Below are 144,179 nucleotides of genomic sequence, written 5' to 3'. Positions count from 1 at the left end.
CTGCTTAATATCTGTGTAACTTATAAGATAAATGTAAGCACTACGAAATTTGGAAGAGAGATGAACAGAACACCTCCGTTTTTAATAGCACTATCATAACATGAGACTCGTCTCCATTAGTAAAGTTCATATATAAATTGAATAGAACATACGTTAAACAATAATATGTATAGACAACAATAATATGTTAGATGGCTTAAATATCTGATCATTTGATGGAATCATGGACATGAAGTTATATTTAAGCCATTTAAACGGGAATAAAATGCAACCAACGAATCAGTTGATCGCCGAAAGCAACTGATAATAAAGATGAATGTGTGTGTGCATGCATTAGCTCTTTATACTCCTACCTTTGATCTAGAGTTGCCAAACTTTGAACGTACATATTTTGGTAGATAGAAATGTGAACCTTTAAACATTACAATTTTTTTTAATTAGAATTCTAATTAAAAATAGTGAACACTGGGATGATTTCTCACCATAACTTCCAAAAATATTATTGAAAAAAAATTACAAAAAAAAATTGTCTTTTCATATGATCTTTTTCTTTTATTTTTGAAATTATCCCAAAAATGTTCTGTTAATTTTTTTTGCTGCATAATTTTTCTATTTTTAATTAATATTTATAAAATATTTTGAACATATTTTAAATATATTTCATTGTTAAAGTGAAGCTCAAATCGTTTGCATTTATGTTAATAATATTTCGTATTACGTACTTCTTTCATTGTTGTAATCAAGATATGACAATTCGGCTTATTATTACATGTTGAATAAGTTTGAATATGAGGCATGGTTTTAATAAATTTTTTGAAATTCTGTTGTCATTAAAGCCTAATTTGAGAAACAAGCGATGGCAAAAAAAAATTTTGAAATGCACCCATTTTTAAACACTATTTTTTCTTGTGATACAATTGGATATATAAAAATATAGTGAGAAAATTGAGGAAATTTTAAGCACTGAGAACAGAATGCTGAAAGACTTCTAAAATAGTGTGAGTGACCTGTCTGTCAAAATTTTTTGCTTTGCATGCATTCAAAATTTTTGGTGCATATCAAAATTTTTGAAATTTGAAAATAACAGTTATTTGGTGACAAGTTTATTCGGCCAGATTATTGATTTTTGAAGTTCTTACGATATGGAATGCATTTTTTAAAAAATAATTTCTCCCGGTTATTTGATGCGACTGATACACACAAATTCAATTGAATCAACTTACTGCTTGAATAAGAAATGAATGAAAGAATTTGGAGAATTTTCATAAAATACAAAAAAAAAAAAAAAAAAAAAAAAAGTCTTGTCGAGGATGGGATTCAAACCTGAAATTGCAAAACGAATGATAAGAATCATCGCTTTTAACAACTACACCAATAGCTCCACTCATGTTTGTTGAAGTTATTCCATGTCTTTATAATTATCTAAAAAAAAAAGTATTCATATGAAAAAAGTTGGACGAATATTTCTGTTTGAATTCTGTCGAAATAGATGAAATAATTATGAATTTATTTCAGTATTTTTTTTTCAGAGAATTGAACGCATTGTCCTATTTTAAATAAGTTCCTGTGAAAAAATTTGTTTCGCATTATTAGTGAGATTCGGAAACAAATTATGCTTGTTAATCGGGGTTTCACTGTATATCAATTAATAGGAACAATGAAAAATTCCCCGAGTTTGATAGTTGTTATTTATTATTATTTTATTATTCTGTCACGACCTGCTTTTCCTCGTGCTTATTTTTCTTTCTTAGAAAATGTATTCATCTGTCAACAGTAAATTCGTCAGAACCACATTTAATTTGATGCAAGTTTCATGCACTTTATTGTAAGGAAAGGAATTAAGGAATTGAAAAATATTTTAGGAATCTACTGATTCCGGAATGATTCTATTTTAGCAATGTCCATGACTGTACTAATATTGATGTATTTTACCTTATACTGTCTTTCTTAGAATTTAAGACCTTAATTGTTGGTCTTTTCCTCACACTTTTTCATTTCTTTTTTCATCTGGACCATTTCTTAATTATCAATGGTTTTTTTCTGTTAGTTTCGATATCTCATAGATGGTTCTACCATTTTTTTTTCTAGCGATAGCTCGCACAAAATATATTCCACGTATTTCAATAACAACCCTACAAAAGGAAAATTGAATGCTTCTTAAACGAAACATCCCCCCCCCCCCGTGATTCAAGATGGTGTCCGTTTGACGAATGTAAGTTAATTTATTAATGATCACATTTAACGAAGGGATAATCAGATTTGACTCTAGTTTAATTAATTTAATTTGATTAAATTCTCATTTCGAAATTAAATGGAACTATTTCGGGATCGGATTCATAATTTTTAACTGCGATTGAATTATGAGAAAAGCATCGGATACAACACTCTAATCTTCACGCCAAATATATATGAAGACTTTGGTATTTAATGTGAACTAGATCCACATACCGCATCTTAAATGGAACTGATTCTAGACCCCAGCTACCCCTCCTGAAGCTGAGACATTATTACTAGGCCACAATGGCACTCAAATTCTACGGCAGATTTAATGTGAACTAAAGCATCTTGAATGGAACTGATTCTAGACCACAGTTTCCTATTCTGAAGATGAGTCATTATTACTAAGCCACAAAGCGTCTCAAATTTTATGGTACATTTAATGTGAACAAGACCCACATATCCTATTTAAAATGAAACTGGTTCTAGACCCAGCTCCCTATTCCAAAGCTGAAACATTATTAAGCAGTGGAACTCAAATATTTTGCCGCTTCTTAAGAAAAATTTAAAGATATCACTGCTTATGATTAAGAAATAATACACCAACTTCCCTCTTCTATATGAAAATCGACCAAATTGTTTTTTAGTTCGTCGATGAATGTCATTAAATATTTTTAATCCAATATTTTTAAAAAGTATTAGCACATGTTTAGTCCAGGTTCAAATACGGATATCTATTATTCTTTTTTCTAATACGTAATACTTTTGAGCGCATTATTTTTGCGCATGCTAAGAAGAAGAGGACGATGGATGGTTTTGTCTATAACTTTACATCTTGATACCCTTTGATTGCCACTAATCAGTTTTCGTTTCAAAGCTGAATGACGCAGTATCATTTATTCCCTTGGAGCATTAATGATTTAAGCAGTTGAATAGAGCTTATTTTAAAAAGCTTTTTACAAATCTTATACTTTTCTGCCATTTAGGAGGCTCGCTATTTTAGTAAAAAGATAGACTTTGAACTCATTGGATGTTAATTCATTAAGATACAAACAGGTAAGAGAACATGCTTAGTTATTTTTTCATAAAGGTTGTATTTTTATGAATGTTCAATTTTAGACTTTGAAAATTACGCTGACTTTTACTTCCTTGTATACGAAGAAAAAGAATCGTTTCGAAAGAGTATGCGCTAACTACTTGCTAAACGCTACTAGACCTGTATCGATGCTGGTGGTGGCACATTTGTACACTTACTGAAATATTATGCAAATAAAGAGTTTGCTCCATTTCCTCAGCATTTCTTGTTTTTTCCACCGAAAATTTTCATCTCCGATCCCACATTGTTATACAAAAAAAAAAAAAAAAAAAAAAAAAATTCTTCTCTATACATATTATTACGAATCTGTGATACGGCTTCCCAGCATAGTTGGCTCCATCATCATAAAGACAGTTTTACAGTCATCTGTATTGGAAGGAGTCCGGGTGTCGCGTCGGAGGTCCACGGTTTGGCGACAAACTTGGCGACCATTTGAAGATGAATTTAGCGACTTTGGAACCAAAATAGATTATACCCGAAACATCGAGAATTTTCCCGATCCGTCCAGTAGGAACCGAGATACGACTCGAACGTTCCTGATTGGTTGAGAGGCTTCTAGCCCCGCCTCCTGAGACCTATAAAAGGAGGCAGCCGCAGCTGACAGAGGGGAGAAGTAGTCGGAATCGACGGTGAAGAACTGGTCTTCCAGGGATTAGCAGAGCAGCGACGGAGTCAGGCTAGTGTTGAACTAAGCTGTGCGCTACTGTTTGCAGTAGAGTCTTGTTGTGTGCTGCTGTTTGCACTTCTCGCGGCTGAAGATAACTGTCTCCTCTGTGCTGTATATAGTTGTCGTCTTTGTGCTGTCCTGTGTGTCTTCGTGTAAATAAACGTCGTTGTTTCTTTTTCTACTGCCGCCTGCTGATTGAGCGTTCTCCAAACCATATAACTTCCATTATCCAAACGAACCCGGAAATTTCGTAACAATATTTTATTTACCCTTAAAGTTTGGCCCATATATATAAAGACGATATACCATGTACACCCTGTATATGAAGACGATAACTCGAAAATATAATTTAGATAAATGAAATATAATATGGCGTCTTGCCGCCGAAACTGATAGCATGAAATTTTGGACTTAATCGGTGGAAATGAATATGTCTGTAATCTATATTCGTTTTTTTTCTTTTTTTTTTCTTTTTACTTTAAAGTAGAAAATGTACCATATTAGGTTAATATATTAGAAAGCCGAGATATTCCTTTATTGTTAGATTATTCCTTTGCTTATTAATCACTTGACCTTCGAATTTATTTCCCTAATTAGATGACGCATCATATTTGGGGCATTTATTGTTTTAATTATTATGATATAAGAATTGGAGATATTGAAGCGTTTTTAAGTGACTTTTGCATTTTTAATTAATACTTTCACTTAATTAGATTTAAAATAAAAAAAATTCAGTAATTCGATGGTATTTCGCGGATCAGACTCGTCATTGTATGCATGGGGGGGGGGGGGTTAATGAATTTATTTTAATGTTTGAATGTGCAGAGATTTTTTTCATTCATTATACTTTGTCCATGATACAATTATTGCAACAAGTTTTCGCATGACTTATCATTTTGCAGCATTTTATACAGAAATATTTTAAATTGCAGAAATATAGAAACATTCTAAATTGGGTATTTGTGCACATTTATTGGGAGTGAAAGCAAGGCGATGCACAGGGAACTTTTATTTAATAAGATTGTAAGTAAGATTTTCTTTAAATTAATAAAATCTAAACGTATTCCTGAAAAGCAGAACTTAAATTCGAGAAGTAACAAAAAATAATTAGTAGACATTTTATTTTGAAAAAATTCTAAGTTCCAAAAATCATAAAAACACTAAAAAAAAAATCTTTAAAGTCCGAAAAGAAAGATAAGTTTTATCTGTCTTCGAAGGGGTTAGGTAAGGGAGGGGTGAGTTGCAAGGAAGGGGTTTCACTATCATCCATTTCGGTGGCGTGACTACAGCGGAAGTGGCTCGAGCGGACACATAAAGGTGGGTTCAGGCGAGGCTTATTATTGTGCGCAATAGAAGGTCACGCCTACTTCAGGAAAATTACGTGATTGCAACGGGACAATGGCAAATGGTTGTCCCGTCGGGACAACTATTAGCCATTGTCCCATCAACGTTGTCTCAACTGTTCACACGGGGACAATAGAGGGACAACAGTAGAGAGACAACGATTGCGCGCAATAAAAAGCCTCGTGTGAACCCACCTTAAGATCTCGTGGTCAGAGCGGACACTCCGAAACTCATCGTGGTTAGAGCGGACACATTTTCCCCCCATCTTAGAACAGATAAAGGGTCAGAGCGGACACGTGAGAGGAGCTGGGTGGGCAGAGCGGACATTCTTGCACCTATTGTGTTGTTTCCCTAATCGGTCGGGAGTATTTGGCGAGAAAATAATCTTAAAATAATGAAAAAGTCTTAACAAAGAGTGATAAGTTAAAAAACGCAAAAAAGAAAAATACCCTCAGCCCTTGATAATTTTTAGAATAGAAAGGTATTTAGTTTTATACTTTCATTTAATGACAGAGGGCCCTGCAGTCAAATTTATTCAAGTCATAATCAAATATTGATTAAATTAATTTTGCAACTTCATTCTAGTAATATTCCTAATTACCATTTACAAGTTATTCGTTATGCTATTTTATAATTCTAAAAAATTTGGAGCTTTACAGTTTAAAAAAATATATTCCCTCCTTTTACAATATTGCTTAGAGTGTTATAGAAACTTGTCTTTTGTTTTCGATATTTTGCTTAAAATTAATTTTACGTTTTAACTGTGCACTTTTTTTATTTGTACTACATTGAAATGGACTTTTTAGAAAGGGACTTGCGGTTTCAGTTTTCAAAATTTACTATTAAAATTGCTGAATAAAAATTAAATTAAAATCAATAAAAAAAATTTGGATAGAAAATGGGGCTTTGAGATTTGCATTATCTCAGAGCCCCTGGTAGGTTTAAAATGGTCAGGAATTCTTCTGAAATTAGAAATAATTACATTGTTTAAAATATGGAAAAAACGCATAGCTAAATCAGTAAACATTTTAATAAAGGTGTAGATGTATATTGTTGAAGAGTGTATTACCAGAACTTCATTCAACACTATTTTTAATGATTTATTGTACATATAAGAACGATCTTCAATAAATTTAAAGTTTCTGAAGAACATATATTACATATATTAATGTAAAATTCATTTTTTTATTCTATTTTATTTTTTAACAGTGTATTTGGAATTTGGTTTAATAAAAGTGCAACTAGAAGAAAATTAAATTTGAACTAATATCTCCTACAAATTTTCACAGATACAAATGATCAGTTAGCAAAATATTAATATACTTCTGATTTAGTAAGTTGCTTATTTTATGCACCGTATACTTACAATATTTCATACACAAAATGCAAAGTCATGTAATGAACAAATAATTTATCAGAGTACAGATTTTTTAAAAAAATGTAACAACATTTAAATTAAATCTAAGATGATAAATAGAAAAGTTTAAATTTGTAATGGCGTTCTACTCTCGAAACTGATATTTTTTAAAAACTGATATAGTATGGAAACTTAACATCCGAAGTTGGAAGCTTTTCTTGCTACTTACGGCATTTCAGGAATTGCTTTTGCAACTTTTCCCTCCTTACAAATCATTCCAATACCACTAACCTCATTTAATTGTACTTTAAATTTAATAAACAACTTTTTTTAAGTGCCTATATTTAAATAACATATATTTTAATGTTCGAAATTATTGAAATAAATAAACGAAGCAAGAAGAAATAAAGCAAAAACTGAAACGCAAACTCTTTCGTTTAATGCAAAACGTTATATTTATGTAAAGTAATGCCTTTATATCTAAAATCTAGAAGAAATGATTATTATTTCGAAGTGGATACACTATTTATATGAGAAGAAATATCATTCCTCAATGATTTTTATCATACATTTTTGAATAAATACATTGAAAAGCAATCCATCTTTCATAAAAAGCAAAGTGGAAATGATTCATATGGTATTAAAACGCATGAAATTGTATTAATGAACGTATCTTTAAGTATTCGAAATTGTGTCAAACATCATGCTCACTCATGCCAAATATGACACTTTTAGATAACATTTAAAATGTTATAACCTTTTCAACAACTGACCATTATCCGTTATACAACCGCATTGTAAATGAGACTATTGATTGACAGTTTTATTACTGGTACGCAAAGTGTACTGCAAGTGTACTTTTGAGAGAGAAGGCCTTTCTAATTTTCTCAGTAGATGTTTGATCCTTATGAAGTGTGCATGTCGTTTTATATCGTCGAAAAAATCTGTGATGGAACCCATAGCCATTTCAACAAAATTACTCTCTACAAAAAAAGGAAAAGAATGTTTAGTTGTAGACGATTACCCACATCGTTTACACCGAAAAAATAAACTAGGAATGAGTTGGGTATGTGTAAAAGAAAAGACACATCGCTGTAAAGGAAATGTAAAGACAAATTTTCAATACGAAGTACTGAAGAAAACTGAACATTCCTGCTTGCCCAACATTGCTGAGATCGAAGTTAAAAGCAAGTTAGAGACTTGCAGAAAAAGAGTCCGAGAAGAAACATCAGTTCCCGTTCCCCATATATTTCAAGAAGAACTTTCAGAATTATATCAGAAAGGTTATGATTTCGTTACTAAAATACCGACGTACTCCAATGCCATGACTGTTTTATGTAAGGTGAGGAGAAAGGCTTTGGGAGCTATCCCAAATCTCCAAAATGCCAAAGACATTCAGTTTGCAAATGATACATTTATGCTTTTAAATGGAGAAAACTTTCTTCATTTAGATTTTCAAAATAACCAAGATAGCAGGATTTTAGTATTTGGAGGAGAAGAATCTCGGTACCTTTTGGAAAATGGAAAGACCTTTTTCTTAGATGGAACATTTAAAAGTTGTCCGAAACAGTTTGCTCAAATATATACAATACACGTCGATTTAAGGACTACAGCAACTGAGACCAATGTTTATCCAGCGCTTTTTGCATTTCTGCTTGATAAGAGACAAGCAACTTATATTACAATGTTTCAGGAAGTGAAACGTTGGTGCCCTAAGTGGAAGCCGGACATTATAAAATTGGATTTTGAAGCCGCAGCCATCAATAGTTGCATGTTAGAATTTCCCAGTTCGACAATTTCCGGTTGTAATTTTCATTTTAATCAGTGTTTGTGGCGTAAGATACAAGAAATGGGTCTAGTAAAGGAATATAAAGAGAACGAAGATATAAGAAATGTCTGTAGAATGATTTCTGCATTAGCTTACTTGCCAATTGAACACATAGATGATGCTTGGAGCATCGTATGGGAAAAAGCTTTTAGCACTGACAAACTTACCACATTCATTGATTATTTTGTCGAGCAGTGGATGGGCAATCCAAATATACCCATTAAAGTATGGAATGTATATGGACAGCGTCACAGGACAAATAATTCTGTTGAAGGGTGGAATTCCAAATTAAATGCAATCACTGGCAGAAATCAGCCTAATGTCCACTAATTAGTTAAAATACTAAAAGAAGAAACATAAAAAGTGTCTTTTAATTTGAAATCCAGAGAATTAGGTGACCCTGGAATAAAAAGGAAAAAAGCATATGTAAAATTGGATGAAAGAATTGTGGAAACACCCTAAAAGAATTCGAAACATCAAACAATTTAGAAAAATGTCTAAAATCATTAAGTTTTGTAACTAGGTTGGACTAAATCCAATGGTAAATGATATTTATGCCTTTATAATAAAGGTTAGTTAGTATTTATTTATTTGTATTTTTTTTTATTTACTTGTATCTGTTTTATATATTTTACTTCTAGTATTTATTTTTACTTACATTAATGAAACTAATTAATTTTATGGCAATTGCACCTGTTCTAATATTTATTTGACTCTAAATTACAGTTTTCCACAAAATCCCTGAAATTCGTTCATACCCTTCATTATACTGTTACTTACTATTAATTTTTAATGTTTAAAATGCATTCGCACTATAATATAGTATAAATAATCAAATTTGATTGGCAAAAATCTATTTATCCTTTTAATTTGATAATCGAGTGCAAAAACCCGAAAATTTCGGTGAAAAAAACCGTTATCCCACGTGAAAGAGATTTGCCACTTAAAATACTGTTTTAAATTATATTTATGATTTTTAAAAGTATTTATTTACTTATTTATCTGCACCCTTTATCTGTTCTAAGATGGGGGGAAAATGTGTCCGCTCTAACCACGATGAGTTTCGGAGTGTCCGCTCTAGCCACGTCCGGTCTGGCCACGCAACCTCCATTTCAGCCGATGTCAACTGAGGTCATTTTGGTCCAGAACTCCCCTTTTCTCCCTATTCACTGGGATTCTCGGTCAATGCAAGATCATCAAGCTCTTTTGGGATAGTTCTAATTGAATCCTGAAAACGAGAATGAGCGGTTCAGCTACTCAAGTATTATTCCATGGCATTTGACCTTTCACGGAATTTATGCTGAAGAGGTAATCGCATTTCAAAGTAGTACCACGTCACTAAGGGCTAAGATGGCACGTGTAACGAACCAATAATGCTGTGCTTTATTGACCTAATGCAATTATTTATTAAATTTATGAAAATGCTGGGTATTTCAGGTAACCTTCCAGTTCACGAGAATAACGAATACCAGATTTACTGCCCGAGGACAAACCTGTCTCGTAGCTTGTTGCACTGTACTTAAAGTCTTTTTAGTACTCTACAAAGAAAAGATTCTCTTTCCTACATGCTTCCGTATCGCATAAACTGACATGACTTTTTCCCGCAATCGGAGAGCGTAAAAACTACTTTTGGAAATATTGTCGATCGTAAAGGAAATTAACGGTCTCTCGAGTGCTGTAACAAAATCGGGGCGAGTCCGGCGAATTAAAACTGCTTTTGGCTAATCACGTCACGGGGATTGCTAATGGTGGCCGCTTTAAGTATAATAATACGGATCACGCTCCGCTAATAAATATACAATTCCCCTTTGCCCCAAGGTGCTCGTTACAGGAACCGCTAATTTGGCATTATGGACGGGGATGGATTAAAAATTGTCAAGCTCTCAGTCAATCGAAGGTGGAAGGCTCACCTGTCTTCGGGTTTGATTGAGTGAAAACCTGTTGTACATAAGCTGCTCAAATACTGTTGTGGTTTTTAGTTATGCGTCATCAATTAAAAAACGTCAAAAAAAAATATTTTTCTAGTGTCCAGTGAGTTCTGTTAAAGCAGAATTCTTGTATACTGAATGTATGCAAGGCGGTGCTCATTTGGCTGCATTTTAAAGGAATGAAGGCATAAGAAGGTCCATTTAACCGAAGCATTCCCTATATGTAAAGCGGTATTTTATAAACCTGCCTTCTTTGGCGACCAACATGTTCGTCACGATTAATTTTTCAGGCTGGTAAAGGATTAATAAGGAATGATTTTTTAAAAAAAATCATTTTGCTATCTGATTATATTTGCTATAAAACTATAAAAACTTGAGTTTAATTAAATCAGTTTACTGCAAATTAAAGTGTATATATTACGAAAAAAAAAAGGGGGAAAGTGAAATTATTACTTTGGAGTTAAAAGAAAGTGATTGAATATTTTCATGAATGAATTTGAATTGCATCTCAAAATTTAAAAACATTATTATCGATTATATAACAAACTGAATTAAAAAAAAATATTTTTAAAATTACGAGAAAAAAATGTGTGGAAATGAATATGATATCATTAAAAAGGTAATTTTTGAGCACTGAGATAAAACATTTTTTGTAAGATATAACTATAGGCAAATCATAGTGATTGACCATTTGGCAATGGTTAAACTTACTTTTGAATTCGATTGTTCGTAATTCGATCTGTGTGAAGTTTATTTCTTGTCTTCTTTTACAACTTTTTATTCCGACTGAATGGACATTTTAGTAATACTGCGAGCCCTCTCCAGAACATTTCTAATAGTATTTTCCCACCCGATTAATTAGCTAAGCGAAGAGCTCAGTTCAGTGCAGTTGTAAAACCGTTCAATGAACCATTCAGAAATTCATACCATGGTTTGTTTAAATTTGACTGTTGCCAATTTACAAAAAGTAATAAGAGATTTCTAGGTCATGTACGTTATCATTTTATATATAGAGAGATGTATTCTAATTATATTGCTTTCTTTCTTTAATTTTTTTTTTATTTGAATAATGGATTTATATTGAAAAATTTGAATGAAGCTTAATGAGTATAAAGAGCTTTATGCTTATGAGAGTATTAATGATACAGGATTAAAATTAGTTTCTAAGGGTCAAAGAAAATAAGGGATGAAACTATTGGGCCAGTACCAATTCCTTATTTTTTCATGACGAGGAAATGTTTAAATTTTAGGACAAGGGAATATGTTGGGAACCTCAGCAGTCCAGAGTATTTTTTTTCTCCTTATTTATCTGTCATTTCTCCGTGTGTCCTGTTTTTTTTTCTCGGATTCGAAAATCCGCCTTTTTGCGCATGCGCCATGAGGCGTTTATTTTATACAAAAAGGGGTGAGAGGAGCACTGAAAGGAGGAGGTATTTATATTTAACAATAGGATGAATTTGGATTATTCACGGAATCAAGAAATGCAAAATCTGCTCATCTTACTGCGTATCATCGCTTTATGAATTATAATCGTGGAAAAGTCTTAGTCTATTGATCCTGGAAAGAATGGTATATAAATTTCAGATTTAAAATGTTCTGAAATATTCAACAAAAATTCGATCACTGCGTTCAGGAGTTGATATGTCAAGGAAGGAAAATAGACTTTTCCGTTGATATTTCTGTTACAGAATGATTTGACAAACAGCTTATTCTATATTTAGGATATTAATCCTTTTGATGACGATAGTTTTTGTTATTGAAAGGACATCCATTTTTTGAAGAATTCCATATTCGATTTGAGATTTTTGTATATAAGATAATAGTAATGACCATGGGAATTATTTTAAGCTTAAAACTGGTTTAGATTGAACTGCCATGTAATCAAAATTAGTTGAAATTACCATGAAAGAAAAATCTTAACTAAAGAAATATTAGAAAATTAAGAGATGTACTGAGCTCCCTAACAAATCTTCTGGGTTTTCAAAATGAGTTTGCTCGGAAATTAATTTATATAACGTCACACTCGCATGATAAAAGTAATGGCGCATATTATCCAACATATAATTAATTTATATAATTTTTTTCTTTTCAGAAACAACACAGTGGATTTCAAAATTACGTTGTCGTGGTTCATTGGACGTGTACTACTCGAGCATGTTTTGGATAATTGAGAAATTTCGCATTTGAACGGTAGGGTATTAAATCGAATTTTGCGTCGATTTTGTTACTTATTACAAGCCCGCTGATAAAGTCATTGATTTAAACCGAGTTTGTACAATTGCTTCTGAGGGCATAGGTCCCTGAGGACCCGAAGACAGAATTCTGATTTCTAGCTCATATGAAGATGACCCTGACACAATCGCTTGCACAACGCCTTTTTACAGGGGGGCACTTTCACATGCCTCAAAGATAGAACACAGTGTGAAGAACAACCATGCCCGAGCTAGGACCTACCCTTAGGCCAGGACACCAGCTGAAATCAAATGTAGGGGAGAGAGAGAGAGAGAGAGAGAGAGAGATTGAAATTAAATAGAATTATATAAATTTATCATTGATCTTAGAAACAGCTACAGTACAACAACTCCATAATTCATAATATATCGTAACTCTTTGAGTGTTTTTTCGCTGTGAATCAGTTTTACAACTGCTGCCGCTATCAATTTGTTTTCCTTTTTACTTTCTGTATACGAAGTATTGTGAAAGCATTGTAAGCTGCAAAAAAACTTAATTTTGATGAATTTCCTCATTTTAGACCTTCCTGAGTTTCGTAAAACATATTTTTTGCATTATGTCTGATTGTCCGTCCACCTGTCTGTCTGTCAGAGATAATTCAAAAAAAGCTTTGAGTTAGACGGATTAAATTTGCTATTTGGTTTTTATTCCAAATTTGTAGATTTTTGTCAAATCTTGAGCAAAATCTATTCAGAAGGAGTCTGTCCACCCTGCCGTTCGACTATAGGTTAACATAATTACTACAACGCACTAAAACTCGCTACGCAGTTTAAATACCTACACTGTTGACACCTATCCATTTTTGAGCCTAATCCAACTGGGGACTGAACATCTGTCGGTCTGTACTTTCACAAGCATGTAAACGCGATAACTCAAAAATGCAAAGACTTAAATATATCAAATTTGATAGACAATTTTATGACTACAGTTGTAAGTTCTGTGTTAGTATTTGGTTTCAATCGGGTGGAAAAAAAAGCGTTAAAAACAGAAACTCACCTTTATTAGAATATGCGAGAAAGTTTTGGGGAGATCTTTCCTGATGGTTTTTAATGTTACTTTTATTTCAACAAAACTTCGCGTCAAATATTAACTATAAGCCGTTTCTTTAGATACGGCACCTCTTAGATGATGACATCGATTAGGCTTAGCACAGGCTACATAAAACACAAACTCAATTTTATTAGAAAATACATGTGAAAGTTTTGGGTAGGTTACTCTCGTTTGTTTTAATGTTTTCTGATAATAGTCGGAGTTAACAGAAACAACTTCTATTTTTTGTATACTCCGATATTTCTCACAAATACTTTTTTAAGTAGATTCTATGAAAAAGAAGACTGGAAAAAGCGTTTCCAATGGTGGGGAATGATTTACCCTGATATTAGAGCATAATTTGCTGAGAAATCAATATATCTACGAGAGAGATTCAATGATAAAACTCCCATTCTTTTTTGCGCCATCTTTGGGCCTTTCTTTTATGAATGGGTGGGCACCATTGGATGTGAATAATCTTCGGCTTTTCAACTTGCTTCTGATCATTTAACAGAATGTTTTTGATCTGAAACTCTGCGTTTACTATAAAAATAACGTAACCTTAACTACATAAAAACGAGGATACAAACAAACCTTCTAATTCCTCATGAATTGCCTCTTTCATTTTCCAATAACTGGTTGAAAATACTCTCAAGTAAATTAAATTTTGGCATTACACTTATGTTTTAGTGCTTTCTTTGTTAATTTTACCCCTGTTCTTATTTACCCAATATCATACATGTAGAAAAGTTCAACTTGAAACGATGCAGCTTCAGTTTCATTTTTTATGCAAAAACTTCAATTTGACACAAGTGCTTTATATTCTTCGAGGATCTTCAAAGTACAATTTGTTTTCCACTACTTTGTTCGAGATCTTTAAATGAACTAATCAGCTCTGCGAATCAACTTTATATGCAACTTATATGAATATTGTACATCCTTTCACAGTATTCATATTGTAATGATGCATTTTAGGAAATCTTATTAAGTTGATAGCAGCCTCTAGCGAGCAGTTTGTTCCCCCGAATATTGATTAATTTAATTTGTATTAAATTTCTTGCTTGTAATTTTATATGAATGACTTCTCCTATAAAATATTTTTGAAAAGAGGATTATAGACATTTAAGTAGTGTTATTTTAGGAGTCATACACTTGTTCCATTTTATTTGTGCATGATTCTCCTTTGTGGCATCAATTTACCTGATGTTACATAATATGTAAAAAGAAACTGCTCGTTTCTCATAACTGCATGCTGTTTTATGATATCCTGTAACATCATTACATTATTTCTTATACAGGGTGGACAAAAAGTCCGTAAAAACATTAAAAATTTATAAAACCCGGAAAATTAAGCAAAATGAAAAATAGTTTGCATCTTTAGCATCGATAAGTCACGGGATTTTTTTAAAGATAAGGAAAGAAAAAAATAATTAAATAAAGCCGATAGGTGGCGTTTCGTACATAAGTGAAAGAAAATACACGCAAATATCAGCAACAATGTTACCAAATCATTTATTATAGCAATATGTGTTCCATATGCCCACCACCACAGGTGATAACACATTGCAGATGTATCCCGAATCCAGCAACGGCATAGTGCAGCATGCCCTGTTGTATACATGTCTGTTCTCAGCAAATTGTATCTTTTAATTCCGACAGTTTGGATGGACAGAATTAATACATCCGGGGCTTTAAATTTTGCCATAATCAAAAGTCTGCTGGTGTCAGATCTGGAAACAGAGGAGGCCATGGAAACTTGCAATGTCTACTAATGCTTCTCTCTTCCCCGAATGTCTGTATCAGGAATTCCTTGACTAGAATAGCGGACGCTGATGTTTCCATTTCGGCTGCAACACTCTCCGAAGTTGTCTGCCTTAGACTTGGTCATGCGTACCTTACACGATCCTCCAGCTATCCAGTTTCCCCAAATCGCTATATAAATTTTGAGGCTTACTACTGTTAAAGGCTTTTTCCAGTCTTCACATTTTTTGAAGTCAGAAATTGCGCAATGTTGATCCCTGGTTCATTTAAAACAGCTTCAATAACAAAGCTTTATCTTTCTCACTCAGCATCCTTGTTCACTTTCATGACATACAGCAGAGGTTGGAGCAACTGGTTCTGGATATGGATTGGATTGACGGGGCGTGGCTTATTCCTGGTGATGGCAATTTGCAGAGAACCTAACGGTCAATATATTGCCGTGGTCTGCTTCAATGAGCGCTGATACTGACTGCATTTAATGTGAGCCAAATCTTGATAAAAAACTAAACTGGTGAGGATGTGAGGTCGGGAGTGTAGGTGAGGCGGTGTCCAATTAGAGTGGTCCATCGTTAGAGGTGTAGGTGGTAAAGTGCAACTGTTCGTGGGAACTGATTCTGGACACAAGGAAAAAATTTAGGGGTGTCATCCCAGATCGACTTTTACTGTGTAGACAGATCAAAGTAGTTTGAGAAGAGCGTAAGTATTTATAATCGGCTGCCTCATTTGCATGTTTGCAAGTCCTTTATACCAGTGCCATCTTTCGGCCGTTTTTTTTTTATCTTAAAAAAAACATCCCGTGATCATACAATGCTCAGCCTGCAAACCGTTTTTTTATTTTGGTTATTTTTTCGGTTTTTAGAGCAAGAACGTAAGTATTTATAATCGGCTGTCCTTACTTATCGGCACTTACATATTTCCAAATCCTTCATACCAGCACCATCTGTCGGCTTGTTTTTTAATTTTTTTTTCCTTATCTCAAAAAAAAAAAAAAAAAAAAAAATCCGTCACTTGTCAATGCTGAACCTGGAAACCGTTTTTTATTTTGGTTATTTTTTCAGTTTTTATGAATTTTTAAAGTTTTTATGGACTTTTTGCCCACCCTGTAAAATATAAACAACTGTTTTCAATATTAAAATTGTGAACTTAATTTTCTTGCATTAAATGATCATGTTCACTAGATTGAAAATGATTATAAAAAATTAAAGTATAATATAAAATATATTTACTTTGTTATATATATATTATATCATATAAGTATTTTAAAGTATAACTTTATTTATAATAAAAAGTATATATAGTAAAGTATCTTAATATAATATAGTTTATATTAAAATTATTATATAATTATATGAAGTATTAAAATATAAAGTATAATGTTCAGTATATCAAATTTACCATTTAAGTATTTTTTGTAACTGATTTTACAAGTATATGTTATAAAACTTTCATTTTAGAGCAGAGTTCCTTATTTTTTCCGTCTTCTACCCATTTCCACTAGAAAAATCCTTTTTGAAACACTAAAATAGAAAAAAATAAGAAATTGAAGTAAATGAAAAAAAGAGCAATTAAAAATTTACTGAAAATTGAAATAAAATCTAACAATTTAACAATATTTTTTAGATTATTTTTATTTATAAATGTTTTATAAGTGTATAAAAATGTCTTACACTTATAAAATTTATAAGTGTAAGAAAAATGGGAGAGGAGCATTGATAGTTTACATACTCCCAGTCCTTTTCTACTCCTGTCTACTTGGAATCACAACCCAGCATTTAATAAGAATAATTTAAATTCACTGTAATAGCGCTGCACTTTGGAAGTTTATACTGTACGGAGTTTATACGGATACCAAGATCAAAAATTCATTTTTCAGATTGGATAAATATCTTGAACTTAATTGATCTTGAACTAAGTTGATCATGATTTGTATTATTTTGAATGGATCAGAAAAAGGTTAAAATAATTAGAAATTCGAAGAGTAGCTTACTTTAGATTTTCTTGCATATTTCTGTAATTTAGCGCGTTTACTTTAGTTCCACCACATGGTAAAGAGAATTGAGTACATATTTAAGTTTCTTCTCTTTGAATGATCAGACCCGAAATTTGATATGAAGTTATAATTGTGATATGAAGAATATAAATCAAATTTTAGCTTGCTGGTTGCATTATTGAATTATTGCGTTCAGATATTCAAGAACAGAATCCATCAACGAACCGTTGATGGATTTGGCCTAAAATTTAGCATGGATATAATTTTGATGATGCAACTATATTAAAAATATTATTTAGCCCTTTGTATGGACAGCATGACAGACTGGTAAATAAGTTTACGGTTGATCGATGCCATCCTAAAAGGGGCAGAATTTAGAAGTTTTGTTGTAAAGAGTATGTACCAAATTAATTTCCCCAGTGTGTTCTTGTTTTAAATTGGCCAAGTATAACGTAAATAAAAAAAAAAAAAAAAAAAAAACACTGAGAATTCAGGGTGCTTAATATATGCCTATCATAAACCTATCAAAGTTTTTTTTTTTTTTTTTTTTTTTTTAAACATGGGGAAAAATATGTTTCCTAAACTTATTCACAAAGTGATTTCAATTCTTACTTTTTTTACATTATTTTGTTTCTAAAATATTCAAGAAATTAAAATATCGACGAAAATATTCCTTTATTTCTCATTTCGATCGACAGCAAGAGCATTTAAATGCATCAATATCAACTCACATAAATTTATATTTTATGTCTCGCAGTTGCATTATAAATTATTTAATAAATTATAATGCAAGAAATTGAAATTATAAATTAATTTCGTCGAACTTTAAATTAAAAGTTAGTATCTTCAAATAATATTCGTCCATATAAATGCCATTTCAACATTACTATTCTGTTCAACGAGTAAACTTCAAAACTTGAGCATTTTTTGCGACTCTAAACATTCGTATTTGACTGCAATATCTCCCCTTATTAGAGTCTAATATTTCATTTAATTTTGTTCCTCTCCCCCTTCCTCCTGCAAAGCATCCCAAAGACCGTGAAGGGCGTGGTCAAATGACACGGCTCTCAGAATGGCGTTCTAAACGTTCCTTTAAATGACACTAATGAGGTTTATATTAGATGATGATGAGAATGTGCAGCCATCTCGTTAAAAAGGCTTCGCGTGCGTGCCTTTGTCCTCACGCAAATAGAAACCCAGGGACCGTGCCTTTATTGGCCACACGATCCTCCTTGAAGGCACCCACTGACCGAGAAGTTTTGATAATGTGTGGAAGATTATTACATCTTGAAGATTATTTTCGCCGACATCCAATTGATGAAGAGATTTAACTTACGAGCTATGTAATGAACAGAAGATCGATTTTTTCCCATTCAACACGGGTAATGATGAGGATTTGTTAGTGAAATAATTCTAAATTATTGGGTCAGGAAATATAAAGTATGGAATCTAGTATTGAGTCTTTAAATATTACCTCGACCAATGATGATGTTTTAAAACGCAGACGCAGAGATAGGTAAATTGCCGATGGCAGTCAGAAGAAAAAGGTATTAATCATTAAATTTACCAAAGACGATTTGAATTTCGCATATATTAATGGGTAAAATTGATAAAGATCTCAGTGCGAATGAAGACATTTATCTTGCGAGTACGCGTGACTCAGGAAAGAAAACCTTTTCCCAGGATGCTTTGTACGGGCGAAAATGTACTTCCTGGAAATCATAATTAAGATATAAACGTTATAGCTGAAGGGAATTACAATTTGAAAATATTTAATGTAATCAACCATATTTTTACTAAAAATTTAAGTTTTATTCTTTAAAACTTCTTTTTGTAATATTCAACTTTTTGTGCGATTTTTATTTTCGTATATGTAAATTCAAAAATAGTATTTTTCCTTCTCAGTGCGAATGAAGACATTTATCTTGCGAGTACGCGTGACTCAGGAAAGAAAACCTTTTCCCAGGATGCTTTGTACGGGCGAAAATGTACTTCCTGGAAATCATAATTAAGATATAAACGTTATAGCTGAAGGGAATTACAATTTGAAAATATTTAATGTAATCAACCATATTTTTACTAAAAATTTAAGTTTTATTCTTTAAAACTTCTTTTTGTAATATTCAACTTTTTGTGCGATTTTTATTTTCGTATATGTAAATTCAAAAATAGTATTTTTCCTTCTCAGTGCGAATGAAGACATTTATCTTGCGAGTACGCGTGACTCAGGAAAGAAAACCTTTTCCCAGGATGCTTTGTACGGGCGAAAATGTACTTCCTGGAAATCATAATTAAGATATAAACGTTATAGCTGAAGGGAATTACAATTTGAAAATATTTAATGTAATCAACCATATTTTTACTAAAAATTTAAGTTTTATTCTTTAAAACTTCTTTTTGTAATATTCAACTTTTTGTGCGATTTTTATTTTCGTATATGTAAATTCAAAAATAGTATTTTTCCTTCTCAGTGCGAATGAAGACATTTATCTTGCGAGTACGCGTGACTCAGGAAAGAAAACCTTTTCCCAGGATGCTTTGTACGGGCGAAAATGTACTTCCTGGAAATCATAATTAAGATATAAACGTTATAGCTGAAGGGAATTACAATTTGAAAATATTTAATGTAATCAACCATATTTTTACTAAAAATTTAAGTTTTATTCTTTAAAACTTCTTTTTGTAATATTCAACTTTTTGTGCGATTTTTATTTTCGTATATGTAAATTCAAAAATAGTATTTTTCCTTCTCAGTGCGAATGAAGACATTTATCTTGCGAGTACGCGTGACTCAGGAAAGAAAACCTTTTCCCAGGATGCTTTGTACGGGCGAAAATGTACTTCCTGGAAATCATAATTAAGATATAAACGTTATAGCTGAAGGGAATTACAATTTGAAAATATTTAATGTAATCAACCATATTTTTACTAAAAATTTAAGTTTTATTCTTTAAAACTTCTTTTTGTAATATTCAACTTTTTGTGCGATTTTTATTTTCGTATATGTAAATTCAAAAATAGTATTTTTCCTGAGGAAAAATAATAACTCAAATAAGTCGTAAAACTAAAACAATGGAATTTGTCAGTTCGCCCAGGAAAATAATTCTTATTAAGATTCTAGAATATTTTAAATTGTCACTTTTCAACGGACTAAGAATTATGAACAACAGCTATCGATATTGTGTACAATGAAGTTGGAAGATCTGGATGTAAAAAGACGATGGTTCCAGTTACATAATATCGTCAGAGACTAAGAAATAAAAACTTATTGTTTTCATCTTCAAAGGAAAATTAGCACAATGTTTTGTCTTTAATATCGTACAAATTATTGCTTGGAATTATCCTGTTCTTATTCTAAAAGAAAGATACTTTTTTCTTGTTTATTATAGGAAATCATAATAAAAAGCCAGGAGTTTTTTTGCACTGAGGTTTTCAGTTGCACATTTCAGCCTTCAGTTGTATAATATCGTAGAGTATTCTCTATGTTGGTCATAATTTATTCACTTCTTTTAAAAGAATGAAATATCTGAAGCGTTTTAAGTTTCTAAAATATGTATAAATTTAGCGAAAACGATATATAGTCAGTATTGGCATCAACTCTTTTTGACTAAATAATTTGTTGTTGTATCTTATGGCACTTATCAAAGACAAGCCCGCTGACGAAGTCAACAATTTTAAGCCGAGAGAGTGTCTCTTGTTTCAGTGGCGCACTCTTGGGCCAAGAGTACGTCTTAACTACTCATGCGTCACATTCGCTTGCACAATACCTTTTTACAGGGGGACACATTCACATACCTCACAGATAGAACACAGATGAAGAACAACCATGCCCGAACCGGAATCGAACCCGGGGCGCACAGATCATGGGGAAGACGCGCTACCGCTATGCCAGGGCGCCGGCGAGAAATAATTTGTAGTAGTGAAAAGCCATGCGTAACTTTGCATCCTGTTCAAACCCATGTTTTCACTGGACCCAAGTGTTTATCTAAAACTAAACTTTATGTGCTGTTCTATAAATATGGAGAGTGTGCAAATATCAAATGCAAAGTTAAATTTGTGTCACAAAGATAATCTGCAAAATAAAGTTAAGCTTAAATCAAAGCTCCGTTTCAACTATTCTAATAATTCAAGAGCCAAATGTGGCGCCAAACATAAAATATAAAATTATACAAATTGTTTTAAAAAAACCGTTGTTAGAGGAGAATAGAATAGAATTTAAAAAGCAAAATGAAAAGAAAGTCAAAATTGTCGTATCAATTCTGTGTCATATATCATGAAATTTATCCCTTCTACTCAATGGCGTGTTTTAGGGTTTTTAATATTTAAATTTATATTTAAACTAAAATAGCAATTAAAATAAAAATTTTAATTTGACCATGCTTAAATATTTCTTGTGCCTTTTCCATTCATGACTGATAATAAATATTAATAAATGTCCAAAACAAGATGTGGAGTTTAAATAAAATGATAACCAAAGGGATTAACTGTTATATCGAGACAATTATTTGTAATAACATTGCTTAATTTAAGCGGATTGTCTTACGCATTTAAGAAATAAAGCGAGATTTTTATTGATCACTGAATTATTATGACTTTTTAATTTTTGGATACACCCTTCAATTGTGGGTGTTTCTTTTAATGGACAACTAAATCCTTCCTGTCCCACCTCGTTGTATTTGGAAAAAAGTCTTATTTAAACCTACGTCCGCGCTGGCCATCTGACAGTTAAAGCTTGATCAATAGCCGCGACACGGACCTCCTGATTGGGAAAAATCGGCTTGTCCAGAAACGCAAAACTGATTACGACTTCCGTTACAATTTCCCCTCGCACTCATTACGGGACTCTTGTCGGATTTCGAACGAAGAGTTATGGTTCGGTCGCGTGCACGAGCAATTGTTCCGAAAGGTAAAAAAATGAAACTGTCAAAGATGGAATAAAAATAGAATAAAAAAAGTCATATCACAATTACAAATGCAGCTGAGATTAAATTTCTTCCCCTCCGTGTACCGCCACCCTTACAGAATTCACGGCAAAAATATTGGAAAATTGAATTGGCTGGGAAATTGTTTTCAGTAAATGGAATATATGAGAATTTCTTTCTTCTGCATTGAATGTCCTGTATGTGGAATGAAGTGATTCTCCAGACTTATTTCATTTGTAACCTATATTTTTATGAAAAATTTCATTTGAGAGAGATTTGTTAGCGTTCCGTGTGACCTACATTTCATCTCTTTTTTTAAGAACTGCTAAAAAGAAAATATACAATATTTTTCAGAGATTCATGAAATGTTGTAGGGTGACAGATGAGAAGATTGGATTACTTACATCGAATCAAATAAATGAGAATTACGATAAAATTGGTCTGAAATGGTAGTTGTATTTGCTGAGTAGTAAAATTAATAGTGATAGGAGGACTGTAGGTTCGAGTCTCAACTCCATATCATATATATATCAGAGTTTGGTGCATGGCATGTTTGATGTGATCAAAAGTCCAGCGTTATTTTCATAATGCGTGGAAGTTTAAAGAACGAATTTCAAATAAGCTGAATGGAAAATTAATAGTGATAGGAGGACTGCATGTTCGAGTCTCAACTCCATATCATATATATATCAGAGTTTGGTGCATGGCATGTTTGATGTGATCAAAAGTCCAGCGTTATTTTCATAATGCGTGGAAGTTTAAAGAACGAATTTCAAATAAGCTGAATGGAAAATTAATAGTGATAGGAGGACTGCATGTTCGAGTCTCAACTCCATATCATATATATATCAGAGTTTGGTGCATGGCATGTTTGATGTGATCAAAAGTCCAGCGTTATTTTCATAATGCGTGGAAGTTTAAAGAACGAATTTCAAATAAGCTGAATGGAAAATTAATAGTGATAGGAGGACTGCATGTTCGAGTCTCAACTCCATATCATATATATATCAGAGTTTGGTGCATGGCATGTTTGATGTGATCAAAAGTCCAGCGTTATTTTCATAATGCGTGGAAGTTTAAAGAACGAATTTCAAATAAGCTGAATGGAAAATTAATAGTGATAGGAGGACTGCATGTTCGAGTCTCAACTCCATATCATATATATATCAGAGTTTGGTGCATGGCATGTTTGATGTGATCAAAAGTCCAGCGTTATTTTCATAATGCGTGGAAGTTTAAAGAACGAATTTCAAATAAGCTGAATGGAAAATTAATAGTGATAGGAGGACTGCATGTTCGAGTCTCAACTCCATATCATATATATATCAGAGTTTGGTGCATGGCATGTTTGATGTGATCAAAAGTCCAGCGTTATTTTCATAATGCGTGGAAGTTTAAAGAACGAATTTCAAATAAGCTGAATGGAAAATTAATAGTGATAGGAGGACTGCATGTTCGAGTCTCAACTCCATATCATATATATATCAGAGTTTGGTGCATGGCATGTTTGATGTGATCAAAAGTCCAGCGTTATTTTCATAATGCGTGGAAGTTTAAAGAACGAATTTCAAATAAGCTGAATGGAAAATTAATAGTGATAGGAGGACTGCATGTTCGAGTCTCAACTCCATATCATATATATATCAGAGTTTGGTGCATGGCATGTTTGATGTGATCAAAAGTCCAGCGTTATTTTCATAATGCGTGGAAGTTTAAAGAACGAATTTCAAATAAGCTGAATGGAAAATTAATAGTGATAGGAGGACTGCAGGTTCGAGTCTCAACTCCATATCATATATATATCAGAGTTTGGTGCATGGCATGTTTGATGTGATCAAAAGTCCAGCGTTATTTTCATAATGCGTGGAAGTTTAAAGAACGAATTTCAAATAAGCTGAATGGAAAATTAATAGTGATAGGAGGACTGCATGTTCGAGTCTCAACTCCATATCATATATATATCAGAGTTTGGTGCATGGCATGTTTGATGTGATCAAAAGTCCAGCGTTATTTTCATAATGCGTGGAAGTTTAAAGAACGAATTTCAAATAAGCTGAATGGAAAATTAATAGTGATAGGAGGACTGCAGGTTCGAGTCTCAACTCCATATCATATATATATCAGAGTTTGGTGCATGGCATGTTTGATGTGATCAAAAGTCCAGCGTTATTTTCATAATGTGTGGAAGTTTAGAGAATGAATCCTGAATAAGTTATTTTGCGATTCTTCTCTCTTTCTGAAACAAAGATACTAGGTTTCTTAAAAATATTTTTTAAGTACAGAAAATATGAGAAGCACACTTAAGAAAAAGTATGGTAAGTCACATTGAGGAAACCAGAGTTCGTTTAGACCGGCAAATAAATAAAAATAAAAGCCAGACAAATCACTTCCTTCCTTGGAGGTGGAAGCTCAATAAACAAAAGGCAGCCCTTTCCGTGACAAAGGAAGCCAGATATTGGATTCTCCATCATTATTGGAAGATATCAGTTTCTTCATCATATGAAAATTATTGACACCAAAACTCTTACGTATTCATTAAAAATCAAAATGTAGAATTAGTTATATGTTGAGGATAAATATCCAGCTAATAGGTAAATATTTTTTGGGTATTTATCCAAGACTAGGTTTAAATACTCCAAACATTTTGTTTTAAATTTGTGAAATATGAATGAGTGGCCAATTTTTATTTCAAACTGAAAAGCATAAAATGTGTATATAATTATTACACATTGTTTATAACATTTTTAAAGTTAAAATTTTATCAAGTTATATAAATATTTCCGAATAAAAATTCTAGAATTTTAAAGGAATGACGGGTTTGATTATTCTTCCTAGTCTGAAGCAACGACTCTAATAAAATGTAATAATTTGTGCATTGCTTTATATTATGTTGAAAATTGATTTGTATTTTTGAATTAATAATAAAGCTAATTGTGTGGCTTGAAATGAATAATGCGAAAGTTCATCAAACTCATAGATAATTTATAAACATAGAAAATAAAAAAACAACTTGTTACAACTGCTTCTGAGGTTCTCGGCTGATTCTCGATACATTTAAGACGGATTAAAGGATTTGAAAATATTTTTCTGATTACAACAGATGATACACTGCATATATTTGCTTCTAGATTTTCCTGAAAAAGTCATTTGTGCTTATTAAAGTTTTACGCTAGAACTTAAAAAAAAATAGGATAACACAAAATTTAAATGAAATTTGATCATTTTATTTCAGGCGTGGAGATTTCTAGGTTCGAAACCAGATCTACCAAGAAAGCACCAAGGAAGCAGGCTTCATGCATGTTAAATTCTTCGAAGTGGTATGAGAATTTAAAAGCAGGAATGGAGGTCGGAATTCATCCTTTTCATTCGGCCATGATTCAAAATGACGAGATCCGTCTCAAAATAACCCATGTTTTGTTTTACGACGTGACATAAACATAACAAGGAAAAACCTTATTGCTTTGTTGATTTGTTCAACATCTGGCTACTCTGATAATTGTGGATACCATGTAGAATTATTATTTTACATATTTTAATCGATTCTAAAATGAATGCAGATTTATAACTTTATATTTCTGTAAAATTTTTACAAGTTTGTATTAAAGACTGTTGATGTAATAGAAAAAAAAAGTATTTTTTAAATTTCCCTTTTATCAAATCAAAAGTACAATAACAGTTTTTAACGAATCGGAATGAAATGGTGGTTCTCCCATTGCAAACCACAGAGCTAGAGTATTCTAATGATTTCTAAATTTCATGAGCATGACTGACTTTTCTTATTGATATTTCAGTTATTGTATGCATTTAAATATGAATTTCACTTAATACACAACCACTCATTATAACTTTGGCTTAGTTGTAAAGACTATTTGTGTTAATGATATTTCGATTCAAATTGAAAGAATGACCTAATAAGATTTGTCATTTCTCTTCAAGCAGCTGAAATCAATTTGATGAGCTTTTTGGAAAGGAGCTGAACATTGGGAAAATAGCATTTGTATGCCCTACCAGCACTCACAACCTATTTTTGATCATTAGAAAAGTGAAGAAATTGCTTTCCCCTTTTATAATTTTTATATTTAATAAGTTTTCTCTCTTTATTTATTTCTCTCTTTATTTAAATAAAATATTAATAAATACTCAGTTTTTTAGAAGATGAAAATTAAATATAATAATATTTTGGAGTTCTCCAATAGAAAATGTTTTTAAATGATTGATCAGTTTTAATATTGTTTGGAAAAATTTTTAATTAGAAAAAATTCAAAATACACCTTTTGAAAAATTATGTTTCGAAGCCTTGCTCAGTTCCGAGAACGAGTAGCCATTCCTAGAAGGATATATTTCAATGAAAATTAAAAACTAAGAATCAATGCTTAATTTCAATAAAATGAACAGAAGACATAGAATGAGTCGTTTTAAATGTCTACTAAATTTTAATTTAATTACATGTACATCTATTTAATAAAATAATTTCTCTCACTGCATATTTCAAGTTCAGTTTTTGTTACTTTGTCATTTTCTTTTCCTATTCTCGTTATTTCTTGCTTGTTGACAACAATCAATAATCTCTTTATAAAATTGTTTGCGTGCGGCTGTGTTTAAAACTTTGCAGTTCAATTTGTCGATAGAATCTCCACATCTTTTGCTAAATTTTTCAAGGGCTTCTTCATTAACAAAATTCTCGATGGCTTTCATTGCTTCATATTTATCATCTTCATATTTGTCATTATTATAATGGGACACAATCCCCGTCATTATAGAAACTTCGTGCTCATCCTGATGTTTTGTGTGACATTTAGCGAAACATTTGATGCTATTGTCTAAATCATCTTTAGCATGGATTTTTCTTGAGTTTCCGCTCAAACATTTGCGGGAGAACTTTGGAGATGAAGTGTATGTCAATCCTTCAACTGTCTTAATGTGATTTTTAGAATGATATTTTCCCTCATCTTGATGACTTTTATCTATGGGAAGAAATATTTAAAGCATATTTTATTTTCTTTAGAACAATACCAAATTTTACCAAGAATTTTAGCGAACAGAAAGCAAAAACCGTAAATAACTACTCCGAGACGCCCGGAAGCACACCAGTAAGTCTGAATGACCAGACTCCACGACAGCATTGGCTGGAACTAAGATTGAGTCTTAATGGTCATCACCGGTCACGGTTCAACCGCTTCCGAAGGAGGCACGTCCGCTCAAGCATTGGTAGAGGTTAGCTGACTCATACTATTTCTATACCCACAGGACAGTGAGAACCAATCAGCATTACAGAACTCCGGGAGTTGTATAAAATGCAATATCGTTCTAACTTAGTAGAAAAAAGATACACAGTATATTTTTGCTACATATTCTTCTTAATTAATTTGTTGATTTAAATATTTGGCAAATGCGTTGATGCTGGAAACGGTATCGGCCTGCTTAACATTCACTGTGAACTCGCATATTATGTTACATACACCTCTTTTAAGAAGAAGTTTTTAAAATAATATTTCGATACATTTTTTATTTCATTACATTTTTATTTATCCACAATGCTTCAGAAAGACAGAAATTTCTCAAAAATTTATTTCTCGAATTTTTTTGACAGATTTTCCTATTTTCTTAAGTAGATAATTTTAATTTAATAAATAAATAATGTAAATAAATGTGCAAATAGGCCTCAATACTCTTAAAGGGGATAATAAATCTGTTTTATAAACAATATAGACATTTTTTTCTGTATCTCTAGCACACACGACTTTTCTATCCTTTATTCCTATATAAAACTTATTTAGTTTGCCGTGCATGCCCTGACAGTTCTTTTGGCCATTCCATATCATCCAGCATACTTATTGGTTAGTTCCGTTTTATATAAGTTTGAGATTTTGAAAAATGATGCTAAGATTTCGAATTTATCCAATCTTTCAGGACTGGATTTGAGAGGGAAAAAAATGTGAAATAACTCACAAATACAGGACTCTTGGCCTTCATTTATCCAATCTCCATTTGCTTCGTAAAAAATCGTGCACACGCTTGTATTGTTATCACTCGAATTATCTGATAAGAAAGAAAAAGTAGCAAAAGTCATTTTAAAGTAGTTAAATATATAGAAAAATTCACTGTAAATATATATTTTTTTAATGCATGGCAACAACTAGAGAAAATCTATTATTTCCAAAATACTATAATATTTATATTTTGATTATAATTTGAAAAAATATCGAATATTGATAACTTAACACATTGACTGTTGTCATGGGGGTCACCGGTGATTAGGGGGGGGGTCATATAAATAACATTGTAAGAAATTCAGTGAAGCAATAAATGTGTTAATATTATATGATAGCAATCAACTGTAAACGAGACTTTGTAAAATTTATGAAAATACCAACGGGAGTGCTTTTTTTCAGAATCTTCTCCAAACTGGTTAATAAAGGTGTTATCTCTAACTATAACACACGCACGCACGCATACATAACAAACCATAATAAGTATCAATTCATACAACGTGATAAACAGCACTTCATCACATGAAACTTCTCTCATAAGCAAGTTGTGCATCGTGCTGATAAAGTTCTTAATGGTAAAAAAGTTTTATTTTTAATTTATTCATTTAAATTGCTTATCCTTTATTTGCTCTGTATTTCTTTGACATACATATATTTTAGAATTTGAATTAAATATTTTCCTTTTTATTCATTTTCTAAAACTTTATACAATGAATTATATAAGTATATTATAGTTTTCTTTTGATATTTCAGAATTTGCTTAAGTTACCATTATTAGACTTGGACTAAACAAAATCACACTGACGCTTTTCTAATCTATTTAGTTAGTTTCATTCAGATGTATTAGATTACATTTTTATTATTTTCACGTGCATGAAGTGTAGAGAAAGTAGTGTAGAGAAACATAATAGTGAAAAAAAGTTCCAACTCGTGAGTATGACGTATCTCCATTTTTCAAATTTCTCTGAATTCTAAAATCACATTTTTGGCTTTATATCTGTCTGCGTGTCAAATAATAACTGAAAACACTTTGAGCTAGACAGAAAAAATTAGTTTTTATATTTCTAGATTTTTCTTAAAATTTGAACAAAAGAAATTTGGTTTTAAATTTCTAGATTTTTTCTCAAATTTTGAATAAAATCCATTCATAGAAAATCTCTGTCTTCCAGATCGAGTAAAAGTAAACTCAGTAATTACAAGAACGTAAAGAGTTAAGCTAATACAATTTGGTACATATGTTTGACATCTATTAAATAATAGATTTTTTTCTCATTTTGAACCAAAATTATCAATAGTATTAATCTTCTGTCGATTTTTCTTCACCATACATATAAGCTTAATAACTCATAAAAGCAGCAGCATTTAAGAATTTAATGTGATAAGATAGTGATTTAATGTGATAACTAAAATTACAGTTTTCTGTTAAAATTTTGCTTTAAAATGTTTGAAATAAGGTATCCCAAAATGTGACTACATTTGTAGTTCTGCGTCAAATTTTGATTTCAATTGATCGAAAAAAAGGTGTCTAAAACATAAGTCGCATTTTTTGAGATATTTACTGAAAGATAGGTTCAGTAAATATCTCAGATCCATGCCAAATATCTATATATCGTAATTATAGTTAGCCAATGTCGTGTAAGGCATTCACGGTTTTCCCAAGATCCACAGTTTTATGTGGAGAAGGTGGGATAGCACCTTTATCGGAGAATATGCGATAAAGTTTATACCTATGTATTATTTATATATATTATTGCTATACATATTTATCAACTGTTTATAAAAAAATAAGGTGATAAATATGTACACCAAAGTGTGGTTGACATTTTTACATTGGTACATTTTTTTTGTTGAGAATTTTTGCCATATTACAAAACGATAAGATGTAAATAACAGACTCAAATGTTCTTAATAATGCAGATGCTTTTTTAAAAATGTCATATAAGTTGCCATAAAATGCCATATAAGTTGCCATAAAATGCCGTACACAACTTTCATAGAACTAAAATAAAGCATATTGTAACATTCTCCGTTTCCCAGCACTGATAAGATATTTACAGCCAGCTGTGTCGAAGCTGTTAAATACTAAACTCCTCGAGATAGCCAGGTGGTGGATCTTTTCACCTGAGTGGTCTCGCATCTGTTCACAATGAAACATCCGACTACAATGAAAGACCATATGTGGAATTCCTCGTCCAATTGATAGTACCTTCAAAGAGAAAGGGGTGTCCAAACATCTGGATGCTAAATGTTTCTCATTGTGAAAGGACTATGATAACTCCGTGTACCAGAATAGTCAGTTGTGAAAGGTGCGTCACAAAAGGACTTTCCCACGACCAACTGGCGCCACTGAGAGAGCATATTGCTGAACCCCGATTGGCCACCGAAAGAGAGCTCAAATGACCAATGTAAATTAAGAGGCGGAGATTGTCTCCAAAATAAAGTGCGGAGGTTTTTTTTAGGGAGAGGAGAAGAAACGAATTTCAGGCAGACTGTTGGATTACGCCCACGGAGTCCAGGGGAGTCCGAGAACTACCCCTGGAGTGGTCGTGTTGACTAACACCCATCACAGGGGTTCCCTGTGATGTTGTTTCTCCGTATTGATGGAGAACTGAGTTTCAACATAAACCAACGACTTCGACTGTTGTATCTCCTACTACAGGTGTAAATATTTATTAAACCAAGATTAGAACAAGTTGTTCTTTTGTATACATAGGGCTGAAAAATAAAGAATTGTCTGGAAATTCTGCTTCGTTATTCGATCAGTTTAGATCAATACATTATAATATGAAACATAGGAAAGTTCACTCACTGACATTGTCATCAAAATCAGCATTCGCATGAAGAGGTTCGCGCGTTCTGTGCATGTCATATAAGTTGAAATGCTTACATGGCGAATAACTAGGCTCATCTTGTTCACATGCAAAGGGATATCTTGAATTTTTATAATCAGCGCAATGCTTGAATGACTGGTTACTATCAGTTTGTTTGTTGTTTCTATTATTCAACGGCGATTTGAGCCGCATTCCGCGATCAGAAGATGAGCTTAAATTGCGATTTGGCATTGATCGAGGACGACTAGGAAGGATTCGAGTAACTGACACACTGCTTTGCAATTTGCTGCCCTTTAAAACTGGCGTCGCTTTATTCTGGATTGTTTTCTGTGACGAATTGCAACCGAAGTGCATTCGATTAAGTTCTCTATTTTCTACTAAATTACCACTAGTGCTCCGCTGGCTTTTCCGAGGTGACCTGTGAAGCCACGATGCTCGGAAAGTCACTTTTCCACCTTCTGATTCACTTTGGAGGTTTTCTGCTTTGCTTTCAGTGCTACAATCAGAAGAGAAATTTCGGGAGACCTTTTTTTCACAGCGAGGAAGGCAAGCGGCTTGATCTTTTATTTTTCTTGAAATTACTACTTCCTCCGAAATTAATGGACTTTTTGCTTTAAAGGTAAGCTGTTTCTTAAAACGTGCCGTTTCCATAGAAGGCAGAGATTTACAAGAAATTGGATCTTTCCCTGTGGAACAAAAGTAGAGTGAGTTATCGAGATTGAAAAAAGAATTATATCATTTTGATATAAAGTTTTTGTGTTTATTGATATTTCAAGTTATTTAGTGATATTTTCATTCTTCTTTAACCATGCCAGAGGATACGTTCAAAAAATTAAATTAAATTGTTCATCAGTGATATAGATCCAGCTTAGCAGCAACGCTTAGATTAATTTGGAAGGAGCTCATAATTTTGAATCTTAGGATTGATTGATTTGATTCATTTTATGCATAATAATCTAATTAGATATACTAAAAATATTTAGGGTTATGCCCTTAAAAATTAAAACGTATCAATGTTAATATTTTTTAAAAGTGTTTTGTTTTCTTTTAATCGTATCTCACTAAAGCTATGGGCATCTATATTTTTGCTAGTGTTGCCACCCAAGTGAATTAGTTGTTATTTTATGTGGCTTTCTTATTTCAAACAGTAGATGCCTCTATCAATATGAATAAATAAAAAAACATTGTAAGGTTATATTTTCTAGCACTATTCTTATCTATTTTTGTCGGTTTTTTGGCAGTTCAAAGATTTGCCACTGAAGATAAGGGAGCAGCTTATTTATATATCAATAGATATAATGTTGAAATATAAATTGGATCTAATATAGCTCCTAAATTTTTTAATGCAAATTTAAACTGAACACCTAGAAGTTCCCAAAGCAGCAATTAATATTTTGATGGACAATTTATAAAGAACAATATATTTATATTAGAAATATTTTTTCGAACATGCGGCAATGAAATAAAATACCCGAAAACGTAATGTAAAATGATTTTGATAATAACTTTTGCAGAGCTAGATTTTAATTTATTACATAGAAAAATGAAAGTACATCTCAATCACTAGATGCAGTTCTGAAATAGCTTATGGTACCCTAGAATTATTAAATGGATAAAAATAAGATCATGAAAATTTTAAATTCAGTTACATACTTTTTTTTATTTTCATTACAATCGACACCTAGATAATATTACTACTAGTAAGTCCTGCTCTTTGTCGTTTGTGCATTCGAGTCTTCGTGTTGAACAAATATACTTATTTATTATAGAGTCTGTTGTACTGTTTCCCTGCACCCTCGCTACAGTGAACTTTTTAATTTTAAGGAACTTGCGGATTTTTGCAAGGAATTTTTCTTAACAAATGCTTTCGGTAAAGGATATAATACTCCGCTTGTGGATCATTAATTCTATGCTATGAGTCAGAGCAACGGCCTTTACATTTTCAATGTTTATTGTGCAACTATAAATTGAAATAATTCTTTTAATGATTGGATAGTTCATGATGATTACTGCAGTTTATTCTATTGGGGATTTTTCGTACAAATTCTTTTGGCACTTGTTTCTTACTTCAGAATCCTGAGTATAGAGTCCTGACCTATTTGACATGCCTGGCAGTGCACAGTCAGGGGTGAATGTAGACATTGATGAAATCAAGGACCATCAAAACAATTTTGTGCCTATGATCTCTATTCTTAAATTGGCTCATCCAAGTTGATTGATATTACTAAAGAATGAGATGAATATGCTAAGTGAACAGTTGACCCTAAATTTCATTATAATATCATAATATAGATATAATTATAATATCATAAAAACTCATTAGTGTGAAAATGACAATTTTTTTTAATTACGAAATTTTTTTCATATTTTTATGGTTTTTTTTTATAATATTGAATAATCAATTTCAAAGTCTTTAAACTGTTTTTGACTATTAAATAGTTTATCCTAATACTAAAAATTATGTTTATCTGAAAACCAAAATGGGAAATTTTTATTCGTAATTCTGTGCATTATTAAAGGGGGGGGGGAAGATACGAGAAAGCTAAAAATACAAAATTTGCTGTCATTTTCTTTTAGTCTTATATGAGTCAAAAAGTTTAGAACAAAATTACTATATTATAAACTATAATTCAAGATCCTAAGTATCTTTGATAAACACCTTGAAAAAAACTTACTGCGTGCTCTTTCGTATCTTTTGATAATTTCTTGTTTTTGAATATCTCTAAAAATGTCACATAGCTTTTTTCTGGTGTATTTATTTTGGAAACTTGGTTCCTTTTCTGGAAAATAGAAAAATATTCATATTATATTACACATTAGCATTAAGAGTTCCCAAACTGCACTAAAGATTAAGCTCCAAATTAAATGTTCTCTACAAACAACTATCTGGATAACTGCGGCATTAGAAATAAAGCATTTTTTTAGAACTGACCTCAGTGTTTATCGTACATTTGCACATTGTTTAAAAGAAAATAATTTTCTTATAATTTTTGCAGTAATATTTCCCAGTATTGTAAATGTAAATAATAATACTATATTGGACTTTCAAGTTGGACTTAGACTTGGTGCTTCCAAGAGCTAAATGAAGAAATTTTAGGAATGAATTGGTTAGATTTAATTATTACATTTAGTTCTTTATAGTAAAAACGAGAGTACGTAATGTAAAGTGTTGGATAATTTTTAATTTTAAAAACAAATATTTTATATTTTATGCAATAAAAATCTGTTTTTTTTAATAATTTTTTTTCTGGAGCTATTTTTTTTCTTAAGTCTTTTTTAACGATTTATTATTGAAATTTAAATTTGAAAAATTTTTAAATTATTTTTGCACAAAAATAAGTTTTGCACCTGTTTCAAAATTTAAAATTTTTTTTCAATGATGGTAATTTAATAACTGTTTGAATTTTTGCAGAATTTTTCAAAAATAGTTTTTTTGCCCAATTTTCGACAGTAGATTGCATTATTGGCCTGAAATTCAAACCGTTTTGATATTTTCATCAAATTTGAATCACGTATATTTCTTTCGATGTTGAAAGATAAAGAAATAGGATTCTGTTTGCTGTCTGTGTAATATAAAAAAGTTAAAAGATAGATCAACCGAACATTTACATTTTTAATAATGCTATGATGTTATGAGACCATCTGCATTAGAAAGGTTCTTGTACACAAACACAGCTTCAATAAGACTATTAAAATATCGCGGCTTTAATGTCAGACAATTTGGCGGAATCATGGACATGAAGGCATATCTAAACGATTTATCTGAAAATAAATGTAATTAAAATTCCTTGGAAACCAGCTGGTCATTTAAAGTGACTAATCTGCCATATAATCAAATTTCCACTGCTAAGCAGAGTGATTCAAAATCAATCAAAATCAATCTCACAATATCAGTAAACTGATATTGCGAATCTGGTGTACAGAAACTAAAAATATCAGTTAGAAAGTTAAGATAAAGAATAATAATAAAAAACTATAGCTAACATTGTTACGAGAAAGCAAAAATAATAAGCAAGTCGTGTTTACATTAAATTATTTCTTTATGTTATATGTAATGTTTCATGCCCCACGAATTGATTGATGTTTCAACTTTTAGTAGGAAGTCAAGGAAATCCTGCAATTTAGAAGCATCGCTTTACTTTCTCGCCTGTATATTAAATATATTTCAGAGTTGCTACAGAAAAGTGCCGGCCACTACCTGTAGCATTATTATACTTGATATAGTCGCTCAAAATGCAAAAAGTATTTTATGTAAAGTTTCATTTACTTATAATTCAGTTGGTAGTCCTTCATATTATCAACGGATGCTAAATTGAAAATGTTTGTGATGCCAATGCAGAATGACTGCCATTTAAAAAAATATGCAAATCTAGCCTGGTAATCTAAAGGGCTGTGTCTACTAGCAAACAAATTGCTACTAATAGGCCAAAAGGAATTTTTTTTCATGTACGACTTTTTTGCACTTTGAATAATGATATACGATGAATAAAAGGATATATACCATCTCGAGAATGCATGCTTATTTCTATTCATCTGCGTGTGTCCGTGTATCAGATCAAGCCTTCGTTTAATCGAAAAAATTCTGAATCCCCCTGTTTAAGTGGTTAGTAGTAAATTGAATTATTACCCTCAATACTTTTCAGTTTTCCAGGCCCTTGAGACTTCCACCAATGATTGAATCTCTTAATCTCTTCATCCAGCTGGGGACACGCTTCCTGCGTAGTAGAGTAGACGAGTCGCCCATTCTTGAACCTGTGAGTCGATGAGAAGACCTTCACCACATTGCCTATTCGAGATTCTTCAGTGTACAAAGTCAAATCCACTTCCGAAGCAGAAGAGGCCGTCTCTATAGATGAACTCTCGATGTCGACGAGTCCTCTACTGCGCAATACCATCAAAGGATCATTCGACTCATTGGGTTCGCAGAATGAAAATTTCTTGTTTATTTTCTTTGCCGGGATTTGTTCTATAACCTGAAGAAGAATTGGTTAAAGAAATTTCATTGTGAAGATAATGATTTAGTTATTAGCAATCAAATTAACAGCGATGGAATGGGTTAATAATTCTACTCATGAGATTTTTACTTTCTCGTATACAAAGAATAGAGAAGGCATTGTAATCGTCAAAAAATTCGAACTCGAAATTTTGACGCATCTCCACGTTTTAGACTCTCTTGGTTCCAAAAAATACATTTTTGCCATTATGTCTATCTGTGCTTAAAAGATAACTTATAAATATTCTGACGGATAAAATTTCATACACGATCTTTACATCAAATTTATAGATTTAAATAAAATTTTGAGTAAAATCCATTTAGAGGAAGTCTCTCTATCTTGTTATTTGAATATATGTTAACACGATAACCGAAAACGAAGAGCGCTGAGCCGGTGTCTTGGCATAGCGGTAGCGCGTCTTCCCCGTGATCTGGGCGTCCTGGGTTCGAGTCCCGGTTTGGGCATGGTTGTTCTTCCGTTGTTCTATCTGTGAGATGTGTGAATGTGCTCTCCTTCAAAAAGGGGTTGTGCAAGCGAATGAGTGATGCATGAGTAGCAAAGTCGTACTCTTGCCCCTAGTTAGCATTACTAAACAAACAAGAGAAGCTTCCCCACCGGCTTAAAATCGCTGTCTTCGTAACAGCGGGCTTGTCCATGGCAGGTGCCATAAGAAACAACAACGAAGAGCGCTGTTTTAACCCAGAGAAGATGTATTTGTGATCTGCAAGTCAAAACTTATGGATGGATCACAAAATAACTGGTTTTCTGCTTGCCCTAATTAGATGCTATTTTCTGCAATCTGTTTTAACTACACCATCAATTTAATTGCGTACAACAGCAGCAATATGAATTTACCAATTTTAAAGCTGATTAATATTTTCATCATCAAATAAATTGAATGACTTGCATCTGTAAATTATTAAAACCCTAGCGTTTATTTTAACATCGAAACTCTGAAATAAATGCACTAAGAAGTTCGTGTGATAATTTAACTCCACGAGATGACGTTCTGCATTGTTTTCGATAATGGCCAGCAGCTTGAGTTCATCAGGGTTGGATCAGAGCTTGATACAATATTATTCTCTGAGAAAATCGCAACTGGAATTCTTGAGGAAATACAAAGATATAGCTATCCATGTCGACTGGTGCATTAAAACACATCACACCCACAAATATGAGAGGTAAACTCATAAATAGGGAACTTAAACCAAAACATGTTTAGAGGTAAGTTGGAAAAAAAAATGTCTGATCTTAAAAGGTTTATTTGATACTACATCGATGATATTTTATAACAATTGATATAATTTTAAGTCACTATGAATTTTAAATGTTTCACTATACATGCGTTTGAGATAAAATCAGCAACTTCGTATATGAACTATTTATTGCCATCAGTTTCAGATGATAGCGTATAACCATTTTTCCTATTGATAGATATTGCTTCCTCTATTACTATTATCCTCTATTCACTCGAACATAATTTCATTCTATAATCTTGAATATTCAGTTTCTAAAAAAAATTTTCCCGTGCATTTTAAATAGCATCAGTCTAAGGCAGAACAATCGCAATATTAATTTAACATGTTTGTTGCAATGAATCATGCCTATGATTCGGGCCCACTGTCTAATAAAATGCTTAATTCTTTATTACCTTTAAAATATAATAGAAAAGAGAATATCTAATTACATAATAGGTGTGAATCACATGCTATTCACATGTTAAACCACAGAATAAAAAAAGGATATATAAATTACATGTAGGCGTGCCCTACCCTACGATTTAGTATATCTTTGATTAAAATCACGGTTTAATACGTTGAATGCTTTGTTCCATCCATATTTGGGTGACAACCAAAGTTCAGTGTAGAGAATCAGTTTAGTAATCTGAACTGATTAAATAGCTAATATTTTTACACAGCCATCGACGTATTTTTTGACTATTTTTGAAGACATTGTAGATCTCGATAAAAGTTGAAAGATTATTGGAATGTTTTCATTCTCGCTTTAGTCGATATTTTTAGTATTTCACCTTAGCCCAGTAAAAACTTTAACATTGAATTAAAGTATATTAGATATTAGCAAGTTCGTTGGCAAGTTCTTTTGTAATCTAATGTTACCCATTCACTTAAGGCCTTTATTGGTTTTCTTGTCAAATTGAACAAAACTGTTTGGGGGAAAATGAATAAATTTTACGGTTATGTGCAGAATCATTTCTGTACACATGTTATCTTTAGCAATGTAGCTTCATTCATTGTAAGTTTAGTTCCGTGTAGAAAATTATCGATAAGCGAAGCAAACGATAATCTGATATGAGAAAATTCGAAATTGTTAAAGTTCCTTCAAAATATAAACACTGCTTAATGTAAGCAAAATAACCATTTTCTGTCTACTCAATATTTTATATTTCTTTACAAACAATGTTAATAATTATCTGGCTTTTTGATCATCTGGATAATATTTATTTGGCATCATTACTAAATAAACATTTCCATTAACAGAAAATAACATTTCCAATCTTCAAATTATTTTCTTCTATTTAAGAAGCGATTGTTTTTCTAATCTCATTGCAACCTTATTTTCTAAACATTATAAGCAATTTCTTACTTTATCTACAAAATCCGCAAACGTTTTCCGTCCTTTGTTTCTTTCACATGTATATTTGCTTTCCAAATAATCAGCTTCCGCCCTTGAAATATATTTCTTATCTTTCATTTTTAAGGAGGTTTGAAATCTGTTACTGATTTAAGAATATTGATTGAGGTAAGTGAAAAGGACATGCAATATCTCTGGAGTGGAAAAACATAAGAGAAATGAAAAAAAAAAGTACAAGGATTTCGAAAAGTAGTGGATTATTGTAACAAAGCATTCTTAACTGCATCGTTTTTTTGTTGATTGTTGCGTTCAAACACTCTTTTCAACAACAAGATATTCAACAGACTATTTGTTAAAATTTATGAAATTTTTTTACATTCATTAAAGAAGAGGCCAGCGATATTTTTGGCATTTGGAAAATTTATGTTATTAAACTTGAGTGTATTTCAAAATTGCTATACCCATTTAATAAAAACAAGGAGAATTTTAGTCTCAAGTTATTATTAGTAATTCTACATTGGTATTACAGTAATTTGTTAAACTAAGTACATATATGTGATATGCCTTTCTGTATTTATGTTTTAGACCGTGGTAGCTGAGGCAGCAGCACTGAATAATATGATAATCCGTCACATAAAAAAACATAACAAATCGTTAATAATTATTTAAATAAACAAATCGTTTTTTAAAACGAATTAAAAATTGTAAAGCAGTTTCTCCTAGCCCCAGATAACTTTCTAAACTCATACATTATCGTAAAAATTTGTGACTAGGAATTAATTTTTATTTATTTGTATAATTATTTTCTGCTTTTTCATCTTGTATATGGGAAATTTTGCAATTGATTTTAAAGTAATTTCACGAAGAGGTACTTCTATGTCAAAATGTATACCTGACAGGCAGAAAAGCTACTTAATATTGCATTGTCATCCAGCTTTGAGCTATGTTTAAAGTCCTAGGGAGTTTCCTTTATCGAGCAATTAATTTAAAATCCATTGCAAAATTGTACCAAACATGCAGGCAATTAAGCGATCAATATAAACGGTTTAAAAAGAACTTGAATATTTTGAACATGTAATAAATAATATTAAATAATAAATAACAGGTTAATAAGTAATATTAATTAATAAATAACAGGTTAATATATAATATTAAATAATATTAGCTTTTTTTAAAAATAAATATTTCTATTAATACTAAAGGTGAATGTATGTATGCATGCATGCTGACACTCTACAGGCCAAACCGTTTGATTTACATCTAAAAATGTGCACACATATTGCTTTGGAAGATAAGAATATGCAACTTGGAGTGATTTTTTTTTTTTGAAATTTTAATGAATTCAATATAAATGAAAATTTCGTTCTCTCGCTACAATTTCAGACAACATTACAATACAAAAAGGAATTTCATGTTACAATAAAATTTAAAAGGATGTCTTTTTAACGGTAAATCCATGCACATTTTTCTGAAATTTTACTATTTCAAAAGATAACTTTTTGTTTAATTTTCAAAAATAGTTTACATAGTTACCCTGAGATTCAAATCGCTTTCATCAAATATTCAATTGAGTGATTTTCTTCTGTTGTCGAAAGCTAATGAAGAAGGATTTTGTTTAATATGCGTTGTTTACCAGACGAATAAGAAAGTGAAGTTACACTAAACAAAAAGAAGATAGATGAACTGAACATATATTTTGAATTGTGCTGTAATCTCATGTACTTATTTTTCAGTAGAGAGCTTCATATATAAGATGAACAGAACTGAAGCAAGACAATTAAAATGAGACGGCTTTAATATCTACCAGTTTATCGCATCAAGGAAATGAAATGATATCTAAACGATTTATCTAAAATCAAATATTAGTAATATTATCGGCGATTCAGCTGGTTGTCAGAAACAACTTATTGAATCAATAAATATTAATGTAAAAGGAATTTTTTTATTGTGAAATTATTTTGTACAAAAATGGATCATAATAAGAAGACTTGAAATGGTTAATCAGTTATGTTTGTCCTCCCTTGTTTTTTAAAAATGTTAATAAATGGATCACATATTAAATTGTTTGTTTTATAATAATTTTTATTGCAAATAATGATTGATGTAATGACATTACTTATTGCTCTGTAAATTTTTGAATTGTCTTCGACATATTTGTGTTAAAAATACAATTTATTTTAATATATTTATGATATAGTATACACAAAAGGTTTAATGCGTTATTATTCTGATTTTTCATTAAATAATAGCTGAATTAAATTTTACATTTATATTTTAGGGTAATATGTTCATTTAGGCATAAACACAAGTCAATTATTTTGAACTAGTCGTCTTTGGTAACTAATTGGTTTGCTATTGAAATCGTTTATATTTAATATTATTAAAATCGTTCGGATATAATTTCATGTCCGTAGTTCTGCCGAACTGCCGAAAATTAAAGTTTCGTTACTTTTATCGTTCTGTTTATTGTGTATACAATCGTTTGTAATGGAGATCGGTTCCATAATATCATCGTGCTTTTAAAAATGTAATTATCTAGTTCTTCTATCTTCTAAATTTCGCGATATTGTTAACTTCACTTTGTTCAATTATTTTGAAAAATACACAGATATTTAACAGAATAATCCTTATTTTTCAACAATGAAGTAAATCGCAGGATTAAATATTTTATAATGGATGAAACAATGAAAAAGTTTTTGAATTTCAGGGTAACAATATAATCTATTGTTAGTAATTAGACAATATATATATTATGTTAAATTTTGAAATTACCATTTTAAATTTTTAAATATCATTTTTTTATTTTAGGCAATATTATTTTGAATTTTGAAACGGTATGAAGTTTATTTTTGTAGTTTTGTAAAAGTTTTTTCAGAAGTTATCGCTGGGAAGTGAGAAAAATGTGTTGAATCTTTGCGTGTGTAATTAAAATTTGAAAAAGTGCACTCATTCATTTTTTGGCCTTTATTGCATTGCATTCATTCAAGCAGTCTGGTCTGTAGAGCGTCATCACACACACACACACACACAATAAACCACGATAGGTATCAATTCATACTCACATGATAAACAGCACTTCATCACACGACGCTTCTATTTTAAGCAGGTTGTGCATCATGCAGATAAAGTTCTTAATGGAAAGAGGCATCGATTTGCTAAATTGTGAGGCGTTAATATGAAAACGAGCTTTCCCACTTTTGCTTCTCAATTGCTTTATTCAGAGATATCTTTGAGGAGTCATAGGCACTTAAATTCCCAGCTAGGGTTGTTAAGGGAGCCAAATGATTCTGGTCGAGCATACTCAAATTTGTTTAGATAGTTCCGGAAAGAGGGCAAGATATCATTAAATTCCTATCATTATATTTAAGATGGAACAACATTTCATCGGCTTATGTTGTGAAGAGTGATTTTGTTAATTTAGACCTTTGTTGAGAAGCGAATTGTACATGAAGTTTTCAATTTCTTTTTAAAGCTGACAAAACACTCTGCTGAACTTAAATTAGCATGGAAAGAATAATTGTGTCAAAAATGCGGATATCTGATAAAATCTCGAGTTTCAATTGTTTTAAATACATTCTCTATACTTCGGATATAAGAAAGTAAAAATCAAATAATATCAGCGATATTTATTTTTCTATTTTTATTCTATAGCGAATTATTTTCAGCAATAGAATTTTAAAAAAGTATGTATGAATTCCATGTAGCATAAATTATCTCACGTTATTACATCGTAAAAGAGAAGGATTAATTTTATTTTTTGTTTCTGCTTTAAAAAATATGACTTGATCCAGATTTTCATACGAGAAAAATATTTTCATTTTTTATTGTAAAATGATGTGGTAAGTTAAATAGGCAGCTTTTGCTTTATTTTATGAAATATACAAAATAACTTTAAGAAGTTGAAAGATATGTTGATTAAATGCTTCAATTGCAAATGAGTAAGTGAAAATTTAAATTGTCAGACGCTATTTACACCTAACAAACCAGATTGCATCTTCATATTTATTTCAACTCTTAACTTAAAAAAAATATTCCTTCCATAAAAAATTGTTATTTATTGGAAAATAACCTTCTCCATAATAAATGCTTATTGATTCCGCGAGTGGAGATGACATGTCCGCATCCATTTCATTTCTCTAGCTACTTTTCACAAAACTTTTATTCACTGAAGTATTTGACAGGCGAAATAACAAAAACATTCCATTCCATCGAGGGACCAATGTGGAATCGAAAGTCCGGAAATGAAGCCTTTTTATTGATCAACTAAACGAAAGTGAGAGGCTGCGATATGAGGGGGCGTATATCAAATACTGTAATTAAATCTCCAGATTTGTGCGTGAAAATAATGGAAGGGACATCTTACTTTTAAATAAAAAAAATTAAAATTTTATATTTTAATAAAATGTTTTAGAGAGTATTACCAAAAAGCACAATAATTTTGAAATAAGTTATTGGTTTAATTACTTGGGTTTTTTATTCAAGTAATTCTTGCAACAATTAATTGAACTTAGTTTTGCACACACGAATGAAACGTTTCTTTAGAACTATTGCTCACTTTTATAAGATTATACTTAAAGGGGAGGGGGACAATTTTTTAAAGGGCAATCACCACCTGTTGCTTAACTGACTATTTTCGAACCAACAATAGTGTTTTACTCACAATGTCTTTCCGCCATCCTTTTCTTTTGCTTTCTTGTATATTTGCATATGAAGTATAGAGAAAGTACTGTAATCGTCACAAAATTCGAACTTGGCATTTAGAAGAATTTCCAAGTTTTAGAGCTCCCTGAGTTCAAAAAGCACATTTCTGGTATTGTGTCTGTCTGTCCGCCCACTTCTTCGTTCGTCTATCTGGCTCTGTGTGGCAGAGATAACTCAAAAATTCTTTGAACCAACGGATGAAATTTGGCATATGGTGTTTATACTAAATTTGGGGATTTCTGTCTAATTTTGGGCAAAATCTATTCAGAGGAAGTCGGTGTATTCGGCTGTTCGAATATTTAGTTTTGTAGTTAACACGATTGTCACAAAGAGACGAGATCTAGTTGCATAAAATTCAGAAGAAAGATTTATCCATATTCTAGAAAAATATCAATTTTTGATACAAATCCAGCAAGGGGTTGATTGTCCATTGTTCGGCACCTTCAGACATATGTAAACGTGATTACACAAAAACGCAATGATTTAAATATAATAAATTTCATACAGGAATTTCAATGACAAGTGTAGTTTGGTGTCAAATTTTTGTTTGAATCTGCTTTTAAATAGAGGAAAATAGAAATATTTTTCTCTTTACTTAAAACTAATAGTTGTTTTAATTATTAATTTTGAAAAAGTATCGATAATAATGAATTTTGTTAATTATTTAATAAGTTTCAAGATAAGATTATAATGCTCATTTAGAAAAGAATGAAAAAGAATTTTAAATTTTATTTCATTCTTCTACTAAAATATTTTAATGTGAGCTGTGCAGAAGAAAAGTATTTCAGTTTCAAAACTTTCGGATATTGCATTGAAAATAAATTTCTTTAAAATTTCTAATATATGAAGAGTACAAATGGAAAGTATTGTTGTCCAAACAAAAATTAGACATATTAATGGATTCGCATGTTTTAGACAAAAAAAAATAAAAAATAAATACTGGAATTATATATCGGTCTGTGAACATAATCACTCAAAAATAAAAGAACTAGAAGAATAAAATTTGGTATGTCATCTTTAACGAATAGTTCTCAATAAAGTTCTCTAAAAATTTTTGGACGGATCTTATCTGTGGGAAGTCTGTCTGTTCATCTGTACATATGTAGGCGAACATGGCAATTTAAAAAATTCAACCAGAAAAAAGAACCCTGCAAGAAAGTAGGAACAATGCCGGCTATTTGAAACTAGAGATCTGTATCTGGACCAAATTCCTTTCCTTGCTTGACTGTCTGCCATTTTGTCTTTTCATATGTATGTGAAAGCGATTTCGCAAAAATGGAACAATCTTGAAAAATTGAAATTTTATTGTCACTGGTTGTGACAAACACACGTTTCTGTTGTTGCGTATTCCAAATAATGCGCCCTTTTGCACTTTATTGAGTCATTACATCACACTCATTTTACCAACGCTGGACGATATGGATTCAACATATAAACACATCGAAATATATATATGTAATAAATCCAAAGTCATTTTTAATTATGATTCCCAGCTATTTACTGATTTCACATTCAATCGGCCTTGTTTTTATCCAACTAGAGAAAAGACAGGGAAAATACTTGCTAGATTTTCCCTTTTTAGGGATTATTGTGGACCGAAGACGCCACATTAGCGACTCAAAAATAATAAATCTGTATCAAGTGTTAAGATCATTCAGTCAAAAGGAAGAAATTTAATACAGAAAATACAATAAATAATACATAATTTTTAATAAAGTTTAATTTCACAATATAGCAAATGCATATGGGGGAAATTTAAGGCAGAGAACACTACCATTTTTTTTCTTTTTTAAATCAAAGATTACATTTTTGAAAAGTCTCATTGAAAACTTGAGTATCTTTAAATAATTCTATTACTCTCGTTTATTTAATTTTAGGATTTATATTTTCTCTTTTGAGAGAAAAATTCGGAGAAGAGACAGAAAGAATAATTTCTTACAACGCAAAATTCTTGAATGTAGGTATATTTTACAATACATATCAGTAACAATAAACGAATAATAGCATTAATCTAGCTTCTAATTATACTTTAGTATAGAGAGAAGTCGGGCTTATTAAGTTAAAAAAGACTTTATTAATCAAATATAGATGTTTTCGGCTTGATTAATTTGACACTTAAACATAAAAAGTTGTCAGAAACATGGAAATTTAGTTCTAATATTTAGAATCGGAATCTTTTTTTCTCCGTGTATACCATTAAATTATCATACAAACAGTTTATTAGAAAACAACAACGATTGCATAAAATATGCCATATATTGGAAAGTTAAGCCAGTGATCACTATCAGTGTTGTTGTTGTTGTTTTCATTCATATTTTTTTAGTCTTATTGAAAGCCAAAGTATCTTTAAGTGATCTTATTACTCTAGTTTATTTAATTTTTGGATTTATTTTTTTCTCTTTGTAATGCAAAATTCTTGAATGTGGGTATATTTTAAAAAATATATAACAATAATAATGTACGAATACTAGCATTAAGCTACTAGGATTTTTTTGCCTTTATTAAACTCACATTTAAACATTGAAATTATTACTGATATGGAAACTCAAATCAAATATTCAGAATTATAATCCTTTCTCTCCTTATATACTTTGGCATTCTTCATGGAAATAGAGTACATTTTATTACATAAGAAAAGGATAGGTCTATTCAGCTGGTATGATTCTTGTATGCTGTTTCAATAATCCTTTATTGTTTATCAATACCTAGTTGTCATATATAGTGATTTGAATATTCGAAATACTAGAAATTCTATAAATTTAATTAGATTTGTCAATATAAATTTCAAAATCAATAAATGCAACTCGTGCTTATATTTCATACAACAAATGCACCCAGACCTTTTATTAACTGCTTTGGAATTACACTACAGTGCATATTCCTTTTTCATGTGTCCGCTAAAATGGCCTCGTTTAGTCTTAAACTCTTTATAAATTGAACGTTTTTCTGCAGTAATAGGATATCGACATCGCCAGAGATTTAAATTTCAACTCTTATTATTGACGATACAGTGTAAACTAACTATCTGTGAACAATAAAGACTAATACATTTTAACTTTCTTTTTATAGATCAAATTAAATTAAAATGACGCGTCTAATAAATGAATTCAAACCTCAAACATGAAATAAGTCACCTTATATTCTTTGTTCTAATAATAAGTTAATATGCATTTCATCTTGTTTCTCTTATTATATCTCATTAAAACATTAGCATTCATATCATCTCTTTTAATCATAATAAAGGCAATAGGTTGGAGTTAATAATACTACCGCAGTAATTAGCGTTTATGGATAAGGAGAAGCTCTTCACTACTAAGCTCATTAAACCCTTTCGTTAGTAATTCTCTCCACCTTTCCTTATAGTACAGTTAAGAATATTGTTGATATAAACTCGCGTATTTTGTTATTTATTTTCTTTCATAATATTTAAATATATATTATTCCATCTTTATTACAAAATTTAGGAAGATATTAGAGACTGTTTTAAACGTTTCCAACTTAACAAAAGGGGATTATTTAATGATTAAATCAAAGTTTTGGTGTAAAACAATCAGTTTCATTTGAATAATTATTAACTATTAAAGCATTGGAAATGTAAGTTTTTTTGAATATTGGTGTATAAATATGAAGTTTTTTTAGTATTGGAAAAGGAGAATGGGCTTCACATTATGTGTTTTCAAGAGAAAAATTATAATGGATGTTTTTAACAAGTATATTTGTGGTAGTAAATAAATTATTTATGTAAATTACTACAAAGTATAATAAGTTACTTGATTTATTTAATTAAAATAATGGATTCAAATTAAAAGCATAAGCAGTTGATATACACCACATAAAAATGCAACAAAGTAGGGAAGTGTATAGAACATTCAAATTATCAAGATTTGTGATTCAAATTCATTTCATCGCAACTCCACTTTTTGATTCCAAAAATTTAACAACCCTGAATATACATTTCATGCGAAATTAAGTATTAATAAATAATAAACGAAATATTTTTTTGTTACCAATTTCACCTAATCAAGTAATGCCCCTTGTAATCAAAGTTTTCGAAACCTTCTACATCTCAAGAACTCCTGGCCTAACCGAAGTTCAATTCACTTTCCTAGGTATCTGATATACATATGATTATGGTTTTAATGCCGTAGAATAAATTTATAAAATGACTTTTAATTTAAGACTCAATTTTCGAAGTATGAAGATAGCAGTTAATTTTATTTTATATGCTGCGATCAACCTGTAATTAATCTAAACCATATCACATATATGGATTAACAGGCCACTCGACGGATCGACACCTGAATCGGCAATTTACAAAATCTGGCTCCTAACTTGAGTTGACGATAGGGTGACTGAAAATTTACTCTAATTTAGCATATAACAAATGGAAATATTTTAAATGAATTTGAGTCTACAACTTCTGGTAAAACAACAAATGTCTCAAAATGATCAATGTTGCCGATTCGGAGATGTTTGCAAGTATAAGGGGTGATTGTTAATATTCAATTAAAAAAGAAAAATTACCAAATGATAGAAGAAGAAATTGCAAGTGCTGGGTTTAAATCAGGTATAACATTATAATAATAAAAATAGCATATATACTTCAGAAATTAAATTATAATGGCTATCGTTTTTTTTTTAAATTTGCGATACAAAACTATGGAATAATTTTTTATTTAATTCTTATTGAAGGTGCATACGATTTGGAGGTCTGGGAAAAGATTCATTTTCTATTTAATAGCAGCTTTGATTCATTACGAAACAACTCTCGTATATCTTCAAAAAGGACTTAAATGCCTTTGAAGTTTGGAGATGAGGTGCCGGTTCACATCGTCATATGACTAAGAAACAAAATTACGCTGTTCGTCTCAAAATAGACCTTCCAAAAAACTCTCTCCGCCCCCCAAAGGATTTAAAATTAATTATCCCAAATTAAAAAAAACAATTAATTTTAATTTCAGAATTTACTTTAAAACTCTGATAAACATGGAAGAAAATAAAAAATAAGTGTAATTCATTTGAATTTTTATAGGAGTTAAAATTTTGTAATTGAAAGAACAAAAGAGCGTTGAAAGTTTATGATTAAAGCCGAAAGAAACCTTTTCCCCCCCCATAATTTGTATTCTAAGAATTCATTAAAAAACTTAATTAAACTTGATAACCCATTCAGGCACATTATAATCGGCGCTTAAAGCCCTGAATAATGTTCCCACTCTCGAATCTAACAAGATAGCCACTCTTTAATTTCAATAAAGGCCTTAAGCTGCTGTCGGAGAATTTTTAGCCTTCTCGCCGGCCCCTGGTAGCGAATGCTCGGAATTGTCAACCGAGGTCTCAGTTCCGGCTCATTTTTCACAGTTTTATATCACCGGCGGAGGATGATGGAAAATTGCTCCTCTTCAGCAATTCTGCGGCGGCCAATCGGAAGCGGGGATCTTTCTTTCTCATGCCTCCATCTATACATTTTGTTGTTTCCGATAAGGCTCATTATAAAACCTTAGCAGCCACCTCGCCCCCCCCCCCCTTCGCACTTCACAGTCCTGCAGCTTGTCAACTGAGACTAATAGCGGCGCGCCTGGACAGGGGTTGCAACAGCGCTCCTGCGGCGCCAACCTTTTGTGGCCAAGTTAAAAACCAACAATAGGAATTAAATACGACGATGGATAAGAATTCACTTTGTCTTAAATAATGCATTTTGATTCTATTTTTCTACGAATAAATTATAATTTTTCAGATTAAAATTTGCTCTCCCTTTTAGGAAATTTGTATTTATTTAGAAATAATATGTAAATTAACGTAGTTAGAATTCTGCCCTTTTAAATTTTTTCTTACATATTGAAATGTCCAAATTGTTGAAATATATGATCGTTATTTTCTCGAATAATATTTTAGAAAACTACTTCGCACATTAGTGATTTTTGTACTGTATTAAAATAGGTATGTGGCTACGTTACAAAATCGGTTTTTCTGCAGATATAAGAATTTTTTAAAATTTATTATTTTTAATGTTTAAATAGTTTTCTTTATAAACCTGTTTTGAATTTTGTTTTTAGATCCATTTTTTTAGAAGTTGCACTGATTTTTATATTTGCATTTATATACTTTTCGATGCGATTTTGCAACTTCATAAACTATTTTACAATTTAAATTCTATTTTCGAAAATTCAAAACTTTGGTAGAATTTTCTTACGAAAAACGTCATTAATTAAAATCTAATGCTTATGTTTTTGTTCAAATATTTGGAATAATAATTTCCCAACCTGTTCTACAGTTCATGAACTAGAGAATCTATTTATTTAGAAGTATTCTATAGTTGTTTTAATGATTCACATTGCGAAAAAAAAAAAAAAAAAAAACCCTGAACATTTCGTTTTATTTATTAATCGAACCCCAGAATATAAAAAGTGGAAAGAAATACTGTTTTACTTTAGTTCTTGTTATGGATAATATATTTTTGCAACCTGCAAAGTTTTAAGCAAATCATTTTGTTAAATTTCTGAACTAAAAGATTTTTGCTTTATACCCCTTTTAGCTAAAAAACCCCCTTTTTTGGTATATTATGGTAAAAGTCTATGTGGTATATTTCATAAATGTTTTTTTCAATCTTTTTTAAGTAAAAATTCAAATATCTCACTATTTTAGGTCATTTTTCAAAAAAATCCTCTCGAACGTACTCATTACTTCAAATCCTGATCACAAAGCTCAAATATTAGGCCCAATAGAGAAAGAACATATTGGCATTTCAAAGAGAAATGTCAATATTTTGCTGAATCTCTGTTTCAGGCATTCTTGAAATTCAAACACATATTTTAAAAATTTGTCTCTATCTGTCTGCTCAATTTTCCGTCTATCCATCTGGACGTGTGAATATAATAACTCAAAAACACACGAATCTAGATGAAAGAAATTTGGCATGTTCCGTTTCACACCACATTTGCAGATCTGTAAGAAATTTCGTGGGCGGTGGATGTTTACAAACAGACGCTATAAGCTTATTCCTTTTATGTGTACGCGATAAATTAAAAACTCAATAAGCTGAAATATTTAAGATAAGGCCAGGTAAAAATATACCGATTTTACAACAACACAAATATGTCCTGAGGTGAAAATTTTTTTGCTAACTATATTTTTTCTCTTTTACATTATTGTAATCTTTCAAAATGTTGGGTAGATTTTAATGTTTAAATAAATAAATGGAGTTTCTTGAAGCTACTTGCCTGATTAAGCATTATTAGAAGTATGTGATTATTATTTACAAATAAAATATACTATTCTGCTTATCTAATTCCCCAACTCATCGAGAGAAATTTATACTTCACTTATAAAATTCAGAAATGAAAAAAGAGGAAAATTCTTTTTGTGTCTTGGGCTCTTTTTTTGTTTGTTAGTGTCTAGTTTAATGGGTGAAAAATAAGAATTACAATGCTTATTGCACTTTTAAATAAGTGAGAAACTGAGAGAATCTCAGATACTATCAGCATGCTTGCAAATGTGGTCATTATTTAATCTTCCATATTCATTTTTCAACTATTTTGATTGTGCACGGTCAAGGTTAAGCTCACGTGTGTGCATTTATATAAAATAATAAAAGTTTTGAGTTTTAGTTTGTAAATTTTTATATTTACTAAAACTCTAGAAGCTATTTCGAGAAATTGCTGGTAGGTGGAAATTGTTACGCATTAAACTAGATTTTTAGAAATAAAAATTTAACTTACTAAATGAAATCTGAAAGGCAATTTTTCAAGATAAATTAAATAGTAGATATTTAAAGCGACATGTCATAATAAAATGAAAAAAAAATGAATTCGATTGTCAAAAACGTGTTATTTGTTTGATTAGAGACTGAATAATGTTGTGAAGATATGAACTATATGGAACTTTATTTGGAGGTAATGGTAACTCTATAATTATATTTTGAACGATGTGAACGTTATGTGGCTACCGGAAAGTCCAGGAATTATTCGCCATTTCTAACCCGGATATAATGTTCCTATGTATCCAAAATTAACCAATGTAATAACCATTAATAACCATAGTAACCATTAATAACTATAATAACCATTAATAACCACCAAGTAAATAAGCATTTTATTAACGTTTAAAAATTTCATTCCTCGAAGTTAGCTAGTGAATTACATTTTATTTTCTGCAAATTATTTAGCCATTTCTGAAGTATTGGAATTTTTTTCATCATCCCTTGAGAGGATCTTTTAATGCTTTTAGATAATTATACAGCTCTTATGACTTTGAAAACATTTCAATTTATTCATCCATAAATACCCAATGTTGGATTTCCTAAATATACAGTGAGAGGATTAAACCAGAAAAGATTGCTCATTAAGGCTGACCATTTAGCAAAAAAAGTTGCATATATATATTTTTAATATATATATATATATAGATTAGAGATATATATTCCATATATTGAGGAAATTACCTCCCTAGACCTGAAATCGGAAAGATGATATCATAATATTTAGAGGGATTGTAATGGGTATAAATGCATAGTTGTTGAATCGTTTCGTCGACATTACGATAGATGAGTTCGTGCAGACAATACTGAACATGTGATTTTGTTTTGAAAAAAAAAATTTCAGTTACAGAGATGGATTTCAAACTAAATTCTAAAGTAACAAGTATAAAAAAAAATCCTTGAAGCCAAATTCTCGAAAAAGCCACATTCAATTTTTCATACAAGCAGTGATAGTATCTAAGATCAATTAACTGCAACTGCTAATTCATTGGACTGTGGTCACGCGAATTTAATTTCTTATCTCATTGAAATTATTTTACTTATAACTTGTATTTAGATTTTTTTTTAATTTACTCACATTGTAAAGCGTTTTATTCTATCATAAACTTATATAGTAAGTGAAAAAAAGGAATTATTAGAAATGTTTCACGATTACATTAAAGAACCTATAATAATATTTTTATTTGTTTGTAATAGTTGAAGTTATTAAAAAATTCTGTAGTGTCAGTTGATTAGAAAACTCGTAGAAAACCACTTCTTATTAAAAAAAATTATACTGATAGATTATTTTATTCAAATGAAAGATTTTATGCCTTTTATGATATTAAAAAGACGAAGCAAAACAGAAATTATGCAATCGAGATTATATTATGTAATTGTGATAAATTCCATAAATTCATCCTTTTCTACGTTCTTACAATGTGACAATTTAACTTATATTTTAAATTACAGAAAATGTGATACATAACATATGGCTTCACTTAATAATTTGACTACGAAAGCAGATCCATGTACTTTCTGCGGAGTCAAAATGTTTGGAGAGCCAGACTATTTCATGAATTTCATTTGTTTGAAAATAGTTGTCTACTCATTGAGAATAGGTGCTATTGTCCACTTCCAACTTTCTTCGCTACTCTAATAAGTAAGTAATATGTACTTGATAGAAACACATGATTTATAGTCAGGACCCGGCTAATGTCATTTGAAACGCAAAACATATTTTCCGAAGATCAAATTTACTAATAGTCTTTGTTTGATCTGAATGAAAATGCATAGAAATTATTTAAACGTTAGGCAGGAATAAAGCTTCACAAATTTTTTAAGGCTTTCAGTTAGCATAATTTCTTTTTGCCACTGAATGGGTTTTGTCTATTCTGTAAACAATCTATAATATTTTCCCATAAAGCGAGTTCAAAGCATAAATTAAAAGAAAAATCCTTCCAAATGAATAAAGCGCATTTAAAAGACTTTTTTTTTTTTACTTATAAATTCTTCTTTCAAGCCAAGAAGCGATAAACTGAGCATCCTAGGGCACCTTCTTTTTTCCGATCGTAGTTTTATACGCGGGGGATTATTTTGACTAAACTGAAGAAGAAATTGAAAATGGCAGCGTCGAAAGTTACATTTTAGAGACCAAAACTTATTCTTCCATTTTCATTATTAAAAGTTATGACCAGATTTCCTTTTCAAAAGGTGGTTTCGTTTTTATTTTCGAGTTCTTTGCCTTTTTATTTTTTTCCTTACTCCCCCCCCCCCCCCTTTCCCCAGTATGGTTCGAAGCAGCAGTGGGAAACAGCTCTCCTCGAGAATGAAATACTCGAAGTGACATTTTTCGAGAATCGCAATCGTGCAGGCGTATTTATTTTAAAATGCACGAAATAAACATTTGTTCCAATTACAGGGGGAAAACGAAGTACCGAGTTTTTCCGCATTACAAACTTTTGCTTCAGTGAATATCTCAAGAAAATCCGCCATTTTGGTGTTAGGAATAAATTACTGACAATTTCATAGCACACTGGATAGCAGACGATATTTGAGGACGCGGCTATAAATGTTCAAAATGGCGTTTTTATTGCAAAAGTAATAACCGTAAATGGAATATATGTTGGGAATAATGGGAGGAAAGGGACTTTGCTTATTTTATTTATGAATCGTACACTTTCATGGCCCTCATTCTGGGTTCTGATTTGTGTTTTCTAATTGAGCTGGATTTTAGTAAAACATAATTACTTGAGCATTATTTTCTTTCCAACTCGCCTTTATTGAATCTTTTTACGATTTAGAATTTTAATTTGAATCTGTGGGAAAAAAGTGTTCTAATTTTTTTTCTAGAATCCAAATGTTTTAGGGTATTCATAAAATTAATTACAAAAGCGCCATTTAGCTAATAAATTTAAATAATTTGAGATTTGAAATAAATTGAGCACATAATGCCAGCAACCATTTAACCTTTTAAGGCGTGATTAGCTTAATTCAACATTAAATTCAAATTTGTATCATTAACCTGCAATAAATGTTATAGCTTAATATTCAGTTCCGTTTTTCCAACATTCCCATACAAGAGAAGTACTTGATCCAATTAGTACTTTCCTATTCGAAATGTACTTGGTGCAATTATAAATTAAAATATTTTATAATAAAGCCTTTTTTAAGATTTTAAATAAACATGGCATTAATATGCTGTTTTGATTGAATGTCTGGCAGCTAAGTATTTCTGGAAATGTGAGTATACCAAATATTAAACTTTCATTGCTTCACATTTCTCTGATACCGTTACAATGTCTCAAATGGCTATAAGTTACGATTTTTTTGGAAAAATGTGACAGGTAGGGAAAAAATTTCTGTCGTAGAAGTGTTAGCCTTTAGGTATTTAATACTTGCAATAATATGCTATTGTATATAGCTCTGGTTAAAACATTACTTGCATCAATTGATCATAATTTGCAATCATCAGGTACCCTATTTCCCCCCCTTGTTTCGTAACATTGTTGGACCATAGTGGCGTCGTGGTTAAGTCTCTACTTTGTCAAAGGGAAGTCACGGATACGAGACCCGATTTCGCAGATGTTATCAACGCGTATAAGAACTCAGTATACGTTAAATAAGCCCAAGGGTTAAACATCCTTCTGTTGAGTAGAACAATAAAACAGTGTGATTTGGAGTGACGAGTCCAAAATATTATTGTTTGGTGGCAATGGCATCAGATACGTAAGGAGAAAATTTGACATTTTTATTCTAATTGCATTCCATCAATTAATTAATACACAAATTAGTGTTATGATCTGTGGATGTACGGCAACAAAAGGCGTCGGCTGAATTTCTGTGGTTAGTGAGAATATAAGTCACTAACCACAGAAATTCAACCTAGAAAGAATATAAATCTTCAAAAATACATAAAACTCTTACTCGTTCCAAAGCTGCTGTCTTTTCATAAATAAACTTCTCTTATTCTCTCAAATTGCTAAAGCATTTTTTGAGAAAGGACTTAGCATAAAGAAATGTATTTGCGCCATTAAAAAAATCCTATGCCTTTTCATGGTCTGAAAATTAAATTATACTTCAGTTGATTAATTAAACATATTTTGAAAATCGGAAAACTATTGATTTGTAACATCAGTGAATGCGAATCAGATAAATAAATAAATAAAGGCGACTTTTTACATCTTTCGGTGTAATCTTAGACCTGGGTCCGGCAGTAAGTGGGATCCGAACCCGATCCCTCGCTCCAAAATAGGATTGGTGAATTTCAGAATCGGATTAACGCGCCCTGCAAAGCGGATTATATTAGCCCACTTTGGTTTGCCAGAAAAGCACCAATGAATATCCCCACGGGAACATATTGAGCCTCTACCATCAGCTGGTGGTGGATTACTGAAGTATTGGATATAATAACAACGAGAGGTTAAAGGATGAAAATGAATGTTTTAATTAATTTTGACAGAAAAGAGGTAAATAACTGCATCAAATTATTTATTAGAAAAACGAATACTCCACCTTTTGCTGCATTTTCACGCAAAGAGAAATCATTTTTATCGTAAAAAGAAATCGACTTAATATTTAGATGAATATTCACATTTCTGTTCAAAATTGCGCATATTTTTCAAATTATGTTTGTTTTTCTGTTCATAAATATAATAACTGAAAAATGCATCAAGTTACAGACATAAAAGTTTGTGTACTATTTTTCCACCGAATTTGCTGATTTCTATTGAATTTTGGGCGAAGTTTTTGAGGGAGATGTTTTTTATACGTCTGCTTATTCCATGCGAATCTAATATTTCAAAAATGCAGATAGTTAGATAAATGAACTTAATAATAGATCTATTATTAGAATTATAGTTCTGTATACATTTTGGATTCAATTCTTTAAGAGATTGATTATGTATCAGCCTGTCTTGCAAGTACATGAATACAATGACACGAAATTTTAGCAACACTAGACAAATGAAATTTGCGATCTTGTTAACAGCACCATAGTTCTGTATTGAACATTTATCTCAAGCGTGGGACGATTTCGGAAATCTACACTTTCCCTCCTGTACTATAAATAACAAAATATATTATATTTTACCTCTTTACAATATATATATATATATATATCGATAGAAAAATAGTCTCCTTAGTTTTCCCTCAAGGCAGTCAATTATAATTTTCGTTGATTTGATTTGTATCAGCTGTCATAGAGCCTCTTAAACTTATTTTCAAGAGGTTTAATTTATTCTTTTTCCACTTTTAATTAATAGATATGTCACATTTTGAGCAAAAATATAATGTAAAGGAAATTTTATAGTACTTATGATTAGGTTTCAAAATTCATTTTAGAAGTAAAATGTCTGAACCTGTTTTCGCCCATAAAATTATGTCCAAAAAACAATATACGCAGCGGGAATGATTTTCCCAAAACTTTCTCGTAAGCTCTTTATAAAAAGTGTTCTCCTTCATCTTCCCATATAATTTGGACAAAGTTAGGAATTTTATAAGAGCTCAGATTTGTATTTTCAGAATCCGCAAATGAACATTTTGGACTTCGTAGGGAAGCGAAGAAAACCAAATATGTATTTTGAAAATCTTTTTTTTTTTCGACCATCCAAAACACAAATTTGACAAGCAACTACCATTTTAATCATAAAATAGCATAACAAATTTAATTAATCTTAGTCATTGAGTTTTGGAGTTATCGCATTTATGTATGAAAACGAAAGTATATAATGATATTCATATTTGAATTTAATTTATTTGAATTAGAGAAACTTATTATTTTTCTCTGTAACCATTCATTTTTATTTGCTTTTTCTTTGTAAAAAATAAAAAAGAGGGATTTATGGTCTTTAAATATTACTATGCTCAAGTGGTCTGAACATTACTTGATGATCAAAATGTAAAGGAAGACGCTTCCTTAGACCAAGCAATGATATTGCATCGAAAAGTGGAAATACATGTCGAAGAATGATCTCAAAACTGAATTTTATATTTGTTCGCAGTTCATTGTAACTCAGATTATGAATCCAACAGCGAGAACACTTTTAAAAGATCTTGAATGGTGAAAATTCAAACATTTATTATCATGAAATCGGATTTGAATAATCAGATCCATTTATTTCAAAGTTTTGAATAAACGAGCATTGTAGTTAAAAAGTATCTTTCGAAATTATACCGGAAAATAAACACACAAAAGAGGGTCAGAAGAATAGAGCAGTGGTCGTATACCAACTCTAAAAAAACATACGCACGTTTCCCAATAAGACATTTTTTTTTTCTATTATACAGCATGTACTGTAATAACTTTGGCTATGGAATAAAGGATGTTTCAGAGTACAGCCTATTCTTTAATTGTTGAATAGTTTTTACAATTTTGGCTCTCAGAAAAGAATAATTTACTAAAGTGTTATTTTTTTTATGTATTGAATACATCTACTGTATACTCTAGGTTTGAATGCATGGTCGATTTTTCATAAAATTGGACCTGTAGTTCTCACCCCTTTCGGTCAAAAATGAAGAACTGATACCATGCTATTGCTACTCCCGATATACTTGATTGGGTAAATGGCATTGTTTAAAAAAAGATATTGTAGAAATATATTAAAGATAGCAATATAAAAACAGTATAGTAATAAAATTTGAAAAAAATAAATAAACACACTTTTACCGTTGCAATAAATAGCAGAGGCTTCTAATTTTGAATTAAAATTTTTCAACTTGTAAGAACTATTTTCCAAACATTCCTAGATGTCGCCATAAGTAAGAAATCGAAATTTTAGTTGCTGATATATCACTCATATGACAATATATATATATATATGTGGGAAGCGCTGACAGATCTCGTATCCCGTATGGCGCCATGTTGCGTCACGTCATTAATCACGTGATGCTTTCCCGCCATTATTGGCAGACGAGAGTTGGGCAGTGAGACTGCAAGACGTGCAGCTCACGATCATGTATCTTTTATGTTCTATGTAGTAATGTTTTATCTTTTCTCCTTTAATCTTAATAAATATATTTCAAATATTAATGCTGGTCGTTGCCTTTTCCCACATATATATATAAAGAATAGGCAAATTTCAAAACTTTTAATACATTAGTAAATTGTAAAGAGGAACTCAATTACAAACTTCTATCGAAACAAAAATGAAGTAAGTGAAGCTGAATAAAAGTGCAATGATTAACAAATGTTAAAAGATTATCGCCGAAAAAAAATAGCAATGAAATGAACGTTTATTTTAATCATAGAATAAGTGCACGAGATGCGACTTTACTTGAAAGATAAAAATTGTTCTTCTGGTAAAAATTGTTCTAACGCTCAACTCAATAAGCTGATTGTGTAGTCCATACAATTCAAATCTTTTAAATTCGTCTTATCAAATTGATTAATTTACTTAAGTATCAAGAGATTTAACTTATTCTTTTCTACTTTTAATCAATAAATGCATTATATTTTGGAGCAAAAAAAAAAAAAATGTAGCATTTGTTATTAGGTTCATTAAAAACTGAAAAGATTACTTGATTGCCAGACTTATTTTTAAACAAAGAAATTGGTTTTCTAAAGTTTATTTCTCTGTTAAATGAATATATTATTATTTAGTAATCATCTTAAGTGTTAATCGTTTTTCCTTAATCTGAGAAAATGAATTAATTTGTAAAGCAAAGCAATTTTTAGAGGGCATTTGAGTTACAACAATTTGCTTTTAGCTTATTAATTTAATAAAATTGTTGTTCCAAGTGTTCAGATTTGATACTTAAAAAATATGGCTTAAGTTTGACAAATTAGTTTTTTAAAAATAAATAGAAAATCATAAGCCTATTGCGAATGAATAATATATATTTTATTCTTTATGCTGGTAAGTATTAGGGATTTTCTGCACAGGAAAAATAATTTAAGATTAATTTGGTTAATTAACTTAGCTTAATTCAGCTTCAGCTTTGGAGGGAATATTTTATGCATTTTAGAATGCTTCAGGATATGGGAGACAGGAACCGTTAGAGACAAGAACTTAAGTCTGCTTATGCGTCGAATTTCAGCATCAAAAACAACAGATGCATTAATCCTTTCGTTTCAATTGCAACACTTGTTAGGTATTAAGAATTCTGAGAATATAAGTCAGAGAATTCTGGCATTGCCAATGAATTCATAATCAATAATGCCACCAGTGTTTTTTTTTCACTGTTTTGAAGTGGACATGTCCTAATTGATAAATGTTAGTAATTGAAAAAAAGATTTTTGGATAATTTGATTTAAATATCCAGCCAGTATATTGAGTTTTATATGATTCATAGGAATGATTTCGTCGCGAAGAGGCAATATACAGTATGTATAGCGCTCTCTCTTGGCGCCAAGTGAGTGAGCCAAGCATATTGCCCATTGAATTCTGACATCCCTTCTAATCTCAGTTTCTTTCAGATTAATGCGAAATTAGCCTTAGTTTAAATTTTATTATTTACAATTTAAAGGCTTAAAAAATTCAGAAGAATTTTTTAATACAACTCATGGATAGCGTTAACTATTAAATTAAGTGGACTGGCTAAAGTTACGATGATGTAAGTCACATTAAAAAATCTAAATTTATAATTTGATGAATTCACAAATTCAATTCAACTCAATTCATCTCATCTCCAATATTAAGTTGATATCCAAAAACACCTACCTAAAACGCTAATATTGTAGGATGTTTGTTCTCGAATAATGCAAACCATTTTGCAATACCTTAATTTAAGAAAAAATAAAACAAAGATGTGATTCATACGACAATAGCGGCAATCCATTCAATTACTATTTATTTTCCATGCTTCTCTAGTCCATGTTCGTCATGTTTTGCTCGAAGCGTGTACAAAAGCAGTTCCGTTTCCTCCCCTAACAACAAAATTCTTTACCCCTTGGATAACAGGCATTTGCTTAAAGAAAAACAAGCAAGTCGTATAACTTAAATTGTGACAGCTCAAGTATTCAGTATATAAATCTAAAATTTTTCTAGTATTTATTATTTGTTTCCACAATCTTTGATATTATTAAAAGCAAAAAGTAAAACACATCCGCTTTCTGCATTATTTTTTTCATACTCATTTTACTGATGTATAAATTCAGCTTTTTATCGATTTTTGAAATGCGCAAGATACGTTTTCTTCTACCTACATTTAAATTTCCTTTAATTACTCACCCTTTCTTTCTTTTTTTTTTACTGATACTGTAAACTGAATAAAACTAAAAAAATTACGAAATTTTTTTATTTAAAATAGTCTGATTTTGAAAATGAGTGAAGATTTTACATCGGAATTTCTCGAAATGTGATATATGTATATCTTACAGTGTGTTACATTATTTTAGTTAAAATAATTTTTGCACAAAAATTTTTAGAAAATGTTTGAAATGAATCTTTTTGTTTCAATCATTTTTATTTATTTATTATAAGATCGCTGCTCACTAGTTAATTTCTAAACCGTTAGAAGCGGGTTTATATTTTTACCTGAAAAAAATGCTTTAAATAAAATGGAGAATTTTATATATATATTCTTCCTATTTTATTACTCATATCTTTTAAGATTTTTGAGTTTGTTGTATTACAAGTTATTCAGGGAGCAATTATCTTATAAAAATAAAATCCTTGGTGGAAACTGAAAATGACCTTGCAGCCTTTTTATCGGTTTAGATATCCAGCAAAAAAAGCGTTAAACAAATTTCAGTTTGTACGCCAAAAAGTAATAGAAAAATACTGCAGCTCTTGCAATAATTTAAAAAAATAAATAAAATATTATATAAAATTCTATTATAATAAGCAATTTTGCGAACTTAAAATAAAAATTACTTTTTCTTTATATTTGTTCAAATTGATTCCCTTCAGCTGGACGCATTTACAAAATAAATTCTTCTTCATATTATGTAATATTGTTCAAATGCAATATTGCATAATATGCCTAAAATTTCAAAGTAATATATTTATTAAATGTGCTCCTTTAATTATTTATTCTTCCATGAAGCTTATTTTTTAAGTGACCCAAAGAAAATAATATGGTTGATTTAAATTTGGCGATCTAGAGGACCATTCTACTCACATTCTATGATACTAATTTTAAACACATTGATCAGGAAAATCTGTGATTAAAAAGGATATGGAACCCGGAGTCTCTTCATGCTGAAATTAAAATTTTGACAAATGCCATGTCCAAACAGACTCCTCCAAGTAATCAGATAATGGTCCAGATAAAATAAGTGTATGTTTAATAAACATTAAAGCGTCATCTGTGAGAAATGATGAATTAAAGCACTTTCAATTATTTCTAATCAAGTATCGATAAATAAAAGCCCTTTGTGCCTATTCTGCCTTATGTTAAGAGGAATTTTCTAGCGTCTAATTTTCTAGATTCAAAGTTTTTAAATTATAATTAAATTTCAATTCATGAAGATTTTCTAAGTGAAGAAGCAAATTTGTATAAGGTTCATATAAATAAAGTTTTATTATTCTTCATTTTCAATATTTTGGATGGCATGGATTTATTTTAAATTCAATTTTCATTTCTGAAGTTTTCTTGATACAGTAGACTTTTCTTCAATTTTACATTGTTCTGTCAATATTCTTACGGATTTCATTTTAACTTTAACTAAAAGATCGCAGCTTTTGATTTTCAACAAAATACATGAATGCTGTGTTATTAATTAATTCATTATTACCTGCAACAGAATTTTGTGTAATGGTTTTGTTTTTGTTGTCTTTTGTCTGCAATATAATCGTGTATTGAATGTTTTGTAATGTTTACATTAAAGACATGATTCCATTAAATGAAAAATGGAATTCTGAAAATCAGAATTTCTAAGAATAAAAATAATTAAAAATTCCATCGCTTTGTGCTAAAAATAAAACCCAGCAAATCTATTTCTTTTTGCCTAAAACTAAGCGACAGGCGTGCTTTCCACTTCCAATTTGAACTAATTTTTCTAATAATATATTTAATAATATATCTAAATAATATATTTTCTTTGCTAATTGCACTAATTTATTAAGTAACAAAATTTTTTTTGAGGCTTTCACTTCATCGTAAATAACGCTTATCGACATTCCTCACCAATCTTTAACACAAATTTCACCTTATTATATTTCTGATCTTTCTTACATCAAAAAATGAATTGCTTTCTGAGCACTTAACAAAGGATATTGAGTTTCTGAATGCACCTAACTGTTTCTTTAAAAAAAAACATGTGAAGAAGAATGCCGATCAAAGAAAAGAAAGAGATGATTCTATGTGTTTCAAGTGCAGGCCTGCTCATAGAGATGGAGCCCCATATATTGTTATGAACATCGATGGTTATTAAAAATATTCTCGTAAAACAAATATGCATTGTTAAATTTCTGTACAGTTTTCACCTCCCAGTTCGCCGCATAACTAGTTAATGAATGAAACTGTCTTTGCCTTCATCTTTGTCTGGGCACCGGACCATTGTGGTCTGGTAGTAAGGTCTCGGCTTTGGAACTACTTGGTTTCAGGTTCGAGACCCGATTCCACTGAAGAACCGTCGTGCAGAAGCGGGTCTGGTGCATGTTAAATATGTTGGGGCCAATGTCCCTCCCCTGGTGTGGTGTGAAAGATGGAGAGGGGAAGTCAGCTCAAGTGTCGTCCTCATCATCTGATCGTGGATCAAAATTACGAGGTGCGTCTCAAAATATCCACAGTGTTGCTTTAAAACGGGACATTAATATAACTAAACTAAACTAATCTTATTTGGGCACCAATTAGAGTTGTTTGAAATAAGAATGCTATAAACATTATGTTTTTTGGTGGGATGGAACGAAGGAAATGTTATCGTTATTTTAAATAAATTGTTTTCTTTTGGGGGGTATATACTATAAACTTGGTATATACTATAACAAATAAAATATTTTAATTTTGTAAAATTACGGGAATTCAAGGTCTAGTACTTGCAATTATCAACACGGTTAAAAAACATCCAAAAGCATATTTGTTTTTTAATAAAAGTTTTCCAAGCAGTCTGTACCGTCGCTTTCAAGCCAAGACACAGAAAGAAAAGGAAGAGACGGGAGAGGGGAAAAAATACCACTTCCGACGTTCGGGACACCCAAGACACATCTAGGAGGTAATTGACTCAATATGTTATCGAATTATCCCTCCTTTACGGATAACTCTATTTGGGCAGACCTCCCGACGTACTTCCTTCCCTCGGGATTTGGCCCTTGACAAAGTGGTCGCCCGAAATCCTATCGGCCGGTGATGTTAATCTTTGTTAGGACCTGGCCCTTCGCCACCAGAGATGGGATTGTAACGGCTATTGATTGGAATTAAGACGAGGACTTACTTTGGGGGTTATTTTAGGAGCTTGTAAGAAAGGCCTGCGAAGCAATGAAATTATTGAAATTGGGTTAAATAGTTATGTAAGTGGGTGTTTGTTGCTCTGCAGACAAAGGAAGAGAGAGAGATCGAGTTAATGGGATCTATCGTTAAATGGCCGATGAAAAAGCACAGTGAGGGCATTAAGTTAAGAAACTTTTTATTTTTATTTTGTAAGAATGCGGAGATTTCTCGAAGCGATTAATTTCTTAAAAATTGAGGAAATTTAACGATTAAAGTTCACCGGCAAAAAATAGAAGAAAAAGAATGAGTGCTTTTTTTTTTTAATTCAAAGATTCATCGGAATTTTGGTTTAAACTTTTCGGTTTCCATTTTTTTTTATACTGATTTTAACATTTCAGTACCGATTATTCTACTTCTGTTCTTTGTCTAAAAGAAACAACAATCATTTGATGGGGCTTCATAGTCATATGATAAAATGAAATGCTTAACAACTAACTAAATGATATCTAAAATCGAATCATTCATTCTTTGCCTCCCAACTTCGAGCAACTTTCCGTAAAAATGATGTGAAAACCGGTTCGTTCTAGTTTGGTGTGGAATGGTATGAAAATTTTCCAAATTTTCATCATTCTGCATATGTTGGAGTGGATGCTGGCCTTTTAGTGAAAGCAAGTAGAGAGGGTGGAATCTAGCAAACTTTATCATCGTGGAATTTAAAGTGAATTACTAACACTCTATTTTCACGACATACAATGATTATGAATGAAAAGCATTCGGCTTGTTAGTGTTGCCATGCCCATTATCTTATTGCCAGACGCACAAACCATTATCTTATGCTCTCCTAATGTAAAAAGTTACCGCTTATTTAATGTATTTTATGCATATTTAATGTTTCAGAATTTAATACATAATGTAAAAATGTTTTTTTCTATTCTTTTTTTGTACCAAATGCGTTTTCTCTAGAAGTTTCTTTATTGTTTGCAAAGGTCCAATGTCATCAAGTGCAGTTTGTTCTTTCGTGCTAGGTAGGGTTGCTCTTCGGCGGCCCCAGGCCGCAGTGGCCCTTTGGTAAGGTTTCGGCTTGTAAGCCGTAGGGTTTTCAGGTTCGAGACCCGATTCCACCGAAGAACCGTCGTGTAAGGGGGTCTGTTGCACGTTAAATCCATCAGGGACATTCGTCATCCCGTTGGTGTGCTGTGTTGTGGAGAGGGGCGTGACAGTTTAGGTGTCGTCCTCGTCATCTAACTGTGGTTCAAAATGACGAGGTCCGTCCCAAAATAGCCCTAGTGTTGCTTTAAAACGGGACGTTAATATAACTAAACAAATAAACAAACTAACTTCGGCTGCCCCATTAAGTTCCCCGCATGGCCTCTAGCTAGATTGGGGTATCGCACAGCATCTTATTGCGAGAAGCGCAAATGTGATCCACAATAGGTGCAAAACACTTTACATGTATTCCGGTACTAAAATTTATTGCATTGAGTTCACATTTTATATTCTTCTGTTAGATGATAAGCGCTTATTCGGATAATATCTAAATTATGGTAGCAAGGAATTAGTACAATATTCTTTATTTCTTAATAACAAGAGAGCAACATACAGGCTGGACAAGTAAAAAAAGAAATGCTATCATGATGCATCGACCAAAGTTTCTGAGAAACTAGTAATCTTCAAATGCTTTTGACGATATATCAATATTTATTTGAATTTGAAAATTATGTGATTAACAAGATCGAGTAAAAATGTACATCGCATGTTTCAAACAATAATCAATTATATATAAATGTTTCTTCAATTTCAACAGTTTCGATTATAGATGTTCTCTTTTCATACAAGTAATAGGTGAAAGTGGATTTTCGAGACCATTTATAACGGTGTATATCACTTTAAAATAAATTTGCTAAAATGTTTGAATCTAAAAATTCGGTTATATTTCGGAAAAAGGTTCTAAATAAAAAAATAATGGAAAATAAAACTATCGATTTTCAAAGACTTTTTGAAGATATTATTTAAACAACAGGCATTTCATTTATTTTATTTGTCCCATGAAACACCAATAAAGCCAATTCCCCTCAAAATCTTTCAGTCATGGCTGAAAGTAAATTTTTATTTCTGAATGAGTCATCAAAATGTTCTAATTCAGAACCAAAATTTAGTTTCTAATCTAATACACTGTTTGAATACTCTATTGGAAAACACGTATGTTCAATTTAAGTTTTATTACGCAGGTCAACGTAGCTTCTGCTATTTTTTCCAACTCGGATTTCATTACATGCAAAGTTAAAAGTCAAATTATTGAGAAAAACTCGGAAACATTCCTTCAATTAAAACCAGACATGCGAACACTTTCTCAGGAAATACAACTGAGAGTAATGGAAATCACGTATATGTTAATTTAGAGCCATTATCCTGTTCTTCATTCAAAGGCAGTGGGAAGGAGTTTGTTAAGACTCGTTTTCCCGACAATGACTATAATTTCCCCGATAATAATAGAAAGGATAATTTCCTTTTTTTATATAATACCTTTTATTTTAATAAAAAAATATATTTCTTTAATTTATTTTACACTAGCTGCATTTGGCGACCAGCTGGTTCGCCATTCTTAATTAAATGTTTTATGTAGCTTCTTCAACAAAATATTTTTAAGCTTCAAATTTTGATAGTCATGCAATGCACTCATATTATTATAAAGGTCAAGCCAGAATGTACTATGTATCTAATTTTCGTTAACTCTCATAGAATTTCAACTTAAAATTAAAGTAAAAATAATTAAACTATAATTAATATAATTTTTTTTTGCTGAAACTAAGCATTTTTTAAAAAAATATGAAAGTTTACAACAGAGTCGTTCAGCATTTAAATCTTAAGTGTTCTACAGAATAATTTTCATAATTTAAATAATAATATCTCAAGAATTAGTCAACAAAAATTTCTCAGATTCATTATAAAATTCCATTTTTTGTTTTACTTTCAAAAGGATTTCAATGATGCGAATAACAATATTTTATTTTGTTTCAGTCTGTAAATATGCTTCAAAAAATTAGGAAATCTAAATTTTATACAGTCCTTTGCTCTTAAGGCATATTTTGCGAAATATTCTCGGCACTTCACCTTTTAAATAAATGTGAACATTTTAATCTTCTGCTATCAAATCTGATTTATTTATAAAGTTTTTAATAGAGTAGTTTAGAACAATCAACATTTTCATAATATTAGGCCTCAGTCTCGAGAAACCTCAATCGCTGATTGGAGTATCATTTTTCAGAAGGTCGATGAAGTGGTTTGAAATTGAACAGTGATATTCAAATTTTCATAAATTAGTCCATTTCAGTGATTGATTTAGTTAATTCGAGCTCAACTCTTTTTTAAGTGTAACAAGAATATTTTGTTAAATATGAATCATAAATCAAAGGATTTAGATAAAAAAAAATTAAAATTTTTAATTCATCAGAACTTTTATTGAATCAAGTTACATAAAACATAATTATTTACTTCATTTAGACCTTTTTAATACATATATTTATGTTATTAAAGGTTTACAAATTAGCTGTTGGGCCTTGAATAGAAAGGATAGATATTAAGCCATGTTTACCATAAATAAACCCGATTTATTGAAATAATAATATAGGTATTGTAAAAGATCACAGAAATCTTTTTTTTTTTTTGCATTTACTTTTTATAAAATATCTTGTTTCATATTTATTTTACTTCATACGAAATACGTGCTGAAAATTACATCGTTATATGTCTTATTTGCAATAACAATTGATTTATTTTTTAATTTGAGCTTTTGTCAATATGTTGGCAACACGTTGATAAAAGCTAATTTTCCCCCATGCATGCGAATGTGCTCATGGAAGTTAAATTTTATTTTTATTTTGTACGAAATAAGTTGTTGAAAAATATGATTAAATAATATTTTAAAAATTCATTAAAAATAGAAATTTATTTTCCAGCTTAAAACATTAGCATTATTAAAAAGATAATTTTTTGATCTTCAATAGGATGTAAAAATCAATTTTCTGCTGGTATTTATTCGGAAGTTATAGAGGGAAAACGTCAAAATTTCACTTGATTTTTAATTAAATAAAATTCTAATTAAAAATTGCTCCGAAGTGCACATTCTCGACCTCGAAGGTATACTTGTGCCGAATTTGGGTACTGTAGGTCAAACGGTCTGTCACTGTCAAAGACACACACACACACACACACACCAAATTATACTATGCATAATTGAATGAAAATCCATAAGAGAGTGATGGCATCTTCTTTAAGGTATTCCTGAGGAAGAGGAAGTATGCTGTGCTAAATTGTGCACAGGAAATTAAGTTCAGAATAATTTCGTCTCTCAAACTTCTCCCGGATTCTTATGTAGAACAATGCAAAGGAAATGAAGTAAAATGTCTGAAGATATATTTTTCCATTTTGAGAAGAGACAGGCACAAACAATATTTTTCAAATATGGCCATTCAGCGAATCATTCCAAAATTAATGTCTATAGTCAGGAGGAGTGAAGGACTCTTAAACTTTCAAAGGCTTTTATTTCTCCTTTTTAATCTCTGAACAAAAATATTCAATCGTGTAAAAGGGTAATGGTGCAACAACGATTCCTTTGTTCGCATAAATCTCTTCCAAATTCAAATAATTCTTAGAATGCAAATTCGGAACTAAGACAGAAAAGTGAGTGAGAGAATGAAGCTAATTTTGTTTATATATATAACTATGGTGCCATTAAAAGAAATGTCTGTTTTTGTAATAACTCTTAAGATTATATGATACACATAATGAATACCGAAGGAAATTTAAAATTAAATAGTTAATGAAACATACTAGGGTAGAATATTACTCATAAATTATAATTCATAATCTATTTTTCTATAATAATGCTATTATTATGCAACGTATTTACACAAAAGACTCATATGGAAGATATAAACGAAAAAGTTCACTAAAATAATGGTTATTGATTTTTTAAAAAAATGCAGTTTACATTTTGGTAGGTAAAATCGTCATTGTACTGGATTTCTGTTTCGAGCAATAAGTGGAATGCAAGAATACGTTACAATTTTTTTTTTTTTTTAATATGAGAATTCATTCAAAAATATTTAATCTTTGTTAAAAGTGGGTCTAGAATTCAAAATAATTTGATCATGAAGTGAAGAATCGGTCACCAAGCTCACATAATAAATCGAATAATCTGTATTTTATAAAAATTAAATAGCGAAATTTTAAAAAAAGCCTCGATTTTTTTTTTATTCTTTCAAAATATCCAAATTTCATAAACATTTATGTTTATCAACAAAATTTTCTTTTCTCCCTTTCTATTCTTTTTTTTCTTTCCTTTTCTTTAATAACTTAGATAAATTTTTGCAACTTGACTTTTTGTAAATATTACCAATGACCGATTACTTTGAAAGAAAAAACAATCATGTGAGAAAACAAGTTGAAAAGCAAGCGAAGAATTACGCTAGTATCCCCCCCTTTTTTTTTACTCATTTCTACTTAAGAGCGTCGTTGCGAATGGAAAAATGATGATTTACGATTGAGTAAGCGGGTGACTGTCGGTTGCGCATTGATGGGGGCGTTTGGAATAATTCAAGAGGCGGAGAAACGCCAACACGCTTCATTTCACCCATTGTCAGATTACATATTGTCCGTGTTCCCAGCAAAACGTGGGGGACGATTATGAAGCTCGAAATTTCGGATTTTGATCTCCAACTTTAATGAACTCCATATAAACAGTTTTTTCAAAAAAACTGAGATTACAAAATGATGAATTGCGAAAGAATTTTAGTGATTCCAGAAAATGGTAACAAAATGACATAATTTTTAAAAAACAAATCTAAACATTCTAATTCAAAGTTGCCCAAGTCTGTTGATTTACGAGTCAGTCAGTCAACAAAATATGTTATATGCAAGCAAATGTTAACAAGCGTTACATTAGGATACTCTAATATGCAAACGAATTTGAAAACAAAGAAAAAAATATCCAAGAATAACGTCTTGAAATTTAAACTGTGTTTGATTTTAATTTGTACACTTCTCTGATAAATTAAATGAAAATTAGATCATTCTGAAAATAATGCAGAGAAAATCCCAGAGAGCCGTGGGGCTCTCCAAATTGCGAACCCACGGCAATCGCCTACTTCCCTTTTTGATAATCAAACAGTAAATGGAAATGTCACACTCCTTCTAGTAAGAGAGTTTTGTATTTTAACATTCTTATGGTATAATATTATGGTTATAAAATACAATTTATTTACTTCATGTATGTGTTAAATCTTTTTCACAAGGAAAAATACAATTTTTAAGTCAGCTCATTTGAAGTTGAACTGATTCTGCATAAATTAAATTTTTTATTTAATCAAGCATTCCAACTTAGCGTATTCTTATAAAAGACAGATCTTTATCTCATAAAGCCATATTTTATATATAAAGACCAGAGTTTTTATGATAATAAGTTTAGAAACGAGATCCTTTTTTTCTTTTTGTTTTTATCTTTCTAAAACCAAATTCGTTTTCTTTTTCCATCCTACATAAGAACCACGATGGATCTTCATAAATAATATAACAAATAAAATCTATCTCTATCCACATATGTATAACGCTAACGTACGTAGCACAGAAATCACTCTTGTTACTTATTATGGAATGGCAACATTGAAATGCAATCCTATCGATGTACGAAATTTTCAGCAGACTGTTTTATTCAGCGTTTTCTCAACTGAATTTCATTCAACATTTCGTTAATTAAATAAAATTATTATATTATAAATGCTGCTCGCCATGTCAAAGTCTTCATTCAAAGTAAAAGAAATCAAGAGATAAACTGAAATTGGAAAATTTCTTAATGGAGAATGAAAGTAGTTTTAACCATCACTATGGATACTCGCTATGACTTACCTACTGGAAATAGCTGATTTCCAAAACTATTAACTTCCCAAAAGGGTTTTTTTTCTTCTATTATCTTAAAACTTAAAAAAAAAACTATCTACTTAAAGATATCGATTTCATTTCAATATAGTTTTTTCCTTTACTTTTAATAAATTCTTCAAATTTAATATGCAATATTATAATGCTTTTAATATTAGGATTGGTTTGGTTTAGTGTGATTTGAAAAAAGCTTTTCAAGAGTAATGCTCACTTCAGTCGCTTTTTTAAAGTTATGAAATTCAAGTTCATTCTTCAAAATATTCAATCGTGTGATTTTGCCAATGATGAAATTAAGATTTAAAAATTTTTTTATCATTAATTCCGAAATAGGATTTCCACTTCCACTTATATTTCATAATATACGCGCTTTTAATTTGTTTCTACAATAATTTGTTACAGAACGAATCAGTTGAAGTCCTATTTTTAAGTCGTATCAAATAAATTGAAATTTTAAAAAATGCATTCCTTAATAATCGTTTAATAACCTTATTAAGGAATTAATAATCAATAAAAATCAATAATCTTGGAGAACAAATGGGTCGTCAAAGGTCGCTAATAGTATAAAAATAATAACTTGAGAAAAAAAAACTAAAAATGAAATTAGATTAAAAAAAAAATAATTTGGAACTGTGGACTCGTTTTAAACTCAGAAACCATCTTTCTGAATATTAACTAATAATGAGAATTATATTTTATACAAAATCTAAATACATACAGATCGAAACTTAAATACTTTTTTAAATTTTATTTATTTTTTAAACATTTCCATCTTTTGATCGTATATTCTCTCTCTCTATCTCTCTCTTTGTATATATATATATATATATATATATATATATATATATATATATATATATATATATATATATATATATATATAATATTATGCATCATATAGCATTTTTCCTGTCTAAACTGGAAACAACTTCAAGACACATGAAGCGTAAAATACAGATGATTGAAAGTATCCAGTGTCCCTTAAATATTCCTAAACGAAATCTTTCGAACACAAAGCAAGAGAACGCAGACTCGCTCCCCTTATTTTGTAAGTGAAATTACCCTTTGGAAAAGCGATATGGAGCCGAAATCACATTTATCACTCAACTTCAACAGACGAGCTTAAAAAAAGCTGTCTCCTCCCTTGATAGTCGTCTATCCTTTTAGCGCATCTCAACAAAAGATTTTGAGAACAAATCAGTCTAGATAAATGTTCTGTTGATACGAAAATGCTGGCACTAGACTGTATCTACACAATTTACTCTGTTCTATTTTTCAAAAAGTGACGAATTTCCTTTTCCAGTTTCATTTTCTAAAGAATTCAGTGAGGTAGTAGATCGCTTCTTTTCAAAGGCGAATCATTAATATCTTTTTTTTCTTTTTACTGAATATGGGAATAACATTTTTATTTTATACAGTCTATCGAATTTTTTAAGATTTGTTATAACGGATGTAAGTTGACTCCTATTCAGCCTTTTTCAGCTCAATAAATCACACTTTACTCACATATTGTGCAAAAGAAAAGCTTTCTGGGATTAATAAAAAAAATTGTTTCATATAAGAATTTTATCTTTGAAATCGAGATTTAAAAATTCTCAATTTTCTTATAATTTAACATTTGTTATTTGTTTATTAGAGAAACTCTACTGAAGTAATTATCGTGAAACATTATTATAGTTGACTAAATTGAGCTATTATTCTTGATAGAATTTAGTTTTATAACTGGAAAGTTTTATGAAATGATTTAAAAAAGGAAGTTAAAACAACATTTTAATCATGATGAAACTGGAAAATAAATGTAGAGCTAAGTGTAATATGATTGTAAAGAAATTATTAATCAGTATCTCTAGGTGGCACGGTGGTCTGGTGGTAAGATTTCGGCTTCGGAACCAAAGGGCTTCAGACTCGAGACCCAATTCCTCAGAAGAACCCTCGTGTAAGCGGGTCTGATGCACGTTAAATCAGTCGGGGCCAAATGTCTTCCCGGTGTAGAGTGGAAGCTTGGAGAAAGGGGTTGCCAGCTCAGGTGCCGTCCTTGTCATCTGACTGCGGTTCAAAATTTTAAGTTGCGTCTAAAATTAGCCCTAGTATTGCTTTAAAACGGGGCATTAATATAACTAAACTAAACTAATCAGTAACTGAACTAATAATCTGAAATTTCGAATATCTTCGAAGAACAGCTTTAACTGAGAATATCAAATAAATAATATTGACTAGACCTAGTTTGCTACTTGAGAGTGCATTGGGGTTTTTATAATGAAAGTCAAGAAAAGTATCAAAATACTCTCTTTTAATATTTTGAGTTTCAAAAAAAATGGGGGTTTATTATAAGTAAACTTTTTTTGCAAAAATATTTGCGGCATCAGTGCTTTATAGGCATTCTTTTTGCGCCAACGCTATAAACCATTGCGAACAATGAAAGAACGTATCTTCTGTAAGTTTCTAACTCATTAAGACTCAGTGTTCTACATATTCTGTCTTTTCATACAGCTAATTTTATTTTTTTCAAGCTTCTCGTATACAAAGTGTACAGAGAGGGTATTATATTCGTCAAAAAATTTGAAGTCGAGATTTTGATGATTCTAAACATTTCAAACTTCACTGAGTTCGGAAAGCGCATTTTTGGTATTATGTCTATCTCTTCTTCAGTCCGTCTGTCTGTCGGTGCAAAAATAACTCAAAAACGCTTTAAGTTACTTGGTATATGATCTTTACACCAAATTTCCAGATTTCAATCAAATTTTGAGCAAAATCCATTCAGAGGAAATCTGTCTGTTCGAATGTAAGTTAATACGGTAATTACAAAACGAAGCTAGACGAATAAAATTTCTTTATGCATCTAGCTCTTTTCGTTTTTAACGAATTTGATAAATATAATGAATACTGAACTCGCAACAGATTTACAATATTGATGTTCGAAATATTTAACATTATATTGCAAATTTGTTGTGAATCCAACAACAGGTTGATCGTCTGTCGGTTTTTACTTTCAGAAAATGTGCGAATACGATCATTCAAAAATATAATGACTAAAGTATACCATATTTGATGTAGGGTTTTGTGACCAAGTCCAGTTTTGTTCCAAATTTTTGTTTCAATCGATTGGGAAGAACGCGTCTGAAACCCAAATATCATTTTCAGATAAATTTAACCGTTGGGAGAAACTAATCGCCAAAACACTCGCCAAGGATCATAGAATAGATTCAGTAAAATTACTATATTCTTGCCAAAGTTAAGCCTATAAAGGTTAATATTGCTAATTATTGCAGGACAACGCCATGCAAGGCGTTCTCTGGGATGACATCTTTAACACTTTCAACGTTACCGACGAGATATCTCGTCTTTCAGATACTTCCAATTACAGGTTCCTGTGGGCTAAGATTTGTCTCTTATGCCAGGTAAAGGTCTTAAAGGTATTCTTCAGATATGTATTAGAAAGTTCAACCTGTATAAACTGGCATAAGATACAAATTTTAGCCCACAGGAACCTGTAATTGGAAGTATCTGAAAGACGAGATATCTCGTCGGTAGTGTTGAAAGTGTTAATAGAGAATATGCAATAAAGTTCTTGGGAGGCCATTTCCACTGATTATATTTATTAAAATTATATTTTGTTATCAAAACTGAATTGGCTGAATCCGTTCAAATCAATTGAACAATAGTAGACGCAACAGCTCCAGAAAATAATGTCCAACATTTGTCTTTTATCTTAGATACACTACCTTAAATGGCATTTATACAGAGATGTATACTTACAGATTTGCATTCTTATGAGTTGAGGCTTCTAAATTCTTTTCAGCATTTAATCAGAAGATGTGGTTTTATTACAAATACATTTATTAATCCATCCATTTGTGAACTTACGTATTATTTTCTTGTGTTTCCAAAATTTTAAATGGATGCAATAAAATACGTGTTATCTTTATATCCGACAAGGCAACAAATATACCAGCAGACACATATTCATATTTTTAGAGTGTGTTCAATTTAAAGAGAAGTAATAGTTTTACTTTCAACACCTTCATAAACTTCAAATTTTTATAGATTCGCCACAGGAAATTCAGTAGCATTTGCTAAATTTGCTTGATAATCACATTTTCTACAGACATTTTAAAAGAAATTTCAAATTTAGCCATAGATAGCCATGGGTATTAATAAATTTACTAACATTAAATAAATTATTTATTTTATACAGAGCAACTCACCCTGAAATCAAAATAAAGCTATTATAGTAATTCCAAAATTCTTCAGAAAACCAAAACTTTGTTTTAACTCAAACAATGTTTTGATCGCAACATAAGAAAAATAATTAAAATATTTTTCCCTCCCCCTGTACCAAATTAGCTAATTATCGAGCAAATAAGTCACTAATTGGTTTGCCCTTGCATCCATAATTTCGTTAACAAGACCCTTCTCGTGTATTCTCGATTCGGACCGGCTTCCCGATTCTGTCCTTCTGAAATATTTTTTTCCCTTTTTATCCTGTATTTGAAAAGCAATACCCTCAGTGACAATTTTTACTCAAGAAGTGATAACTTTTCTTTGCCGTAATTAGCCGCAAACACCTCATCTAATTAAATTCGCAGCTTGTTGTGTAAAGATACTTGGTTGAATCCCAGACTCATTCTGTTTTGTTCGCAGATGCTAATGAAATGATTTCCTCAAAGTCTGAACTTGTTAGCGACCGAAGGGGATGATGGATTTGGTTACTGGACATTAGGGATTGTTTCGAATCTACTTAAAGGTCAATCTCATTGGTGTTGTAGTTACTTTTTTTAAAGCTCGAAATCCTAGAGGGAAATTAATTAGTTTTCGATGAAATGCAACCCCCCTGAAATTCTGTTTTAATTTCATGCTTTTTAATGACCATATTTTATAAGAATTATAATGTCAAATAGATGCTGTAATTGAATTTAAAAAAAATAAGGTTAAGGAATTAAGGAATTTGAAATCACTGACTGTATATATAAATTGAATTATTGAGAAAATATAATAAAAATTAAACTATTTTCTTATTTTAATTCATAACTTTTTCACATATAATGATACTAATTTTGTAAAATTCGAATATAAATTGTAATTTTGGACCTGCTGTATTTTTAGATCAAACTTTTAATGATTATATTTGTTTTGAAGTTATCGTGTCAACTAATATTCGAATAGCAGGACAGACAGACTTCTTCAGAATGGCTTTTGCACAAAATTTGATAGAAATCTACACAATTGGTGTAACAACTTCATCCGTTTAGCTCAAAGCGCTTGAGTTATCTTTGTCACAGACAGACAGACAGACAGACATAATGCCAGAAATGCGTTTTTCGAACTCAGGGAGGTTTAAAACGTGGTGATTCATCAAAATCTGGAGTTCGAATGTTTTGATGATTACAATAATTTCTGTATACTTCTTGTGCTAGAAAGTAAAAATGAGCATTTCTAAGCGGATGGATTCTTGCAGTTTGTGCAAAATGTTTTGAAAAATATTTAAAGCAGTATAGAAATCAATTTTTGTCTGACAAATGTGTTAAAATATCTGGGTATTACTCTTTAATCCATGTTGAATCGAAAAGCAAAAATAATAGTACTGAAAATACAAAACTGTGCTTTGTTCTCGCACAAAAGGAAATCAAATCCAAAGTAATCACAAGTTGCTTGGTTGACGCTTTAGCCCCACGCTTTCAATGCTCTAATGCTGCTGCAATATTGGCATATTTTCCAAACTAGGGGGCAATAACTTATCTTGTACCGCTCACAAGTATACTGAAAATTCATTTGATAAGAAAATAATAAGAAAGCACCGCTGAGTAGCGAAAGCTTTGAAATATTCTAAAATGGATGTTGGTCATTCTCTGGGTATAAAAAAGGGAGGGATGGTAAGTGGACGAATACATCAATTTCAAAGATTAGCGGAAGTTGATTCTTTTTCAAAAATGATAAAAAAATTAGCAATGGAAATTCAAAAAAAAATTTAATTCAAATATTAAACGAAAAGAGTGATTTTTTTTAGAAATATCATTTTTGATTTAGCCGAAAAGAATGAAGGTGGCACCTGACAATCAAATTCATGTATGAAATGTAATTTTCATTAATGAAATAAGACTTGTTGATCCGATTGTGCACATTTCCAATAAAATTAGTATGTTAATAGGATGTAAGTTATTCTTTGAATAACTGAATGCAGAAACAGTTAGGTCTTAATAGTGGTTTACTATTATTACAAAATTTTTATCATATATATATACCTTTCTACCTCTTTTTTGGATTAATTTCCTAAAACGCCTGAAAAATTAGAAGTTATTTCAATTGAAATCATTTTGCGTGACGCCATCATACATAAATTGAATGATATAAAACTAATACTATAAGAAACATTTTAGGTCCGTTCATTAAACGAATGAAACTGAAAAGTATAATATTAAATTAACTATAATTGAAGATAAACAGAACCTTTTAATTTATTCTAGGAAGGGTTAGATTATAATAAAGTTATGTCCTCTCAATGTAAAGCATTTATGAAATGATATTTTCAGCTTCATCATATGAAAATAATTTGGTTGCATTGACCACGAAAATATTGAACATTCGCCCAGATGGCATATCAACTCCTTTGCTCTTCATTTTTGATGCATATGCATATAGCATTAGAGTGCCGCTTATTTTACATTATTATGTGGCAGAACAACATAAAAGGACAGAAGTAAGGAAAATATACTTACCGCCTGAATTTGGTCTATGAATCAGACGGACTTGCAAACAATATATTTTGGAATTCCGATCAATTCTCTCCTACGAATACATTTGGATTGTTGCAGAAACAATCGGACTGTTGCAGAAGAAACAATATATACCCCATTTTAAGCCACAAGAACATTAAAAACAAAATGAATTTCCTCAAACATTTTCACCACTTATCACTGATAGTATTTTAAGTGGGCCAAATATTTTTGGGAGAGTTAAATCTTTACAACTTCACTTGATGCACTTTTTAATGAAAAGAAATATATAACACGATATTCTTGCATTTCTATTTTAGCTTTTATTTGGATCCTATAAGCGTTGAAAGTATATTTACTAAAGAAAATGAACATTTTAGGAAATAATTTTGTAACAAGCAACTATAGGTATTTAAAATTTATTTGAGCTTATATTGATATTTGTTTTACTCTGAATATCAGTTTTCCAATTTCCATTGTTATGATAACGATTCTACATTTATAATATGAACTTTAATGGAGGATTTGTTATCTTTCTAAATAGAATGGAAATTTTTTATCATATATGTTATGATAGAGTTGAAAATTCTAAGTCAAACAAGACATTTCTCCTTAAATATGTAGGTATATATCTTAATATTATGATAAAAATAAATTGTTCAAAGTGTTACAAAATTCCTATTAGAATGCAGGACATTTTAAAAGATGCAGAAGGCTAGTCAAAGTTTTCTAAAGTGTGGTTTAAAGCGAAAACCGGTCACTGGTGACCAGCGAATCCGTATAAATTACATTGAAAGAAATTCAATAAGACAATCAAGGCGTTAAAGATGGACGAAAGAACAACATCTCTTCATTGCAATATTTTAAAAAGAATGAAAGTTGTACGTTATAATTCATATAAAATATAGACAATACCACATACCATGCAGGCTAAGAAACAATTCAATTACTGTATGAATCGTATCATGTTTGTGTAATTTCCCGTTTTAGTGATCAGTTGATCAAAGTCGGCCGTCCAGATCGTACCACTGGACTTTTTTTGCGGGGGAGGGCGCCGGAGGTTTACGTCAACAAGCTCAAGATCATTCACACCTTGGGAGAAGAAATTCAGCTCTGTAACAATGAAATTTAACTATATTTAAATATGAAAGTGAATTGAGAAGGATAAAAAAAATGTCCAAGGGCGTGAAGTCGCATGATCTGGGCGGCCAATTCCGACCTCCAAAACGGAAAATTATACAACCAGAAAGTAACTCATGCGATAACTAAATTGTTTCTCGGGATATATGGCATTTCACACCTAGCATATTTTGTAAGAAAGTTAAAAACTGTAACTTAGAAACTTTCATTATTTTTAAAATATTGTTCAAATGTATTGAAACGCAATGTTCTCTCTAGTAGCTCTCTATTTTTAACAATCCTGAAATGTCAGCTGTTACACTATCTTTTTTTAGTTCCCCAACTTTTAACATATAAATGGCACAAAATTCAAATCTTGTGTGAGTTTCGGGACACCCTGTATATTGTCAGATGTTCCCTTTTTTTTTAAATTTCTTATCTTTTATCTCACTGCTAAAAGTGTGTTTAAAAACTTTTCGTTTCTATTATTTTCTATTTATTAGTCTTTAATATATTTCAAAAACTTTGATAATAAATATTATCGAATTGGAAAATTAATATTTCTGAAAGTAAATTTCAGGTATTTCCAAAGTGGTGAAATCATTTATTCCAGAAGAATATATTAAATTATTCTCTAAAATTATGAAAGAAAATTTATATTATCATCAGAAGCCATTAGCTGTATAAAACTTCAGAACAGCAATAGATGAGGAAGTAAGAGAAAAAATTGATTAAGAGAAAAAAATCGGAAAATCGTCTTCTAAAGACGGAATTTTAGAATCGTTTTTTTTTTGAAATATGTAAAACATGAAATATGTAAAATGAAGTAAAACTAGTTAATTTAAAATCAGTTAATGAAACTGTTCAAAATGTTTTCAAATGAGAATTAAATTTAACCGATTGCAATAAACTTCCTTCAATTTAATTTTTATGTTTGTCAAATTTCAATTTGTGTCCGGTGGCGATGAATGTGAGCAGTCTATTTTTTCCTGCATAGATTGATTCCATATGATTCAAATAGCAAATGTACTAAATGGCGTTCCATTTGGCGAAATACATTCCTTGATATACTAAATGGCATTCCATTTGGCGTATTAAAATCTTCATAACTGAGCATTAAGCCTCTGTATTTCAATCTGGTAACCTTTCATCTTAAAAAAAAGTTTTTAAATTGTCATTTTCCTATCTGTGCAAATTTTAAAACAAGTTTTTCTTATTTCCAATTTTTATAGCTTCGAATGACCCATGTTTAATAAAGTATATCGAGTATTTAATAAAATAAGGCAGTTTAATTTTAGTGATCTGGATCTTAGAATGTGTACAATCGACATTGCATTGGATTGGATATAAGACTTCCAGAGCTGGTACTACTAAATCAGACGACAACGCTGCACTGTTTGTTAAATTTAAGAAAGCAAAGGACATTACTATTTATAATAAGAGTAATAATTTATACAAAGATTCTAAAGCGCATTTTTGATATGACAGGATTAACAAGCAAATAGAATAAATAACGAAAAATCGTTCACATTGATTTAAAAAGTCGTTTTTATCATTTGATTTTCTGGAGATAAAAAATATACAGAAATCGTGAGAGTTTATGATCGGTAGATAGAGCAAAAAAAGCAACTTCCCGGAAAATGAAATCCTCGCAACTGTCAAAAAGCACAATGAAGTAAATTCAACAGCCATTTGATTTCGAACAATTTTCTGAATTGAATATCAGATGTGTCTTAATAATTGACAGCTATGCATTATTTTTAGTGAATATAAATCAATAACCAGCCACACGTTAGAAAATCTGGACAAAAATGCTAGTCAAAACAACTGCATTCTTTACAAATTTAACTCCAGCCTAAAAATAATGCCGTAAAAATAGAGTTTCGATTAAATAAGACGCATCCTGTGCCGGATCCCCTCCACGAAGACAACCCAATTAAATCGTTTTTGATGGAGAGCGGGATGTCAGGCTCCCAAGTGCCGGATCGTGACTATCCGGACACGGGAGTCCGAACTATTACGTCGTTTAACCAGATCCTTAATCACGATAATAAAGGCGGCACCGGTTAAAATGACGTAATTGCGTCCCAATCAGCCGGTTCTAAACCGGTTAGGGTTAATGAGGGAAATCATTAATTAGGCGAAGGATGGCGAAATCGAATTCGAGAAGTTGTCAAGTCAATTAGCGTTTTATGACGCGCGCGTGGTCGGGAGGTAAGCACGCCCGCATCACCGATGCATTCGGGGGCCAGCTGCAAATGGCGGAAAATGAGCTGTGAGGAATAGAAATTCAGCACGACCCCCTAAAGTGCTTGGATTGTTTACCGCGTAAGAGAAATTGATAGTGCAGGTCTTAAAAATAATGTTGATTCATTTTTAATTTCCTCAGTTTGAAATTAGGAGATTTGTAGAGTTAAAATCATTTCTAAACAAATGTGTGATTTAAAGATAGAGTGAATAGGTTATTTTATAAATTGTACATTGATGGCATATGTGCTTTGGAGGCAATAAAATGTAACTTATTGTCGATAAACGTAATCCAAATAAAGTTGTTGAAAGAAAAAAAAAACAAAAAACTTTTGAAATGTTCTGGTAAAAATGCTATATATGAATTATTGAAAGTTAGAATGCTTGCCAAAATTCATCTCATTCCGTAAACAATTATCTTGTTGAAAATAGTTATTTAGTTTCAACGTGTGTTAATATCAGAACATCAGCATCCAATCAGAATCTTGAAGATATAAGTCAAGAGCAATTGTCTAGATCAAGATTTCTTAGAGACAATTCTGAATATTCATTAGTTACTCGTAACAAAAATAATATAATCAAATCTTCTATTCTCATAATTGGATTATATTCCAAGAAAAAGCAACCGAATTAAAGATTTTATACATTGTGATGTTCTAAAACCGAAAATGTAAATATTATTTTGAAATGATAAGAGAAACATAAAATAATTCATTATCAGTTCTCAAAAATTATATATATATATTTTTTACTAATGAAATTGCTTGAAAATGTGTCTGTATGCATAAATGTGGGTATATCTCATCTATATTATTGAAATTACGATGGGTGTATATTTTATGATAGCAATCTGAATTGCCATAATGGGATCCTAATGGGTGCGATATTAACTCACAATCTTAAATTCTAAATCAAATATTATTTAATCATAAATTTATATGCTAAAAGTAAAAATATTAGTATAACTAATCATTTTAATATTCATAAACATTTTTTTCTTTACAAAAATTGTATCTTGGAAAGATATTCAGCTCGGAAAACTGAACTATGCCTTAACAGGACTTTGATATTTCTTTATCACTAATAATGTAGGAAGCTAATTTCCTACATTATTAGTGATAAAGAACTGAAAGGTGAAACCTAATTTCAAAGTAGTACATCAAATTCAACTCTTTAATCTCATGATAAAAAGATGTATTATAGAATATTATTGCATTAAATTTCCAAAGTAATGGGATTATTCTAAATACAATAACGTTTTAGTTTTAAGTATAGCTTTAGGTGAAATTTCAAATCACTCTACTTAGGGTGTTCAAATTTTTTTTAAATATATATGCATAGTTTAAAAAATATATATGCATATGTATGTGCATAACTATGTATTTTTATTATTAATGTTTACAGTTACATTTTTTTTGTCTTGTTTGCACTTTTCGATAATTTGATTATATTGCTATTTCCGATTGAAACAACCTAGAAAAGAAACCAGCAATTTTATACATGCATATTCATAAAACTAGGTTTCATTTTCTCATTATTCAATTAGCATTCTTTATAGTGATTTTGACATTATGTTGATCTCATTATTATTTTAAAATTTGGTATGTAAATGCTTAATGCTTTCGTATACTTAAATTCTAAATTTTAAGCATACGAAATGGCTCTGTTTAAATAGCGATAGAATGAAAAGAAAAACTATCTAGAAATTTTATTTCACTTCCTTTATTAAACCAAATGTAACTTAATATTTATAATACAATCTAGTTTATTATGATTACTTTCAAAATGAAATTTCATTCGTTTTGGAAAAACAAAGGCGTCAGATTTCACCATGCTTTTATTTTTTCACAACAGTTTATATTCACAAAGTCGCAATATAACACACAGATTATTTTTCATCTTTTTATTTTCTCTATTTATTGCACTCTGAGAAAAATTGAATCATTTATCGAATTCCGCAAGTCACTGAGTTATAAAATTTTCGTAATATTTGAGTCTTTCTATTTACTTTGTCTTCAACGTTAACGTTGCATAAGACGTCATTTTTCTATGAAAAAACACGCTAACATTTAGTACATAGGAACAAGAAAATGGCGTCTGTTTTCATGAAGGAACTGACTTTGTTCGTACACTGTAGTTCAAGTGGAAATAGAATATATTTGCTTCCATTTCCGATTACAGATGCGCTCAAGATTCGATTTTTGCAAAGAGTTTTAGCCTGGACGTAACTTCTTTGTACACTTTAAATGTGTCTAAGTCTGACCTCCATCTTCTGAGTTGCAGAAATTTAAAAAAAATATTTAAAACTAAATCATGAATTTAAGCAAAATTTAGTTTTAAACACTGGCAATCGATACTTCAGGGGATGAAATTCATATTCAAAACGGAAATTGTTAGATTTCATTGACTTCTTCATATTAACTTAAGTCACATAAAAAAAAATATTCATCCATCAATGCTGCATTTGTTGCTATTACTACATAGTTTTTTGCGTACTGACCCTGATATCCAAGCACGATTTGATAAAATTAAATAAATAAATGAATTCTATTGGAATGGAACTCTCTCTAGAATTTATAGATTTTTTTTTAAATCTGAAAATTGCCTCGTTAATTTCTATTCTTCCCATCATAAATTAAGGGATCTTTTTACATATATTGAGATAATTAACATTACCTTTTAAGCACATTTGCCTTTTTAATTGTAAACCGGCGGATGCATATATTTATAGGCGGTTATTTTAAAGCAAAAGGGAACTTAAAAATAAAATCGGTGCCAAGTTTTTGAAAAGAAATTTTCATCATCGGACCCATTATTTTATCATCATTCTAACTTTAAGAATTTATGCATAAAATGAAACATTGAACTGATTTTACTGCTGGAATTAGAAATCAGAATCTGATCCACTTTTGCATCGAAATCCAAAGTATTGCACTATCAATGTGAAAAGGTTGATAGTTTGACATTTACTTACGTATCCTTATCAGAACTCGATCAGCTGTACGTGATATTTATTATATGACAAGGACTGTAGGGCTCCCAAAAGATTTGCGAAATCTTAATGTCTTCATGAATTTATGAATAAATTCTCAACGAATCGCAAATCAGATGCCATTGTGTTTTCTTTAATTTGTATCTGAAAATTCTGCCGCTGTTAGTCATTCATTTACATCTTTTTTGGACGAAAATTCAAAATTTATAAATATTGTCAAAAATCATCGCCTATTTGCTATAGAGACCAGCGCGATTCCTTCCAAATAAAAATTAATCATCTTTCAGAATGATTATAATAGCATCATTACAAAATACAGAAAACTGAGAATGTATTTAATAATATTATTTGTTTCATATCTGCATTCAGTTGTGCTGTCCGTTCATGTATAAGATGTTCTTATCAATTCAAATGAAAGCATTTTTTATCTTCTTTTGCCATATGTGGCCATCACTATTTATATTTTTTCTGAATTTCATCCTGTTTGAAATGTTCATTCATATTTGTAGCAAATATTTCAGCAAAAATGTTTGAAACAACAAGCTTATATACAGTTAAAAAAAAAAAAAGATGTTATGTATTTTGTTTTTGACAATTTTGCAAACAGATGACTATGTCTATATTTCTTGTAGCAGAAGTAGAAACTTCTTCCAAATACTTGTGTATTTTCTAGGAATAACTATACTGGTTTGGTATTGTTCAATCATTCCGATCCAAGCGTTTCTAAAGCGTTCGCTCAGACATCGTTACTGTTAGGATTCACAGTGCGATGCCTCAGCGAATAAAAATGACAGCAACGTTAAGGAAATTAGACGTGAGAACTTCGCCTTCGTCGATCAAGCTATGTGAACGATTCGAAATCATGTGCCATTCTCCAATCTTGGGGCAGAAGAAAGCCCCACCGAGGGTGGGGGAGATGTGGTAGCGATGGGGCGGAGCAAGGCTGGTTGATAGTGTTCTCGGATCTTCCTCCGCATTTCTGAGAGATCCCCGGGACCGCCCCCGGTGCTGGAAGATGACTGAAGGAGGGGACTCGGTCGGTTTGCCCCTGGACATGGAGAAAGGTGGCGTCCGAAACTGCACGCACACAAAGGAACTGAAAAGAAAGCACAGATTGAAATGTTTGAACTAGCAGAGATGCCATTTTGAGTATTCTATTTATTTTCATGAAAATTCTTATAAAGTGAAAATTACCGAGATATTTTTTCTTTTCTTAATTTTTTGACCTGCAAATTAACTTTCTAAATATAAGGCCATTCGAAATGTTGAAGCGTTTTTAAGTGATTTTACATTTTAAATTGCCGGAGTCCTGGCATAGGGGTAGCGCGTCTTTTTCAGGATCTGGGCTTCCCAGGTTCAAGTCGCGGTTCGGTCATGGTTGTTCGTCTGTGTTCTATCTGTGAGGTGCGGTAATGTGCCCCCCACCTATCCTGTAAAAAGGGGTTGTACAAGTGAATGTGACGCATGAAGTAGCTACTCGGTTTAAATCGCTGACAGATAACTGTCAGCGGGCTTGTGAAGTGCCATAAATCACAACAACAACATTTTAAATTACTTAATATTTTCACTTTATTGCAGATTTAAAATTAAAAATTTACTAATTTAATACGCGTGCCAGACTTGTTATTGTTTACGAAGGGGTCAATCAAAAATGTTAATAGAAAAGGAATGATTCAAAACCCTTCCTTGGCGAGATGGTCCTGAAGTAACGGACGCATTCTCCTTTAAATATTTTTTTAATACTTCCATCGCTCGTGATATTGCTGAAATTAATCTTTTTTACCTCTTCATTGCCACACAAATATTATTACCACAGCATGAACAGAAAACATTGACAAAAATCAAAATCGAACGTTGCCCTATTTTAGTACTTTATTCATGGCATAGATGCATTAAACATTTATGTATTCTTTTCATATTTTTTAATTTTATGTTTGATATTTTTTCCTCACAGTGATTCTGGGATAAAGTTAAGATTTTATATGGATTTTGATATATTCTTTTTATAGGGATAAATTTAAATACTATGATATAAGATACACATCATAGTATCTAAATTTAAGATTAAAAAAAAATGTAATTTGTAAAAAAAAAAAAAAAAATCGATTTTGAGATTTTGATGACTTTTATGCTTTAGATATGTCTGAGATAAAAAAAAACAACTATCATTTTTGGTCCTGTATTTGTCTACTTGTGTATACAATAACACAAAAGCATTAGTTCGTCTTCTTTGCTGCAAAATTGTAGAGTTTTGATTGATTCATTGAGATTGAAATTCATCAATGTGGAGTCTATATCACAGTTCATTTACGCGAGTGTGAACACGATAATTTTAAAACGCGATAAGCTAGATGCATTTTTATCATTAAACCTGCAAATTAAATAAACCCGCCAAATAGTTGATTTCAGTTCTGTCTTTACATTTGTGAGTAGGTGGGCGTGTCAAATGAAAAACCAGATAGGGAAAATGAAAAAAATTTAAATCTGTATCAATCTGCCAGAGCAAACAAATACATCGTCGATTCTTTTTTCTGTACTAGGAATTTCAAAAGAAACCCAGCCTTACAGCATTCATTTACGCGAGTAAAAGGGAATTTGCTAAAAATCAAATTTAATATAGAAAATTTCAATTTCGCTATCTATTGAAGATTTTATTGGTTTTGAACAAGCAATAACCTAGCATGAATGATAAGTAGATGTTGCAAAATTCATGAAAACATTTGACTAGGTAGTCTGTATCAAAATATAATAGCATTTTTACAATATTTCTTGTCTTACAATCTTTTATATTGAAAATAAAAACCTTTTCAAGGCTGTAATCAAATTCAATGAAAATAAACTATTCACAGAACTTTCTCTCATACTGTCTAATAAAGATGAATTTGACATAAAACGTGTTTTAGACGTATTTCCCCCCAAACGGCTGAAACCAAAATTTGACACAATTGCAATTACAAAATCACATACTAAATTTAATATTTAAGTCGTTGCGTTGCATGTTTCTGGAAGCACAAACCAACAGATGTCAAATAGGCTGTTTGATTATAACATTTGGCAGGTGACTACAATGTAGATATTAACTCTGTATACCGAATTTTATCTATCTAGCTCTCTTCGTTTTGCAGTTATCGTGTATATAAGAATAGCCTTATAGGCATACTTCTTTTGAATAGAATTTGCACCAAATTTGATGGAAATATACAAATTTGGTGTAAAGATCATATACCAAATTTCATTCGTTTAGCTAAGAATATTTTAAAGGTATCTTTATCACAGATAGACAGACGTTTTCTAAAACTGTTTGTTTCGAACTAAAGGAGGTCTAAAACTAGGAGATATGTCACAATCACAAATTCAAATTTTTTTACGTTTACAATAAATCTCTATACTATATAAAGAGAAATGAAAGAGAGTATGAGTATAAGAGAACATGAAAATAATTGAATAAAGAACTGCATATTTATGTGCTCAAAAGTTGCTGTCAAAGATTCAATTAGTGTGTTAAGTTGTGATATCGGTATACCATTTTGTGTGAAATCGTGTTTGTTACTTGCTCACTCGCTACGTGCTTTTTAGAAAAACTTCAAAAGAATAAAAAAGAAAAGCTTTAAAATGCATTAGAAAAATTGCACTTGGTTCATGAATGTTTGCTGAAAGCAGAAACCACACAATGTAAAGTATCTTTTTCATTTGATTTCGTTCATCACAGTTCCAATTCATTCCTTCACAATAGTGATAAAATATTTCGTTTTTATGGCGAAAAACCGGTATTACATGCTATCAAGATGTATTAAGCGTACTATACATTATACATTTTCTCTAATACTAACTTCAAAATAGTTACTTTGAAATAAATTTTTACTTATTAAGGTTATTCATTAAAATTTGAAATATGCGAATTTCCATCTATATCTTTTCACATCAGCCCCCTCGTATTTATTTTTGTTGTATATTGAATCAGAAAATGTCGTGTTAAATAAGGATATAAAAGGTGTTTTACTGGTATATTGCAATAAAAAAAATATATTCTACACTCTTAGAAAATTTTTAAGAACAAAAATAAGAAAAAAAAAAATCAAGATATTTTTAAAAGTGTGCTAAATATTAATACAGGGTGGCCATAAAATAACTTTCCCTGTTTGGGAGCTTCTACAGCTAAAACGAATGAACGAACTAAAACTAAATTTCATATACAGACTGTGGAAGGTACGGGAAGATGAATCCAGCAGAAAAAAAAATGGTATTAAAAGTTGCCGATAGGGGAAATATTAGTGCTTCTATCACGTAAAGATGGCGAAATTTGCATATCGATATAGATTATGTAAAACTCCTAGCGCGTGTATGACATCAGCGCCATGCATTCCTTGTAGAAAGGGAAAAGCAAACGACCTGTTAACAGTTCGTGCTTGACTATTGATGTGTTCTTGACTGTTGTTTGGGATTGATTGTTGATGTGTGCTTAATATGGGCCCTACCTTACCTCAGCATGCTTTACTAGTAAAACTGTTGTACACTAGACAGTGTAGTGCCGTGGCTTCTCTTAAGCAAACCTGCATGTCTTGAAACAGAACATAAGGCTGTTATGAACATCTAAATTGATAGTTTACACGCAGCAGTGGAGAAAGTCATACATCGTACGCAATGTGTGGTACACAGGGAAGGTCAGAATATTAAAAATATTGCACGGCGTCCAGAGGATCCTAATGCTGATGAATAAAAGATTATTTTCTATGAGTTTTATGAATTCACTCGTAACTGTACTCCCACAGCTACTGTATTTCCCCTATCGGCAATTTCTGGTACTCATTTTTTTCTGCGGAATTCATTTTCCCATGCCTTCCACAGTCTATATATGAAATGTGCTTTCATTTCCTTCATTCCTTTAGCTGCAGATATCGCCAAAGAGGGAAAGTTATTTTATGGCTACCCTGTACATAAAAATTCATATGAAAGATTTATGAAATTTGTTATAAATAAAATGGGAACGAACCTTTGATGGGGAAGAATGTTGGCGTGGATGTAGTGTTCGCCAAAGGATGAGAAGTCGCTAACGGGTGAGAAGAGGGAAAACAGAGTGGAGGGAAAGGGAACCTGGGCAGGTCCCCAGACGATGAAGAGGACAGCAATGCCTCTATGCAGTGTTGCCGACTACTTGTTTGACTGCAAAATAAGACAACATTAAAGAAAAGAAGAAAAAGAATCACAGGTATCATCAATTAGCCTAAGAAAATCATATCTTTTCTTGTTTCAGTCATAATAAATATTTATTAAAATACCTATTAAATTATTTCATAATTAAATCCATAAAAAATGTTCATGTAACCTATCTGCATTGTTTTTATACTGCAGTTCTTTATGAGCATTAAAAGAAAATGTCAATTTTCATACAAAATATTTTTATTTATATTTCTATACTTTTAAATTTTGCAAATAGTTAAAATCAAAATAATTTTTTTTGTAAACTTAGAATTTTTTTTAGTATATATATATTGTTAAGAATTTAAAACTTATGCATGTAATTATTGTTTCACATGCATATTCTATTTATTTCTAATCATACATTTTTAAAATTATTTATATTTGTTTTGGATAAATTGATATTTTGGAGTCTTTGTTTGGAGTTACGTTAAATGTATGTCAAGCGCACAAAGAAAAATATCATTTCTATAATTATATGATGGATTATAAAAGCAAGGATTGTTTATCAATGAATACTTGCATGCTTTATGCAGCATGGCTGTATAATATTAGTAAATAATGCTCTGCCTCAACAATAAGATTTTAGGGTACTCAAAGTAACAGAGCAAAGATTTGTCGTTTGTAACCATACACTTTTCGCATTCAAACACCTGGTTTGTTGAGCCATTATAAACCTGAACTTCCTTAAATCTGCTTATTTTATTTGGCATATCGTTTTCTTTTACTTAATTTGATGATGTGCTTGTGCAGATGGGCTGTTATCCTGTCAACAATATTGTTACAAAAAATTTTCTTCTACAACAAATACCGTCAATTAAACGTAATGACGCAGCACATTTAATTGCTATAGTTCAGCAGTTTGTTTGCTGTCTCATCCTCTAATTTCTCTTATTTGTCGGCGACTCCGACTCCTCTCTCACACACACAACTCTTCACGATCCACACAACTTCTTTCCAGCAGATTCAGATTGCCTGTCTTTTATAGTTCCGGAAGGCGGGGCTGGAATCTTCCGACCAATCAGGGCGTACCTGGCTGTATCTCGGGTCTTAGTGGATGGATCGTGAAAGTTCTCGAACTTTCCAATAGTATCCATTTAGTCGCCAAACTCGCCAAATTCGGGGCCAAGTCGCCAAATGGTCGCCAAGCTCTCAGGTCATTTACGCAGCAGCTGCTCAGCACAGATCTTACAATGGTCTTTCCCACGATGACACCACCCATGCCGGGTAGCAAAATTACAGATTTGTAACAATATTTTGGATATGATTATAACAGATTAACTAATGAAAATTGTAGTGAAAAATTTCAAGTACAATTGACAAAGTGCTTTAGAAATTAAAGAAGAGATTACTACTTGAAGTCCACATTAGATATAAATATATAGTAACATTAAACGTTTTATTTACTTAAAATGCGATCTTCTCTATACATTAAGTTCATAAACCCTAAACAAATTAAAATCGGTTTAAAACAAACAGTGGTCCTCTAACAGAAAAAATAAATTATATCACACAAACTTGGAACATAAACCGAGAAGTTTAGAACCCAAAAATTAATTTCTATTTCTTCGTACATATAAGTAATAATTTAAATAAAAGAATAATATATAAATTGGGATTGTGAATTTTAAAAATTCACAATCACAAATTTCCAGGATAACCTGTATGGAATAAATCTGTATAGTGTCATAAGAAATTAATCTATAATCTTTTTAGTCCATTTTAAAAACTTGGGATATTAATTTTTTTTATTTAAATAATTATTTTATGCATTTTAGTTTTGTGAATGTAAAATTTTGTACTAACTATTTTAACACATCGATTTTAAATCAACTTTTCAATGAATTACACCCGATGACAGAATTTGTAATAAAAAAGCGAGTTAATATAACGTCATCTAGTTGTGAGCTATGTTTAAAGGTTCAAGTCTCTTTTTCGTCAGGAAATTAGTTTGAAATCTATTGCAAAATTTGTTCCGAACAAATAAGAAAGCGAGTTAATAGAGTAAGTTAAAAATTCCCTGTCGCTAGATGCCAATGCAGCGTAACAGACATTACTTGACAATTATAGGTATATTTATGCCTGGTAAAGATTCTCTGTTGTGCTTTCCTGCTTTGAATATCAAATCCTATTTCCCATTGCAAATATGACTGGCTTATTTGTGCTTAGTCTGCCTTTGAAGTTTATCATCCACCTTTCGAGACATTCTATATACAGGGTGGTTATAATTAAAGTTACACTTTGAAATGGTTGTAAAAGGAAAACTACTGAACCAAATGTTATCAAATCTGGTAATAATTTAAAAGAGGACATGAGAATTTCTTTTCTGTCACCTATTCCGTTCAAAAACTCACCACCAAGGGAGACATGGCGCTATATGCAATATTGTCAAACAAAATAGTACATAAAGACATCTGTTTAAAATGTGTTTAATCCTTTCTGAAACGTGCTTGCAAAGCATGTTCAATGTGTGTTATCTCAAAAAGCATTGCTTATGGTGGTATAGTCCACCTCAGTATTGTTGGCGCTCGACGGTTGAGTCGAAAACATCGAATTAGCAGGAAATGGGGAGGGCCATAAAAGCAAGCCGCAAATCAAGGTTTCCATAGTTGGCGCATTAGCGGGGGGATTTGTCTCAAGCATTCAGCTAATTATTTTTTCAGCTTCTATGATACGATATTTGTGAAAATAAAAAGTCGTGGCGAATGAAATAATACTACAGTTATATGGCTGAATCAATCATTTATCTTATGATTTAATTAATTAATTATCATATGATTAAGTTAATTCAGCATTACTATAATCAATCAAGATAGCTGGTATTTGCATATGCAGTTTCAGACTTTATATAGATTCCCAGGAACTTAGTGAGAGGAGGGGATGAGGGGTGACACCGCTCCCCCTAGATTTGGCTTCAAATCGGTAATATTTGAAAGGAACTCGAACGTGATATTTTATTCTGAAATATCGATGACATCTAGATAAATACGATTACATTGTTAAGAGAAAACAGTAAAATACTCGAGTATTCCGTGAAATAATCAACTACTTCCTCCCGAAAAGTAATTCAAGGTTTTAAAAAAAATGTGTTGCAACATTATTGAAATAATTTAATCGAAAGAAAAAGCTGTTGCTTCTCTGATTTTTAGAAAAATCTTTATTGCCTTATATAATAAAATTCAATATTATTTAATCAAGTTTTACATTAGCCAGATGAAATTTCATGTTATTACGCATTAGCTTTCAAACCAAATCATTTTTTCAGAGATATTTTTGTCTTAATTCTATCAAAAACAAAGAATTTCTAATTTGAATATTAACAATCTATACTATTTAAGCATCAAAAATATTTAAGCATCATAAGAACCGTCAACAGAGAAAGCTATATATACTGAAAAACCAGGATGCAAATCATGCAAAAAAAAAAAAAAAAAAGAAGAAGAAGAAGAAGCCACAAAGCTGATGAATGTTCAATTTTACGGTGTTCTAGTCGAAACACCGGTCGCTTCTGCAGCTCTTTTGATCCGTTGACAAAGTGGGATACTTAATTCGTTTTAAGAACATTCATTTTCAAAATACCTCAAAACATTCATAATTATTTTTCTTTCTTTGGAAACAATGCGATTCCCAGGCATTATGGCACTGATATTTAGATGGATTTAGATTAGAAATATAAGAAGTCGGAAAAGCACCAATAAACGCAAGGCACTCGCAAAGCCAATCGTAAACAAATAATGACGCTTCACGAAGGAAACTTCTTTCGCCAACGCATGATTATAGCAACCTTGGATCGTCTTGTTTCCAACCCGTTTTGAAGTGGACTCGTCTGAAGTCGAACGCCAACAATCGTGAGGTGGACTATAATCCAAACAATTTGGGGGAACTGAAAGATGTGATAACCGACAAGTGCGTAACCTTCCTCCTAATATTCTAAGACTACTATTGAGAATTCAGGAATGCGATGTAACTTGGTTTCAGAATATTGAACATGCCTTATTTCAGGAACGATTAACACCATTTCTTCCCTGGTTGTGAATTTTTGATTTTTTTTTGATGGAGGGAAAGAAGTTCTTATAACTTCCTTCAAACTATTATCAAGTTTGATAACATTTGGTCGAGTAGTTTTCCTTTTATGACCATTTTAAAGTGGAACTTTAATTAAAACCACCCTGTATTTTAATAGCTTGTTGTTATTTAATTTTAGTGTTTATGATTATCATTTTTTTTTTTTTTTTTTTTTTGCAAACGATAGAGAAAGAAATAAAATTAGTGGTACTTTCTATTGAGATTTTTTTTTCTATAGTGCTTAGTTTTTATATGTTGCTAAATCAAATTCAAGCCTTGTGTTAAAAGATAGGCAAAGTAGTATCTGATTAGAGTGGACGCAGATTTCAAGGTGGTTCCAAAGGTTTCAAAATTATTTTTTGGTTAAATTATTTCCAAGGCAATTGAATTTTCTGCTTCTGTTCGATTCACCTAGCTTCTGTTACAACAACCCAGAGTTCAAACATTAAAATGAAGTATAATGTACAATACAATTTTGCATAATTGTATATATTGCTCTTAATTTTTTCACGTTTTTGGAATCGTTGATCTATATGCTTTGCTTTTGATAAGTCAACAACTCTAGATTCTTTATATTAAAATATATACGCTGGTTCGGGAATTTTTAAAGTAATTTTTTCATTTTTTAAAAAATCACTTCTCTGTCCTTTTGAACTCGAGACCTATAAACCAGCTCTTATGGAAGTAACCCCGATAAAAGGTTTAATAGAATTTATGATTTTAAAACTACTTATAAAGTGATTGAATTAAATTCGGTAAAAATATTTTATTTTATTAGATTGGGGATAGAAATTTTATTGGGAATAGAAATTGCTTTTGTCCATCACTGTGTACGGCCAAGTGTTGCACCTGTGATTCACACCTCTTACCTAACAGTACTGAAACATCTATCTAATTAGATGACCTTTCTGTACTACAGATAAGAGATAGCAAAGGAGGCGGTCGTCTAATTAGATGAGCGGTCGGAATATCAGGCTTGAGATGTGTGAGCGTATTAAAAGCGCTGCATAGAAATGTTAAAGTTCTTACCAGTCTCTGAGGGTAGGCCAGAGCGGAGGCGGGACGAGGCGCGCCGGTCTGAGGGTGGGGAAGTAGTCCTTGTAGAGGGCAGGCGAAGGGGAAAAAGCTCCCGACGTGCGCAGCTTCAGCGGCTCCACTTCCTCCAGCTTGTTGTCTTCACTGCTCGAATCGGGTTTCATATTCAGCTCCTCGTGGATACTCGAAGTGGAAAGCGCTATCTGCTTCTCATTCGAAGGAATCTGCAATGAAATCATTGATTGCAAATGAATAGTTAGCCAGGAAGCACAGTCTGTTGCATAATATTGTACGATATTATATATAATACAATAATCAATAAAATTATATTGTATTGCAGATATTAATCAATGTCATACAATATTTGTGTGCTAACTGAGGTATGACGAATGCAGTATCTTGAATGAAAAGTTAATGTTGATAAAAGAAAATAATTCTGGAATTTTCAAATGCTGTATTTCAAGTACATTATAAGACGCTGTCTTAGTTTGGGATTGATCCATGAAAATATAAAAAGTAAATTGTGTAGGATTTTTTTTTTTTTTTTTTTTTTTTGCCAAATGCAATTGAGGAAATTTTAAATGATGAAACTGGATGATTATTTATCACAAAAAATCATGATTTTGGAAAACATCGATCAATCCTTCAGGAACAATATAATATTTGAAATATGTTTCAAATAATGCTCCATTTTTTTTTCTTCGAATTCGAAAATTTAATTCATAAAAATTAGATACCTGAAAATCGTTGCAGTTTATTTCGAGAGATTAAATGCACTGTAACATTTTGTTTCATCTCTTGCATTTTAAATATCATATTAATGAAATTTTTTTTTAAAAGTAAGCTTTTCTAAAGAAACTTTAGGTGAAAGTCTTTCATAGAAACTTTTCCCTATTTTCATGACTGTCTAAAGAATTGGAATATCTTGATGTTTGATATTTTTTTCTTTAAACTTTAAAAAAAAATATTGTGTATTTTAATTAAATATTCTCTGAGTCTCTTACTGAATTTCAGCAATTTATTTAAAAATATGTAATATGATTGTTGAAAAGATTGCATCATTTTTCCTTTGAATTCCAACATTTTTTTTCAAATGAAGCATTTTTTTTAACTCAGTTAAATTTGATTTAAAATTTTTCAAACGTTGTTTCTCAATTCTTAATTTAAAAAATTCTAATTGCATTCATTTAAAATTTTGGAGACATAATTAACACACAAAATATTATTTGTTTGCAAAATTATGAAATTAAAGGAATAAAAAGTTAAAGATTATTAGTTACATTTATATATATTCACGAATGATTTAAAAATTTAATAAAAACACATTTCTTTTTCTTTTTATCAATTAAAATTTTAATCAAATAAAAATTTTATATAATTGCAAAAAATTATGGAATTTTATGTAAACGGGATTTTAAAAAAATTGAAACTTTTAAAGAGTTATACTTCCTGTTATGGTACAAAATTTTTTCTTAAACTATGGCTCTCTGTATAGTATGGTTATGCATGTGAAGTATAAAAGAAGCTACAGCATATTTTCGATTCAAAATACGACAGAGAAAATAACTAGTTAATTTTTAATTCAAAACATTTCACTTACGTTTATCAAATACCTGGGTGACAATAAATTTTGTTTTCTTTACCATCCCTTTGTCGGGTCTATTGACATTATTTGATATTTTGAATTGAAAATGAATGAGATACGACTAGAAAACAGAGAAAAACGCTTCGTATAGTTTTTACAGTTTTCAAGAGAAAAATTTATTATGAAATTAAAGTGAAAACTCCTGGTATTATTATACTTTTGATTCTGAAATTGGGGACTAGCGTTACATTTACACTCCTAGAAACGTCCCAAGAAGATATAAAAGACCTTATTTTAAAGACCTTATTTTATTGGAAAGACAAATATCCTTATATTTTCAAACTGTTCAGCTCTTTGAAAAAATCCGGCAATGAAAAAGAAAAACTGAAAGAGAGAATTGAAAAAGTTCAGTGTGAATGCGAAGAAGCGTTAAACGGTTTGATTCCAGTTTCGAAATATACATTGTATAAGAGTGTTCCTAAAGAAGACAAATTTTAATATTTCACACAGCGGTGGAATCCAGCCTCGATTCTTTCTTTGTAAATCTTTGGGTACAATGAGAGTTGTATTCAAATATTTACTAATTCAAATTTGTATAAGAGGCATGCTGTCGAAATGATTAAGAAAAATACTGTTAAAAGTTGTTTGAAAATATGTATTCCAACGTTTACGATGACCTAGAAACACAGACAAGAGGTCTAAACAGCCTAGAACGAAAAAAAGAAGAATATGTTTAGGTACTTTTCCGTTATTATGGCACTAGTGGTCCCACAGTTAAAATAGTGTTGTTATTGCTACCAGATATCGGTGATAGTAAGGAGTATGAATAGTACTCAGATATTGATGTCAAAATTTGACGTAGAAGTGCTGGTGGTATGTTAGTGGAAAAATATATAGATTTCTGGAGTCTCTTTGTGAAGTCACATTTGCTAAAAGAAATATTACTTGCTTGAAAAAAAACAACAGAATTTCGAATACAGTTTTTTAGCTGAAAATCAATTACTCAACTCAGTTTTTAATTCAATGAATTTTCTAAAACAAAAACTGAAAACTGGATGATGAAGATGATCGAACTAGCCTGATGAATTTACGATTCCAGCACGAATAAGAAACGCGGTTATTAAAATGAATAATTATTTTTTTATCTTTTGAAGTAAAAAGTAATCTTCATAAGATTGTTTTGCAATTACGAATACTTTATATGATGAAAAGGATTTTGCAACTCCCAAATTTATGTATTTTTTTCTGAATTTTTCCAAAAAAGTCAAACGAACCAAGCTTTGAATTTTCGTGACGTGAATGTTATTGAACAGGCGTTTATTTTTAGTGAAGATTTTGAGCATTTTAGTGAAGCATTTTGAGTAGCGACTAGAAATTGATGTAGAAATGATTTGGGCTCATTGCATTTTGGTGGGCTTTCTAATGGCTAATGAGGGTGAGAATGGCTAATTTTTAATAAGTATAGAGAAGTTACCGAGAATAGGAAAAGTTTAGGGACTTTTAAAATATTTATAATTAATATAGAAGTTGATAATATTTTTTCAATTAAAAATTATAATCTTATTACTGATATAAAACTAGAATAATAAATATTCTAGTTATTACAGGAATACCTGGACACCTATACCAACTAGAATAATAAATAGCCACCAAATGATTTCCTGAGTAAAAGGCCTAATTTAACAATTTGATTGCTGACAATATTAATAAACTTCAAAAGATAAGACTTTTTGCTGACATAGAGAAAGCTCTTTTTTTTACAGTTAGGAATATAGCAGACTCTTTCGAATCCGAAGATCGTTGCGCCAACATTCGTATTTACGCATTTGTTGATAAAGTTATTTGATGGTGAAACATTCTTTTCTGTTAAAATTTGAAATATTCAGGATTTTTCTGTTTAATATGCTCCTACTGAAGCTCTTAACATGATATTTATCTTTCTAACACATCGTTTCTTACTTGTAGAAAAATGTATCATTGTATAATTATTTATTTCTATATGATTCTGAATATGCTCCACAGTCCGATAAATGTCCGGTACTTTGTACATCAAATTAGAACGAGTCTACTATAGTTCCTAAAAGCTGGGATTTTTTAAGATTTTATTTTTCATTGGAAAATGAAAGAATTATTTAAGCCAGTATAATAGCCTTAAGTCCATTTTGTTTTTCAGCTTCTCCTTCGCATTAGTTTAATAATATGCCATTTGAATTTAACCAATTGATTAGAAATTAAAATTTCCTTTTAACATTGACAGCTGTGTCGCTTGGATTTCAAATGTTGCTGAATTAGAGCATTTCGTTGCAACAACAAAAGGTATTAAGCTGCGAGGATCTTAAATTTAAAAAAAATTGGGAAGGTAATAACTATAATACTGTCTTTAATAGTAGTAATATTACGGAATAATTAGTAATTTTGTGGGATTTTGCTAACAATACTTTAAAATGCAGTTCAAGTTCGGATTATTTTATAAAAGAACAAACGTTCACAAAGAGACTTAGAGCAATGAACTGAGTATGTAAATGTCACTGAGTATGCTCAGTCGAAAAGATATAGCTTTGCTCTTTTGCAGATTGAAATTTGATTTTCTAATGCTTTAAATAATTAAATGCTACATTTTGAATAGTTAGACATGCAATATGTTTCGTGTATTTATTATTATTTTATTTATCTGTATTTTGCTTTGATACTGTTTCAAGAATCGATCATTCAAAGTTCAATGCATTCTTTGGTGAAATCAATGCAAAATCACATTTCTTCATCAAAAGGTATCGTGCAATCAGATTGCAGAAGAAGCAAAACACTTTAACTTGATTTGTTAATGGTCACCAGTAAGAAAATTTATCTTTGTCATTCCTTGTAATACCTAAAAAATGTACATTACGATATGATCGCCATACTGTAAATTTTCAAACGATAGCTCTTTATGTGAAAATCCAGAAAACTTCATTTGTGATTTCTTCAAATAAAATTAGACATTTCTTAAGCGAAATTTCGTCTTTTACTAGTATCGAAAAAAATTAGCCATTTGGCAAACATTTTAAAATTGGCGAATTTTTACAGAGTTTGGCGACGATTTCACCGAAATTTTGTCTAATTCTAGTTGTAATCTTAGGTCTAACCCATGTTTGCGATCGATGGATATTTTAACGAGTGATTTGATCATTATTGAACTTGAATTTTTGTTCAATAACAATAGTATAAGAGATATATTCTTGTATGATCTAGAATGTATCAATGTTCTACATACTTTCTTGCTGTCATCCTTGTCCTGGCATCTCCATCCACACTCCGAGTCTCCACATAGAACAGTTGGGGTTTGATCCTTTTGGCCTTCGGGATTGCTGTCTTCTGAGTCTGAGGGTGGACCCAGGGGCTGAAGTACGCCCTTCTCGCCTTCCATTAAGGGGCGTTGTTTCTCTTCTCGTTCCTTACGAAGACGTTCCGCTTTACGCCATTTGGCTCGACGGTTCTGAAACCATACCTAAGAATAGAAAACACATAGAAGGAAAATGTTTAACCATTTTGAACAAACAGTTTCAGTTTTGCAGTCTTCAAATTTTGAATCGCGCTTTTCCATTGTTGCATAAAATTTGAAATGTTGCTTATATATATATAATATATAATAGTGAATATTTAACTAAGAAATGTAGCTTATATATTTTATATAGTTAGTTAACAATCTGTATAAAATATATGCTTATAATTTCTTAACGATTGATTTGTATTATTACATATTTTGTCAGTTTCTCCAATGAAGAAACTTATATTCATTATTTATGTTAGTATGAGTATGATGTTCATTATCGAAAATAACAAAAGATTTAATGTTTTAAATAATTTTTATAAACAGTTAAATGACATACAAAGTATTTGTAACAAGCAAAACAATTACATTAATGAAAAAATAACGAAGAATGTCTGCCTTTTACACAAATTAAATAATCAGGCGTCATATTGGAAACATCGAACAACGTCAAAGTCTTCGAATTATCTCTTGCCGATCGAGTTGGCTGCGAATTGAGCGGGAAATTGTAAGCACCATGACGTCACTCCGCATCTTGCCATCGTGAAAAACTTAAATCTTACCCTACAGTTATGCATAACATTGATACAAAATTTCTCAGAATTTACTTATATTCATTAAGTGCAAAGAATGCTGCTAGGTGGGGATGGAAGTTTTACATTCCTGACATGTTCGTTAAAGTCGATAAAGGGATCACAAAGATTTCTAGATAGAGGAATATGCTATCGTGTTATCATTTTTATCGTTATAGTTTTATCATTTTTTCTGAATGACTGCATAAAAATTCAGCCGTTTTAAATTTTCTCAACAGTATATTAATTGAATCAATATAAAATATATCTCTTTATATAAAATTATATATATATATTTAAAAAATTGGTAATTAGGTGATAATTAAAGCGAACATCTGTTTATTGCTTTTTCTTAAATTGTTCAAACTACAACTGTTTCAAGAGAATACCTGAAAAATAGAGGAAATTTCTTAAAGTATTGTACTTCTATTCTCACGGAAATTAAATTTAAAAATATCTTTAAATAAGTAGTTTAAGGAATAAATAATTTTTTTTAATCAGTAGCAAAATAACCGATTTAAACTTCATAATAGAATTTCAAATTTTTTTCTTTTACATATTGAGAGAAATCCCGCTGAAATTTTAATATATCGTAGCAAAAAGGTGAAAATCATAGGAAGCATGCATTGTAAGAAATAGCTTAACTAATTTAGAAAAAACAAAAAACAAAATGTGTTCCGTTGAATGGCAGTTTCGAAGGAAAATTGGAAACAAACGGCTCTACAAAAACGAAATTACAATGTTTTTCTTTTCTTTTTTTCACAAATATTCTCTAATAAAAGTTTTTTATTGTTTTCTGTGTGGATTAATTCTGAAAAATAGTGTTTTTTTTAACTTCCGGTCTAGAAAACGCTGCATTTAGCAATGGAAATGGAGCATTTAACAATTCAATTTCTATTGTAGCAATTACTGCTAGAGTGAAATTGTTTCTTCGTATTCTAAATATGCTTTTTCTTATAATAAAAAAGTAAAAAACAAAACAAAGCAGACCAATATTTTTGATAAGATTGAAATTTTAAATCAATTTGATAAAATAAAAAAAAATCAATAATAAATAATATTGAATATTTATTATTTTTATAAAATGAATTTTAATGCAAAATTATAAAAATTAAATTACTAACATCTTAAGAACACCTCTCTTGGAAAGGAAACAGTAACATTTAATGACTAAAAATTTCGTGTTATTTTCAAACAGAATCTAAAAACGTCAATGAGGGGAGCGAGTAAAAATAAAAAATTAAAGGCGGGCAAGTAGGCTTCCATTGAAAAACTCTCTCCTCCTCCACCAAAATTGTTTAACGGGATGGAATGAAGTGCAATACCACCCCTGCACTTAGCGAAGTCAAAGGAGAGGGTGGATTAGGCGGAATAAAAGTTGTGTATTTAACACCATCGAGGCGCTAATCCGATGTTGTCCCCCTTCCCTTGAACTATCGAGCAAGGCTTTGGTCACAACAAAATACTCCTGTAATTGTAGCCGACGATATAAACTCGGGGTTCTGGCGGTTCGGGGGATAGTTCAATAATTTCATCCGCATTTGCTTTGATTTCTGTTGTTGAATAGAATGCTTAATGAAACAAAATAATGGTTTAATTTCTGTCTGAGTAAGATTTTTCGAATTTTTTTCCCCACCAAGGACTCCTAATAAGATGAGGATTTTTTTTTCGAAAAGAACTATTTTTTTTTTTTTTGCAGAATTTTACCATTTTTTTTCAATGGGAAAAGAAAAATAATACAAAAATTAAATACAATTGAGGATAAATAAAAAAAGATATCCTTTTCAAAAGAGTTCGTGAGGATACAAGGTGATTTTATTGACATTATTATTATTATAATTATTTTATATAAGAAAATCTACTAAGATAAAGTATTGTATTCGCCAAAGAATTTGGCCTTAAAATATATTTTCGCCATTTAGATGTCCCTAAGAATGAAAAACACATTCTTGAAAGTATAACTTTTTATTTGTGATCCCATTAACTTAAAATGCATCGAGATTCAGTTATGAAATTTGCCGTGAATTGTTTTCACAATTTTTCAGATGTCTATCTGATTTTAGAAGGAAGCCATCAGCAGGAAGTCTGTCGATTCATCTGCCAATATCTAAGTGAACAAAATAAGTCACAAATGCAAAAAACTCTCTATATGAAAGGCTAATGTACAATACACGGCTTTTATTATGTACTGCCGAATGGCAACAGTCAAATGCAAACAAATCACTATAGAGCATTTCAGACCATTTTATTGATCGGGGTTGTACCTGACTAAATTTAGTGGTTCGCTTATTAATGAAGCTTAAAATATGATTAGAAATGCACCGAATAAGTTTCAGCAAAATTCTTTGTTCACTCAGAGGAAAGAAGATTTTAAAAAATTAAAGGAAATGCGTGAAACATTTAATCCGTAAATAGACGCTACCATTTTTAGACGTATAATCGCTGTGACTTAATTATGATAATTGATCAGCAAATCTTCTGAAACCATTATCATAAAAATGGTTTTTGTATCATATTTTAGAAATAAAAAGAAACCCTTTGTAATGATATCAATTTCATTCTTGGCTTATGTTTTCGTTATTTTTAATAATTTCTTTAATGTAATTCACAATTTGTAACAATTTTTGATATTGATTCAAGGATTTAATTCAAATTCATTCATCAGAACACACAGTAGCGTGTTCTGATGAATGAATTTGATTTAATTTAAAATTAAAATTTAAAAAAAGCACGGGCATTAACTTCTAAACAGTATTTCCACTTCCGCTTCATTTCTTAATACATACATTCTTTAATTTCCATGCATTATAATTTGTATTATTTATTCAGTTAAATTCCGGTTTTCTAGTATTGTCAAATAGCAAGGTGAAATTTAAAACATATACGTGTTCCATATTAACATTTGACAATACAAAAGTTAATAATGTGGGCGGGAAAGCTGGTCTTCTGAGACGACAAATTTAAATAAAAGATGCTAAGCATAAGGATTCATCTTTAGACTGGCTGATCTGCATGAAATTTTGGACCGAATTGATGGATAGAAAGATATCCAAAATCTATGCTGTTTTTTTTTCATTTTACTAATATACGACGCAAAATATGCCATATTATTTTAATGCACGAGAAAATTAAGAAAACAAATTTCTGATTATTTCACGTTACAAGAAAATTTGTAACGAAATTGTGACTTTCTGTGTCCCACAACCGTCTTTCATATCACTATAAGAATTTGGTACCTTCTATTTCTAGAGTTTGTGAGAAAAAAAATTGTTTTATCTAATGAGTGCTATGACTCTGAGAAAGTATTTTGGAGCAAGGCTTCTTCAATTATCTACTTCAATCTCAAATACAACCGCGCATCCGATTTAAGGAACTCGAAATATTGATAATGTACATTGGAGCCAATTTTTACAACTACCATTAATTAAATGATTCAGGAGGTTGTCGTGTTAACAGATTTCCCAAATATGTATATTTTATTTCCTTTATATATATGTATATTTTGTTTCCTTTCCGTTCTTTTTGCTTTTTAAATCCATTCAGCCCATTCAAGCAAATAATTTTGGAAATCCAAAATCATCTGGAGAAATATCTAAAGCCTCTGAACAAATCGAATCCAACGGAATAGCACGTATTATATATATATATATATATATATATATATATATATATATAATGATATTTTAACTCTAATTTCAATTTAATAAGTTTTCAAGATTTTATCTTAATTTAGCCCATAGTAACTTCATTCTAAAATATTCTCTTATTTCGTGATAAAATTCCACTGTCTCTGCTTAATTAATTCAAGAGAAGCTTTGTTAAATAGCTGAATCAGCTAAAAGTCTAACTTTCCAACACTCCGCGTAAAGAGACAAAATACCGCTGACGATACAAATTCTTTTTTAAAATCTCCCTGTGTTTCCTCTACCTCTTCAACGCGTGTAACGAAAATCCCCCTCGAAATCTCATTATATATTAGTACTATGAAGAAATATTTTCCCTATCGATTTCTCTGGTTATATAAGACCAAGGATAAAATGTCCAAGAGCTTTTCCCTCATTCCTTTTCTGTGTCGTTCTGTGTGCTCATCGCTTGTACATATGCCTGCTTCTTCAAAATGAAATAAAACGACGTCACGAAATTAAAAGTATCTTCACTGTCTTCAAACTGCACGCTGCTTAAATAAAATAATGTTACATATATATTTATAATATTCATAATTATATATATATATATATATATATATATATATATATATATATATATATATATCTTCATTTTGTTTATCTTTTACTAAAATTTTATTGATCTATTAGACTTTTTTTTATTAACGTACATAAAAAATATTTCATAATATGTGGACTTTGCTTTTATGATCTTTTATTTGGTTATATTATATTTATTATTTATTAACATTGTATGTTAATTTATTATTCTTCTGATTTTTCTGTACTCATTTATATTTATTATTCGCCATTTTATCAAAATTTAATTGTAAATTTTAATTACAGTGCATTTTATTCGATAATATTTTACATTAATTTTGCTAAATAGGTTCTCTTTTTTGTATTTGTTCTAAACTCTGCAGGTTGGTGGTTAAAAAAAAGTAAATTTCTGTGTTCAGTGTGTCTAATTTTCTAAGGGATATCTGATTTTCTGTAAATTCCAGATTCGTTTCAGCCATTGCAATGAGTGACAGCTTTGATTTACGATAAAGGGGAAACATGCTACATGTCATTATGTACTGTCAGAACGTATTATCTAATGCGAAAAATGGGTAAATTATCAAAGAGCAGCTTTTTAAGACCTCGAAATTTATTTTGTGGAGTAATTTAATTTAATGCTACATTTTTATTTACAAGAACTTATTTGTATTAAAATCAAGTATCATTTAATGTTAAGAAAATTTTTTATTTGGGTAATTTTTTTTTATATTTTTAAATTCTCTTTCAGATCAGTATGGTTCATTTCTTTCTTGAAGTCAACAATCCTGGTAAGCTTCGTATTTGCAATTTGCCAAATCATTTGTATTCTCAATTCTTTGTTTACTGGAAGTCAACTACCCTGATAAACTTTGTATTAGAATGTTTAAATTGTTTTAAAAAGTCTTTTAATATGTTTGCAATTCTTTTAAAAAAATTTTTAAAATTTAATTTTTTTGGTGCAAGATTACTCATTTCTCCTTAAGACACAATTACAATTTAATGGTTATGCCATTTCCGTTTGTCAAGATATTTGCTATTTCATTTATATAGAATAGAAATTAAATGAAATGAAAATGGTATGAAATGTAGTTTTAGAACTTGGGAAAGGGAAAGAAACGAAAGAGGGTCGCTGCTGGATTTAATCCAGCCCTTCGTCTAGTATTTCCGAAAGATTTCATTTGTTCATTTTCCATAAGAACACATGAAAGAGAGAAATTAATTTTCAAGATAGTAGTTGTAATAGAACTGTATATTTAAAACGAAAATCAGTTTTTTCATGTTATTCTTGCTATGGATGATTATAAACATATTTTACAAAATACACATTTCCCCACCCAAGTTTGAAGGCATTCATTGCATTTGAATTTTCCTCTTTCACCATTAATTTCAGTTACAAAAAGGTCAAAACTACTCCCGTTTAAAATATAACTCGTCATGGGATTGTGGCTATAATGACCACACAGTCATTTCTGTACCCTCGATCAGTTTATTTATTTGGCAACTTCTCATTCCCAAACAGGAGGTTCTACCTGAATGGATAGCATTGTCGAATATTGTTGTCGATGTATAAAGATAATAAATTATGAATGTGGCATTTATTGTCTTATTAAATCATGACTCATAATAAAAGGTGATAAGTGCATGTCTGGGCAATATGTTTGTGTAAGGGAAAACCGTAAACCATCAAGTTTAATACAGATATAAAGAAGGAAGCTAGAAATATAAAACTTGGAAACATTTCTTCTGAATTTTAAATACATTTTCAATCAATCAAATACTAAGCAAAATGTTGATAAACTTCGAAAACATTCGAGCAGAAAAACATTTTTAGACTATTTTAAAATTTAAGCTTCTAACTTTTAAAATTCTTCTCTATATTTCGTATATGAGACAGTAAAAACTATCTGGCAACTAGTAGTGCATAGAAAACCTACAAAGTAGATTTTAAAGGAAAGCGGGAAGCAGTTTTTATTTCTAATTGCTTTAATTTGATTTTTCATATTATATTAAAATATGAACTGAGTCCTTTAGAAAATAGTTTTCAAAATTAATATGTAACATAGCCTGGTTCTTTTAAATTTTCTTCTTAATTATCAGTGCACTTCATGGTAATGAACTATTAAAAAGCACAATAGAAAAGTTGACGGAAGCCAACTAAGTATAATTACAACCTGGTAATGTATAAAGCCTGGTAAACCTGGTAAAGTATAATAACAACCTGGTAATAACCATTTTAACAGAGAACATAAAAGAAGTTGTCGTTGTTACGTATGGCCCTTGCCATAGACAAGCCCACTGACGAAGTCACCGATTTAAGCAGAGTTTGTGCAGTAGCTTCTGAGGGTAAAGATTCTTGAGCATCCGAGGACAGAAGTCTGACTTCTAGCTCATACAAAGATGACATTCATATGCACAACCTCTTTTTACAGAAAAGGGAGGCGGGGGGGGGGGGGGGCTCTCCAACACACCTCACAGATGGAACACATGGTAAAGAACAATCATGCCCGAACTAGGACTCGAACTCGGGGCGCCCAGATCACGGGAAAGACGCGTCTCTTGGCCAGGACACCGGTCATAAACGAAGTGATGATGGATAGAGGTCTATGAATGAATTTAATCTCAGAAACACTTCAACTCAAAGTCTTTTTAAGATCTTTCATTTGGTCAGAAATTTTGAATCAACTCTTTTTCCTTTAAGAAAAAAAAAAAAAAAAAAGAACTCTTTTAAAGAAGTTTGTATCTATCTAAACTCATTTTAATACATGATAACATGTAATTTACTCCGTCTAGAGTTCTCATAAAACAATAATTTAATTATATTGCGGCAATTGATTTGAAAATGCTAATATATACATATATATAGCAAACTTTTAAAAATTCATACTATAAATTTTAGATATTCTTCATTTGAAAAACCGAAACAAAAATTTAATACAAATAAAAAGTTTTGGTGCCAAAGCACTATCATACCACATTTATTAGGATATCGCGATCATGTACAAAAGGATAAACAATCAAGATGACAAAGAAATATCATCCGGTTGGTTTATTTAACTTTAGATTTATAGTTGTCGTATGCACAGGAATAAGTAAAAGGACAAAATCTCATTGATGAAATAGCTTCAAAATTCAAAACAGATCTGCAGTTTTGATCTAAAAACCACATACAAAACTTCATTTGTTTAGACCATTTCGTGTTTTAGTTGATACGTTCGCGAACAAACCAACAAAAGGATATAATTCTCAAAGTAATTTTTTTTCATTCCTTGAAATCTACAACATAGAAATTGATCTAAAAAATTCCATCATCGAGCATTATTTTCAAGTCGAATATTTTGATTATTAGATACTCTAGCTTACAGTATTTCGCATGCGAGGAAGCAAAAAAAAATCTTTTATTTTGCACCAAGATCTATTTGATCTTGATTTATGGAGCTCTTATGCAGATGGATAAATTCTTATTACCGGAATTCTTTCAAAATTAAAAACAAATCTACAAATTTCACCTCAAGCCACATACAAAATTTCATTCTTGTAGCTCATTTCATGTTTCAGTTATCAAATTAATGGACAAACCAATGGAAAAAAATAATTCACAAAATGATTGTTTTTTTCAGACTAAGGGAAATCTGCAACATAAAATTTTATCGAAAAATTATTATAATTGAGAATCATCTTCCTGTCGAATATTTTGACTGTTAGATATTCTAAAGTTCAGAAAAGAGAAAGTAAGAAAAGTTCGATTTTTCGTATACGAGGAATTTTTTGAGTTCAGGGAGATCGAAAACGTGGAGATTCGTCAAAATCTCGAATTCGAATTTTTTAACGATTACAATACTATCTTCAATACTTCCCATAACACAATTATCGATTACAATACTTTCTATACTTCATATACGAGAAAATAAGAGATTAAATTCTTTTATTATTCTTTCACCAAGTTCTATATTACTGCCTGTGAAATTTCAATTGAAAATGACGCTTTATCTCTATATAATGAAACCGGGACTTAAAATAAAATTCATAACTTAGTGTACTTTACCCTCCGCTCAGGTAAGAGTGTTGATTGAAATCTCGTTTCAGATTGCGCATTGGATTTAACGACGGAGGGCGAGGAGGGGAGAACTCCTCGGGGAACCGGTGGGGTCTGCGGTGCGGAAAGGCAAACGGACAGACGAATAAATCACGTCGACCCCTCTGCCATCCCTAGGAGATCCCCGAGTTGTCGTAGCGGAACTTCGAGTTCGACGAGCACTGTCCACGTGGGGGTTGTCGTCTTGGATTTAGAATATTTAAAATAATGAGACTGACTCGCGCGTCGCTCCCCATTCAGATGATGATGTGCTTATCTGTTTACATTAATCCAACCTCGGAGTGATTAGAGTTTGCATCTGATTCTTGAGGCTAATGGGGGAAGAGACAAATGCAATCATTTTAAATATTGATTTCTGTTATTTGATGCGATGCCATTGGCATTTGATGCTTTTGCTCAAATTTGGTTTGGTTGCAGTGACTGAAACAAGTTTCGTAAATCTGGGTAAAACGGTGACATTTATTAGGAAATATCTATATGAATTTTTATTGGAAGTATCGACTATGTATGTGAAACGGTCTGAAAGGAAGAAATGCCTTTCAAAGGAAAATTAGAATTTTATAGTGGTAGAAAGTTTCAGAAATGTACATAATGTTAATCTTCTCATAAAATCATGCGAAATATTTTCAATTTAATTAAAAAAATTTTTGCAGCATTCATTAGTATGGTATTTAGATTTAACGAATTGCCTGCAAATGATACAATTTTGTACGTTTAATTAATTATATGAGAAAGATCATTTATCATTTTTTCTGATAAAGATTGAATGAATTAAAAAGAGTTTATCCTTGAAAAAAATTCTTAAAAAAAAGTATTTAAAATTATATAAAAAATACGTTTTTCTATTGTTTATAATAAAATTATTGGCAATTTTAGAATCTAAGTTAGAAATTATAATAGTTTCTTTGAATCAATAAAATATAATTCTTGAATTTCTCTATTTTAATATACTGCTTAGCATAAAAGAAAAAATGAACAAATTATTTTTATTTACGATTGTTGGCAAGCGTTTGGTCTTCAAACGCAACAACATTTAAAATTTCTCATGTCATATCCTTTACTCCTTTTCATTTAATAGGTTTATGAAAAGCATAATGCTTATTGCTAAATGCTTTAAAATGCTCCATGGTTTGAAAAGTTCCATCTGTAAACTAATTTGGCTGCGAAACTCTGAACAATTCACTTTTATTTTCTCATTATTTGATTTATCATTTTTAGTGAATTTGTTTTTCTTCCTTTAACTTAAAAGGAAAGTAAGAAAGTAAGTTCGAATTTTTACAAAACTGCAATGCAATTTTCGAAAGGAAGTCCTTTTCAACTTTATATAAATAAAATTTTTATGAGTAGAATTGTAATAATCTGTTATCAAGCTCAAAAATTAAAAGCAGATAATGATTCGAAATCATTAACCACGCTTAAAATCTGTCTAAAATAATATTTAATATACCTATCATATGAATTTTATATTGTTCATTTGTATGTTACATTTTATTCTTTAAGCATGTAACTTTGAATTTTTAAATTTTTTCTTTACCTTTTTATCATTAAGCTAACCGTATTTACATTGAAGAATCAAATTACGTAATGTATTCCTTTCAAATGTGCAAGAATACTATTCCACTTTGTAAAGATATAATAAAACATTATTTTTGAAATAAGTTAACATACTTGAACTCTTGCTTCAGTAAGATTAATTTTCATTGCAAGATCTTCTCTTGTAAATACATCCGGATAATGAGTCTGAGCAAATGCTTTCTCCAATTCTTCCAACTACAAAGAATATTATAGAATATTAGAAGAATATCATATATTCTTCTCTATGTACAAAGAATATTTTATAGTTCCGTTTTATAAAAGTAAAATCATAAGCAAATATCCATGAGTAACGTAATTCTTTTTTGAGTATTTTAATGTAACTATAAAAATCTTTAAATTCATGCAATAATGAAATTTATGTTCGATCATTAATGTAATTTCATGCTTTAATTCCAAGTTGCAAAAAGAAAATTTATAATTTTAATTATTAAAGACTAAATAAATAAGAGAATACATTCTACTAATTTCGATAATAAATTGAAGACACTTATTTTCATTCAAACCTTAATAATCAGGAAGTAAAAATTTATTAACAAATGATTCATTTTAATAATTAATATAAATAAAAAATATCAGCATAATTTGATCATGATATTTAAATAATTTTTCTTATTACAGTTGAACAAAAAAAACCAATTCATTCACATATCTTAAGGACTTTATTTAGTTTAATTTAGATTTAGAAACTTACTTTTAAGCTATGAGATCTATTCTGGAAGTCATTTTGAACCCTGACATTTGTGATGATGTAAATTTTCACGATGAACAAAAATTTCTTGAAATAAATAAAAAAAATAAAAAAAAATACCTATTTCACTTTTATTTTTGCAGTATAAAAGGTCATGATCTCACATAATGCCTACATTCCTAATATTGTCAATTGTGATTATTTATTAATTATTCTTAGCATTTGGTGTTATAGTCGGAATGATTAAATTGGCTTTTTCATTCATTGTAAATGAAAATCAAATGTATATGGTTTTTTTTTGTTTACTTTTCTGGGAATTTTTGGAGATTTATTTATCTCGTCTCATCACATACGGAAAAATCTAAATGACCGGATACCGCGATAAATTGGCGGGAACTGAAGTTGAACCCTAAGAACTATCAGAGGTTACGTTACAAACCCTCCTGTAGGATCCATGTCACATCATCGCTAAGGGCATTTATTAATTATCGCTTCGCTAGTACACACTATTTCTGTTCTCACTAGAACGGCGAGAATTAACCACCATTCCAATATGCTCTCATCCCATGTCTGAGTTGCCCCCACCCCCTCCCACCCAATGGTTTATTCTAAGCAGCAAGACGAAAATGAAATGAAACGAAATTAGAATAGTTATATATATCGTGCCAATCCAATTATGAATAGATTCTAGCACTCAAAATCGATTTTGTAATGTCATCACTGCATTGGTGGTTGTGGTAATGGCGATTGATCATGAATGTCCAACTTTACGGATACTGAGTACTGAAAATTCGGTGGAGGAAAAAAAAAGGATTTTTTTGAAATTATTTCCTTTTAAATGCTTTATCTGAATCACAGATTATTGGATTTTAAGAAATGGGCATCCGCAAAAACATTTTCAATGTTTCTGTCGACTTAAAATCTTGGATTACAAATCCCATTGCATCAGCTTTATGTAGACTTTATCAATCAGTTCACTAAGTCTCTAAAATTCAAATTTTAATCCCTTCAGCGTAATACTTTCAGAAGACCGCAAAAAACCGCTACATTTAGTGTCTGCATGTGATGCTGAGAATAAAAATTCAAACACATGAAAAAAAAAAAAGGAGTTTTTAAGAGCAATGACAATCTCGTAAATTATGCCCATGTGTATGTGAAATAGGGTCTATGGAATTGAGGATTGCATGATCCTCTTTCATGAGTTTTCCATATGAAAGATACGATTCATGCGCCTGCTAAAGATATCTAATTGAATTCACTGAGAGAGGTGATATACTAATTTACTTCTAGAAGGGATTTCCTCATGAGTTTGTTCCTTATGTTATTTCTGGTATTTTCTTTTTTCTTGTTAGAAGAAGCTGACATGCATATTACGATGCACAAAACGGCTACATAGTTCCCGAGGGTATTTATAAATTCACTTTTTCCTTTCAGGAAACCGTTTTCATATTTTTCTGTTGCTCGCTGTTCTCTCCAGTTTCCTCAATGATGAAAGTTCCTATTAAAAGAAATTTCATTCTCTCTAATTTAGTTTTAGGAATATCAAAGATTGATTTCTATTTTCATGCAAAAATATCTTGATTCGTGTTTCTGTGGTATATGATAGAATTTTTGAATTGCATACTTTTTATGAAATCTTTTAAATTAGATCATTATACTTGAAAAGAGTTCAATGATTTTAACTGTGTCATTTATTTGTTTTTTTACCTCTATTGCTACCATCTTTATTTAAATTTTGTTCCATATCTGTGTCAGTGATGTTTTATAATAAGATTAATTTAGAAATTGTTAGTAACATAGTTTTAGAATGGTGTGAAAATTTGGAGTGAGAGTTAGTGTGGAGAGGAATTTGGAGAAAAACGTTTAATCACAGAATATGTGGCTTCCATAGATATCTTCAAAGGGAGCAAGCTGTTTAGTCATGACTGTGGCTAAACGGGGTTAGCAATAATCAAGAAAATTTTTTGTTTTATTTGGGTCCATTACCTTAAAGTGATATTCTTCCGAAAAATCGACATTTTGAACTTCACCATCACCAGAAAAATTTGTATATATTGTTTGATTATAAAAGATGTAAAAGTCTTCCTATAATAGTAATAATGCATTTTTTTTTTAAAAATAACTATTTTTCTAATACGGAAAATTTATATTTTCCTTATCGCTGAAATGTAGTAAGTTAAAATTGCATTGGGGACATTTCAAAATATTGATAAATAATTCCGTTGTTTTCTTACCCTACATTTTAATTTGATATGTTTTGTTTTTAAATCTCTCATCGAAGAGAGTAGGGTATTTATTTTGGAATAATATTTCTTTTCGTTGAACATTTGCAGCATTTAATTGCTTTCCATTTATTGCGGAAGTTACAATAAAAATCTATAAATTTAATACGAAAATTAAATTACAATTTACAGTTTTCAGCTTATTCACTTACATTATGAAAGCATTTTTTTAAAGCTTAGATTAAATATATAGGTAGTATATAAAAATAGCATGGATGTAAAAGAAAGATCGGGTGAACTTTAAATGAAGAAAATGAAATAAATTTTATTATTATGAATTATTTCAATATAAAATTCTTTTAATAATTTTAATTGAATTATTTCAATTAAAATTTCAATTATTTTATTATTATGAATTATTTCAATATATTTCTTTCTTGTTAGGGAACAAATTAACACGAAAAAATTTGAAAAAACTTTATATCCCAGGCAAAGGCATCCTACACATTTTCTATCATGTTAAAGTTTTTTTTTTACTCTTATTTTTTACGACAGAAATGCACTCTGTAAACAATTCAACTTGGTGTAAAATTTGTAAAGAGTTATTAATATTTCATACAAGTGTTATAAAAATAAGAGAAAAAAATTACCTGCTGCACGGAGAAGGTTGTCCTATTCCTGCGTTGCTTTCTTCTCATGAAGCTTTCATCGTGCAAATCGTTCTGATATCCGTAACCGGCATCTGCGTAATAAAGGAAACGCTCTTTTAAATCAAATATCTCACTTTATACAGATGTGAAAAATTTGATATACACGTTAAATTATGATTTTTAAGCAAAAATCAGAATTATTTCACTTATATTTTCTTTTTAATATGCTTCTGAAAGGATTTCATTGCAGTATTTTTTCACCCTAATTCTTAATTTTCTAAATTTTGTAATAAAAATTATTTCAGTGATTTTTGCAAATTCTATAAATTTCAGTACAGAATTAAAAGAAAAGAACTGGACAATCAAAACATAGATATATTAAACATTTTTATAAATGTGATGGTTGAAAACGAACTATTTTCATTTTTTAAAAGATATATCTTTTTAAAGGATTTTATTTGTAGCATTCTTTCTTTGAGACACGAATTTGCTTGTTCCTTTGCAAAACTGAATGAAAGTTTATACATTGTTAAATTTATTTTAAAGTTATGAAGACCCAATTATAAGTTGTAAGCAAATTTACAACTTACTGATTAAATACATAAGATCAGTATTTAAAAGTCAGAATAAAAATAGCATTCATAAGAAGAAAATGATATCTTATCTAAATAAGGGGGGAAATGAATTTTTATTAAAAAATAAGAGAATCTTAATTATATGGGACTATTTGTGCTTCAAATCAAATATAAAGTCCTTAAAATTAAAAAAAAAAGTCAATGATTATTTGCAAATAGCATTTGGAAAATTTAAAAAAGAAATCTTTTCTTCATTCATCAATAGTCAATGATTATTTAAAGGACTGTAAAAGAAAGTATGCAGCCCACTTGAAAAACTCCAGCTGTAATTAGAAAATCAAATTTAAAAAACTGCTTATGAATATTTTTGGGTTTTTTTATGTACCAAATGAATAAAAGTAGCGAAAAAGAAATATTTAAGAAACAGTGAATTCATTTAAGAAAAAGTTAACTGCGAAAATTTTTAATAATTTAATCAACGGATAATTTAAGAATATTTTATCTTTTTAAAGATTTTTGGCCAGAAAAAAATTTATTTATGCAAGAAATCTATTGCGTGAAATTTCCGTTAAACTGAAATGAATTCTTGCGACATCAAGTTACATCAAAATAGTACCTGTTCATCTAAACATGTAAATATGAATGAACAATACCTGAAATTGCAAGGAACTTTGCGCATAGGCCAGTAATCAACAAATTATGTTGTGTTTATATTCTTTACTCTTTGCACAAACGTTTTGAATAGAAAAAAAAAGATATTTTTCAATTTTGGTTTGATGTAACATTTATATTTCTTAACATACTGAATGAAAAATAATGTAGGTTAAACCAATTTGATAACCCAATGAAATATAACGAGGAATTTGATTGACTATAATCCAAGGAAAACATCTCTCTACAGAAATATTTGAGAAGAATTATCATGAAGAATTTTATTTTTAGATGAATTTTACTAATTACATATATTTTTACACTCGCTTTGCATTATATTTTCGATTAAAAGCGATACTTTTATTTATTTTATTGTGTTGTAATACTCATTTTGTCAATTCAATAATCATATTTTTCATTGATTGAATCTTAGATATTTTGAATGTATGATTTTCTCGGCAGGGAAAAATTTGTCTATTACACCAAAAATTCTTAATCAGCCCAAAACAGCCATGAAACAACCAAATTACGTATTACATTAGATAATCATTGTTGATTTAAACTTTAGATACCTGCAGAAACTTATCTTAGTAATATATATGATGCTAAACCTTGTATATGCTTTCAAAAACTAAACAGTTGACTAAGATGATTGAACGAAAAGTAAATCAAATAAATTTCTCTCAATAAGTTGGAATGCAAAGATAGATTCCATTATCTGGAAATTAAAAGAATATCCTCTACCCCACCATTTCCTTCTGCAATTAAAAAAAGTTGAAGCTTTCAGATGAAAGACGATGGACACACACACAAGCTAGCAATCAAGTAAATGGTTCATCTTTTAACAGTAATTTGATTAAATCATGATAGGAAACTGCCGTAGCATTCTTACCGCAACCGCAACAAGGTAGAAGGAATGAAGAAGAAGACTGCAAGAAAACTTGAAAAACTTATACTTCTACAAGAAAAAAAAATGAAAAATTTGAATGTTTCTTCGTGATATGTTTTTATAGAAAATAATTGCTTCTCATCCAAAATTCATATTCTGTGGGTAATCCCTGCAGGAAGTTCGTTTTCTTGACACTTTTCTTTAAATATGTACATTTTATGTTCTAATTCACTTTTAATATATTTCTGAAATGAGAGACGATTCTTACAAAGTAGATGTTCTTTTGCCGGTTCGACATCTTTTAAGAACAGTAACAAAAAATTGTAAATTTGTTTCACTAAACATGATTAAAAATAAAAAGTTTTGATTCTTATTTATGTAACATTATTTAATTTGACACTCTGTTTAGGTATATCATACTTTTTCACGGATAAAAAATTTAAAATTCAAGACTTTTAGCAAATATAACTTTCGCAAATGTAAAGCCACCTTCTTTAAGTGATGAAAATCTAGGGACCTTTCTTTAAATAATTTTTAGACAAGAGTAACTCATTTTTATTTGGAGTGAATTTCTTCATGAACTACGAGGTTAAAAAGAACAAAACTACTCTCTGAAATAAAAACAATTTCAGTAATTAACCATGAAGAGTTGCAAATAATATTTTTAATGAAGAATACGAAGCAAATGTCCCCCCCCCTGAAATTTATTTATATTTTTGGCAAGCTTTGAAATGTGTATCACTAAGTATCATGAGATGCATGCTATGACAAGGTGTTCAAATGATGTATAATCAGATATAATTACGAAACTTCGTATTCTTCTCGATTACACCTGAAGTCAATTCGAATCAGAATGTCAGTCAAAGGATCCTTTTTCTGCATACTTATTCGGATGTTTTAGGTTCTAATTTGTTTAAATTTTGCCATTTTAATTACACAGATTTAAAAAAAAACTCTTCATATTTCAGAAAAACTTATAAAATCTAAACTTTATAATATGATATTTAAATGTCTTCTCTTTTGCAATTTCAAAATTTGGTTGATGGCCAAAACAACAGAAAAATATCATAAATTCTGATTTCTGGTGAAACCCAAATCTTTCGAACAGCTTCTCCGAGATCCATTTAACTGTAGAAGAGAAGAGGAAGAAAATATAATCAAATGGAGGGTTTCAAAATAAGCTAATGAATTCAATTGTATCCAAAACCTTTCAGCCACTTCTATAATCCTATACAGCTCTAAAAAGCTTTAGTATTCTTCCTACCAGTCAATTTCATTTACGTAAAATTCCTTAAAAGCTCTCTTTCGCCATATTAATTTAGCAGAAAATTGCATAAGCACCGCTAACAGATCCCTCCAACAAAAGCGAATTTAAATAAGAGAATATCCGATATTACCACCTTTGAATAAACAAAATCACGAACCGAGGTAAAAGTCAAGCAATTGGATATCTATTTCGCATTGAGCATTTTATTTTTTATCGTTTAAGTGTCTAAAAAAAGGATCGAAATGCGTGTATTCTCCTTGCATCTGTCTATATATATGTATCATTCCTCTCTCTTTCAAAGCTTCCGGGTTTGAAATGGGAGGCTGGTGCTGAAATCATTCCAGGGGTTGGGAAGAGATGGCTGCGAGGCGAAAGTGAGATCTTCCTCCTCCGACGGCGGCAAAGCTCATTTTCCACTTTGCATAATGAGATTTCACGAAGAGTAAAAACGCCACTCGCTAGATTCCCTGCTGCGAATATTCCAATTGACTTAAAAAGATTTCTGCAATGCATAGCACCGGACGAGATTAGACACTGGAATGGAAGTCTCTGATATTTTTGTTGGCAAGGCCTCTCTGGCACTGCGGGGCAAACTGAAAAGGCGCGATGGTGTCAAAGAGCCCCCCGCCTCCCTTTTCTCACTTCTAAAGCCCATTAATGTTAAGGGTTTGAAGAAGGGTTGCTGGAGTCAAACGACATTTTGCTCGCCAATGGTGTCATCGCTTAAATATGTCATTCAGGCGCGATTTCGGGAGTCCAGTGGTTCATGCATGCATTATTAAAATTAGAGATTACGTCAAAATGTTTCTAAAATCTTTGATTTTAAATTCTCTAAATTGTTTAGTTGTCTTGATTGTGTTAATACTCAAATTATTTTACTGTTCTTTCTTTTTCTAAATATCCTTTCCTATAGACTAGTGGTAGGCATTAAGTCGATCCGATCGATCAGTGTACCACCAAAATATTTTGGGGTGATCACCTTTTGTAAAACCTAAGACCCACATACTAAAAGAAACATATTTATAGAACACGGATGGAATCTTATATTATTATTTTGTTTACTTATATTATATCTTACTATTATTATTATGTTTGTAGTTATATAGATAAGTACATATTCCGTATTTATTATTAAGTTATAATAAATATTGTAGACCTTTTTGTTTAGTTCGCGACACCTACGTCACTGGGTGGACCGCGACACCTTGAAAAAATCAGAAATAGCCGGTACCCTGGAAAAGTCTGCCCACTCTTACTATAGGCATAGATTTGAATTCATTAATTATTCAATGTCTTGTTTGTTTACCGTCTCTTTTTTCAAGACAGTCTCTTAAGACGTTGCACTCAGTTTTCATTGCTGACTTAATAATGAGGATGTTACTAAAATTTGCAATTTACTCCCTAAACTTCCAAATCCTTGACTTCTAAAGACTTGACGTTTATATAAAGTTTACCAAAAACACACATGGACAGTTGACCTTCGATTGATTAGGATTTTGAACCACAATTCTGTCATTAGAGCACTGAAGGACGCTTCGTAGCATCTTGGAAATAAGTTAATCTTGGAAATAATTTAATTCTCATATTTTCTCTATCGATTGTGCCTAATTTCAGTCACTATGACTTGAATGTACTAATATAATCATGATTATCCAAATAATAAAAGGCTAGAGATTAATGCGACTAGGCGGATATAGCAATCGAAATATTACTATTTCGATATTAATATTTTACGATACTACTATTTACTAAGTAATCGAATATTACTATTTTTTTCCATTTATGTAATGATAATTAGGTTTTGGTTTCTAAGCTTTATTGTATTATTTTAACTCCTTCGTATACAATGACGGGTCTGACAGGTGCATCGGATGATTGAATTTTAAATTTAAATTTGCATTTAAGTGAAAGTAATATAAGTAATTTAAACTGTAAAAAATCACTTAAAACGCTTCAATATCTCAAAGGTTCCATATATTATGATAGGAATTAAAATAACAATAAATGTCCCAGATAGGATGTCCCATCTAATTAGGAAATTAAGTAAATTCATATCTCAAGGGGTTGATTTTTCTTTTATTCAGTAGTTTTCCTAAAAATATTAGAGTTTCTTATTGCAAAATTGAAGAATATTGTGCACCCAGTTGTTCGAAAATTACAGCTGTCTAGAGCACTTATACAGTATCGTTTCATTGTGGATAGAAGCTCCCACTGTAATATAAACTCGACACAATCCTAATTTTTCTGAGAAAAGGTTTTACTTTTAATTTTAATAAGCTCTGTATTTCTACATTTAAAAAAATATCCTAAATACGAAGTAATCGAAATTGTTAGTTAACACATCAGAACAAGCTTAAACATCCAACATTCATTCGATTCCAGCCAATTCTTATTCCCCAAAGGGACGATAAATCGCCAGGGCAGCTCTTGGCTGCCAACTCCATCGCTTTTTATCTCATCCTGGGGTTTTCCCAAGAGTTTCTGAGAGTTTGATGCGTTTACGGCGTTAGGATCTGATCCAATTGAGACCAATTACCGACAAAGTTTCAGGAAAAGGAGCCGAAAAAAGAAAAAAAGACTTCTCTAGATCGCTGCTATGCGCAAACCCAAGAATGAAAAAGCAAAAGAAGACCCACAAATTTTTCTCACCCAATATGCAACCGAATAGCTCTTTCGACTGAAAAAAGAGACCTAAAACGTAAAGAAGCTTTGCAGAAAACGGGAACCTGACTCCGATTTCGAGAGCCAGAGTTTTATTTGCATGTTATCAGCATGTTGTTGCCTTACCCTTTTGCTCTGTGAGTGGGTTTTGCTCCTGGAACCACAATGACATCTGCATACTAAAAGGGTCTTTCCAAGGGACGTGGTGTGGTTGAAAATTCTTAAAGAAATGAACTTTTCAAGCAGGGAAGAAAAAATAAATGCACGAAAAAGTTCTTACACAGGTCGTTTCAAATAGAATTTTCCACAATACTCACTTCTAAATATTCGGAAAACTATGTTTAAGGAAAGTGCAATATTTTTGATATTCACTTCGCTTTTATCTATATCATTACTCTGAATAGAAACTCTTGAACCTTTCGTAAATATAGAACATATTGTAGAATATGCTTTCCACTTGTTTGTTTTCAACAATATCGTTTTTCTGATTTTACTATCAGACGCTGCTCTTTTAAGGAAACGCTTTCTTATAAAATACATACTCAAAATTATATATTTTTCTTAGTATACGTAAAGGAAGAAAAATCCGGCTAAAATGTCCTTGTTATTTTCAATAATCGGTCATTCAGAAATTCTATTAAATGACGCACTTGAAAAACAATTGTCCTTGCATAGTTTTAAGTTAACACTCCAGAATAAAGCGCGTACATTTTGCTTTCAACAATACAATTTTTCTGACTGTACTATCAAAAACTGCTCCCTTAAGAAAATACGTATTTATAAAATACATGTTCAGAATTATACCTCTTTCGTAAAATACAATAAATTATTTTCAGTAAGCTGGTAATCAGAAGAAGTTTAATTAAATGATGCAATTATCTAATCAGGAAAAGACTTCGTAGTATACATTTTTAATTAATTCTCTAGAATAAAGAATGTGCATTTTTTTAATTACTAAACCCAAGGTAGTGTTTACTTTACAGATTATTTAGAATACGACAATTAATTTTTAAAAAATGGGACTTTCAAATTTATTCAGTAATGTGGTGCGAAAACCTTCAGTTTCCTTTTGAATGCTTTCTGATTCCACATAAACGGTTTTGAACTGGAAAAATCATTTCTTATATATCGTGAATATAATTGCAAGTTACTAAAATTAAGACACACACACGCACATACACATAAAATATTGATATTTACTGTCCCCAAATTAGTTCTTTTTAAGAATTTGCCAGTACGTTATTAGACATTATTTATATGTTTGTTATCCATATGTATTGATGATAACTATTTATTATTATGCATTCTGACTTGAAAGGAAACATTTAGGATTTGAAAACTAATAATATAATATTAAAATGAAAATTCTTTAAATTTAATTTTAGCTCAATCTGCCCTTATTGCATTATAGTTTATTTGCACTATAGTCTATTGTTAAATATCAATTGTTTAACATTAGAAATAATTTATACTAAACTGGTCCTTTTTACTTAAAAAACTTGAAAAATCGCAATAAATCGATATAAATAATATAAATATTTTAAAGTATTACGAGAAGAAAATAATTTTAATCTTAATCAATTAATATGTTTTATATATTGATATTCATTATTAACAATCTGTATAATTATCATAAAGCGTTGTTTTTAAATATTTCAACGAAATATTGCCCCTTTCTGTTAAGATACTCTGAAAATTTAATTTTAGTTGATTCAAAGTTCGTATGATTTGTTTGAATTGAGAAATTTTAATTTATTACATTGTTAATTAATTATATCTTCATAAAGATTATATAATCGACTTGTATGAAACTTCCTAAAATTTTGATTTTAATAGAGCGTTATGCTCTAGTATATTAAGAGAAATAATATAATACAGAAACTGCTTTATATAATCATATAATTAATTCTTAACTGATAAAATTTGTTTGAAATACTTCTCCTAAATTTTTTAACTACTTTCATCATTTTAAGAAAAAGTTAATTCAGATTCAAAATTTAGTATGCTAAATAATTAATTTTGAATGAATTAATGACTTGATTCTGAAAAAAAGTATTTTTCAGTGAATGTTCATTTGAGATAAACAAAAAGAATTTTAATTTTTGGTTAGTTTTTATGTTACTTATGTAGAAAATTCTATCCCTTTGAATACAATTTTCCAGTCAAAATTTTCAAGAACATGAAATTTTTGAATATGTATACGTTTTTCTTTAATGATTTGCTTTCTTTTAAACAAATATTTGTTAAGTTTAATTAGCTTTTTATAAAAAGATCGGCAAATTACGGTTCGCGAGCTTGGACGATTTCATGTGTGAAGTGAAATAAAGAATAATACCATTCTATAAAAGCGATTTAGTTTGTTTTGTAGATCTTTTAATATTTCAAGGTGCTATATCCATTTGCATTATATATGAAGCTCCTGAAACACACCTTTCTTGAAGTGAAAGACAATTTTTAAAAATGGTTCTTGGCCAATCACTTTATCTTGTCTCTCAAGGCAAAATATCAGTGCTGAATTTACGCCTCACTTTCACTTAACTTTCATTCTGGAGCCAATTATCGATGTTAACCTAGAATCGTGTACTTTAAAGGAAAACAATAGAAACGCAAGAAGAAGGAAATCTCATCCTTTACATCAAAGTGCCGTATATCCATTCTTAAGAAAGGGAAATATAATGCTTACATTATTGAAAGCTAATGAATTTTATTAGAATCATTCTAAGATTATCTTTGATTGTTATAATACTGCATGAAACTTTTATTATCCTTTGAAATACACAATGGAATTCGAAAATTTTTAAAATTATAGTAGAAGAATTTATTTTCACTTTTCTTCTCCAAAAGTCGAGAGTTATTCCAAAAATATTGTAATGATTAGAATTTAAGGCGGCATACGTCTTGTCAACTTTTTGAGAATGCATGCCAACAACAACAACAACAACAACAAAAAAAAATGCGTGCTTGGGGGAAAAAAGGACATTTCCCCGAAACTTCTGAACTGGAAACTATCATTCTATTCTCATTCTCGCTCATCACAAAGCAGTGGACACACGCCTTAACTCTCCCAACGGAACATATGTCTATTCTTGTGGACAATCAAGCCAGAATCCCATGCAAATAGTTATAATATTATTGCTAGAAAATCTTCTGGTTATAATATCTTTTCCTTCACATCAAAGTGCCATAGATCAAAGCTCATTTGGCTACACTGGAAGTGAAGAAGCAGGCAGATTGGTTAAGGAGGCAGCAGAAAACGAAAATTTACCTGTAGCGCTATTTTAGTTACCCAAATTCTTTTTTCAAAACACTCAAAAGTCAGAAGATAATGGTCACCTGGAAAATGGCTTGAGATGATTCAGATACCAGAAGGCTTATTTATAGCATCATTCCTAAAGTAAGCGTACAACCAACCAACTGGACATGAAACGAAATGTTAATTTTTACACAGCATGGATTTTTTCCATCGTATTTCCATAAATTCGATCTTGTCGAATACCTATATTGCACTTATGTGGGAATAGGCATCCTAATCCATTATACCACTGGATGTCTCCTAACAGTTTCATATCATTTGCATCCAGCGAGAAATATAAATCAGTCTGATTCCGCAGGTAACAATTAATACAAAATCAAGAATGAAAATCCACGACATGCTTAATCTACTGCGAAACGAACCTTGTATTTTCAGTTCCCGACCCTATTTAATTTGATTTGATTTTTTCCTTTTTTTTTACTCTTTTCATCGCTCTGTGGAGTGCAGTATTTGGATCCAGTCCTAAAATTTATTCAGATATTCCTCTTCTTTTAAGAAGAGAAATTAAAATTCAGTCATAATAAAGAACAGTCCTTGCATTTTCATCCTTTCATTAGATTACAAGTGGCATTAACTTGGAGTTCTCTAGCTTCCTTTATATGACTTTATAATACGATGATTATGACTTTATAACATATGTCTTTATAACACAAGAACTCTTTTTCAAAACCGAATATTTGAAATCGCTGAAAATCATATTTTTTTTGTTTCATGATTTTAAACTTTAGAATTAGCCTTGCTTTACGCGCACAAAGTACTCGAATTTTTCTCTACTCATGTTTTTTGATACTAAAGTTTTGCATTTTTATTAATTAATTAATTTATTTTTGTATTCCTTTGTTTCTAATCTTTGGCTTTTATATTGCTAAATTATTTTTAAATTATCCCTCTGATTTTTTTTAAAAACCATTTTTGTTTTGCTCCCAAAATTTTCTGATAAGTTCCTGAACATTTGCTTTCTCTTTCACTCGGTAGCGAACTAAAACCTAAATAAAAAAGCTGAATACTGAATAAATCGCAATTTACTACGAAGGTTCAGAGAAAACTAAATGCTCTGACTATTAAAAGACTGACATCTAATTTAGTTTCTTTCGCTGTAAATACTTTCTTCTCTTAATCCTCATTCTTTTTTTCACTTTTCATTTTATTTCATTTTGTAAAATGCATTTATTCTCATCTTCCAAATTGGTCGTTCTCTATTTTTATTTTGTGATTGTTTTGTAATGTGCATTTGTGTTATTTTGTGTTTTCAAAGTTCTTGTTACCAACATGTATAGTCAGTAATAGGCACAGTTCAGCTTCATTTGCTTGATACTGAACAATATTCCCCTATATTTTATTTCAAACAATTAAATCTTAAAGTTGGTAAGTTGGCTAGAAATAAGAAAGATCACCACCCTCAAGGATCGTGATTTGTCTTCCACTTCATGTTCAATTTTCTGCTTAATAACCTTCAGATTATATTTGCAGGGCATGCAATGGTATTATTATAAATCATCTTTCAAAATGCTGCGAATTTATTAGTTGATTAATTTTTATGGAATTAAAATTTTACTTGGTCTAATGCGAGATAAACAATATATATATATATATATAACTAGAAAAAAAAAACTAGATATTATTTATAAATTTCTACTCCTATGTATGTTAAATCTGTTACACAAAAATACAACAAGATAGTGTTATAATATTTGATACGAAGTCGTAGCACAACAATTATAGATCATCATCAAAATATTTACCTTACTTACTATATCTTTACCTACCTTGCAAAGATTTTACTGGATTTCTTTTATTATAAAAACATAAAAATTGCTTTATTTGCGAAATTTTACGAAATGTTATTTTTTGTATATGTTATTATGGAAATAAATTTAAAAATTATCTAAAAAAATCAAGAAAAAGAGCAAAGAATCAAACTATATTGTTCAACGAAATGTCATGAATATAAACACAGAGTAAAAATAGGTTATTAGGCTATTAGTTTACATAATTATGGCTGAAGAACATTTAAACTACGATGCAGAAAACAAAACTGAGAAACTGTAATCGTCAAAATTGGAATTTTGAATATTTTTCGAATATTTTTTTGTGTCCACTCAGAACGTTCCGGTGACACAATTTTCTTTATGACCAATCGTAAAAAGTTCAGTTTAGAAAAATTTACTACTGCACTGAGAACATATTTTATCGCATCAATATGAAAGCTAGCTAATAGAATTAGAGTAGCTAATTAAACTAGCTAATTAATAAAGTAGAATTCCTAAATAAAATTATTTTGGCATCGAAATGTTGCTTTTAGTTTACATAAATCAACTTAAAATATAAAATCTATATATATGAAATGCATATAAATTAAAACTTATACCCAAATAGGATTACAAAATCACATTTCTTAAATTGGAGTTATTATTTGCAAAGGCCGGCTCTCTTTGTATGCTCTTTTCGGAAGGATTCTCTTTTTAAGAAATAACTGATAATCAAAAGATTTCATTGTAGGCAATTCTAAATGTGAGAAATGCCCGAAGAAATATATAGGATCAATTTTAGCTATATAAATTTGAATAATTTTTCTAAAATGTTTTTAAAACCTTTTCATCAGTGGCTGTGATGTTGTGAGAAATACACTTGGAATAGGTAAAGAAAAGTAAATAAAATAAAATATTTTAATAATCAGCCATGGTTTGTTTCAAAGTGTTTCAGTATCCTTAAATATCTAGGTATTTGTTGAGTTACTTCTATGCATGGCAATTCAAATTCGTCATTTATTTTAAATACTTCAAATATTCATGAAAGTAAACAGATCACTGCTAGAAAATAATATTGTTAACAAATAATACACTAAAAACTACACTTTACTTTCCAATAAAAAACAGCTTTTCATATGTGTTAATAAAAACGCACAGCATGAAAAAGATTTGCATATGGTTAAAACTGGAAGAATCCGTCTGATGTTTTAGTACAATAAATAATGAGATAAATTTGACCTGTACTTTTGTTTAGATATTCAATTCGGAAAAAGAAAAAATTCTGATATTTCTAAAGGAAGCGTCGTCCAATAAATTATATGCTTTATTTCATTCAAAGTTCATTATTTTATACAAGATCATTTTTTTAGTCTTTCTTTCAATTTGCATGGAAAATTTTGAACCTGCTTAAGTGCCAAAAATAAAAAGGATATTTATACTAACCGGTTCTTTTAGATGTAATTAGCAATTATAAATGAATGAATCGAACGTCATAATAAAAAGCGTAATTGAGTATTTAGAATATCTTTTGTAGAAATGATCAAGAAAAAGTATACACTTTTCTGAATATTTTCAACTAATCTATATTAAAAATAAAATTTTGATACCAAAGTTTTATTAAAGCTGATTTTCTCTGATGGTGTCAAAAGTAGTTTGTATTAGGACGCTGTGGCACCACTTTAATTTTAAATATTTATTAGGTTTGTTTGAATTGTTGAACAAATGAATAGGTCTTTAAAAAATATATTACTTACATTGAGAAGAAGCGGCTGAATAGAGTGAAAAGGGCAGATTTTGAGGTCTTGTTGGCACTCCCGGGCTGTTGACTGTTAATGGACAGTAACAAAACATCCTTCAAGAAATTCTTTCAACTCCTGTAATGGAAAAAAACAGTGATGGCAATTTGAAAAGTGATATTCACAACAAAGAGAAGGAATAACCCAATATTCCTTTCGTTTATTCCGTATGTTTGTGTAACAAAAAGTATTTAAATCAATGTGAGATTTTCTAAATACTATAATAATCCTCGCTGATACAACAGAAAAGTCATTCCTATTTTAATAGAAGTTATTTGCTTGAAACGAATTCCATAACAAAGACCCTAGTGCAAAATCGTTTCATAAAACAATTGCCTTGATTATATTCAGTTTTCATTAACATAAGAATCTACATTAATTGCTTTTAAGCATATGAGTTTTTAAATTTTGAATATAGAATCTATTACACTATTTTTACTTTGATTACATTAATTAAAAACGCATAAAAGACTATCAATTATTGCATATCGCATTCAATAAAAATGCCCATATGATTACTAAATCACGATGAGCTTCTCTAACAATAGAAACTTCCTACTGTTCACAGTTTGATAATCCGTTTCGAGAGAGAATTTCAGCGTTAAATAAAGTTTTTTCCTGAGAGGAAAAATGTGCTGTAAATACAACCCTTTTCCAGAGGAGTTCTCAATAAAAGCTTCATTGGATTTCATACCTTCACTTCGACTAAATGTCCCACGGATGTCGACTAATACCGAAAACGTGACTAAAAACACTAACTGGTCGGTACCGTTGCCGCCTTCCGTGATATGCAGTAACATCATCTTATTACGGTAATTAAAAACACAAGTAAGAGTCCCACGTGGTCCGGAAGGCTGCAATTTCATATTTCGGACCCCAACCCTCTAATTTCCGACGGCATTACGGGGACCACTTTCCGTTGTCCCCAAATTACTTATTGAATACCAGGTAGACTTCCGAAAGCAATGTAAAATCACAGTTGTTATTAAATTACAGACTCTTTCGCCACATGCGAGCACTTGGGCGTAGGCCCAATTTCGTTATTTGTACCTTATCATATGATGACAAGTTATTCACACTGCCTAATTGTCGCTTGATTTCTGGAGATATGGTGTTGACGAAATGATTTCCTGTAAATGATATAAGGATGTCACTGTTAGTCCAAAGAGTTTTAATATACTAATATATTTGGACAAGCATAGTGCGTAAAAATCATAACATATCATAGTCGTAATAGTAATGCACAAAAATCGCATAACATTTTAATCACATTTTATAAGAAACAATGCTTTACAAAGCTGAGCCATAGATCTAGAACTATCAAATTTAATGCATAGTTATTTTGGGGACAGTAGGGTTCTCTAAAAAAGGGCCTTTCAAAATTTAACTGAATTTTACTAAATTAAAAAGAAGTAAAATTTTTACAATTAGAAAAAATACCGACTTTTTTCCAGGCTTAAGATTTACTAAAATTAGTTTTAAGCGCAAATTCTAGAAATACATTTTATTGATGTAATGAAATTAAAATTAGTTTTTATGCCATTCTTCTTCTCTCTAGCATGTTTCTGCTAATATGATAGATGAAAGTTTTATTGTTGTAATGAAATTAAAATTAATTTTGATGTTTGACCAAATCTCCATCTAGCGAGCTTCTAATAATATGATAGATAAAAGTATACATTCATTTGAGTATTTATTTAAATTAGTTAATAATAGTTAAAATATAATATTAAATAAATATAATTATTTTAAAATATTATATATAATAATATTAAAAATAGTTTTATCACTTTCACTTACATTAATGTGATAATATTTTTAGAATAGCATTTTTTCTATTGATTGCATGTTCTAAAAGTCATTCAGAGAACGCACCGTTAATCAAATCATTCAAAGACAAGGTCAGACAAGGAAGCCTGAAGCATTAGTATGCTACTATGTTTTAGACATATTGAAATTTCCTTTTTTTTAATTGCATACATAAAAACATCAAATATAATCTGGATTATAACTCAGTACAACTGCATTGAATATGACATTTTTAAATAATTTTCTTCAAAACAAATTTCATCTGAATAATTTCTGCCATTATTAATTTTTCTTATATTCTTTTTGCAATATTTAATCTAGCAACTTTAGCTGAAATATATATGAAAAAAATATTTAATTTTGAGGATTTTCACATAAGAATTTTTGGAAATTAGTATAATTTGTCATTATTTTGCTAATTTATTTCAACTAAAATTTCTAGGTATCAAACATAATGTCCAAAAATAATGCTTAATTTAGTTAATTAATATTTTTCTACAGAAAGGCTACTTTGAAATGAATGTTTTTCTTTTTTGAACGGAGATCAAGTGAAACTGACAAGTGAATATTTTTCTACAGATTTACATAATAAATCAGTAACTAGACATTTAACATCTTGTATAATTAAAATTTAATTCAATCCGGTACACATATGAACCGATTTAATCCAGTGGTTTTAGAGACTCTTGATGGCAATGCACAATTAGGTGCTATATTACATGAATAGTTATTTGACTATTTAATTTAGAGACGATAATCCATTCAATAAATGAAAAGAATAGATTTAAGGGTGCTAAAACAAGGTTATACGTCTATTACAAATATTTCCTAATAAATTTAACGAAGCATATTTTATGCTTATTTAAGAATACTAAATCATATAAAATTTAAAAAAAAATACAATTTAAAATCTCTCTAAGAAAAACAAATGATGAATCAGAAATGATTATTCAGTTTTGTTAGAATTTCATAATATAAATTTAAAATTTAAAAAAAAATATTTCTTCACATGAGCAGTATGACATTTCAATATATGAAAGGAATTTTATCTCAAGAATTAATAATATCCAGATTAAAGCTTTATTAAAAAATTGTGTTAAAGTGAATTTTATTAATAAATAAAATTTTATTAATAAATAAAATATTTCCTAATAAATTTAACGAAGCATATTTTATGCTTATTTAAGAATACTAAATCATATAAAATTTAAAAAAAAATACAATTTAAAATCTCTCTAAGAAAAACAAATGATGAATCAGAAATGATTATTCAGTTTTGTTAGAATTTCATAATATAAATTTAAAATTTAAAAAAAAATATTTCTTCACATGAGCAGTATGACATTTCAATATATGAAAGGAATTTTATCTCAAGAATTAATAATATCCAGATTAAAGCTTTATTAAAAAACTGTGTTAAAGTGAATTTTATTAATAAATAAAATTTTATTAATAAATAAAATATTTCCTAATAAATTTAACGAAGCATATTTTATGCTTATTTAAGAATACTAAATCATATAAAATTTAAAAAAAAATACAATTTAAAATCTCTCTAAGAAAAACAAATGATGAATCAGAAATGATTATTCAGTTTTGTTAGAATTTCATAATATAAATTTAAAATTTAAAAAAAAATATTTCTTCACATGAGCAGTATGACATTTCAATATATGAAAGGAATTTTATCTCAAGAATTAATAATATCCAGATTAAAGCTTTATTAAAAAATTGTGTTAAAGTGAATTTTATTAATAAATAAAATTTTATTAATAAATAAAATATTTCCTAATAAATTTAACGAAGCATATTTTATGCTTATTTAAGAATACTAAATCATATAAAATTTAAAAAAAAATACAATTTAAAATCTCTCTAAGAAAAACAAATGATGAATCAGAAATGATTATTCAGTTTTGTTAGAATTTCATAATATAAATTTAAAATTTTAAAAAAAATATTTCTTCACATGAGCAGTATGACATTTCAATATATGAAAGGAATTTTATCTCAAGAATTAATAATATCCAGATTAAAGCTTTATTAAAAAATTGTGTTAAAGTGAATTTTATTAATAAATAAAATTTTATTAATAAATAAAATATTTCCTAATAAATTTAACGAAGCATATTTTATGCTTATTTAAGAATACTAAATCATATAAAATTTTAAAAAAAATACAATTTAAAATCTCTCTAAGAAAAACAAATGATGAATCAGAAATGATTATTCAGTTTTGTTAGAATTTCATAATATAAATTTAAAATTTAAAAAAAAAATATTTCTTCACATGAGCAGTATGACATTTCAATATATGAAAGGAATTTTATCTCAAGAATTAATAATATCCAGATTAAAGCTTTATTAAAAAATTGTGTTAAAGTGAATTTTATTAATAAATAAAATTTTATTAATAAATAAAATATTTCCTAATAAATTTAACGAAGCATATTTTATGCTTATTTAAGAATACTAAATCATATAAAATTTAAAAAAAAATACAATTTAAAATCTCTCTAAGAAAAACAAATGATGAATCAGAAATGATTATTCAGTTTTGTTAGAATTTCATAATATAAATTTAAAATTTAAAAAAAAATATTTCTTCACATGAGCAGTATGACATTTCAATATATGAAAGGAATTTTATCTCAAGAATTAATAATATCCAGATTAAAGCTTTATTAAAAAATTGTGTTAAAGTGAATTTTATTAATAAATAAAATTTTCTTTAATATTCTTATAATTCTCATTAGCTGAATTTTAATTTTAATTTTTAAATTATATATTGCGTATCTGATGTCAAATGTTTGATTCATAAAAATTTGTAGAATTCAAATTTTAAAGTAACACTTCAAAATTTAAAATGATATTTTTTTTTCAGATAAAATTGTAAAACCCTCAGTCACATGCATTTTCATCTTGATATTTGGTTTTGTTTTGAAATCATTAAAATTTCAGGACAATTCTGAAAATAAGATAGTTAAATTTAAATAATTTGTCTTCATGGAAGAATAATTTAAGAGTACAGCAAATATTTTTCCGATGTGAGAATTATTTCCTTTCCCGTCTTTAATAAAAGTGGCAAGAGTAGTTAATCCCAAAAGATTTGTGGCATAAATACGGAATAATTAAATTAAGAATATGAATATTTCATCGGAATTTTAAGTCACAAGAATTTTGATTAAGTAAAAGTTTATTTTTGTCTTTTCAAATTTCAAAGCTGAAAACATATTTCTTTTTCAGAATTTTATAAGAACCTCATATGTATTCAAAAATATGTTTTGAATGCATGTGATATTTGCCTTTTAATATACATACAAGCGGAGATAACTGCATCGTCTGATAAAATATTCCTAGAATGAAAAGAATCAATTATAAAATAGTTGAATTAATTTACTCTTTTACAAGCGTTCCTGAAAAAATAAAATAATATTAATATCTCATATTTTATAGATCTTAATTGTGTAATATTAATGAGAGAGCAAAAAATAACATAAATGGATGTGAATAGGGTTAAGTATAATTAGATTAATATAAATTCATTCTCTATACAAAGTATCTGCATTTATTAAACTTGAAACATTATCTTTTGCGCGCATCACATTAAGATAATTTTTCTTTCTGAGAAAGGTATTTGGCGTTATCAACTATAAAAGTTAGAACATGAATTAATGGCAGTTTTTTGAAAAGAACAACGATAATCAACAAAATTTTAACTGTAAACAAATGGATCATTTCGAAGAATTACCTATGATGTAAAATATTTTATAAATAGAAAGAAGTATACTTAAACATAATGAAAACATAAATATATTTGTTTTTTATTAACAAAACTAAAAGTGTTACGATGCTATAATCTACAAATTCATAAATGCAAGTCAGTGGAATCATAAAAAAAACTATAAATAAATATTTTTATTTTAATATAGTCAACATAAAAATTGAGAAAAATATTGAATATCATAATATGACTCAAAAATATGAAATGTGAATGTCGATATAAAAACATTTTATAACTGAATTAGAGTCCAGATAAAAATAAAGCTGAATTAAATGATGTTTAATGTTTACGGATATTGTTATAAAATTATTTATAAGTTTATAACGAAAAGAGTTTTATGTAATAAAGTATATTTAGAGAGAAATATAAAAACACACACACACACAAAAACTGTTTATAAGCTTAGCGTTTAAACAAAAATATTCTCATCCTAATAATTTTGAAATCGAGACCCTTTTATATAAAATATTATAATGCCTTTAATCATATTGTAATCTGAGATCTTTTTTACTATTGAAAATATAAGTCGAAATAAAATATTTTAAACTATTAAATCTAATTTTCTCCATAAATTATTTATAATTTTTAAAAAAATGATGCAAATATTAACTATGCATTTCAAATTTAAATTTGAAATCAAATGCATGAATTGTTTATTAAAGCTGTAATTCTCTTCATTTAAAAGGAATATCAACACTATAGATAAAAAAATTTCTATATATAGAAACAGGATTTTTAATAAATAAAAATTTTAAGGAAACCTTCAATAAAATTTTTTTTATACTTCAAAGTAGCTGAAACCTTTTAAATCTTCAATTAAACCTTTTTCATTTCCTTAAAAAAATCTGTGCCTTAATTTGGATACAAATGCATCATCTGCACAGAATATTGAAACACTTTTCATACTTGAAAGAGTGAAAAAAGAGCATCTAATTAAGAGTCAAACCTCAAACCCAATCGAGACAGAAAAAAATTGTACTGAGTAACATGCATACATAGAATCATTCATTTTAGTATTACAAGAGCTATAGATTTCATATTTATGTACAAGTTTTTACTGTACGTTTTTACTTAGTATTTTTTATTCTTTTATTTTTTTATAGAATATCCTGGGTTACCAGTTATGGACCAGCTAATATGTATTTGCCCGTGTGAAAAGCACACACACTTAGAACAAGTAATATATGTTAAAGAACACCGAATAATATTAATAACTAGAAAATTATCTTAAAAATCAACGAGAAAAATCATAATATTTTATTTGTTAAGGTTTAATTAAATTATTTACTTATTATATTATTAATCTAAACGTTATAATGAAAATAAATAGGAACATTTAAATTATAATGTCATAATAAAAGCGAAAAACTAGTTTTTTGTTGAAGGACAGCAAGATTTATTTAAAGTATGCCTTAGCAGATATATAGTATCGAAGGTAAATAAAGAGTAAACTACTTAATTAATTAATACGAAACCTTTCCTGGAGTTTTGATTAAATTTCATAGAAAATCTATAGCGTAGATTGAATGTGGACATATTAGTTATGCAGAAGGTAGGAAGCTTTCGCTTTCCTATAAAAGAAATGAATCAATCGGAGGGATGGGCAGTTGAGCCAGAGAGAATCAGTGTAATATGCTCTTACCGGCCGAGTTAGAGAGGTTTGTCATAAGTATACCTTTCAGCTTTTTGTTCTACATCAACATGGATTCATATGGAAAATCCATTCAGTAGTTTCAATTTTCATAGCATATGAAAAAAACACCGCATTTTAATTTTGTATATATAAGTTTTTTTAGAGCAGGATTTAGTTTGTTAATGTATAGCATATGTCTAACGCCTTCTTTGCATTAATAATATTTGGAGTTCCAAGCATGTCCAATTTGTGGATGTTATGAATTTTAGGGCAAATCGCCATCTAAACATGATTCAAAATAATATCTTAAAAGGGCCTCGGACAAAAGCTTCAATAAGCAAGCTGTTAATAAAATAAATAATCAAATAAACTCCATGCTTGTATCTGGAAACTGCAAATCCTTCCAAATTGAAAAACATTTCTGTCCTTATTGAAATGAAAATGACTTATGCAGCAATAAATAGTCATTTTGATTATATCTGTTTGAACGCTTTCATTTTTTTCTTATTTGATTGCTTGAATTCGTAAAACAACAACAATTTCTTAAAATTATAATCTCATTCTTATACCCTGTATATGATTCCTTACAGAGAGCGTGGGAAGAGCATGCTGTAATTTTAAAACATGATCTTTCAATGAGAATGACACTCACATTTGCACTGATCCACTCACTCAATTTCTAGGTTAAATCATTATTTATGATGGCATTCTTAATGTATACCTACCTTATATCTCCGGTGTAAGAGATTATCTGACTCTGAAACTGGGGTTCAATAACTATGTTACCAAAACCTATGTAAATGGAACCAGGAAAAAAAAATCTTCTTTTGTTTTATTAAAGTTTTAATTTACTTTTTTGCTAAAATAAAATTATTTGAAGTATTCACTAAAAATGGCTAGTGTAATGAGTTAATAACAATAACTAATTTAGAAAAGAGAAATTTAATAAAAATTTTTATTAACAAAATTACTCTCGTGCTTAAATCTTAATTTGAGAATCAGTAATAATATTTGAGCACTCTCCTCGAATTTGTTTTCTTTTATATTTGCATTCTAACTTATTCTTTTTTCCGAGATAGTTTTTAAATTTTTTTTTCATTAGTAATTGCAACGTACCTTTATCAAAATTATTAGCTAAAGAATAATTCATTTATGCTCAAATATTCTAATTGAATAATTATTTATAAGAAATATTCATGTAAATACTTAAGAATTTTGTGGATTTAAGAATTATGTTATTAATAAAAGAAATCATTTGCATGAATGTATATAATACACAATTTTAATTTATAATAATTAATTTTAATAATGATGAATGGAATAATATATACGAAAAAATTTCTCATCCAGTTTCAATCTACATTTTTATTATTTTGGATCGTTTTTCTTTGCTGCATTAGGGAAGAATTATTACATTTTCATTTTATAAGCCCTAAGGTTAAGTTACACTTTCAATAAGTCCTGAAAACGACATAAATTATAATTATGTAAATAAAGAATTTTAGATATCCCCAAATTTTATTCGTGATGGCATCATTTAACTGTTTCTGACGGAAAAGACATTAAAAAGATGACAATTACTTATTCCAAAAAGACTCATAATGCACATTTGCAATTCTCTTCGTTTATTTATTTGAATAGATAATTCCTACAGGAAGGGGTTAATGCAGTACAGCTTTAGATTTGTTTTTATCTTTCTAAAATGAATTACAATTAGTATTAAAAAATAGAGATTAAGTCCCAAGAATTGAATTATTCATAAGCGATTAGAGCACCTCTCAAATAAAATTAGTTTTGAATATTTAGTCACTTTCCTATAATGAAACTTGCCACTAATTCCATCTAAATACTTTACATTATTTACCATGGCATGATCTTTAGCTTAAAAGAATGACGCGACTTTAATGAAGCAGCAACATATACGCCAACTAATTAAATTTGACATGAGTGGTTGTTGGTGTATAAAAGTAATTATTTATATGGTTTATTAATTAATACATTCTGATTTCTTCCGCTTGATAAGTTTTTATTTAATTTATCTCAAACGTTTCATGTTAAGTGAAAGCTATATTCTTTATGTGCAAATAATTAATGAGTAATTGAAAAATAATTTTGTATTTTTCCTCTTTTATTCAATCTATTTGCATTTATATTTTAAAGCAGCTCTCTTTATAAAAATATAAGAAAAGTTATTTTCTTTCGAATTGTTCTTATTGAATTTCGTGGGGAAAAATCGAAAAAAAGTGACTCAAGGAAGAAGATTTTTTTTGTAGAGGCGCAGTTATAACATTTTAAAAAAAAGTTAGAAACAAAAAAATACTCAAAATTTCAAATTCCACTGAAAAGTATTTCCTTAGCTCTTTTTAAGTATTATATTACATTGGGGAACATAGCTCATTTCATCCTTTTAATTTCAAATTTTTCTTTGTTTTTTGAATTTTTTCTTTTGTGTTTGTTGTGTGTATATTCTTCAAGTGTTTGTTGATTTTTTTTCCTTTGTTAAAATGTTACTTATGATTTAAGTTTATTTTGTCTCATTCGAAGCCAAAGCTAAAGAATGTGCAAATCTTTTAGCTAAAGAATGTGCAAATTTAGTTTCTACATTATTTTTTGCCAGAAACCAGTACCTTGTGCTCGTCAAGTAAATTATTTTTAATGGCCTCGATTCGCTTGACGAATTTACAGCTGTACTTTGTATTCAGTTAAAAAAAAAGAAAAAAAAACAATATAAAGAATTTCGTTTTCAACGAACGTCCTACGTATAAAATGTACTGTTCATTAAAAAATTTTATTGCGGTATTGTCACATTTTAAATGCTGCATACATTTTGATTGTTAAAGTTACTTACTTATTTATTAGCTGCATACATTTTGATTATTAAAGTTACTTACTTATTTATTAAAATTATTATTTTTTAAAGTGCAAAAATATTTTTAATTAGTACTGTTATTAATTTTTTTATTTATTGTTTATTTATTAACTGTTATTTATTGTTAAATAATAAAAATAATTCTTTATTTCGATATTTAGGTTAAAATTTATAATTTATCTTGTTGGCCCCATTTAAAGATCTTAATTTTCTTAATTCTTCCTGGATGAGGTGAATTTTTATGTGGTCTTATCTGTCTCGAGTTAGCAAAGTTTTTCTGCAACAAAAACTAAATAATCTTACAAAAAGATCCACCAATATAGTACAAAGATGGAATCAAGAGTTTAAATCCTCACTCTTAAATCTTTCATAATTTCATTAAAAGAAGTGTCTTAAAGTGACAACCATTGTTGTATACTCGGAATAGCAATAATAAATTTTATTATCCTAACAATCCGGGCATGCATTTTCATATTTAACTCTTCTTCCATATTGTACCATAATTTTGATTTTAAATAATTGCTTTCCATTTCCTTAATATTTATTGAATTCATGAATCTGAAAAATTTTGTACTTTTGAATTATTATTTTCAAACAGCATTATTTTAAACCTTTCATCTTAGAAAAATGTGTGAGAAAATTTTAAACAAAAACTGAGAGGTATATAGAAAATGCATATACGAAAATTTGAAGGGATAAAATAAACAGCAGGTGATGTCAAATGGGTCAAATTAAGTTAGTTCTTTTCAAATTTTTTAAAGTTATGCGACCATACTTCTCCTAATGATTCTATCGGATAAATTTTGTATGAGAGATACATCTGGTTTGACTCAAGATTTTCAGTATTCATTGGAATTTGCTTATCACGTAATTACATATTTCAAATATAGAAAAACTAGAAATCGCATTGAGTGAAGATTGAGTTGCTGGAGAAATGGACGCGTCCTTCATCATACTCTTTATGTACTCTGAGTATTTATTATTTTTTCCCCTCGAGCACTCTTCCTTACGTACGCTTTCGTTTTGCATTCTTTACGTTTGCATACACCATGTCGGCTCTTGAAATATTTGTTTGTAACATTTTTACACATCCAATCCCCCCCCCCCAAATCATTACTATTATTTGCAATAATTCGTGAAGCCCATTCGTCATAAAGAAGTGAGTTATACATCTGCATTGCCTTTATTGGTATTATTTGCTGTTTATAGATGTTGCGGAGCAGTCTTTGTAAATATTACGAAAAAATCCTATTTCATTAAAAATTAAATTAAAGTTATTTTCTACGATCTGGTTTAAAATAATGAAATTAATGAAGGTTTCCTTCAAATCTGAACAAATTCTCATTTTAAGAATTAATACAGTAATTTATTTAGTTTTTATTCGTACTGTTTTTTGACAAAAAAAGCAATTCTTCTCGTAGATTGATTCTAGTAATAATTGGGAAAATTTAGCTATGTCACAAGTTCACAATCCATGTCATTATGCTTGCGTTTCCATTTAAAAATAAAAGCTGTCAAAGCTATTAAGGCAACATATTCTTTTATTTATTTAAAACTTATAAGGTAAAAAATACTCTTAACACTAATAAGAAAAGAGTTCCTGTAAGACATTTGAGGTTCGATTTTCATAAAAATTATCGAAATATTTTTATTAAATTAATAAAAGATCTAATTTGAAATTTTACCATCAATTTTATGAGATTTGTTGGAGAAACTAAATTGAAAATTGTATAATAAATTCATTCTTTGATTAAGTGATGGGAAAAGGTATTTTTTAAATAGTAAGTGCACCAATATAAACGACAGCCAAATTTATTTATCATAGTTTTTTTCTTCCTTCGATATGATAATAGTAGTTAATCGTTTGATAAAGCGGCTTATCGAAATACTATGAAGTTTCATTTTCAAATACAGGGACTATACGACAATCTTTTGCATTCTTTGAGGACATATTTTATTTTATGTACTTTGTGCACCGAAAAAAATTCCATTCATTTTCAGAATATTTGTTTCCCCATTACATCGCAATGAATTGTAATATATTACTTTTTTCAATTGATATGATATTAAATTATTTTGCGCTCAATATACGTTTTTGCAAAGTGGTATTCAATGATTTCAATCTTATTGCTGTTTATCCGCATTATATGCTACATTCTTACAAAGAAAGCAATAAGAATATGCTATATTTTCTCATTTTTTTTTAATTTGAAATAACACGATTTTTTATGAGTAGATTTTTCAATGTAACAAGGAAGAAAAATTTTAATGTTAACTTTCTTTTTTTTAATACCAAATGAACAGATCATGACGTTATTTTTCCTTTTATTTGTACACTAATATGAAGCTTTTTTTTTTAATATAAGAGGACAACATCCAAAATTTCTGTTTTAAACTAAATGCTAAATAATTATTGCAATCCATACTCTTTTTAAAAAATTTATATTATTCTTTTTTAAATTAAATTCTTTTTATGTAGAATTTTTCTCTTTTCCAAACTTTATACGTTATCTCATGAACCTAAAAGATACAAGAATAAGATATTCCATTCAAACTGCCATATCAATGGTGAATAAATTATTAATATGTACCAACTGCTGCGTTTAGAAACACCGTGTTCAAATAAATAGTACGCCTTTCTGTTCTAGTGTTACTAGCCTACTCCTTTGCACTTCATACGTGACGTTTGTATCGGGGTGTCACGTGCCCGACGTCTGCCTCACGCGCCCAGAAGCCCTATGTAATTCTTCCCCCTCTCCATCTCATTTTCCCTGTGATTTGTTACGTGATTAGTAATTACCCACTTCCCTCTGAAAATCTCTTTCCATGTTTTTTCGTAGCCATCCCCTTTTGTATTCCATTCAACTTCCTCCCCCCATCTGATGACAGAATAATGATTATTCCCTACACCCGCCTAGGTTCCCATAGGGATTCACTCGAATGTGTTATTTTATTGTGCGTTCAGACCCATTAATCAAATATTGGAATCGACGATGAAGGTAAAAAAATATGGGGGGTAAATAATGAAAATGTTATGAGAAGTATGTTAAGACCATGCTATGTGTGATTAACTATTTTTTATCATTTGTTTTATTAAATGACGTTTAATAAAAATAAATAAATAATTGTATATTTATGTTTTGAATGTTAAATAGGGAAAAACAAAATGTCTTTAATTATACAAGAAAGAGAGTTTACTAAATATTATATAGCTCTTTCTCTTATGAAACCAATACAGTTTTTAAGCGCTAGTTCCTTTCATGTTATTTGATACAAGCCAAGTAACCTTTCACTTAAATAAGAATAGGATATATAATGATGAAAACATTAAAAAATATTTGGTAATTATTTAATGACTCTTTTAAACTGTATTCTTAACTTTTAAATTAAATAAGAATAGGACAGGTAATGAAAAAAACATTAAAAAATATTTAATAATCTTTTAATTTCTATTTTAAACTATATTATTATATTTTTAATTAATACTATTTAGGTTATTAGATGAAAGAATGGAAAAGAAAAGCGGAATGAAATCAGAGGAGAAAGAAACTTTCAGAAAAAACTGCAATAATTTTAAGTTGAGGTAATTGGCCTGAATATTAAATGAAAGTAGAAATGATAAAATGCAAATTGTTCCTTTTTATCTTACTTGTAATAATTATCACTTTGCATACTAAATCAATTTGAAAAATGTAGTAAAATCTTGCCTGTCCTTTATGATGATCCCTTATTTATAATGAAAGACAATAACTTTGAAGGAATAAACTAAAGAATTTTTTTATTTAGACAATTTCGTATTATTTTTCTTTTTCAAAATAATCTTTTTTAGTGTTAGATCATGATAGTTATGACAGCATCTTCGAATTGTCATTTTTTTTAATTTTTACATTTTACATAATAATAAGAATAACATAGCTCCCAGATTGTTAAATAATCGTTTTAGATATTTTTTGTTATCTTATCGCTTTAGGTATCTCATACAACTGAAATATACTTTCTTAAAGACTGTTATATTTAGAAGGAAATAAAAAAGTTTTCTTTTTCTTTTTTTTTCATTATTAACTTATTTACGATGACGATTTCTATGTATTGCACTAATTTACGTATGCAGATCCACATCCACAAACTCTCAATTTATAAGTTTTATAAATATAATAATCAGCAATAAATTGTTCACTGTTTTGAATAATAAAAATTATATATTATTTATTATTATAGTGACAATTTGTACTATACTGTTTTCTCTTTAGGATTTCTTACTATATAAATCAAAAAGAAATTTTCTTTTAAAAATCTCATTTGCGCATAGATCCGAAAAGAGCTATAATAATCTAAGAAAAAACAATAAAACAAATTTAACATTAAATTTAAACAATGAAAGAAACTTATTCATAATGTAATATAAATTTTTAAAAAATTAATATTCCTTTCAATTGCAATGAATAACAATGGAAAAATTCTTGATTTTCATGCATGAGCAAACAAATAAATACATTTTAGTTTGATTTTGCGTGAAATATTCTCTTCTCTCCTCAACTAAACGTTAATTTTCACTACAAAGAAAATTTTGTAATGGAACCTAAACTTGAACATGAGTAATTTAAATAGGCTAATAAATTTTTTTTAAATATAAATATCAATTATTGACACACTAAAGGAATTATTAAAAGAACTTAAGAAAAGTTTAAAAAATATTCTAGCTATCCAAAGTTAGAGTTGTAAAATAAAAAAAGATATTCTTGTCTGAACATACCAGAGAAGACATTAAACAAATATAACTATATTAGTCCTTACATATTTGTTTCTGTAATGTAACTGAAAAAAAATTATGCACAATAATTCGTCAAAGTAAACTGTTTGATATTATCTTGCTCATTTAGAATTGGATATCCTCACTCTGAGAATTATATGCAAAAAAATTTTCTGATTTTTGAATAAATAAAAAGAGTTAAAGATAAGTAGTAAAAAAAACTTACTATTATTTAGTGAAAATGTTGCAGCATATATGCAGGCGATAGCATCTGAACAGCACAACGCATCTGTACTCTCTCTATAACCTCATACCAAAGTTTATCTTTTAAAGAAAGAATTCCTCCGATTACAAAAAAGAAAGAAAAGAATGTCTAAAAGTAGCCGATGCAGTGAAAACAAAAATAAATCGCTTCCGATGTTGCGCTCGAAAAGCGCTTTCAATTGTGACGCGATTTTTCCGCCATTCAACAACTCTCTTTACCAGAGGGCGGATTTTGTCAATATCGGCAAGTAACGTCACAGAATTTGGATCGTCTCATTGGATGCGCAAGATGGGTGGTTTCACTTATTGAAACGCCCATGATCAAAGGAAGATAAAAGTCAAACTGCATTTCATAAACACTTCCCTTATGTGTGAAGTTGATGGTATTTCGAGCAATTTGAAGAAAATTAGATCTAATTCAACTCCGGTTGTTGGCTTTGGGGAAAGTTTAATTGCTCTCGCTATTTAGAGATTTTTAATCCGTTTTCCCACTTTCCGAGGAAATGAATCTTAATTAAATTTTATTCGAAGTTATGGATGGGAGGCACTTGAAGTCACATTGGAGAAAAATTTATTTCGCACGGAGCGTTAATTTTTCTCTTATCCGTTTTATGAGGTTATTTTAAAGCCGGAAAATTTCCATTAAATGCGCTTTCATTGGAATACCTTTGTTGATTTCTGAATTAATTTTAATCAGGAGAGATTAATTGTGGAAGTGTTCCATTAATTATGTGTTAATTAAATTCTAACTCAATAGAGAAAGATGCACTTTTGAAAGCAATTAAATTTTACATATGAATAATAAATCACTAAGGTCATTTTTTGAAATAAAAAATTATTTCTTTTTTAAAACAAATATTTTAAACGATCTATGTTTTTATGAATAAATGTGCCAGAAGAAATTAGTTTAAGGTATTCTAACAGGGACCATCAAAAGAAAATAAAGGTCATTTTTAGTTATTAAAACAAAGTATATATTTATTTCAGTTATTGTAATTGATTTCTGAAAAGCAGATAAATTGGATTAGTGTAAAAAAGTGCATTTTTCTTCATTACAATTCAGATATATAAAGTAAATTAAATTCAGTGCAACTACTTTTGAATTTAATATTTCATGAAAATAGCACAGCATTTATTTCTTTGAGCAATAAAAGTTATATGTCCATTATGTTTAATATTATAAGCCTTCTAACGTTTCGAATTTATACTAGAGCTTAAAATCTCGTGTTTTTTTTTATTGGAATAGGCTGTATAAAAATTAGAAATGATTTCTGGAGTATGGGAGAGGAGGAATCTTATTTCACACTATTAAAAGTTTTTGAATCTGCGTATAAATCATTTTGCACAAGCAATAATATCAAACAAATTTATATTCATTTAGAATTAACATTCTAAAAATATTAAAAATGAGAAAAGCTTCACCCTTTAATTTATCGTGTATTATTTGAATAAATTGGAAGTTTTATAGAATAAGGAAATATTTATTTTTAAAGGAAAGAGAGATTTATAATTTCTTTTTAGGTGAATTAACTGTTTTCAATGACAACTGATTTTAAAATCTCGTGTTTTTTGTATTAGAATAGGCTGTATAAAAATTAGAAATGATTTCTGGAGTATGGAAGATGAGGAATCTTATTTCACACTATTAAAAGTTTTTGAATCTGCGTATAAATCATTTTGCACAAGCAATAATACCAAACAAATTTATATTCATTTAGAGTTAACATTCTAAAAATATTAAAATAAGGAAATCTTTACCCTTTAATTTATCGTGTATTATTAGAATAATTGAAAGATTTATGGAATAAGGAAATATTTATTTTTAAAAGAAAGAGAAATTTGTGATTGCTTTTGAATTAACTGTTTTCAACGACAACTGATAGTTGTTTTTTTTACTTGTAACGTACAATTGCAAAGTAACACGTTATACAAGCAGTGTGAGCTAGTTTAGAAAGTGTTGATTCAGAACTAGTTTAATTTTAGATACAGCAATACGGTGGACTTGGGTACAACATGAGAGATATATTCCACGCCATGGGAAATCGTTTTTATTTGCGATATGCATTATCGTTGGTAAAGTATGTAGATTCAAACATACTTTTAATTTGTAACTGCGCATATTTCTATTGAATTGTTAATGTTTTTTGAAAAAAAAAAAAAAAAATCCCAGCATTTACATTAAAAAGAAAAATTGAAATCGGGGTAAATACTATGGTTATCTTACGTTTACTCCAAAACTTTTTATCGTATGATATGAGAAATAATTGCATTCTTTTACGATAAAAGAATTCACATTATATGGGAACACATAATAGGGAAATTCACTGTAAGTGTAATGAAAGTGAAAATGTTTGATATCTTATTTTCACACAGAAACGTTGATGCACGTCATTCAATACAAACAATCAACCCGAAGTGTGTGAATACTTTTATTTGTTATTATTATTACAAGGAATTCTTGATCGTCTGTGATCGAAATATCAAAAAAATCACAAATGAAAAAAAATTGTTTGAACTTATAAAAAAATACTTTTTTTTTCCGTAGCTAGTAAACCAACAAACTTCTGGACACAGAAATTTTTTTATGCTTATGCTTTTTTTATTATTACATAAATTTGCCTTTTATTCTGTTATATAAAATAACGAACGTAGATCTTCTACTATAAGTATATTCTTTGAAAGTATTTTTACTCTGATTTGTGTACTTTTATGCCAATCGTGGATTATTTATTGCAACTTCATTCAGGCGGTTGCCGCGCTTTCTGATTCCATGGATAGCTGGGAAGATGTATTTGAATGCCTGATTTCATTATTTTGTCCTGTCATTTATTTCATACTCTATGTTTTCGCATTGTTAAAAATGTTACACAACTCTAGCTCCATAACTACTTTTAAACTACTTTTTAAAAAAACTTATTTCGATACGTTTTCCCCCCAAATTGTAAGTAAATAATTACCCTACGATAAAAATAAGTTGAGTTATTATGGATGAAGAGATGGTGCATATGTTTGTTATGACATATCAAAAAAAAAAAAAAAAGAATTTGCAACCCACGGTTGCCTTACCACTTCCCTAGTGTACGCCTGCAAATCAAAACATTGTGACGAAAATTTTATTCAGTTTTTGTTTTCGTTTTGTGTAACAATGGGCCCAATATGCCCCGTTTTCATCTGAAAGTTCTAAAACAGCTCCATCTAAATGGTGCTGTTGTCTCG

The 144,179-nt window shown here is 29.9% G+C and overlaps 2 protein-coding genes across 2 annotated transcripts; both read right to left on the bottom strand.

Annotated features, from left to right (window-relative positions):
• Window positions 1-26,883: 26,883 nt before the first annotated feature.
• LOC129962371 (uncharacterized) lies at window positions 26,884-36,087 on the bottom strand. Its single transcript, XM_056076119.1, has 5 exons — window positions 35,820-36,087; window positions 33,868-33,972; window positions 31,171-31,878; window positions 28,321-28,410; window positions 26,884-27,335 (listed from the first exon to the last, which is right to left on the bottom strand). The coding sequence occupies exons 1-5, from the start codon at window positions 36,085-36,087 to the stop codon at window positions 26,884-26,886; spliced, it is 1,623 nt and encodes a 540-aa protein (XP_055932094.1).
• A 48,074-nt stretch (window positions 36,088-84,161) lies between these two features.
• Window positions 84,162-141,010, bottom strand: LOC129962363 (homeobox protein OTX1 A-like). Its single transcript, XM_056076113.1, has 8 exons — window positions 140,926-141,010; window positions 125,813-125,932; window positions 112,955-113,046; window positions 109,467-109,568; window positions 98,653-98,886; window positions 93,812-94,041; window positions 88,512-88,681; window positions 84,162-84,617 (listed from the first exon to the last, which is right to left on the bottom strand). The coding sequence occupies exons 2-8, from the start codon at window positions 125,907-125,909 to the stop codon at window positions 84,382-84,384; spliced, it is 1,161 nt and encodes a 386-aa protein (XP_055932088.1). The 5' UTR covers window positions 125,910-125,932; window positions 140,926-141,010; the 3' UTR covers window positions 84,162-84,381.
• Between the last annotated feature and the right edge of the window lie 3,169 nt (window positions 141,011-144,179).

The sequence above is a fragment of the Argiope bruennichi genome, chromosome 1 (genome assembly GCF_947563725.1).
Source record: "Argiope bruennichi chromosome 1, qqArgBrue1.1, whole genome shotgun sequence".
In the NCBI taxonomy this organism is placed as follows: Eukaryota; Metazoa; Arthropoda; class Arachnida; order Araneae; family Araneidae; genus Argiope; species Argiope bruennichi.
Note: the sequence above shows the minus strand (reverse complement) of the source record. Positions and strands in the feature narration are given on the sequence as shown.

Bases quoted from the DNA above. Each gene is read 5' to 3' on its own strand.
- LOC129962371 (XM_056076119.1), bottom strand. From the start codon at position 36,087: ATGGTATTGCGCAGTAGAGGACTCGTCGACATCGAGAGTTCATCTATA. The intron at 31,879-33,867 runs GTAAGTTTTTTT...TTTGTTCCACAG, and splicing joins AAGATACGAAAGAGCACGCA to GGAAAGATCCAATTTCTTGT. The intron at 27,336-28,320 runs GTGAGTTATTTC...TTCTTCCCATAG, and splicing joins AGGCCAAGAGTCCTGTATTT to ATAAAAGTCATCAAGATGAG.
- LOC129962363 (XM_056076113.1), bottom strand. From the start codon at position 125,909: ATGTTTTGTTACTGTCCATTAACAGTCAACAGCCCGGGAGTGCCAACA. The intron at 109,569-112,954 runs GTAATTTTTTTC...TATTCTTTGTAG, and splicing joins CAACCTTCTCCGTGCAGCAG to TTGGAAGAATTGGAGAAAGC. The intron at 98,887-109,466 runs GTATGTTAACTT...TTCTATTCTTAG, and splicing joins TTACTGAAGCAAGAGTTCAA to GTATGGTTTCAGAACCGTCG.